Source organism: Lissotriton helveticus, chromosome 6 (genome assembly GCF_964261635.1).
Source record: "Lissotriton helveticus chromosome 6, aLisHel1.1, whole genome shotgun sequence".
Classification (NCBI taxonomy): domain Eukaryota; kingdom Metazoa; phylum Chordata; class Amphibia; order Caudata; family Salamandridae; genus Lissotriton; species Lissotriton helveticus.
Window position 1 is genome coordinate 1,856,880,817 of NC_136067.1, and position 144,179 is coordinate 1,857,024,995.

Below are 144,179 nucleotides of genomic sequence, written 5' to 3' on the forward strand. Positions count from 1 at the left end.
AAACCTACCAGTTGCACAGCAGGAGCTTCAGTGCTTGTCCCTTTGGCCCTGCTTCGTGATATCAATGAAATGATACAGCCTCTTGTCACCTGCGACTTTCTGCTCACTCAGCAGCCTGCTCGCGGTTCTTGGGCCGGGGTCACAGAGGGAAAGTTCAGCCTCCACATGTGGGGGAAGAAGAGCACTCAATGATGTTAGCGCAACGCAAGCACGCACCCGCCTGCTCCTGGATTCTGGACTTCGAGCCGGCACCAGATAAGATTCAGGGGCAGAGACAGAGGCGCGCGAGAAAAAGAGCAGATATCAGCTGCTGCCGCTGAATATTGGAAGATGCGCCACACACACCGAAAGCTGCACCCTGGGCACACGTTGAATAGACGCATGCGGCGCTACGCAAGGCAGACGCTGCGGTTCCCCTTCAGAGGAACGGGGATGATTTGAGAGCATTGTGGGGGGCCCTAATACAAAAATAAGAGGCAAGGGACTATACATGACGCGTGCCATGGGCTGAGAGGCGAGAGGACATACAGTAAGGTGCATGGCCCAATATCATTGAAGCACCGGTTCGGAGGCACAGACAATGCGGTGCTGGGAGAGAGACCCGCTGCGTGCATAAAACTGACCCCAACTTAACTGCGGTGCGCTGAAGGGAGACATGACCCGGTGCCGTGGATGAGGTGATTCATTATAGAAGGGCACTAGCAACAACCCGGAGAGACAGAAGGACACACGGAAGGTATTGCAAGCTGCGCCACACACGCCGAAAGCTGCACCCTGGAGCCATACCAAACAAACGCCTGCGGCGCTTCACAAGGCGGACGCTGTGATTCCCCCGTGGAGGTACAGGGATGATTTGAGAGCATTGCCGGGGGCCCCTAATACAAAAACAAGAAACAACAGCACAAACAGGGGGGCAGAGGCTTACTGCATGGCCTCGGTAGACGCTGCTCGGAAAGCACAGCGTCCTGTAGGGATTCGGGGGCGTGCTCTCCCCTTCCCATTGGCTGGAAGGTAAAATTCCAGCCAATGGGAAGAGGAGAGGGCGGGACTTAAAAAAAGACCCAGAAACGCCCCCGAATCGTGTCAAGGCGGGCCCTGAACTGAGTGACGCTCCTCTCCTCCAATGGCTGGCCAGCATTTACGAGGCCAGCCAATGGAGAAGAGGGGCGTGTTCAGGCCCCCATACTACTCACAAAAGATTTCGGCTCCGCCCACTGCTTACGCAGTGCGACGGTAGCCGAAACCTAAAAAAACTGATGGCTGGAGGCGAGTGCGTTCGGGGGTGAACCACGGGGGCGCGAACCAGGGTCCGAAGCGGGCGTAGAGGCAGAGCACTGCTCGAGTGATCCACGGAGCTGCGTGCTGGAAGAGCAGGGACCCAGGAGGAACTTTGATGTGGGCTGATTCCATAATGTGCTATGCTGCTCCATGCAGAACTTTTGTTAGTATGTGCTGAAATGTACTACTGCTTATTTATTTAGTGTGAAACAACAGAGTGGTGCAAATTATGTGAGGAGTTGGGAGACTCGTGGACATCAAGCGAGGATTACACAAATACATTTTACACACATTTAGGCACAGGGAGATTATATTATTTGCCCAAAATCACACAATGTTGAGTTTGGCACTGAGGTTGAGAGTCAAACATGGGTTTTCAGGTTCCAAGGGCTGCAGCTGAAGCAGCTGGGACCGCTAGGCCACATCTCCTCCCAGTAATTATCTAATTAAACAGTTAAACATAATGACATTTACAGCTGGCACAAAACTAAAATCCAAAAAAAGTAGTTGGAATGTACTTCATTTTGGGGGTGCTGCTGTCACAAAGAACTTAAAAACACTGCCTAATAAAGTGTTTATTTTTGCAAGACAATGTGTTGTGAAATTCATTCTTTGGGACCAATTAACCAAGGAGTGAAAACCCTGTGCACCTTTCTTCCCGCAGTCCTGCACTAGATATAAGGTCTGTAAAAAAGAAGAATCTCTGAGGAGTAGAGCTCACGAAATGTGAATAAAACTTATCTAATTAGATCCATTCATAACTTGTCCTGAGGATTAAGAGGAAGTCATATATTTTGATGATAGCACATACACATTTTAGCACAGGCACTTTTAACTACTGCAACTTCCTGTTAATTGCACATTTTATCCTTTTGCCCCAGGGCTGTAATATAATAAGAATTACCATTATAATGGCAGCACCGGCTCGCACTTCCATTGTACAGGTTTTAATGTCTTTCGCCTTGGATAAAGGGGTTATTTCAAAGGCTTTGAACTAGGTAACAATCTCACACAACTAGATGGAGTGTGTGGAGTTTCATCCTGCAAGGGCTCTACCAGAGAGGGTCCTTAGTCAAGCAGTAATTATTGGTGATTTCTTAGGTGCCACATTCAAAACACAGACCACTTCAGAGCACCGGGAAGTGAAACAGAGGCTTAGAAAGAAAGGGTAACATTATCTTAGAAACAGTCAAATAGAGCACGGCAGACACTGTTCAGACTAATGTCCTGTTTACATAAAGCACCTTTAAACTTTCTGTTTTCAAAATGGCTATTTCCCAAGTTGAGGGTGGTGCCACTATTGCCTCAATAATAGGTGGATTTTATTCATGATGTGTGGCTACTATTCCCATTGTACGGACTCTAACACTTCCGGGTGAAAGTAGTTGCTATTATTTTGTGTTTACATATAGAAAGCAGTGATGGATAAACAGTATGGGTATTGGGGCCCCGCTTCCACAATTGTGAGGACTAGGTAGTAGCGATTCAACAGTGTCACGTGGTTTCTAGCGAAACTTGTTCTTGTCCCACTAAATCTCCTGGAATGTATCTGACACTGGGACATATTCAAGGACTCACAAACAAAGTCCAAGTAGTCCCTCCACCCACAAACTCACATCAATGAATCACTTCTTGGACAAAAACTAGATTTCATTTGTCCAAAATGTATGCCCTACGGGAAGCATTTGAAGGTCAAATGGAGCAGCACAGTCGTAAACTCGCCTCTAAATTCAACAACAAAGGGTACATTCAAGTGTCACTTAAGTTTGAAATAGATAAAGTGTGATGCAAAATGTTTTCACTGGACTTCGCAGCATATGTAAAACGTGTAATAATAGTAGGTACATCATATATGCCTGTATGTGTAATTACACTAACAATTGACATAGCATACAGTACGAAGGGAATGTTATCAACATGAAATAAGTCTTTCATAATATGCAAATGAACCCTTTATAACTATGCAGTTAAAACCTGCATTGATTCACAATATGCCATGCAGGTTACCTGCTACTGGCTGTAGTGTGCATAACACTGAGCTATTTTACCCGATTATCATGTCCGACTTGAAGGCTAAGTAAGGATCTCTGCAACACAATCTTACATAAAATAGAAGCCTGTTACTTATGCAAGAAAATCTTTGCAACAGGCACATCAATCAACTGAACTATTTAATCATTCAAACTTATGAGCAGAGATCACCAATAGTACAATATAGATTACTGCATCAGGTGCAATAGCCTCCAGCTATCTTAGAAAGCAGTGTATTTGTGATCAATTAAGTAAGACTTTTAGCTTTACTATAACTTTTTTCCATATAGCCAATTTCGTTGGGAATATTGTTTATTAAAAAAAATGCATGGGTTGGCTGTCATTGACTATCTCTTCATCATATGATTCCGCCCCTTTCTAGCCTAAATCTTATCCCAAATATGTGTGGGTTCTCAGAGTCAACATTTTCCTTTTTCAGCACAGACTTCATGCTTAAGAGGGAGGATTCAGCATTTACATGCTGAAAATGGGTTGGGCAAACATGAAGTATGTGTATAGGATCAGATGGAGGATGCACTGTAGTTTCACCCCCCAATCTGTATATATAATAAAATAATACGATTTCCTTCTTGAACTTCCAGACCTGTACTGTGCGCAGTACTCTACAGCCCAAGGCAGGAGGAGAGTCACTTGTCTCCACCCAGGTCCATATTAGTGAGTCAGTCTTAATAACTTTGTTTCACCAACATAATGAAGGCATAAAACGTGTACTACAAATAAAAACATTCCACAACATTACAGTAAAGTTAAAATACAAAGAATTATACACATTTACCCCATACAAAATGTATACACACATAATTATTAACACAATTCAATAAGTTGATTCCTCTTTTAAAGTTAAAAGATTAAGGGCCAGATGTAGGTGGCCAATTACCGGTCGGTAACGGCCGAATTCGGCCGTTACCGACCGGTAATTGGATTTTGAGATGTAGGGGGAAAAAACTGGAATTTTCGGTAATTTTACCGAATCGGTAAATATACCGGTCGGTAAAATTACCGAAAATGCATTTTTGGTATGTAGGTGCCAAGTTTCACTTTGACACAGGGCTTTGAAAATCGGTATTTTACCATGCAATACAATTGCATGGTAAAATACCGATTCAGGTGTACATGCACATCTGTGCATGTACACCTCTGCCATGTGGCACACATACATGCCATACAAGCCTAAAACAGGGGTGCCAGAGGGTGTCAAAGTGACACCCCCTGCACCCTTGCAGAATTCGGTATTTATCGATTCGGTAATTACCGAATCGGTATTTCCCATTGATTCCTATGGGCTTCACAGCCCATAGGAATCAATAGGAAATACCCATTCGGTATTTACCGAATCGATAAATACCGAATTTTACCGATTCGGTAAATAAACATCTGGATTTTCCTACATATCCCCCCTTCATATTTACTGACTCTTAAATACCGAATCGGTAAAATTCGGTATTTAAGAGTCGGTAAATATGATTTACCTACATCTAGCCCTAAAAGATTGAACGTCTCTTTTTTAGGGCAGATAAAAAAGACAGACGCTAAAGATAAACAGGTAAGAGGGTCAGACAGTAACTTTCATCACAATACAATTTACAGATAAACAGAAATGCATATCATTCTGTATAGATCGCTCATCACAGGTACAAAATGGGAGATCGGAGGCAACATAGATATTAGGAGGAAAACCCAACATCAGAGGGATGTAATTTAACCGGAATCTCACCAAGATATACCTGTGTTGTAGATTAGTGACGAACGATACATGTTGAATTTATATCCATTTGCATTATGGTAGGGGCTGCCAGGTATGCTTTAACTGTCAATAGCTTAGTATTTAGAGCCTCCCTCTTGTCTGCAAATTAGATAGCAAATGAATTTTCAAGTCATTCTTAGAAATAGACCAACAAGTTGTAGGGTCTACAAAGAGATGATGCAACCCAGCTGCTTTCAGAGTAGATTCGACATAGCGTAGCCAGCTGATTTTACCCACCCCATCTAATTTCAAAACATCCTTTGCAATATCTCTTGTCAATGAGAGGTTCTTCTTTCGCCATATTGAGTGTCACATTAAAATTGGTGCCACAGAGATTTTATCGGTGTTATAAGGGGCTCTCAGTTCCATTTGACAATTAAAATTGGAGCATGACTTTGCCAGTGAGATTAACTTTTTTTTAAAGTTATCTTCAATAGATTGCAGTTTTGCGCAATCTCTGGTTCCCCAAACAGCCACTCCATAAGTGGCAGCAGATACTGTCTTAGCTTCATACACTGTTTTTATTACATCTACAGGTTTTAAACTAGTTTTTTAAATAAATTTAGTTAGGGCCCCAATATTCTTATCCATCTGCATCCCCCTATTTACCATCATGTTTTGCTAGGTAATTTGACAGCCAAACATAATCCCTAAATAGTGAAAAGAATCAACAACTACCAGCTTTCCCCCTTTAATGTTAATTTGGGGCTGTTTCCGCTGTTTTGGGCCTGCACTAGGATAAAGGACTTTGAATAGTTAACTTTCATATCCAGATTGTTGATAAATTGCGTGCATTCAACACTAAACGATTCAGCGCATTACTGGTTTGAGCTAAAACTACTGCGTCATCCGCAAATAATAGTATTGGTATTTTTAAAGAATTAATATAAGGAACGTCTGAAGTAAATCCCAGCAGGCCAGATTCTACCTCATTGGTATAGAGTGCAAATAGAAGGGAGGGAAAGAACACATCCCTGCCTCACATCTCTAGCAATTTTAAAATACCTGGTACACTCATCTCCCTTTCCATAGCGAACACAGGCTGAGTCACCTGAGAACAAGTCGCAAATAAAATTAATAATATTCAGGTCAATCCCCATTGCCTCCATGATCTGCCACAGCATAGGCTGTGCCACACTGTCAAAGGCTGCGGACAGATCCATGAAGGCAAGATAGAGATGGCCTTTTTTGGCTGACATATATTTTGCTATAATAAGACTCAGGTTCAGGCACTGATCCACAGTGCCTTTCCCTTTTCTAAAGCCAAACGGGCATCGGTTATAATATTCTTTTCCAGGGCCCATTCCTCCAATCTATTTAAAAGCAGCAGACCCATTATTTTTGCGATAGAATCTATTAAAGAAATGGGTCTATAGTTTGTAGATTTGAACAATTACAATTGTCTTCCATGATGGAGGGGCACCTATTTGGGCAATTTTATTTAAAACGTTTGCTAAAAGCGGGGCCCAAAGATCTTGGTTATCCAAAAACAAACCAATTGGGATTCCGTCCGGTCCCGGTGCCTTTGCACATTTACACTGGTTTAAAGCATACTTTGTTTCTTTTCAATAAATCAAAGTTATAAAATTAATCGTTCCCCAAATGGGGTTGATCAATAGTTTCATTTTGCCTAGTAGTTTTAGTAGGTCTTCGGTGTAAAGAAGGTCCCAAATCCAGTTCCTCTTCCCAGTGGGTTTCTTTTTTGCAAGCCCTTTTCCATATTTTTTGCTTTAAAAGGCCACCTCCTTTTCTTGTCAAGGGTGGTGCATTGTGGATATGTTAGGCACGTGTTGGTTTGTCAAGGGTGGTGCATTGTGGGTATATGAGGCACTTGTTGGTTTTTGTTTAGAATTACGACACGGGGTGGGTCACATGGTTAGTTTAATTGGGCTTTGATAAGGAAAACGTGTGAAGGGTGGTTTTAAGATCAGTGATGTTGGGTGTAGAGCGGCAGTGACTACGAAGAAAAACACACAAATTGACTGCCGGTTTCGGCGGAACGAGGTAAAAGGAGCGAGGTTGCAGAGATGGGCTCTATCAATGGGAGGGAGCACGTTTGGGTTTTTTAAGGAAGCTAATATGGGTTTTCACGTGGGGAATGAGAGGCAAAGACAAGCTGGGTAGGAAATGTTTTTCAATGAGTTTTGTTTTACTAGCACACACAGAAGGGGATTCAGGAGGGGGGTTTGGGGAAGATAAGTTGATGTGATTTTAAGTTGCTGTGACTTAATATCAAAGGCAGGACAATGTTTTTTCATGTAGCTTTTTCTGATTTACTTTCAGTACCCCTGACGAAGAACTTTGTTCGAAATGCATTGGGTTGTTTTGACAGTACCGGCTTATGGAATGTTACAAGCATGTGTCTTTGTTTCAGCTTGGATGGCAGCAAATGACATTTGAAAATGCGAGATAAAACAAATACATTCTATGTTATCACCACTGTCTCCGGAGTGATTACAACAAAGATGGATGAACTATTGATTAAAGTTGTGGATTAACAAAGATTATAGTGGATTACTTGGCTAAAATTGGTAAATCAGGTTCACTTTGAGAGGTCAGCACCCTCATTTCTAGCAGTGCAAACAGCACGGTGTGCAGAGGTCGCCCGATTTTAGTTATCTTTTAGAAAGTGGGCATTTCTCTGTTCTTACTACTCTGTGTGCCCTGCAGCCTGTCTACAACACATGTCTGGAGTGGGTGACAGCTACACTTTGTGCATTCCCTGTAGACAGCCACAAACACAGGAAGGGTGGGTGTGACAGAGAACTCATCTGCATTCATCTACATCCTGATAGGTCTTTCACGGCAGAAAGAGGGGGGAGCGGACACTTACACCCCAGTAGGCAGTGTCCTGTTTGCCACACAAAGGGCCTATTACCCCCTAAGGATAATCTGGAGCCAGAGATTGGAAGAAAGTGGGACCTGTGCACTTCAAGGGCCTGCTTTGAAGTCATCCCCACTTCAAAGGCACAACTAAGTATGAATACTGAACCTCTGACACTAACATGACAGTACATTTCATTGGACCTCACGGCTCAATGACAATGGACAGCACAGCTCGACGAAGATGCAGTGCCTACATCATAAAGGGGTTCATCGACGAAGGCTTCATTGCCTGCGTGTATTGGAACAGTTGCACTGAGTCTTCAAAGAGGACGCTTGACCCATCCAAGGTACTTTTTCAGCAGAACCTGTGTGAGTCGTGTAGACGGCCTGCCCTCCATCATGGTCAGCTTGAACTTTGGGTTTACCTCGTTCCAGCACAACCTCAAGTAACCCTCAAGCGCTATTTGCTTCTAAGCACTACTTTTTGATTTATTCTTTACAAATTCATAACTCTGGTTCTACTTATTGGATTTTAGTCATTTTGGTGTTGTTCTAGTCCTACAAATATGAGCTATTTTTCTTCCTCAGTGTTTTCATTATGTTACTGTGTGTGTGTGTTGCACAAATACTTTACACATTGCCTTTTTAGATAAGCCTGACTGTTCTGTGCCAAGCTACCAAAGGATGAGCACAGGTTATCTTTTAGTGTGTATCTAGCTTGCCCTGACTAGAGTGGTGGTCCCTGCTTGTACAGGGCGTATTCTCTGACAATCAGAACCCCCAGGTCTAACACTGGTATCATAAGTGAAACTAAATGTCCTATATCTAAAAGTGTGATGGAAGACATGGTGGTGGCAATTGGCAGACATTCTTAAAAAGCAGATATAAACATGTATTGTTAAATACAATCTAGGATGCTCTTTCAAAGCAAAACCAATATTTATAACAGTAACTTGTGGTCAGATACAACAGTTTAAAGCAAGTGTAAAAGCAATGGCCGGCTCTTTAAAAGGAGTGATTGAGAAAATGTGTTCCAGATACAACAACTGCAACAATTCATCAGGTTCTAATGAGTTCTCCATATCTTTACAGGACATCAGCTGCTGTTGCTTTAGTCCACAGGCTGAATGAACAAAGCATACCTGCTGGAGGAGTGTGTCAAGTGGGTGTCATCAGAGCAGCATAGAGAGAATTGGGTTAGGCCATTCAGCTGATAAGGATGCTGTATTTTTGCATCTCTGATTTCTTTGTTTCTGAACTCAAAATGGGAAAGCATGTGCAGCATTTTCAGATAATCGGCTGCTCTACCACTCCTCAGCTCCATACAACATTATGCGTCTACTCCACTTGCCTCTCCACGGTTCATTGCCTAGAGAATCCCTTCCTCCCTCTAAAGTGACTGCACCCAGTCATTTTCGAGTAAGGTATCCTGGCTGCTTTATGCTATACTAGTCAAACAACAATACATGGCATGTTTTGTAGAGGTAAAGAATTCTTTTATGCTCATCTTGCATGGTTACATATGTTGCAGGATAGGTGATGGGGTCCTGCACAGAGTTTACACATAGTTTTAAATCCCCAATAAAAGGATTTTAAATAGCCTGTTGTTAGATATTACCTCTACCAATGGTGTTAGGCATGTGCTTCAGGAGTAGGTGCCTTTTGTGGGACAGAAAGCGGACTGCATGATTAGGGTGTTTAGTGATAGTTGTAGAGAACTGATGAAGGCTTCTAAATAACCAACAGTCCCCTTCTTCTTTAATCAATTCACTGTCACTGGTTCGGTAAAAGACCTAAAAGAACATGGGGTACTACACCACACTACCTTTTGTAATTATCAGGCAGTCTAATGCTATGGTCAAGATGAAAGAAGAACATTTGTGTCTTATGAACAGCGCTTGACAGGTGATTTCCTGCTGTGTTGGACCTTACTAATATGAGAGTGCAGATGTTTGCGATGACTAAATCCACATTGTTAGCAGGTAGCGCAAGAGTGTCATTCTCTCTGCTAGTGCTCGATTTGCAGAGCTTTATTGGAACCTGCTATTAATATCACAAGAGGGGGCACTTAATCATGAGCCAATCTCCACAAATCGTGTGCACCTCCCTTAAGGTATGTTAATAGTGATTATGATGGAGAAAGATGCCTGCCTCTGAGCAAATGTGTTAGTGTTCTGGCTTGCAAACCATGCAGGGAAATCTTGTCTGTCAGTCTTAAAAGGATACAATGCTTGGTGCTCTGCACACACCTAGCCCTTGAGCTGTAGCATACACTTTGCCAGAGGACTACATAAGTTTTAATATATAAGAAGGTGATTTTTTGTGTGCATATTTGTATGTAGCTCAAGTGCGAGAGGTTACTGCTATTCATAGAAGTAGAAGTAGGGGTAAAATCAGACCTCTGGAGAAGCTCTGTTTTGGACCACTCAGGAAGCCATCTTATTTACAAATTTGGTGCTTATAAATTCCTAGCTCCATTCAGTGTTTTTGTGAATATTATGCTGTATTTGTGGTTATTCATCTCTGTCAATAGGTCAGGAATGGCGTACCTGGTAGCTCATCTGCAAGTGGCTGTTAAATTGTTAGGCTGCATGGTCCCTAATGGCCATGTTTCAGTTCAAGAGTCTACAAAAATGGGGGATCCTGGATGCTAGTGACGTGCCCTAGAATTCCAATCAGAAACAGGGGGAGAAGGAGTATTGGGCTAGGTTCACCCTCCTATGTGTTCAAAGTGTAGCAAAAAGATCCGTGGATGGCGGATCAAAAGAACCTAGCCAAGGACATTCACCAATTGGGTGGAAACCAACCTCTGTTAGCTGAATAGAAACATTTCTTTTCTTGCGTCCCCTCACTAACCCAGGGTTGCCCCTAGGTGACATGCTTCATCATTGGGGCCATCCCAAGCATCTACTGCTTGGTGCGTGCTGCGACTTGCGGAGTTACGTAGGAGCACATATTTTGTCAGGATATGTGTAATGCAGTGTAGGTGGAGTGGTGTAAGTGATATTTAAAAATTACCTAACTAGTGAGCCAAAGTTTTATTCCTGCTCCCAGTTGGCAAGTTAAAAAGGGGTTAATAAAAGGGAAAAATAACTTACGTAATTATAATCCCTAGTATTGTGTCAACATGTTTCGAGGTTTTCCCCTAAACCTCTTCTTCAGGACATCAAAGGGACCAACCCCTTGTGTACCAATCTGTGCAGGACCTATAGTAAAGTGAAAATAAAGATAATGCATGCACACCTATTGTGTGAGCATTTAAAAAAAATACAACGGTTGATTCTGAACACGCAGTACCTGTCATGGAGAAGAAAAAGTAAAATGCAAGTTAATAAATACCGCCTGCCCACCACTCCTGTGGGCAGGTAATGGCATTCGGCTGCTCGTAAATGAAGGTACTTCATAAAATGGTGTAAGTGCCCTTGAAAGTAACAGTAATTAGTGCTTAGATCCTGTGCGTATTAATATACAACTTTTGACATCACTATTGTGAGAAAGCAAGGTTAAAAAAATGTTGAACACATTCGTGATCCTGGACAAAACAGGAAGCACACAACATGAAACATAATAAAAATTTCTTTTTGCAACATACTTATTTTATGGCCAAATTGCGCCTCATGGTCTGTCTGGGTGGAGGGGCCTGTAGAACACTATATTGTAATAAGAAGAATACACAAAGAAGTGCAATTGTAGAGATTTGTTTCAAACCATTCCTCTCTTTTAAGCATCCCTTGCACTGATCCTAAAAAATGTTAAGACATGCGGTGAGAATACAGGAAAACGAATTTCTGGATTTCCTGTAGGGAGAAAAAGTCTTACTGTGCTCAGCAATCCTCCGTCAATACGACCTACTCGTTCCCAGGCTGGACCGCATCTTAGTGTGTATGTGCCTCGGTACAGGTAGAAATAGTGTTAAAAAACAGCTGATTCATGTCCTCGTGCTGTTAAAGACTAGTGCATGTCTCGTTTCGTTTGGAAATGGTCCGCCATGTTGCTAGTATTTTTGTGTCTCTTCTTGTCTTACTGCAAAATAACAGACCTAAGTAACAGCCGTATTTTTAAAAGTAGGTCGTTTTGTAATACTCAAAATATTGTGTGATAAAAAATCTCCAGGCTGTCTATTGATGTACAACCACCCTAAAACAGCCAGTGTTTTTGAGACCCAATTTTTTTTTCTCTAGTGAAAAAAACCCTACCTAGCATGTTCCTATACCTCAGACATGTGTCTGTAAAATGGGGACCGGTCTACAAGAATAAAAAATTAAGGAACTTTGATATTTACACCTCATTCTTTTAAACTGGAAGCTGTATGAGGTACAGCCTCTTGCTATTTATGACCACTCCAATATGGCCGCCATTGTAGAGCCTCACAGTGTCCCTAAGACCAGGGTTCAATACCAACCCCTGCCCATTTTTTCATAATGTTACCTGGCGTCTCTCTATAATTCGAAGGAGGGACTACTGTACATAAATAAATAATTTAGACATTCAGAGGCGACTCTGTTTTGGCAGTAAGACAAGAAGAGACACAAAAATACAAGCAACATGTCTTTAACAGCAGGATGACATGACTCGGCTGTTTTGAAAGACTATTTCTACCGGTACCGAGGCACAGACATGCTAAGATGTGGTCCAGCCCGGGAACGAGTAGGTCGTATTGATGGAGGGTTTGCTGAGCACAGTAAGACTTTTTCTCCCTACCGGAAATCCAGAAACTCTTTTTCCCGTGGCTGTTGACTGTGTGGGTCTGTGAGTGGCTGTGTAAACGGTTATGCAGGTGTGTAGGTGGGTGTGTGACTGGGTCTATGAGCGGTTGTATGGGTCAGTGAGTTGATCTGTGAGTGGCTGTGTCAATGTGTGTGTGAGTAGCAGTGTAGGTGTGTGAGTGGGTGTGCCAGTGGTTGTGTGGATCTGTGAGTGGGTGTGTGAGTGGTTGTATGAGTCAATTAGTGAATGTGTGAGTGGCTGTGTGAATGGGTGTGTGAGTAGCCGTGTGGGTTTGTGAGTGGATGTGTTAATGGTTGTATGAGTGTGTGAGTGGGTGTGTTAGTGGTTGTAGTGGCTTGTGAGTGGGTGTGTGAGTGACTGTATAGGTCAGTGAGTGGATTTTTCAGTGGTTGTATGAGTCTGTGAGTAGGTGTGTGAGTGGTTGTGCGGGTGTGTAAGTGGGTGTGTGAGTGGTTGTACGGATCTGTGAGTGGGTGTGTTAGTGATTGCATTGGCCTGTGAGTGGGTGTGTGAGTGGCTGCATGGGTTGGTGAGTGGAGTTATCATTGGTTGTATGGATCTATGAGTAGGTGTATGAGTGTTTGTGTGGGCGTGTCAGTGGTTGTGTGGGCATGTAAGTTGATTTGTGAGTGGCTCTATGGGTCGCTGAGTGCATGTGTGAGTGACTAGCGGTCTGTGAGTGGCTGTGTGGGTTGGTGAATGGGTGTGTATAACTGGTTATATCGGTCTGTGAGTGTGTGTGTGTGACTGCATGCCTAAGTGATTGAAAGTGTGAGTGGCTAAATGGATCTGTGTTTGGGTGTGTGAGTGGGTGTGTATGTGGGTGTGTGAGTGACTGTGTGGGTCTCTGAATAGGTATGTGAGTAGCTATGTTGGTATATGAGTCATTGTAAACAAGACATTATTTTAAGAATTGCTTTGTGCTGCTCTTCTGCCCGTTCCAAGTGCTGTCAACAGCAAGTGCTACTGTCACCTGAACTGAATGTACTATAAGTGTCTTTAATTTATTGATGTGAACTTTTTCTTGAAAAAATCCATTTACACGTAAAAATAAAAAAAACACCAACACATTCGGAAAGTAACGGGCACTTATAAATGTGTGATCTATGGCAGATGCATACATGCACTTTTTCTGATTTGCAAATGCCTATACATCTGTTAGCAACAGTGGCATGTTCAGTAAGATGCTCATATATACGTACATAATTTAAAGAGTTATTGTGGTAACCTGTGTCCCTCAGAACCTGGGCATGCATATAACAAACTACAAATGGTTCTGTTGGGTACAGCAAATTCTTTAAACTTATGAGTATTAATCATTTAAAACAAATCGAATACATTTCTTTATAGACTTCAGGATGGAACACTCACACCAAGTAATTATTTGACATAAAAGTCATTTTTTTTACTCTGTAAATCATATAGGGCTGTCAAATTCAATAATCATCAAATCTCAGCAGTGACCTAAAAAATAAATTGAATAAAGTGACAAGGTGACGAATTTGAATGGGTGAACTTTACACATACGTGGTAAGAGACATACAAATATGTACACAATATACAAAAAACAACTAAGAATAGAGTCTGTCCTTTTCAATTCTTAAAAAATAGTCTCTGGTGACCACTGAGTATACTTTTTAATTCTTGGGGCCTGGAGACCTAATGGACATGGACTGCACTGTACATCGACGTTTCAACCCTGACGAGAGCACAATTTGGTAAGCGTCATGGCGGGTCATCCTCAGGACGAGCAGACAACAAAGAAAAACAGCCAATTCCAATAACAGTTAAAAAATACCGCAGCGGGGTTAGCTTTTGAAAGTGATTGAGAAGTCAATGCATGCTTAATATTATGAAGGGAGACAACCTTGAGGATTGATGTCTCTATTGGGTAAATCAGATTCGCAGACACCCATAACATCAAGTCGATTGGAACTTGTGGATTTGTGTTGGATTTGACACAAATAGTAGCGTTTCAGGTTTTTCAGTAAGTTTCTTACGATTTAGCTTCATAGTGAATGTGTATCCTGTGGGACGCGTAGAGGTCTGGGTAACAGAACCTGGTGAGAGCCACACATGTCACCCCATCATGTATTCCTCTGGAAAACTAGTTTTAAAAAAGCAATTGGTTTGCTAGGCTTCATTTTGTGCCGGCAGAGCTAGGGTCCAAAATCCACAGCTAGGCACATTGTGACAAAATTGTACATTTTCTGTGGAAAAATGTGATGTGTCCACATTGTGTTTTGGGATCTTTACTGCCTTGGCACTAGGCCTACCCACACATGTGAGGTACCATTTTGATCAAGAGACTTGGGGGAATGCTGGGTTGGTGGAAGTTTATGGATCCACACAGATTCCAGAACTTTCCATCACAGAAATTTGAGGAAAATGTGGTTATTTTCAAAGTTTGCAAGAGGTTGTGGGTGACAGAACCTGGTGAGAGCCACACAAGTCACCCCGTCCTGTATTTCCCTGGGTGTCTAGTTTTAAAAAATATATAGGTTTGCTCGGTTTCCCTAGGTGCTGGCTCAGCTATGGTCCAAAATCCACAGTTAGGTACACAGCAAAAAAAAGGGTCAGTTTTCACTGGAAAAAGTGATACGTCCACATTGCGTGTTGGGTCATTTCCTGTTGCAGGCACTACACCTACCCATACAAGTGAGGTACCATTTGTATCGGGAGACTTGGGGGAACACAGAATAGTAGAACAAGTGTTATTACCTATTGACTTTCTTAGCATTTCTGCCTTCCAAATGTAAGACAATTTGTAAAAAAGAAGCCATTCTGAAAAATGTCCTCTAATCCACACCCTTGTATGGGTACCCACAATTTCGGAGATGTGCAAATAACACTGCTTCTAAACTCCATATTTCGTTCCCATGTTGAAAATATAAGGTTTTCCTTGGTACCTCTTTTTCACTCTTTATATTTTGTCAAATGAATTGCTATATACCTGGTACACAATGAAAAACCATTGCAAGATGCAGCTCAGTTATTGGCTCTGTGTACCTCGGCTTTTTGGAGGACATATGAGTCCTGTATATACCTGCAACCAGAGGTGTCCACCGGATGTAACGGTATTTTGCTTTTAAAAGTCCACCATACTTAGAACAAGTTACAGGTGAAAACATTGGCACAAATGGTTGTTTTTCCAACTCAATTTCAATATTTTTTATTTTAATTATTAGTTTCTATAGGAAAACATTAAAGGATCTTCACAAATGTCCCCTTGCTTAATTCGGAATTTTGTCTAATTTTCAGAAATGTATAGTTCTCCGGGATCCATTATTGCTTTCACACCCTTTTCTACCACTAACTGGAAGGAGGTTGAAAAATCAAAAAATGCAAAAAATAGGCTATGTCCCAGTAAAATGCCAAAATGATGTAGAAAATGTTGGTTTTCTGACAAAAGTCTACTTGTTCCTGAAAGCTGAGAAGATTATTATTTCAGCACCTCAACCCCTTCATTGATATATTTTGCAGGGAAAAAAACAACCACTTTCTTCTGCAGCACTTTTTCCCCATTTTTCCTAAAAAAAACAAAAATTAGCTGTATTTTGGCCAATTTCTCGGTCGACTCCAAAGGGAATCCACAAACCCTGGGTATATTTATAATCCTCAATATGTTGGAAAAGAATATGCATATTTGGCGTGGATACCTTATGTGGACAAAAAGTTACAGGGGCCGAAGCGCTAACTATCCGAAATAGCCAAAAAAAGGCTTATCACACGGGTGAGAGGAAGGACTAGCAGCGAAGGGGTTAAACCCACAACATGGATTGTTTATTTGTTACTGAATTTTAGGATTAGGATGATTCTGGCCCTGATTTAGTTGTAGACACCCCTCAGGGGTATTTGATTGCTAGACTTGATCGTATCTCTTGTGGATGGGGGTATTTGCTATCATTTCGAGAAACTCTCTTACCTGCACTTTGAAGTTAATTTGCTCTGATTCACATGACACATGCGAGATAGAGCAGTATAGACTCGAAAACAATAACAAGTTTCTCTTTTCTAGACTTTTTGCCCTCCTGATTATCAAATTCAGTTATCGAGACCAGGGATCAAATCTTTGAACCTTTTATTACAAGCCCTAATTTCACCATATTGGGAGATTTCAACTTCCATTGGGAAATTAAGATGCTGTCACATTTTTATAATTTATGAATAATTTTGGGTTCTCCCAATTGGTAAACTCTCCCACCCACACTGCAAGCCACACACTTGATAGAATCTTTGCTAATCACTCAGTCTGGGTCGTAGGTGGCATTCTCCCGCTTAGCTGGTTGGACCACCAGGCGGTAACTTTTAGATTCAAACTGAAAATAGAAAGCACACAGTGTAAGCCACAAAGATTTGGATTCAGCCCTTGGTGAAATATTAGGGAAAAAGAACAGCTTACAGGACCCTACACCAGAGAATTTTAACGTTTGAGTGACGGCTGCAATTGAACAAGTTGCCCCACTCAAATACAAGATGGGCACAACCACTAAAGCACCTGCGCCCTGGTTCTCAGATGAGTTCAAAGACATCAGACAATGCTGAAGGCACGAACAGAGGTGGAGGACTACCCTAAATTTGAAGTAGAAACTTAAACACAAAGAGTTAATTGTGACCTATAAACGTGCCACTTTGGGTGCTAAATAAACTTATTACGCTAGTAAAATATGTTCTGCCAGCAATACCCAATAAACTTCTTAAGGTTGTGAATGAGCTTTCTACTTCCCCGGCCCAGCAATCATTAGAGGACTCACATAACCTTTGCAACAACATTGTAGCCTATTTCAGAGAGAAGATCTTGGCTTCTTCTCAATCAGGACACTGAGGATCCCACTGTTCGGGAGGATTCTGCCACCACTATGTTCAACCTCCCCCCCCCCCCCATATCATGCATGCAAATAAAGAAATCTGCTCATGAACTTGACATCAGGCTCACTAGAGGGCTCCTGCCTCCCCAGAGTTTTACAACTTGTTTCAGATTTGATTTCTACTTTTTGGAAAGGGTATACAACCAGATAGTCAGTCCAGAAGTATTCCATCAATTCTGGAAAGAGCTGGTACTTATTCCCCTCAAAACAAAGCTGAATGGGGAGCCACATCACTTAAAAAACCTGCACCCTATCTCCCTCCTGAGTGCACTGGCCACAATCTTTGAAATGTACATCAACCAGACATTGGCCAACTTCTTCACCACTCAGGACATTCTGGACCCTTCAGATAATGGTTTCTGAAGCTGTCACACTACCGAATCAGCCTTGGTTTCCGTGGTAGTTTGCATCCACTGCCAGGTGGAGCAGCGTGGCACAGCCATCCTGGTTATGCTAGATCTGTCCGTAGCATTTGATACAATATCCCCATCCTGCTTGGTGCAAATATTGCACCAGACAGGAGTGAGGGATAATGCTTTGACCCTATTGGGTTCCATTCTTACCAATAGGGCCCGGATTGTTAGCTGTGGCAACTTCAGGGCAGAACCTTTTCAGTTGTTTCCACAAAAAACCTAGCCTTTTTTGACAATACCTTCACCTTTGACAGTGAATATGACCGCAAGCTCATGTTTTTACATTTTCAAAATCCTCGAAAAAGATTTTTCCTCTTATACCAGTGGTGGTCAAAACTGCGTAGTTATTGAATTGATTACATCTCACCTTGTCTACTGCAACGCACTATACCTAAACATGAATAAATCTTCACTCAATAAACTTCAGGTTTATTGAGTGAAGAGGAGGCCGGCAGATGCACTCGCTCTCTCCCTCTGTCTGCGCAGAAAGGGCTGCCGGACTGAGGCACAGCGCCGGTCTTTAAACTAAAGTTGAATTAATGTTGCGTAACACGAGGGGATAGAAATGGTTTTGGTCAAGGTTTTCGGCTGGCCCAGATTCTGCGCACCTGGAACAGCGAGATAGAGGAGGTCCAGCATCTCGTCCACCCACACCTGCCGTAGCAACTAGGAATCAGCTCTCGCCCCCTCAGAAATACACATTGGCGGGATCATACGTAGAGGAGGGTTGCAGCTGCTGCACTTATCCCCTGAACGAGGACACCGTTTTCCACAAATCTAACGGTACGACCACTGTTTTCACTTTCTGTTTACACCTGTTGCCTCATTCTTGCAAGAGACTTTTGTAAAAATTGATGCTCTGCGGTGGGCAGTACAGAGACCCCATCTTGGACCTCACAGGAGTCCTTATTTTCCCTTCCCCTCCTCAAAATGGAAGGCTAATCCACTTGAAAGGGAAACAAAGAAAGGTCTCACCCCCTCTACACAGCCTCATGGAAAGAGACATAGGACTAAGCGCAATTGCAAAATTGAAGGTAAATCCTCTTAACACCTTGACCGCAGTGCGAATTCTGCCATGGTGCTGTCATTCTAATCAGTGGGCGGGGTTCGGACGGATCTCGGCCATCCTCTGTGCATGCCCACCGTCTCGTGGGACGGCCGGGGGCCGTCCGTAGCATCAAAGGGGTTAAGGAAAACAAAGAAAGGACTCACCTCCTCTACACAGCTGAATAGGACTAAGCACTACTTCCCTCAATGGATCTTTTTAGGGTGAAACTTATAGTCCTTTCCACAGACCTAAATCATCTGAACTTAATAGTCAACCATTTAGTACGTGCATCTTTGATAAGGGGAAAACCTATTACTAAACTTGACATCATACTATAACAATACAAATCCAATAACATACAGATGAGATTTCTTCCTAACCCCATCTCTACCCTGGCAAGCACCAATGACACATTCAAGCCTCCTTGGCTCAGCCTCATTATCCCCCTCACACCACTCCCCCTCCTGCCTCACCTCTTACCCATACCTCCCCCCTACTTTCCTCTCATGTAGCATTCTCCCCTTCTTTATCCACTCATACAGGAGCTACACCCCTTAACATAACCTACCCCCCACAACTGCCCCTACTTACTCCCTTTGCAGTTACTCCCCTCACCTCTGCACCCCACCCCATAAGTAGTGACTGCACGATGGAACCTGTAGAACAACACACATTTACCATTAAGTACTCCCTCAACCTCTCAAAAAAGGCAGCCAAAAATTGCGAACACAACGTATTAAAATCTAAACCCGAGACCACAATCTCTGCCCCCTACCTCCCAACAAATAAAGGACCTATAACTAAAGACTTAATTTTTTACATGTATAGACGAGCCCAATGGAGAAAAGCCTTTCTCGCCTTATTTGCGTTCTCATCCACTAGAAAGACAGCACATGGTTTCAAGATCTCGATCACCTCATCCCTACTCTACAGAGCTGCAGCCACCTTCATCATTTATCACAATAGAATCATACTCCTACAATCCTCAGACCGAAACTTACTACTATTTGAGAATATCTTTTCTCTAATTAAGGAAAAAGTTGGACGATCCTACTGCCACACCCCTGACCCCCCCCAACTCAAGTGCGCCACAGAACAGTCGTGCAAACACACCCACAAATCAAACCAATCCATCTCACTCAGCCTTCCAAACCTGTCCCAGTAGACTCCTCAGGATATGACAACCACACTGCTAAAACCAACAGCACATTTTTATCACCTAACACTCACACAGATAGCTTCCCTCCCACCCCAACTACCCTGAACATCTTCTCAGCCACAACCCCTCCTCACATCCACCTGCCACATTTACCCTCCTTCTACCATCACTCCGCCCCCCTACTCATCCCATCCCCCATCATCTCACCGAACTAGGCCATCCTAAGCCCCCTAATGACATTCCAGACCCCACCATCCCCCTACACACATACCATACAAAAATCGCACAATTCACGCCTGACCCAGACTTTATGAAATCATACTTTCACTGAAACAAGTCAAAAAAGACATCCAACTCCTACAAGATCTGATTCTCAATACACTGAACATGAGAAGGAGGGTTAGAGATTCTTCCAACACGTCCATAGTAATCGCCCCCCACACCAACAACAACTAAAACCATCACACCAGATGCTTCCACCCCCGTGAGCTATATGAAACCAAAATGGAGAACTGTCCCATACCCCAACGCCACATCTCGACCGGTACGTAGAAATGACCTCCTGTCATCCAATGACAGACACTCCCTACTCCGCTCCTACGAGCTCCCCTATCCCACCCAGAGTACAGAATGACTCAACAACATCATAAATAAACCCTCCCTAATCCAAATCATCCCCTCTAATTCACACAGAGCTCCTAGACACAACACTAGAGGAATATCCAAAAACAATCTAACATGAGTCCCCATCACACAAGAACATCAAACCACCATCAAGCCACATCTCAAATGCATCCTACTTAACTGTAGATCAGCTTCAAGACACGCAGCTGACATAGAAGGCCACATACTTACTCATGAACCAGACCTCCTAATATTGACTGAAACTTGGTTAACTGAAGCATCTACTATCCAAGACATTCTGGTCCCCACAAATCACGAAATCATCAGACTTGATAGATCTGATAGACCAGGGGGCGGTATTGCCTGCATTCACTGAAATAGTCTATCAGTAAACCAGTCACATTCTCCATTACTTTCATCATGTGAATACCTCTGCATGGACATCATAAGCAACAACAAACCAGTTTGCTCATTACATACATTCTACCACCCCAAGCGACAACCGAATTTTCGCCAAACAATTCATGGATATTGTAATGACAAATACCGGTCCCCAGATTGCCCAAATATTCCTCGGAGATCTCAGTCTCCATTGGAACGACATCAATGACCCCATAGTGAATACCCTCAAGGACTTCCTCACTGACCTAAGCCTCACCCAAATCTGCAACAGTCCCACACATGGCTAGGGTGCAACCCTAGACATAGTCATCTCCAATGGTGACTCCATTCAACTGAACACGATCCTCCCCTGCGACTGGTCGGACCACCATTACATCACTTTCTTTATTAACAAATCAGTAAGAACACACTCAGCCCAACCAACGGAACCCAAAATATGGAAAAGGAACCTAAAGAGTGCCAGCACAGACTTACTCCTATCATCTAGTGCAAACTGCCTGTTGCTCCCTACAGAGCTATTGGATGTCCAAGCGCTGACAAACCACTACTTCACCTCTATGACAGCGGTAATAGACACAGTTGCACCGCTACTATTGTAAAGGATTTCCACAAAAGATTCCAAACCTTGGTATGACGGCAGACTCAATGAGGATAGACACTCCCTAAGACTAATTGAACACCAATGGAGATCATCTCCATCCTTTGACCACCTTAAGCTTTTAAGAGCTATCAGAAACTCCTACTACAGAAAAATCAGAAGATCAAAATCTACCTTTTTTAGGTACCAGTTAGACCAATCCAAAAATAGACCTAAAAAACTATTTGAACAAATTAAAGCACAATCTAAAGGTTTACCTCACACCACACACGCTGATCCCAGTTCTCAACCCAGCTGCGAAAACTTTGCTTCCTTCTTTACTGAGAAGTCAGAAAACTTAAAAACGGACCTGCTTAAGACACTAGCAACGCAAAAAGATACTCACAAGAGCACCCCTCCTCCCCTTCTAACCTCCCCCTGCCCAATCCCTCCAAAGTTCACCCTAAACAATAAATCAAAATGGACCTCCCTCAACCTATACACAGAAGATGCAATGCTAAAAATATTCACATCACTCAAACCCTCTAACCACTTCATCAATCCTCTTCCTGCCAATTATCTAAAAGAGTTCACACCGCCGATTCTGCCTCTATGGACCAAGAATATCAACCCTTCCCTGCTTCAAGGAGTCATTCTTGAAAGCGTTAAATCTGGGCAGGGATCACCCATACTAAAGAAACCAACGTTTCGTTAAATAAAACCTTTAAAAAAAGGTTATTCAAAATGCGGCAGCCGCCTGGTATTGAATGTACCTAAACAACTTAAAGTTAGGGAAGGCTTGCACTCTATGCATTGGCTGCCTGTCAGGAAGAGGGTGACCTTTAAAGCACTCTGCATGGTCCATCAGGCGCTGCTCCTCCAGTGGCCAGTACCCCTGATGTCAGTATTTCACTAGTACTCTCTAAAGAGACAGCTGAGAGCTTCTTTGAGCGAGGTGTACATTCCTAGGTTCTGTTAGGATAGATGGGGTGGTTGTGTATTTTCGGTAACAAGAGCAAATATGTTGAAAATGCTGCCTATCCACATTGCCAGTTCAGTTTCTCACATGGCCTTCTGTAAGCAACTGAAAACATGATTATTCTCCCTTTCATAATTGGTTCCTCTTTTGGCAGCTTCTTGCCTGCTGGTAGCACTTTGACGCCTATGGGCATAATGGGCTTCATACATTTAAATAGGAATACGAAAACAGAATGTTTCCCCTTTGATAATTCTTTCAATGAAGCTGTTTTTTACAGCAGGATCAGCAAATACTTAGAATTCTGCTATTAATTCATCCCCTGGGACCTGGCCTACTGGGGGGGCATATATAGGGGGGCATATATAAAACAAATGAAGATTCTCTGTGAAATCGCAATAAAATAAAAATAAAAAGTGTTTGGCCCCAGCGGGGTCTCTGTGGGACCCCTTCACCAGGTCTAGGGGGTCAGGGTATTCCTATCATGCCAAAACACAGAGCAACAGAATCCTGCACAAGTCGTTTACTGTGTCTTGGCTATACAGATAAATCCAACGTGGTGCAATGAGCCGGGGGCGTGACCTTCATACACCCCCAACAACGGAGTAGAAAACTTCCCCACAACACAATTTAGACAAAAATGGCTCTGCACTAAACTAATTAAATAAATTAAATGCTTTATAATTGGATATTAGTGTCCATAGTCCGTCACGGATCACTGACATAATATCGATGTCAAAAATATCGAGATACCAAAATATCGAGGATAAAATATCGAGGGACAAAATATCGACTGCCTATCTTCAAACAGGTAAGTACTAAAATATCGACTCCAAAATATCGACTTACAAAAATATAGACTGTCAAAATATCGATTTTTTTAAATGTCTTAAAATTAAGTTAAAAATAATATATATAAATATATTTAATATAAACTTAGAAATAATTATTAAATAAATGTAATATTAATAAATAATTAATATAAATTAAAAAATTATATCACCAAAAATAATACATATAGATATATATATATATATATATATATATATATATATATAAACATATTATTAAATAAACATATTAATATAATATAATTTATTTTAATTTAATTTCATTAAATTAATTTAAGTTAAATTTAATTTTACTTTATTTTTACACTGTACCCCTGTACCCCAAAAACCCAAAACTGACCCGGAACCCTAAAAATACCCCTTTACCCAAAAACTAAAAACTGACCCTGAACCCTAAAAATACCCCTTTACTCAAAAACTAAAAACTGACCCTGAACCCTAAAAATACCCCTTTACCAAAAAACTGAAAACTGACCCTGAACCCTAAAAATATCCCTTTACCCAAAAACTAAAAACTGACCCTGAACCCTAAAAATACCCCTTTACCCAAAAACTAAAAACTGACCCTGAACCCTAAAAATACCCCTTTACCAAAAAACTGAAAACTGACCCTGAACCCTAAAAATACCCCTTTACCCAAAAACTAAAAACTGACCCTGAACCCTAAAAATACCCCTTTACCCAAAAACTAAAAACTGACCCTGAACCCTAAAAATACCCCTTTACCCAAAAACTGAAAACTGACTCTGAACATAAAAAATACCCCTTTACCCAAAAACTAAAAACTGACCCTGAACCCTAAAAATACCCCTTTACCAAAAAACTGAAAACTGACCCTGAACCCTAAAAATACCCCTTTACCCAAAAACTAAAAACTGACCCTGAACCCTAAAAATACCCCTTTACCCAAAAACCCCAAACTGACCCTGAACCCTAAAAATACCCCTCTACGCAAAAACCCAAAACTTAAATTTAATTTCCAAAACCAATTACTTTTATTTACGAAGTTAATTTTATTTAATGGTCAATTATTAATTAATTAACAAATGTAATTAATTTACATATTTAATTAGTTATTATTAAATTACTCCCCACCCTATCCCCCTATAAACTCACAACCCACTACAGAAATTAATTTACTAATTATTATTTATTTATTCTTTAAATATTTATAATTACCAATTATATTTTAATTATTTACAAAATAATAATTAATTAACAATTATTATTAATTTACATATTTAATTAATTAAATTTAAATTACTTCCCACCCTATTCCCCTATAAACCCACAACCCGCTACAGAAAATATTTTACGAAAATATAATTATTGATCAATTAATCAATTATTATTAATTACCAATTATATTTTAATTAATTAACAATGAATAATTAATTAACAATTACTATTATATTACAGATTTAATTAATTATATTTAAATTACTTCCCACCCTATTCCCCTATAAACCCACAACCCGCTACCGAAAATATTTTACTAAAATATAATTATTGATCAATTAATCAATTATTATTAATTACCAATTATATTTTAATTAATTAACAATTAATAATTAATTAACAATTACTATTATATTACAGATTTAATTAATTATATTTAAATTACTTCCCACCCTATTCCCCTATAAACCCACAACCCGCTACAGAAAATATTTTACGAAAATATAATTATTGATCAATTAATCAATTATTATTAATTACCAATTATATTTTAATTAATTAACAATTAATAATTAATTAACAATTACTATTATATTACAGATTTAATTAATTATATTTAAATTACTTCCCACCCTATTCCCCTATAAACCCACAACCCGCTACAGAATAATATTACACAAAAAATTAAAAATATTATTAACACCTTAAATTCGATATTTTTGTTGTCTATATTATGTCTAGTCGATATTATGTCCATTCTATATTTTTGATTCGATATTATGTCCATTTTAGTCGATATTTTTGTTGTCTATATTATGTCTAGTCGATATTATGTCCATTCTATATTTTTTACTCGATATTCTGTCCAGTCGAAAAAAACAACTCGATATTATGACTGCACACCGTCCGTCACAAATGAGAATAAGATGGTATCTCCCAAATGAAACACGTTGTTAGGCAATGTATGTGTCAACTTATGCCATTGATGTACTATGATGTTATGTGTGCTGAAAAACAAGAATTGGAACTGCCCTGCCAACTGTATACCTGTCATGCACTATGATCGAGCTTTGTATACTGTTCTTTTTTTCTAATGTACTTCTTCTGCAAAATACCTAAATAAAGTTACAAAAAAAAACAAACACGTTGTTAGCTGTTTTGCTGGAAAAAAGTTATTTCTATTCTTTTATTCAACGGAAATTCCTTAAAATCACAGCACACATTTGACAGACGACGCATTTTGTCTCTCTTGGGAGTTCTTCATGTAACAAATATGTTGCACAAGTTCTTGACATTTATTTTTCAAATAACGAGAAAGGCTGTACGATGAATGAATGGGAAATGTATCTCCCAAAGGTGTGGTCTGGTCGTCTGATTCAAAAAGATAGATTAGTTGAGTGCAGAGCCATTTGTGTCTATATTCCTATCATGCCCCCTTTTTGTTGTTTTCAATAGTTTTTTATTGGGACTCCGAGTTCAAGGATGGCTCCCAACACTTCCTGGTTGAAGTAATGGGAGCCAATCAGATCTAAGCATGAGATCTATCGGATCAGTGGAGGATTCATGTCCCTAGATATCTATAAACCTTTTTTCATTAATAACTCCAAAACTACTGAGCGGATTTACACCAAATCACAAAAAGCACTCTTTCTGGACCAAGAGCTAGCTTTCAGCCAAATTTGGTGTAATTTCGTTCAGCAGTTCAGGCTGTAGTCATTATCAAAAAATGTTTTACAAAATCCACTAACCTTTTGCTGCCGTCTGGTCGGCCGTCTTTCCCCTTCAGTCCTTTCGCCCGCCAGACGCCTTTTCCTCTGCCTCCATTGTGAAAGGAAGCAGGAAACACACAGGCTTCCTCCTCTAAGCCACTCACAACACTGCAATTCAGCATTGTGATTGGTTCTATGGATGACTGTGAGGCTTTGCATGTTCCTCACCAGGCTATGTAGAGCAAGCCTGGTGGGGAAGTTGCAAAGTGCACAGGATTGTTTGGCTGGCACAAGATGGCCGGCCAACCATTCCTCCCCTGTAACCCAAATCCCACCCTAACCCAGCCTGTAGTGAAAAATAACATGATAATAACCAGGTTAATATCATTTTATGTTCCCGCTTCACTGCTAATTAAGCAGTGGTGCGACGCTCCTGCCCTTAGTGTAGGAGCCGCCACTGATATATACATATACACCACAGGGGGGCCGTGCTAAGTCCTGCATGGCTGAAACAGCGCAAACATATATTTTTCTTTCTTTTTTGGCCACTGAAGGTGTCCCTCTGGAACCTTCACAAAAGGACTAGGGGGTCAGGGTTTCCCTACTCTAACCCCTTCTTTATGTTTTTGATCATATTTTCAGTACTCAGGGACTGATCCCTGAGTTCAGTAATGAAGGCTACAATATATTTCTGCATGTTGCAGCCACCAATCAGATTGTTCGGTCCTGTGGGAGTTCTGCAGGCCCAACATCGGAACATCTAGTCCATTGCGAACTGAAACGTTATCTGGACGATAATAACCTTCTTCACCCCCTACAATCCGGATTCCGCCCAAAACATTCGACAGAAACCGCTCTCATTGAACTGTCTGACACCATAAAAACTCTACAAGATCAGAGAAAAAATTCCATCCTAATCCTTCTCGACCTAACGGCGGCGTTTGACACCGTCTCCCACACCATCCTCATCAATAGACTCAGGGACATCGGGATCTCCGACTCCGCCCTATCCTGGATTACGTCTTTTCTCTCCAACCGTTCACAAACGGTCACTCTGGGCCCATTCCATTCCAAAGACAAACTGGTCTCCTCAGGTGTCCCACAAGGATCTATCCTAAGCCCTCTCCTTTTTAACGTTTACCTTATTCCTCTCCTTAATCTGATAGAATCATTCGGCATACCTGTCACTTCGTATGCCGATGATACTCAACTCATTGTGCCACTGGACAAACTATCTACCAAAGCTGAACTCAACCTGAAACAGTGCCTGACCGAAGTATTTCGTTGGATGGACACGAACCACCTGAAATGCAATTCAAACAAAACAGAGATCCTCCCTATTGGCACAAATATCTCCTTTTGTCCAGCATTATGGTGGCCGGAAAATTCTGTTGCCCCCCCCCAGACTGTGTCATCGGCCAGGAACCTCGGCGTAATCTTTGATTCTGACCTTTCCTTTGATCAGCATGTTAGAACCGTCGCAGGCAAATGCTTCGGAATGATCAGATCCCTGAGAAAGTTCTTCGACTTCCTCCCCATTGATGCCAGAAAGACGGTGACAGTCGCACTCATAATCTCGCGACTAGACTACTGCAACGGTTTGCTTGCAGGAGTCAAAAAAAGCACCCTCCTAAAACTGCAGAGCGTACTTCACACAGCTGCTCGTCTCGTCCTGGGCCTACCCCGCAGATCCTCCATCTCCGCAGCACTTCATTCACTTCACTGGCTCCCCCTTCACAAAAGGATTCTATTCAAAATCCTGATTATAGCCTTTCGTGCCTACAATAAGACTGGTCCTAAATACCTAACCAGGCGCTTTCCCCACTACGTGCCCAGCCGTCACCTTCGTTCAACTGATGACAACCTCATCCTTATTCCGAAACACAATCTGAAAACGAAAGGTGAAAAGACCCTCAGCTTCCTTGCATCTAAAGCCTGGAACAAACTGCCCAAAACCCTCAGACATCAAACCCAGGAAAAATCCTTTAGAAAGCTGCTAAAAACATGGATCTTCAAACTCCCGGACGCTTATTCCAAAGCTTCCATCTAAACCTCCTGGACTGGTTCACTTAGGTTCCCAAGCGCCAAGATGCTCCCTCCGGAGCGAACGTCGCGCTCTAGAAATACCACACAAATATCAAATATCAAATATCAACAAATCTGATTGCTCGTGTGGACATTTTTTTTCGGAGGGGCTCACACAGGAGTGGCAACAGCTATCAATACATTTTTCATTTTAATTTCTCTTTAATGTCTGAACACAATTAAACCAAGTTACAAAAATCAATCTTAACATCTAGCTTTCTGCCACATTTTGCGTAATTCTGTTCAGCTGCTTTTCCTGTATCGATGTCTAATTTTTCTATGGAATACGCAAGGGGGAAAAGTGCTTTGGGACTCCCTTTTTCTCAGCCACCACTTGATGGATCTGAAGATGCCTGCATTGCCTCCATTACTGAAGGCATTTCTCTGATGGCAAAGCACATTCACTTGAACATGAGCACACTTCAGTGCCAGAAGTGGAGGGCCACTCCTTCAGTTTTCAATTCTTTCCTTTAATTTCTTTCCTCCTCATATTTTATTTTCATTTTGTAGAGCATACTACAGTTCCCTGGATAGTGCTGTCAGGATGCTTGCTCGCCGTTCATTTTCTTTGCAACGCGCTGCATCCTGTGGGGCTTCAGCCTCTAGACCATACCATCGTCATGGAGCATTATGTCCAGAGTTTCACTGTTTTACGATTCAAAGATGGTTAATACTTTAATCTAAACGTGGTGGCCATGCTGGAACTTCAAAACAACATAACAACACAATATACAATACCGTTGCAAGACCATCACTAGCAGCAGTGTTTAATTGTATATATTATTATATGTATCCACGTGCTTTGTTTAGGTGGCAGCATGTTTCTTTTTTTAAACTTTTATTCTTTCAACTTATTGTACATATATTTGAGCTTATTTTGGATGGTTAAGTGTATGAATACAAAAATGATTCAGTAAATGGATGAATGGACACGAGTGCTAAGTGAAAGAGTGCATGTATGATGACCTACTGAATTCCTAAACCCTTTACTTACTAGAAGGCATTTTCATTTAAACCACACCTAATTGCATTGCCAAGGTTTGTTCTTTCTAGCGGTCTCTTGTTTTCGGTCCTCCTCTCAGTTATTCTTCTCCTGTACTCTCAAAAGCACCAAGAGACTCTCTTGGGTGCCAGAGCACTTCAGAAATATATTTAAAACATCTTTAAATTGAATAGTCCAACAGAAACGCTATTGCAACAGCATGACACTTTATTGCTTTCTTTGAGATATACTTAATAAAAGTGTTGCACCCTAAATGACTATTTTGAAGGGAACAAAATTACATTACAGTCTTTAATTAGAAAAAAAGATGCTTTAGTTATGGTTTTATGGATGGCTAAATTTCAAAACTCCATTGCCTAGCTACTTAAACAAGTAACATTAGTATGACCAATCGACCACGTACAATCTTTTTTCAGAAAGATAATATACCAGTAACACCTAGTGCCAATAAACAGATAAGCTAAGCATCTGGCAGAGATGCCTAGGGTGTTTCAGTGCGTCTTTTCTAAAGATCTACAATTATCTAGGATTTTGAAGAACCCATTAACCTAGGATCAATAAAGAATAAAATGGAAAAGAAAATTCCCTATCATCTGATGCCATTAACTGCACTACATGCCTTGGGGAGTTTTAATAAAGATCATTTTTTTTATTTAAGCACATTCTGTTCTCTAAAATACCTGTGGATCGAAAAGGAAGTAGGGGCGACCATTCCTCAGCTGAAGTGCGATGTATTCCTCTTGACTCCCCGGGGATACAGCAAGCAGAATCAACCCATCAGCTTCCTTGGTTCGAAATCTCACTTTAATACCTGCCATAAAAGAATACCAAGGTTGGAACTTGATTTATCTTGAGTTTTGAACCTAACACACATTATATTATCAAACATAAACATTTACAAGAGCGAAAAGAAAGATAGTCACCAGGAATAACTAAAAGACTAGTAGCCAAACAATTCAGGCAGCAACGTAACTAAGAAACAACAGATGCTTATACAGTTCAAGTCCAGTATTACTAGTCATCTAACATTTTATGTTGATTACAAAGGATGGTCTGCGAGGAGCCAGAGAGGATATAACTGGTGTATATGAACAGTGGAGAGGGGCACTTCACTGTTAGTAATCGTATTGTGGATGCGATCCACAGCCGGCAATTACATACACATCTGAGGTCGAATCCTAGTTTTTCTTTTTTTTATGCAGATTTATATAGGGCGAACTCGACCCGAAGGTATTGGAGCTCTTTACATGAGCACCGGCTACGTTACACATTCAGGCACGGGGAGATTAAGGGATTTGACCAGATTCACAGGATGTGGACGCGACCCAGAGGCTCGAACCCGGGAAACGGCCACTACAACGCAGCTGTTTCCACGAAAGCCTTTACCATGCATGCATTTGAACGCATGCGTGGTTACCACAAAAGCCTTTACCACACATACCTTTACTACGAGATGCATAGTAAAGGCATTTGTGGTTAAGGCAAAAAAAAAAAAAGCTTTCACCCCCACCAAAAAAGCGTGAGAATAAACTGGGGGTTGGGGTCTCCCCTCCCCAAAAAAATGAAAATGAAGTGACGAAGCGAAGTGGAGGCAATCGGTGTCGTTAGAGAGGAAACAAAAGAAACTTCTGCTTCGTCTTTACGACGTAGAACGTCATCAAGGAAGGAGAAGAGACGACGACGGTAAGGGGAATTTTAATAAAATAAAAAAAAGATTGAGGGTTAAGGGCAGGGGTAATTATACGAAGGTTTGGGGGTTGGGGGGATACGTAAGGGTACAGGGGAGGGGAGGGGTATAACCTTTCCCAAGAGTATGCCCTTACCATGCATAAATTTACAACGAAAATCGTTGTAAATCTATGCGTGGTAAAGGAATATTCGTGGAAAAGGTTATGTGTGAAAAAAGCATTCCATTGTAACGCATGCGTGGTTAAGACATGTGTTGCAACGGAATGCGTTGTACCGACATACAACCCTCGAACCCTGGTTTACAGCACCAGAGTCGGCAATCTAGTCGACGGACCACATCCTCTCCCCTAGTAATGAACTTCCCAGAGGTAACAGCAGTGAAACTAACATCAGTATGTCAGAGAGGGGAAGTGGGTTCTTCTCAGCTTTCCCCAGTCTCCGCAGCCCCAAGGGATGAGGTGGATGGACATCATGCACAGATCCGCTGCATGGCCAGATCTACAGAGACACAAAATAAGTAATGGATGCGTGGGCAGATGATGCCATGGCATTATCAGCTGCCTACCAATTGACTTTCACATCTTTGTACAGAGGAGGATGGCAAAGCAAATCTCTTGTGCCTTTGGCTGCCTCTCTGGCAGAGCACGGCAGGACAGTCCCTACCCTCTGAACACTAATAAAGAGAGGTGAGTACAGCACTTGATGAGGGCAGGGGAGGGAAAGCCACAGGAATGTGTCACTACTAGGTGATAGGAAGCCAGGAAGTAAATGGTGGCAGGATGCAATGCATTGTTTTGATATATTTAAGTGATGGAGGGATATGTTAAAGCTGACAATATGTGCGGGCGACAGTCTGAGGGCAATGGAGAAGGGCAGTTAAAAACAACATTGTTTTTCGCTTCCCTCTGAAGCACAACTGACATTATTTTTAGCTGATTAGTGAGATTATCTTACAGGATGGGTACCTTACAGTGGGCTAATTGAGCATTTTAGCCTTAATCAGAGGTGGCCAACAGAAATTCAGATTAGTCCCAATGTAGAAGGAACAGCACAGGCTGAGCATATGCGACTACATCCTGCTTATCAGGCCCCAGTTCACTGCTGGGGTCAGAAACTAATGAATCTAAAACAAAAATAGGAACACACTTCATATTGTAGGAATTCTTCACAACTTGGTTCACATAAAAGTGCAGAAACCTATGAATCACAAGGTTGTACTGACAATGTAACACTTTCAAGTACATAGTTTTTTCTAAGTGGAAGGTACCCAGGAGTACACCTATACATGCATGCGAAACATTTTTATGCATTCTTTTATCTTTTATTGCCACAAAGCTTCCACAGAACAAAATCAGCAGAAAGAAGCACTGAAGAATGTGTGCATTACACATGAGAAATTCTTTTGCCACACCCCCAGAAAATAAAAACCCATTGGGAAGGTTTGAGAATTCCAGCAAAGTTAATATTTTTTGTGTGCTTACCATCTTTCCATTGATCATCACTCTGCCCCTTACGGGCTCCTACCCCAAACTCTAAATGTATGGTTGGTTGTGGTACAAGAAAATTATTGTCCGACTTCCGTCTGACATAAATATCACATGCTCAATATAATCTTCAGAAAATCTCCCACTTCAGCTCATAATAAAAAAATTACACCCGTTGGGGTCATATTTTGTAAATGATATTTAGGGCACAATATGTATGTCAGAAGATAAATCACTAAACGATATTCGGACATACCACAGTTTGTTGCTGTCACTTTGCACACATTTGAAACATAGGTCTGTAAAAAGTGATCAGGCATAAATAATCAAAAGTGGGATGACTTGATGATCTAAACAGCTGTTTTTCCTCCTTTGACATACCTTAACACTCTAGTGTGTGGATCGAGCAGTGATACTGGCCAGAATATCTAACATTTTACAAACTCTCATTGACATGATAGACTTTCCAAGAAAACACTACCAAAAATAAACAAATAGAAATCAAAATAATGTGATGGCAAACACAACTGCTGTCCTTAAAAAAAGACAATTTTCCCTTTGAAGAGGACCAAGCCAAAAGATAAATAATGTATATCTCTGGGCTTGACAAATTCTGCACCATGGGGTTGGAGAACGAACACAGGAAATGCACACAAGAAGACAGTTGGCAGCAATAGACATTGATATATACGTACATAAATACTGCACAAATACAACTACTGATACTGAAAATAATTCCTCTTGCAAATGGAAGTGCAGTTGTAACCTATGGAGCCAATCCTAACCTACTTACTTAGCCTTGAATTCAATGCCACAGACTGACTCTTTTTAAGACCTTTAGAAAAAGAAGAGTAAGCAAAGCAACACGTTTGACAATAATACCATTTGAAAAATAAATGTTATCTTCTAGGAAAAGTTTAGCAGAAAACTTCCCTCCCTCCCTTTCTGGGATACGTGATCGAGATGGAATCTTAAGATCTTTCTCTGTCACCCAAAATGACCATTCAAATGCTAATATACATAAGGATATTTGAGGAATTGTTAAGAAATAACATGCCTAGAATCCGGAAAGAACGTGAAAGATTGGCACAGATTGTTGCCAATCATGATGAACGTGATGGAAACGGTGAAAATGTGGATTACCGGTAACTGCTTTTGTGACATCCATAGTGTGTAGACTATGCACAGCTAAAGTAATACCCCTGGCAGACTGAAATCAGCAGAACATCTCATTGGTTTGCTATGAAATTCTTACCTCATGCAGGCTGACTAGTTATCTACGCCTTGAAACAACGGTTCTTTACCTTTTGACTAATGTGGACCCCCACCTAATAATTACTGGAACACAGAAACCCAGCTGAGTCATTATTGGAAGGCAGGGACCCCAGCTAAGCATTTTGGATGATTTGCGACTCAAAGTTATATACAAAAAAGTAGAGAAACAAGTTGTAGTAGATACTTTATTGTTCAGTTAATGAAAACTTACAATATGGGGCGTGGCCAACCATCATGGCCTCAATGTCATGTTCCCCATAGGCTCCGTGCCTCGCCTCGCTCCTCTGTGCTGCCCATCTCACCTAGATGCCCCAAATCAGGGGGAATGATGGCAAGAATGGCGTAACTGCTGGTGGTCACCTTGCCTTCAGCCACACTTGCTGGTCGGAGCGAAGACACAGCGAGAACCGGCCTGCGATGGTGACAAGGGAAGCTTGACAAGATGGTGAGGGGCTCTGCCAGCCCCTGAGAGCGACTGGAGATCTGTGCGGCAGAGATGCGGGCACTCGGCGGGCGAGCCTCCAAATCAGCAAGCTTCCCTAGGCTCCAGTCGCTTGAGGACTTAGGTGAGCTCTCCGGTCTTGCGAGTTGCGGTGCGGCGGGTCCCTGGTTGTGGGGCTTGCTCCAGGATGCACGAAAGCATTGTAGCAGGCCTCTCTGCTCAGACGCTTGCAGGGGTGGGGGCCACGCCTGGACATTAAGGGAGACCGGGAGTCCCGCCTCGGGGGGTCTCCCCCGGCCGCAGCGGAAGTTCATGTGAGGCGAGTCAGGCAATCGGCCTGACCTTAAGATGGCACCAGAGGAAGGAGAGTGGACGATCAGTCGACATTTACCCTGCGGTGGAAGAGAGGACCGGCCAGGAATAGGCGCTGTCCTAGTTGAGGTTGGCATGAAGTGTTGTGTGCTCCGCCTGGTGAACTGCTTGGCAGAGGTGAGCTGGTGCACTTCGGGGGACTTCCATCAATGGTGGGGGCAGCCAGCCTAAGGTGTGACTCTACACATAATCATTGCAAAGTGACCTGGAGGTTCTCTGTGTGGTGCGCCTACCCCTCCTTTGTGATACTCGTGCTACTTTGGTGGAGATTTGGCAGGGAGTGGAGGAGCAGGATCGGTGGCCAGTGCCCATATGCCTCCCAAAAAGATGCAGAATAACCACATCTCCAGTTACTTCACTAATGTGGAAGCCCAGGTGGACAAGGGGGGGCAGAGCAAATGGAGGCTGTGACACTCACTAGAGAAGACCTTCTAGAGACTCTACGAGAGCTCAAGAAGGAACTCAGATAGGACATCAAAACCGACATGAGCTCCACCTTGAAGCATTTCGTTCGGAGGTGGGCTCCAAGCTGACGGCGCTGCAGGCTGACTGGGACTCGGTTGGAACCTGTACCTTGGACTTGGAATCAAAATATCTGGAGTTTGAGGTGCGTTTGGTGCCACTGGAAACAGGTTCTGGCAAAGCTGCTGACCAACTACACACTGCCCTCCTCAAGAGAGTAGACCTCGAAAACTGCTCATGCAGGGACAACATCAGAATAAGGAACCTTGAGGAGGGATGTAAAGGCCTCGATCTGGAGGTGTTCATGGTGGGCTTTTTTCCAACATCCTGGGTGGGGACGCCCCAGAGGTCAAGCTGGAACGGGTGCATAGGGTTGGCCAGAGAGAGGAAGGGGTGAGTAAGTGCCCCAGGGATGTTCTGGCGAAATTCAGCTCCCTCAAAAATAAGGAACTCGTTCTGTGAAAATCCAGAAACTCTGATTCAGTCTCCTTCCAGTGGTTCCAGCGTTCGTTGTTTCAAGATGCAGCTCAAGCCATGCTGATTCGTCTGCAAAAGGTTCAACCCTTAACTAAGTCATTAAGAGAGCGTCAAATTAAATAAAGATGAACTTACACTTTTGGCATAACCTTCTTATTCAATCACAAGCAATGCCACTTCACTGAGCTGTCGGAGGCGGCTGACCTGCTGGGGTTGGAAATAGCACCACTGGAGAAAAATTCAAGACTGGCTGTAGCAGAGCGGTGGGGACCGAGACCCTGGCAGACTCAACTCCCCTAGCAAGAGGCAGCACATTTGGAAGTTCTTGGGGTACAACCAGGCATAAAAAGTCACCCCACAGGAGACCCACTTGAAGAAGGGGATGAACTACAGCTATGAAATATGTCTTACCCACTGATTCCGCGCTCCTGTAATACCTCTAAACAAAATGGGGTGACACTTCTGTTTCGCGCCAGGGCGGGGAGATACCTTATGGAACTCAAGTCAAGTGGACTTTCTCTGGACATTCCTCAAGTTTTTTTAGGGTTTCGCCATGGGGACTTAGTTCTACTGGGGGATTTTAACCTTATCTGGTACCCCTCCCTAGACACACCACTCACCCACACAGGGCTCCTGCAGGTGTTTTCCCTCAAACACTTAAAATCACGAGGATGAGGTTATTAGATATCTGGAGAGTATTCAATCCTTCTACGTGTGACTTCTCTTTCTTCTCACATGCACACAGACTATACTCGAGGATTGACCACATATTTCTTAGTCTATCACTCCACTCCACTACCCTGACAGCTAAACTTTACTCGACATGCCTGTCAGATCACGCGCCACTAGAAATAGGGACGGACTGGCCAGCGTCTCTCTCCACACTAAAAAGATGGTACTTCCCTGATATTCTTTGTAGGGACTGATTGCTACGAGATGAACGACATCAGTCAATCAGGGACTTCTTTCACAACAATGACAACAAGTACACCTCTCCCCTGAATAACTGGGATACCTTCAAGGCTATAATACGGTGTAAATGTATCGCCCTGGCCACCATCCTTCGATGGCAAAAAACCTCTGAGAGGTTGGCTTTGGAGGGGCAACTGCAGACAATGGAAAAATTGCATAAGGAGGCCCCTTCTCTAGCCACCCAAAGAAAGGTCACAACAGTAAGGGGTAAACTTCAGGTGATCTATGCTAATAGAATGGGAAAGACCATTTAACGCCTTCAGGTTAGGGGGTGCAAGGGAAATGACAAAATATGCTTGCGCTGGCAAGGCAGTCACGAGCCAAGCAAGAAAAGGAATATATTAGTTCCATAATTGACGACTCGGGTGCATTGCAGAATGGGGAGAAGGATGTGACAGGGCCTCCCTGGGTGACAGCCCAGCATGCCCTGAGGGTGCCCGAGGAATCCTTACTCAGTTGTTTCCAACGAAGTCACGGGAGCAGAGCCTTGATGCATCACGAGATCCGGAAGCAGGGGACGACATAAGGATGGAGAGGAACGGAGCAGCAGGATACAGGGACTGAGGAGGAAGACGGCGTCGATGTGGAGTGCAGCCGAGCAATGTGGGAGACGGAGGAAACCAAACAGAGTGATGGAGACCTGAAGATGGACAGAGCGCAGGAGAACTGAGGCCCTAAGGAGGAGGACGTGAACATGAAGAAGACGGAAGAGGCGTCCCTGGAGGAATGCTCCAAATACGAGGCGGCCGCGATCCTGTCAGAGGGTTACAGCTTCAGGCAAGTGCTGCAGGGAACGGGGCACTCGCTGGGGAGGTGGTGGTGGTCCCAGAACATATTCTGGGGGGTCTAGGGAGAGGCAAGGATGGAGAGGGAGGAAGGGTGGGGGTTCACTATTTCCCCACAAACGCCCAGACCCATTGTCTTACATTGCCAGACCAAGTCACGGGCACTGGGGCACAACCTTATTAAAGCAAGTTACAGTGTGGAATCCACCACACATAAAAGAAGAACTAACAAAAGGAGTAGCCTAAAGGCCAGGATACTCCTAGAGAAGGTGTACCCTGAACGGTGTAAATGAACACCAAAAGCCCTAACTGGCATTAGGGAGCGAAGGGGTCATGGAAAGGGAGAGAGCGGGGTAAACCTGGGTAGGAAACTGCCTTAAACAAGAGCACAACACTGACAGCCTCCCCTTACTCTTTTCCCGAGGGGACGTGCGACGCCAAGGGGGTCCGAAGCAGATGCAGGAAAAGAAGACAAATAAGAAAAACAAAGACTATCATATCAGGGCTGTATTCCTGGCCTCAGTACATACAATATATCCTTCTTTACATACTCATCGCAGGTCTGTGATACTTGGGTCGGTGACAGAGGGGAAGGCGGGAACTTTCCGGGAATTTTATAAAACGCTTCATAGAAACCCCCTTAGTGAGGGAGACCAGCTCCACTATCTGAGCCCGCTTGAACAACCCCAGGTTTCTGCGGAGGCCATCAAATCTCTCAGCCAACCCATAACACATGAGGAGGTACAGAAAGCAGTAAATGCCTTAAAACTTTCACGGTCACCGGGGCCTGATGTTTTTAGCACAGTGTTCTACAGAACATTTGGGGCGGAGCTGGTACCCCACCTGACAGAACTTTTTAATGCGATTGCGACCCTTCATCAGGTATCCCCTTCGATGGGAGAAGCGTTGATCAGGCTCATCCCTAAGGCAGGGAAAAATCTACAATTTTGCTCCTCTTACAGACCTATAGCACTTCTCAACTTGGAAGCTAAACTCTATTCCAAAATTCTAGCCAGCAGACTTGAGGAGTTGCTCTCAGACTTTATCCACCCGGATCAGTCTGGGTTTATTAAGGGGCGCAAGTCACACAATAATCTACGCAGAATTGTTTTTTGCACTATGCATAGAGCCTCTTGCGGCGCGTATTAAGGCCAACCCGGAGATACACGGGAATAAATTCAGTCCAGACGACAATTAGATATCTTTATTTGCAGAAGATATCCTTTTACCCGTCACAGAACCCTGCTCCTTGCTTCCGGCAATCCAGTCTGCACCTAGCACCTTTGAGAAAGTTGCTGGCTTGAAAATTAACCTGTTGAAATCCTTCTTACTTAACTTAACGGTTCCTCAGGGTGAAATGGCGGCAATAGTGGCATCCTCATCGTTTGAGAGGTGGGCTTGTATTCATTAACTGGCTAGGTAGAATTAATGTGGTCAAGATGAATGCAGTGCCATGGCTTCTCTATCTTTTCCAGGGCCTCCCAATCCTGGTTGGCAGGGAATTATTTCCGGAACTTAAGTCGATGACGACGAAATTCATTTGGCTTGGTCCCAATATTATAGGGGCCCTTAAAGCTATGTATGCAGAACCCACAGCGAAGGTGATAGCAATGGGCGAGAAATCCGGGGTTATACATATAAAGAGAGGAACTCGGCAAGGCTGTCCCTGTTCCCCCATTTTATTTGCGCTGTACATTGACCCCCTCATACAGTGTATCCTTGATTGTCCAGAGATAGTTCCAGTGACATGCAATGGTTTTTCAAGTAAAATACTAGCCTACGCTGACGACCTTGCAGTTCTAACAAATAATCCACAACAAACCCTTCCTATTCTGATTCAGATGGCTAAACTGTTTGGGGAAGAGTCAGGCTATCTTCTAAATGAAACTAAAACGCAGGTTATCTGCTCCAAAAATATAGTCAAAACTGACTACAGATTCGTTGACTCTGCCATTTATTTAGGGGTGAAAATCAATGCCACTGTGGAGAAAATTGTAAGCGAGAACTATCTGCCACTTATTAAGGACATTGAGAAGGAATTAAAAAGAATAGATGTGCTACACCTCTCATTAATTGGAAGGGTGAACGCAGTTAAAATGTCCATGTTCCCTAGAGTTCTCTACTTATTTCGGGCCATTTCTTTAGTAATAGAGGACAGGATCATGAAACAACGTGAATCTATGTTTATCAGATTTGTGTGGCAATATGGCAGGGTAAGGCGATCTACAAACTTAATGGCACTGCCCAGAGAAAGGGGGGGGATGGGATTGCCGAATTTAAAGCTATATCACCTGGCCTGCCTGTTAACTCAAATGACTATTCTATTTCAATCTACATCCGTACACGATATAACACCTGGGTTTGTAGATCAACAATGCCCGCCACAGATATAGAGGATGTTATTGGGTGAAAAGGCTATAAATTTATTCCAGTGTGAATTGGAACGAAGCTTTTATAAAAAAAACAGGATTGAAGACACTGGCGCATGGCAGGTTTGGAAAGCAATTATGAAAATGTTTAGTATCCCGAAAGTTAATTCCTATCTGCAACTGTATAACTCATCTCTTTTTCCTCAACTAAACAATAATAGTAATTTGCTGATGTGGAAAAGGTCGGGGCTTAGATCCCTGGGAGATGTGATGGAGGAAGGTGAAATCCTGGAGTTCGAAACTCTCCAGGAAAGATTTGGTATCCCAGATAGTCAATGGCTGGTATATGGTCAAGTTACCAGGGCAATTAAGGCAGTCAGGCCACGGATCTCACGTACAGCAGATTTCCCAATGATTGAGTTATTAAATAGGGGCTGTATGAAGATTAAGATCTTATATAATTGTTTATTGGATCAAACCCGGGACGATATCGAGAAGGTCGAGTCTAAATGGGCGACAAAATTAGGAGATTCTGATGTCGATTTGGACCTTGCCCTCGTATTAAATAAAAAAATATTTCGGGCATCAAATCTTCGTGCGCAACACTACAAGACTATTTTTAACCTTTACCATACACCTGCGAAGATATTTGCCTGGGGTCTGAGCGAAAATGATAATTGACCCAGATGTAACGAAAGTCAGACTGAGTTAGATATGAGTGGAGAAGTGTGGCTCACTGGTTAGAGGAGGCAGACCTGGAAGCAGAGGTCAGCCCGGGACCAGGGTTCAATTCCCGGCTCGGCGGGGTCTTGGGTCCTAAAATGTCCATGGACTCGACAATTCTCGCTCCGGTGCCTACTCGATTCACGGGTTCACACTCTGCGACTCTGGGCAATAGCTTGCTTAATCTCCACAACGGCCCCTCGCGGCGGGATGCCTGGCTTTCACCTTGCGGATACCCTGCCGGGGTTATTTCACAGGGGAATACCAGGACGGGTTCCCTAAGCAAGCGCTTAGAAACCGCTTGGTGATTTGCGCTATATAAATTCCTGTACATTTACATATTATACATATGTTTTCTTCCTGCAAACAGTTGGATAATGTTAAAAAAGAAATAATGAAATTTATGGAGGGGCTGCTAGGTCAGTCCATCGACCTATCCCCTACCTTAATTTTTCTGGGTACAGACTCCAAGTTGGGTCTAGGTGAGGTTGAAAGAGATTTAATGTTTTCATCTGTTGCTGTACTCAGAATTTTAATTTCCACGGCCTGGAAAGATACGAATCCTCCATCTTTCCAGATGTGGCTTTCAAGATTTCTAGGAATCCACAATATAGAATCCTGTCTATATGAATATAAAGGCAAGAGGCAGCGTAACAAGGGTATATGTTTGTGGGCTCCTGTAACTAATTGGAGAACAGATAGAAATGGTTAAAAAAAAAAACAAAAAAAAAAACTGTTCTTCTCTAATTAACTGAAACTGAATTTTATCCCTATTTATATATTTATTCTCCTCGCTCCCGCTAACAAGATCTATTTAAAAAATATATGTAAATATATCAAATGCATATCAATTCTTATCATGTATGTAATAATTTTTGAAACTTGTCCTTATATGTACCATCTTTCTTAAATAAAAAAATAAAAAAAATTCTTTTAGCAGGGGCAGATGGCCTGGCTGACTCACCGAACAGTAACCAAACAGCATCTATTACAGGGTGGCCTAACTCCAAGTCATATCAGGGTGGTTCCTCAGGGCCTCCACATGGACCGGATGGTGCTGCCGGTCAAAATAGGACAGAGCAAAGAAAGCTTACCTAAGCACCCCTACAGCTACCACGCTCCAAGCGTGGGACATGGTCACAAAGTCATTACCTTTAACGACATTCCCATCCCCTTACACTCACATCCAGTTTGGCTCGTGCTTCCCCACAGCCAAATTAGAGGGTCCATTTGATAAATGGAGGGAGGCTGCTTGATGGTATCGTACATGTTTGTTCATGATAAACTACGTTCTTTCGAGGGTTGCGTAACAGCTTTTAACCTCCCAGTGACAGAAAATACCATTATTTTCAACTGAAGCACTGGCCGCTACAGCCCCAGATGTGACTTGCTGCTACACAAGACCTATTCCCTATAGAGAGCTTTGTGAAGTCCAGGGACACTTTGAGGGGGTGTATGTCATTTCTTTACTCGCGCTTGCATACATCAGGTCATATGCAGCCCCGCAGAAACACAGCTTTTTGGGACATTATACAAGAGACATCGTTGACGGAGAAACAATGAGGATCGCTCTATGAAGGTATTGGGAAATTTAACAGATCCATGTTTCTCAGAGAAGCCCATTACAAAGTAATGTATGATTGGTACTTATATGCTCTAAAGCTTCATACCCTCTTCCAAGATGCTTCGGATAGATGCTGGAGAGCCTGTGGGCTACTGGCCGACTTCAGCCATATCTGGCAGAATTACCCTGCCATTCTATATTAGCTCCAAGGCGTTGGGATGTGCAAACTTCAATGTGCTCGGTGATCTGAATTTGCACTTTGATTGTCTATCCCTACCCTCCATTCGGAGCTTTGTGTCTGACCTAGAAGCTCTGCAGCTCTCCCAATTGGTGATTCTCCCCACACATCGAGATGGGCATGTGCTTGATCCATTCTTCACCAATTTAGAGGGAGTCCAGTTATTTAGCCCCATTCGGCTGGTGTGGACTGATCACTTGTTAGTGAAAGTGATCATCCCCATGTCAGAGCCTCTTTTTACCCCTCAGAATATAACCACTCTCGCTCGACAGTGGCATAAATTGAAGCTAGAGGATTTTTATCTTCTATTGGAGAAGGCTCCGCTAGTTCCCTTCACGAATGTGGATGGGGGCTATGATGTGTTCTGTGAATGGATTTCCCATGCGCTTGATTCTCTTGTCCCATTGGTTTGGTCGAAACGCCGGGTCAAAGATCATAGCCCTTGGTATGACAGCACGCTTGCATCTCTCAAGAGAGAGTGCAGGCAAGCCGAAAGGCGCTGGAGAAAATCTTTCGACCCCGCGCTTAAAATCTGCTACGCGGGGAAAACCAAAGTATATCACAGAGCGGTATGTAGAGCGCGTGCAGACCACTATGCACAGTAATTTTTGAATAGCTCCAACCCCTCAAAAGTGATATTTAAGGTGTTAAAAGACCTTCTGGCTAAGAGAAGCACTGCTACAGAAATACGTTCAGACTCCCACTGCGAAAACTTGGCATCTTTCTTCATTAGCAAAGTGCAAGCAATTTACCGCACTTTTCCCACCGTCCTACCGACTCCAGAAGCATGTAGTGGTGTGGAGCTGGATATGCTACCCCCCCCTATCCATGGAAACATTTAACTCTCTGAGCAGGAAAATTAAGTCGGGTTCCCCCATGGACCCACTTAAACCGGCTTTGTTGAGGGATATGTCGGCGGTGTGCCGTGCTCCGGTATTGGATCTTATTAATCTGTCGCTGGCCTCCGGAACTGTGCCCACTAGGTGGAAACAGGCGGTAGTCACGCCTATCTTAAAAAAGACTACTCTGGACCCTCTTAAGCCCGAGAACTACCGCCCCATCTCGTTGCTGCCATGGGTGACCAAAGTGGCTGAGGCCCATGTGAATGGGATCCTGGCAGACCATCTTGCCAGAGCTAACATCTTGGATCCCACGCAAAATGGATTCCGTGCAGGTCACAGCACGGAGACTGCTCTACTGTTTATGGTCGAGCACTTGCGCTCCGTGCTGGATTCCGGTCGAACTGCGGCACTCCTGTTATTAGATCTGAGTGCCGCGTTCGACACGGTTTCACACGGTATCCTTTTGCAGCGACTTGAGGAAGTGGGAGTTAGTGGCTCCGCGCTGTGTTGGTTTCGTTCCTTTCTGTCGAACAGATCGTTCCAAGTCGCTATCCCACCCGGCAAATCTAAATCATACCCGCTGACATTAGGGGTCCCACAAGGGTCATCTTTGAGCCCCACTCTATTCAATCTGTACGTTAGACCGCTGGCTGCGGTGGTCAAACGCTGGGGCCTGACAATGGTCTCCTATGCGGATGATACGCATCTGGCGGTCACGTTGAGTGGGGACTCTAATGTGGAGGCCCTTATGTTTCGCGAGGGCATATGTGCCGGGGCAAATTGGATGAATCAGAACTGTCTCCAATTAAACACTAAAAAAACGGAGGTCATGGTGCTGGGAAAACAGACCGGGCTGTGGAACGATAACTGGTGGCCGCAGGAATTGGGGATGACTCCCTCTCCTGCAATTGAGATAAAAAATCTTGGGGTCTGGTTGGACCCAGCGCTTAGTTTTACGTGCCATACAAAGAGAGTGGCAGGCTCTTGTTATGGTGTCATCAGAGGACTTAGGCCAATACTTAAGTTCTTTGATGCTTCCACCAGACAGCTGGTGGTTCAGGCGTCAGTCCTGTCTAGGTTGGACTATGCCAGCGCACTCTTGGCCGGGATCAACCAGGCAGAACTCACCCGATTACAGCGAGTGCAGAACACCGCCGCTAGAGTGGTGGTGGGACTGCCTAATCGATGTTCTGTCTCTAAGACTCTGCACTCCTTACACTGGCTCCCGATGAGCCAGAGGATTAAATTTAAGGTACTCTGCCTGGCTTTTAAAATCCTTAAAGGCATGGCCCCACAAATTCTGACCAACCTCCTAAGTCCGTACGTACCAATGCGACCCCTGAGATCCCTGGGTATGCACCTGTCTACGGTCCCTCGCTTTAAACTTAGCAGAATGGGCGGACGCTCTTTTCGAGTGGTGGCCACAAAGCTATGGAACTCTCTTCCTGCTGAGCTTCGGGCGATGGATAACCTTATGCAGTTTAGGCGAGCAATTAAAACTTTTCTGTTTCTCTAAATTCGCCTGACGGAGCACGCTCCTTTTAGATGATGTGTTGTGTTTACCTTCTCAAGGCGCCAGGACGCCCCTTTGCTGGGGCAGCTGTGCGCGGTACAAAAAAACAAATAACATAACATAACATAACATTCAACCCTTTTGGAAAGAAATCCTTGCCCAGGTCAGGAAGATCCTAGGCTACACAATCTCATAATCCCTGGAACAAGTTATTTTGGGGGTGCGCGATCCCTGTCTGAAGCATCAAACGGGGGGAGACCGCTCCATCTTGTGGCTATGCTTGGGAGTGGCAAAAATGGCGACTGCAGCAGCATGGGATTAGGCGGAGCCCCCCTCACTTTCACAATGGCATCCCCAGTTGTGGCAAGCTTTGGCGCGCGAGCGTAAGGCAGATATAATGGCAGAAGCCCGTACAGGGTTTGACTACATTTGGGGCCCATTGGTGGCCTACCTGTCAGAGGGGTTGCCGCTTTCTGCCTGTGGTCCCAGACTGGGTGCGCTGCTTCTCCTCCAAACCTAAGATCCCATACCCTATGATGTTGGCCCTGGGACCTTTTCGATACTCAGGCCCTCGATCCGGGAGTCTCTGCCTGACCCGGTCTGGGGTGGGTTGGATGCTGGCTCTGTTGCCCCCTCTTCCTGCCCGGCCTGCCCCTGCCTACCCATTGGCCCACCTGATTATTAGTGCACATGAGATACACGTCACAGGTTTGTTTTGTTTATCCGGTTATTTAGTTTTTCTGGTATACTGTGATCTTGTGTAATTGTAGCACAGATGCATCCAGTATTATGGTGATGTTTCCTTAAACTAACTGTTTAAGAGGACATTTGTATCTGTGAACTCTTTAGACCTGGCCGAGAACGCGTGAGGAAGATGTGTCCTAACTTTAGCTACTTTTCGCTCTTGGCTTACTGTACTGCTGAATTGAGTATCACAAGTTGTTAATCCTTTGAAAATGCAATAAATAGTTTTTGACCAAAATAAAGACGTACAATATGACACTCTTACATGAGTATATGACACGTTAAATTAAATATCATTTTAAAAGAACCAGTTTAAAATACAGTTATAATCTTCGTAATATATTCAAAACTGCAAGGTAAAACAGATTTTTAACAGCACCGTCTACAGTTTTAACCTTTTATAAAATCTTATTGCATTTAATAGGCCCACTTAGCTTCCATTTAAGAAAAACAATCAACAAAGTGCGAGGTGCCTAACAGGGATCTTCTATTATTCTAATACTAAATAATAGTCGTAGATGAGACGTACATAATGAGTGCATGCACAAATTTACAAAAATCTTTAGAAAAACCCAAATCTATGATTTCTGCGTATCCTCAGCCTGGTTGTCCATTATAAGAAAGTGAGTAACTAATTAATAATTACATGTGCCATTAATAATACATTTATAATGTACCACATTTCATATTCCAAGCTTAAAATCGCCTAATCACAAAGTCTTAAGTTAAAATGCAAGTTAAACTGATTCAAACTTTCAAAAGAAGAAAAAGTCCTTCCGTTATTATCCCGGTCTCCATGTATTCTTCAAAGAAATACACGAATGATGAAAAATACAATGTAATTTACAAAGAAATATTTAAAAAATTCAAACTTGTATTGGGAAGGTTGAAGCTTTTCTAAATTTAGGCCACTCACTGTCCACAATAGATCCTGTTTGATGCATCTGTCATTTCACAAATCTATCTGAGGATACTAATTTGATTTTTAGTCACAATTTTAAATTCCTAACATACACAGAACGTTTTAAAATGTTTAATTGTACATTTTGCTTCCTTATATATACTCATTATTATTCTGTAAATATTCTTTAATTTTCTAAGCAGTTGTTGACCCCACTAGTAAGCTAGGCAGGACTCCAGGGGTCCCAGACTACAGGTTAATAAATACTGCCTTGAGAAGTACAAATAAATGTTATTGTCAACAGCAAGGTTACAGTACTAGGCAAAATAAAACGAAGACACCCACTGTAGCCACTCCCAGGATCTTCTGCACACTTCAAATACAAAAAAGATATTTTCAAACTAACAATATTAAAAGAAACAAGGTATACAGGAGAAGAGGCCAGGCTAAGGTATTTAGGCCCCCCTCCTCAGACCCATCCTTTTTTTAAAATACTAATTTGAGTAAAATATGTTCAGCCAGAAACCTGTTAAAATGTTCGAATTCATTGAGTCTTTTCCCCACATCATAGAGGCTACACCAATGAAGTTTGACCTAAAAAGGACAGATTTGTACCACAACTGAATTGGTTATATTTATTGTGCAACACATTTTTACTTGGGTAACCACGAAGTGACATTTGCTTCAAACGTGAGACAGACATCTTTAGATGTATCTGGAATGAAGGAAATTCAAATACGACAGCAAATGTAATCTATCCTTTGAATGTAACTGCTTTTCACTGTTCATATCACTGTATTTCCTCTACACCTCAAAAGGCAAGTGGAAAGGGTATGAATAAGTTGATATGTGCCAAGACATTATACATCAAACCTAATCAGGAAGACTTTGGGAGTGATTACGATGCCGGTCGGAAACAAAAACGCCCGACTCCTTGTCGGATTCGGTTCCGACCGACTCGTTTTTGGCGGTTCCGCTCGATGATTATGATGCTAGGGACTCCCATTGACTTCAATGGGAGCCTGAGTTGTCGGTCGGAACACAAGCTCCTATGGGGAAAATCGTGTCTGCGGAAAACCTTGCACCCTGTCACAGGCACCCCATGGTTTTTCAGGGGGGTCCCTTGGGTTCCCCCTGCGACCCCAAACAGGAGGACTCAGGAGGGGCCCGTGGCTCCCAAAGTCAGTTTCCGACAGCCTTTTTGTGTCCGACAGACAGAGTCGGAGAGGCTGTCAGCATCCAACATCATAGTCAGTCGGTCAGAAACACTGTCCATAGAGCTGTATGAATCGGGTCCGACTGACTCGGATTCTCCGAGTGCCGGTCCGAATTGGTTCGGATGACCGAACTGTCTCCCTTCCGACTGCGAGCATTGTAATCGGTCAGTCGGAATTGTTTCCGACTGAGTCGGTCGGAAGGGTTCCGACACAGTCTAGGAAAATCCGACTGTCAGGTCAATTACGCATATAAGATCTTGCTAAAAATACCACATAAAGACGGAAAACAGTGAATAACTGCTGTAACATAAGCCATATAATCAACAATATTGCCATAGGAATTCGATAAAAGCATGAACTGAGTGAAATCAAATATACACTTATCCTTGTTATTTTTACTTTTGAGACAATTTCTTAGAGCACAGTTTGCACCAGCTCTTTCTGTCAGTACATCACTTTTGTTGTGAATTACTCATGAATTTCCAGGAGAAACCCATCCTAACTAATGATCAAAAGGCTTTCAGAGTCAAATGCCTGAGTAAGAACATCTAAGGTCTAGAAATAGATGAGAAAGTCACCCCCAAGTCTCAAGTATTCAAATATATTCACCAACAATACTATTTGAATCAGGCCTAGAGTGTCAGGTATCACTCGCATCTAACACAAGGGTAAGGCAAAACCATAGATAGGAAAAAGTCTTGTGAGTCAGGCACCATGTCTCCGACAGATGGAAAACAACCGCAACACTTGCCACACAGGTTGGTATTTCTGCAGCTGCCTTGTGGCCCCTGTAGGATTATTAAACAATCTCTTATGGCATATTTAAAAATGGCTTCTCCCATCTGCAAGTGGACATTCCTCCTGTTTCTTGGCCCACAGTAGGGTATTATAAATATATTAAAGAGCATTTGATTTAGTTACTATGATCCCAGAGGACGTATATATTGTACCACCCGAAGGGTGATCTGCAATGCACACTGCCCCAGAAAGCTGTTGGGCATTAAGTAAAGGCTCCCACAGAGTTTGGTATAAAACAGTATCCAGCAAACTTAGATGTTCTGTACTTGCATCTGTCAAAGTAAATGGAAAGTCTTTGAAGGACAGCCTAAGGATCCCCTTCTCTGGAGCTCTCTTTACAAAATCTAAAAATTTACTTTGGGAACAGGCCATATTATCTTCATTAGTCCTAGCTATAAAATGTCTGTTGTGCAAGTTCCTGAAAAAACACAAATCATGGCAGCATAAACTACGACTGCATATTCTCAAATGAGAGGAAACATCTCCCTCAAACATCTGTCACAAAGTGAAATGTTTGGCTACCTCCCAGCTTTCCCGGAAGCAGCGATTAATATAGAGAGATAAATTAGGGTTAGATCCCAAATACGTGTGTCGGCTAAAAAGGGTAATATCTGGAATTACGTTATGCGAGCGCCTGATAAGATGAAACACTTGTCCTTAACTGGGTCCCTTTGAAGTAGACCATGTGAATCATACCGATACCTGGAGTAATCCATGGAACCCTGCCCATAACCAGACAAAGTCGAGAAAAAAACAAAGCAAAATAATAAAACCTAAGAGCAAGAAGCGAGACCCCCACCTTAATCCTTGGGCAGCTGCAGGAGCTGTATATCACAATGGATGATATATATTTCTGCTGAATTGGGCAATCAGGCTTATCTTTTTTAGTTAACAGCAGATAAATGGAGCAGGGACCAGGTCTCAGTAGTAATGGTCGAGGATATGAGGCATAGTAATCCTCTTGCACAGAGCACTCAGAATGCTTCACGAATTAAGGTCCACCACCTTAATTGTTTTAATGATTTTTTATTTTACTCCCCATGATGGGTAATAAAGCTTGAAGGAGATGGCCATTGCTTCCGGTGTGGAGCAGAGGAGGCCAATGCAGTCAATGTCTTTGCCACCTGTCCAGCTTTATGTAATTATTGGGCTTTTGTTTTATAGAAAATTAACAGTACCTTACATCTAGCTGTGGCTGGGATCCAAAAGTATTTATGTTGGGGCATTCACTGGCTATTCCTCAAAATGCTGCCGGGCTTTACTTCTTTTCTATCTCTCTTGCAAGACTTGCTTTGGCATGATGCTGGCTTGCTAAGGCAGCCCTTTGCCCTAGGGCATGGTGGTATGAATTTCTGAAAAATTCTACTTGAAAATGTCTTTGTTAGATAATGATGTCTGCCGAAGCAGGTTGAAAAAGATCTGGGATCCAGTCAGTCTGTGGATAGGCGAAGTGTTGGCTGGCCAAGACAATGGGTTTGTTCTTTAAGGTTCTTTCCATGATGCTTCCATATTAAGTTTATTATGACTGCTTTTTGCTTTATTAATTTCTGCATACACCATCTTTTCTTAGTTGTTTCTCAGATGTTAAATCATGTAGTCTTTTCTTAGTTACGCAACCCTATAAAAATAAAGAAATATACACCTAATGAAAAGTGGTCAGGTGTCCCCTCCCCCCATCCCACACACAGGTTGGCACTGGCTATTAATGTAACACCCTAGTACCCTCCTCTGAACACTTCTGTAACTGTGAATATCAGAAGAAGGACTGCCCTGCTGCCCCCAGAACCTGAAGGAAGACTGGACCTGTGTTGGAGTTTGCCCTTTCTGCATGGTAACCCATAAACGTTTTGCCTTCACTCTCCTGTTTCCTGAACCTGCTTTTGTTGGCTTTTAGTATTCTCCGCTCTTTCATAATAATAATAATAAGGAGGTTTATAAAGTGCCTGGTTACGCCCACCGGCGTGTCCCCCAGCTGAAGCAAGTGAGAGATTCAGAGCCCCATACCCAGACAGAAGTACCTAGGTCTATTAGTGAAGGAACACGTGTGTTTTAAGCTCTCTTCTGAACCTCAAATCAGAAGGTTCTAACCGGAGCTCAATAGGGAGTTTATTCCAACTCCTGGCCGCCAAGAGCCGGAAAGATCTACCACCCATACGGGCTTTCCTGACTTTAGGAATCATCACTCGGCCAGTCCCGGTAGATCTAAGAGACCGGACAGGCCTGTAACAAGTGATGAGGTTCTGCAAGTGCCTTGGCCCAGTGCCTTGAATGATACGGTGGCACATGCAAAGGGCCTTAAACACTATCCGCTTCCTGACAGGAAGCCAATGAAGAGCGTCCAAGGCTTTTTTAGAAGCGGCCCTTCTAGGAAGCATAAAGACCAGCCGAGCCACCGCATTTTGCAGCACCTGAAGCTGATCAAGACTCTTAACTGTGGCACCTAAATACAATATGTTGCCATAGTCTAGACGTGAGGTGACAAGTCCGTGGACCAACATCCTCCTAGCTTCAGTAGGAAGAAGGCCCATGGTCTTGCGTAGGCCCTTAAGGACGCCGAAGCACATTTCCACCACACGTCTAATCCGGGGTTTCAAATAAAAGGTCTGAGTCTACCCATATGCCCAGGGTCTTAGCCTGGGGGCACGGACTAGGGACTGGGCCTAAGCAAGGAGGCCCCCATGCCGAGGACCACACAGACGGGCTCCTTCCCACCACCAGCACCTCAGTCTTGATACTTCAGGCAGTTGTTGGCCATACAGGAGGCAAGCTGCATGCATGCTCTGAAGTTGGATGCAGCAAGATCCAGCGCCCACGATAGCGAGACAACCAGCTGTGTGTCATCGGCATATGACACAATCCGTATTCCAAAGTCCTCCACTATACTAGCCACTGGAGACACGTACAAGTTAAAAAGGGTGGGACTCAGGGCAGAGCCCTGGGGCACACCCTGATCCAGCTTCACAGCTCCAGAATAATGGGCACTTAATCTGACCTGGAAACTGCGTTCCGTCAGAAATGATTGTATCCACTTTAGTGCCGCGCCTGAGACACCGCCCTTATTCAGACACTGCAGCAAGGTGTAGTGTGCTACAGCGTCAAAGGCGGCGCTCAGGTCCAAAAGGACTTTACTGCTCTTTACTGCTCCTGACTGGTGCTAAAGTGCTTATGCTTTCTCCTTTAAACATAGTAAAATTAGCTTGCACCTAATTGGCACATTTAATGTACTTATGCATCCTTAGTTAAGTGGTGCTACATCTGCCAGGACCTGTAAATTAAACATTAATAGTGTGCCTGCAGCACACCTTGTGTCACCGACTTAAGTAGCCTGTCAAACGTCTCAGGCTTGTCATTGTAGCCTGTGTGTGTAGGAACATTTCATTATGGCAAAAAAACGTTTGCTAGGCCCAAACCATCCTTTTAAATATATAGATCACCCCTAGGTTTGGCCCTAAACAACCCATAGGGCAGGCAGCTTGTACCCTGGGCCACATGACTAGGTGTAGCAGGCAGTTAGTCTGTATGTATTGCTCCAAGACAGTGAGACAAAGGGGGAATAGACAGGGCCGGACTGGGAACCAAAACCGGCCCGACAAAGTGCTCGCCCCCCCTTCGGGCGTTGTGGGTGCCGCCGAGCTCTTTGCCAGGGCCGGTTTTGAGCCGATTTTGTTACAGGACCGCAAAAATGGCCCTGTAACAAAAACGGCCTCCAGGTGCCCCAAACCGGCCCCCACCCGTGCGGCGCACCGGGGGATTGCCCGGTGCCCGCTACGGCCAGTCCAGCACTGGGAATAGATATTGGCAGGATGGACCATCTCTGACTTGATAGGGGAGTGGAGCTGTCACCTACCACACTTGCACATCACAAAGCATCTTCCTCAGCACACTCATGAAGGGTTTAGCAGAAGTCGTTTGTATCCCCAGACAAGCTGGAGCCAGAGCAGGGAGTCAGAAAAGTCTAAGCACCTCTGGGGATAGAAACCTCTAGAAGCTTCTCCTACTTCAAAGCTGGTACCAAGTATAAATATTGTATCCTGAGACCCAACTCTTCTGTACACTCCTGAACCATCAGTTGAGTTCTTTCTTGAAGAAAAAGAGAAATCCTGACGTTTTGTGCTCTTTGCCACCATGAAGGGGCTTGTTTGTACTAAGATCTTGCCATCCACACCGGCCGCCAACGCAAAGCTTTGGTGCTACAGCTACCACTAGCAATGACCGGCACTGAGAGATTTGCACTTTGCACTATAACATTGACAGTCCACTGCAACTGCCAGTATGAATCACTAGCAATAGCCATTTGCAATGCACAACAGGACATTTGTGCTACAACAACAACCATTCGTGACACCCAGCCTGCTCTTCGCGCAACAGCGGCAACCATTGGCAATGCTCTCCTGCTCCTCTCTGCTTCCTCCACCACAAACAGGTCTTTTCGCCCTGGACTTTTGAAGGTAACTTTTCACCAGGACTAACTGGGTCCCTGTTTTTCCCCCCATGCTTCATTGCGGTTGGCCTGAACTTGTTACTTTCATATGGTTTTGCATGACCACATAACTGCAAGTGGCGCTTTGTGTCTGTAGGCGCTATACCAAAATCTTTAAAATTTCATACCTCTGATTCTAATGATAGGATTCTTATTGTTTTAGTGTTAAACAATCTATTAAATATGACTCTATTTTATTAAATTGGTGTGGGAGATTTTCTTGTGTTATTCACTTTATTGCTCTTTGTGTGCTGCATAAATACTTTACACATTACCTCTAAGTTAAGCCTGACTTGTATGCCAAGCTACCAGAGGGAGGGCTAATCACATGTTAATTTAGTGACTTTCTGTGGTTCATCCTGACAAGGATTGTGGCTGTTGCTTGAGTAGGGTTTCATCGCCCTCAACCAACAACCAAATTTCGTAGAACCTGGTTGCCTTGAACTCAGAGAAGTGACTCGAAGGGCTGACCTCCCCTTTGAGCTACTGGGACACAACAAGGTTCCAGAAGCCTTTCCTGCAACTGCCCAACTGACCTGTTCCAAATGGACCTGTCCAAGACCCTGCTGCTGGACTCTTGACTCCCATGTGCTGTCCCCAAACTCCAGGGCTCTTGACTGGTGTTACAGTGTATTCCTCTTAAAGGTTTATGAAATCTAAGACTTAGAAATATTTTGCCAACTTATTGCTCTGTGAACCAACTGGGCACCAAAACCATCCTGCCAAGCTGAGCCGAAGAAGGGGCATCACCGTTGGGCCAAAGATTCAGGTTGCTATTGCTACGTTTTTCTCAGCAGGACTTAAAGGAGAACCTGCTCATGGAACCCTCCTCAGCTATAACCTGCAGCCTTGCCCTGCTGAAGATTTTTAAATTCTATCCCAAAGGCTAAGTCAGATGGTAAAACTTTTCACCGGGACGAATCTGGTTGCAGACTTTTGAGTTTGTCCCAGTTTAACACAACTAGATAACCGCAGTTGGTCCTTAAAGCTTTACTGAGCTATTTTTTACCTTATGATTCAAAATTATATCACTGGTTCTACTGACTGGATTTTTGCCATTTTGGTTTCTTTTATTTTATTGAAATATTATCCATTTTTCCAAATTGGTTTTGGAATTTTCTTCTGTTGCGTTTTCACTTTATTACTGTTTGAGTTCTATATATATATATATACTTAACACATTGCCTCTAAGTCAAGCATGACTACTTTGTGTCAAGCTACCAGTGGGTTAAGCATAGGCTTATTTAGTGACATTTGTGGTACATCCGGACAAGGATAGTGATTGTTATTAGAAATGAGTTCCCACCCCCTCAACTAAGGATTCAATTTCTTACATGGGGGTATCAGTATACACATCTCAGGGACCCATGAGGGGTGGATCCGGAAGACGGGCTGCACAGTGTGTGTGAACAAAAGATATTAAGGGATCTAGTTTGGAGGTACAAAAGGAGAGTCCCAGAAAAGCAGGGTCGATTTGTAATGCTTTGAGAAAGGCAGATGTCATCTCAGCAAAACTTCATGCAATTTGCCAATACTTTATCATAGTTGTACAAATGTCCTTGATTGCAAGGAAGGCAGCACATTGTTATGACTAGACATAGCACAATCCAGGTTGTCCATCTCCCCCACTGGTGGGTCTTTCCATGTGCCTGTCATCCCACCCTCCACCAGCAATGTGTGAGATATCCAGGGAAGCAGTTGTACACTCCAAAACGGACAATGGCCATAAACGTGTAAGGCGCTGCTTCCATTAACTGTTCTGGTCAGACCAGTTTCTGAAATTCCTGCTTTTGATAAGCCTTCCAGCCCTCTGGTTGAGAATTCTTATGAAGCATTCATAGAGAGTGGTGGCATGTTTACTAGTCTTGGATAATGAAAGTGTGCTTAAAATCACAGGCAACATTTGAAACGACCTCTTCTGCTTCGGAGGGTGCTTGGATTCCGGAGTTAAGAACACTGCACCTCTGTGAAATACTAGCTCAAGGAGGAAAGTGCAGGCATCAACTCTTGACACTGGGCTCTTGGCCAGAGCACCTTTTTCATAATCGGTGTGCAGAGGGAGTATGTTATGCAGCTGAGAAAAACAGCCTCTTGGCAGCATTTCTTAACTTCTCCCCACCCACCATATTTAATTGAGTGAGTTTGGCACAGGGTAACAGAGAAGTTGGCAGGCAGCAGTACATCAGATGGCAGGCGCAAGTAGTGATAGGATCTTTACTTAGACAGTATCTGGATTTTTAATATCATCGACAACACAGAAGCAAGGAGGGTGAGACGAAAAAGGAGTCAGGCAAGTGGTAAAAAGTTATACATTCGGGGATGATCCACTAGTGGTGCACATCGGTAAACCTTCAAGCAGATAATTTAGTACCATCTCAACAAAGTTAAGGAGGATGTAGGGGGCTTAAATGTTTCCAGGTAATAGCACCCAAAAATTAGAAAATTCCATCTTCCCATTGTGAGCTTTTAGAGACACTAAGGATATTTAAGTGTGTGAAAGCAGAAACTGATCCAACACACAAAAAGTGACCAGACTGTTCCTACCTGAGCAGGGTCAAGATTAGCATGTGGCAGGGTGGCAACAAAACAATGGATAGGAATTCTACACTGAGCAATTGCCAGTGGTTAGACAAACTGCAAGCATTCTTTCCATCACATTTTGTGTGTTAGATTTACCATCCTAAGTGGCAAAGATAAGCCCAGATATGGATCCCGTGCTCACTGTGCCACTAGAGCCATACTACACATCACTGATGAGCCACAATCAGACCAAAACCTGTCAGGGTTTCTTGTGTTCCAGTTCAGAAAGAAGCTGGCCTGGCAGTTTAGGATGGATTTTCCTAATGCAGCAGGGCAAGGCTAATTTACATATGGCTGTTTCCAAATTGAGAAGGCATGGTGTGCAAATGAAAGATAAGTTGTAAGGCTTCCCCGTGAAATTGGCAGTGGTTAGACAAATTGCAAGCATTCCACCCATCAATTTTTGTGTGTTTAAAAGCATAAACTGGTCCCCAGGAAAGTCTGAGGAAGTTTGGGAAGCCTGGGCAACCACAAATGGGGGCATGCATGCGACTTTGTGCTCCGAAAAGATCGAAGTGCACCATATATAAAACTTGATGTTAGCTCTTATAACTGCAGACAAGCCACCGTAATTCAGAGCTTAATATGCGCCTTATATGGCGGCACCTCTGTTCGCGCCTTAAAGTGCTACATTTTTATCCAGCAAAATCATGGTCATTGCAATGCTCATTGCGGATTAACTAGGACTAGATGTAAAGACATTACTGATGAGGCTAGTGTTGAGTATTTCACACTACACAAATTCATCTGTAGCACCACCTGATCTGACACGTCATACAGCTGCAAAACTCTTCACTAAATAAACAATGAGAATGTATGATTTAATAAATCTAAGAAGATGAAAATGAATATTGTAGGATTTTGTTTGACACATTTGGGACTTTCCAAAGTTCCCAAATCAATCAAAAATCTTTCAGGCTTTTAAGAGGGAGATACAGTATGTTGACACTTCATAAGGAACATTTTCTGTTTGCAAATTAAATGATTTTTACCATTTAAAAACAAAAAGTTCAGTAAGAAGAATACTTCTAAAATAGCCTCTGCAGGCTATCAATCCGAGCCTAAACAGAGAATCATAAACCAGCTCTGTTGATTAGGACTGTCTTAAATGTGAGTATTTGCTCTTTGGGAAAGAGGTCAAAAGGGTAAGACGTCTTGCCACAGCTTCCCAGCTTCGTGGAATTGGATGATGACTGTGGGTTATGTTTATAAATGCTTCCTTTAAATTGTAGTGGCTGCTCTGATGATTATTTTTGTTTTTATTTTTCCAGCTCCTCCATGATTTCCTCCACTGGCAAAACAAACAGCACATTTTAACTTTAATCTTCTTACTACATAACCCAAATAACTTCAGTCATGTTTGCATTAATGCTGCATTAATCATGCTGCGTATTAATGAGTTTTTCGGCTATGCTAATTACTGTCATAGATTCTGCAGCAGCCCATTAAATATACAAATTACGGAATTAAAGAGCCAGAGCTTTTCGTGATTAATCTTCAAATGGGGAAAAACTAATGATCTCTCTGCAAAGTTTCTCCCTACTTTTGGCTGACTGAGCCCACAGAACAATCAATTAGAGTAATTGAGGGATGAGGACATTTTACATCTTAAAGATTTCATATAGTGATTTTATGCAGACAATTGATAAGTTTACGTTTAGCACAGAGAAGGGACATGCTACACCGGCTACCATCCTGAGATTTATAATAAGGCAATTGTGATGAACTTGTTAAGCTCCACTGAAAGCAAGGGAGAGAAAGAATCCAATCAAACTATATCAGGAAAGACATTTCTCTCCATTGAGGAAGGCATTAAACTATTAAACAGCTCAGAAGGAAATTTAAAGAAAACTAAGGCACTGGTTTTGCATTTTAGAAAAGTTGGCTGTGAAGAAAATAGCTGTAACTCTGTTATAACACACCTACATAAAAGTGCAAATAGAGAATGGCAGCATTGGGGGACTGCTGCCCTTGTATTAAAAAATTGTATAATTACATTGGGGTTCTTTGTCATAACAGCTGAAGACCCTGGTTTGGCTGTGTTTTTTTACAGTCATTTTGCTGCTGATGAAACAGTGCACAATGTGGCAATAATAAAGCAAGGCATTAGAAGGATGCTATCTACCAGGGGAAACGGCCATTACAACGAAGCCTTTACAACGAAATCGTTAACCACGCATGCAGTACAACGCATGCGTGGTTAACACGAAAGCCTTTACCACGCATACCTTTACTACGAGGTTTGTAGTAAAGGTATATGTGGTAAAGTAAAAAAGTAAAAAAAGGGGGGGTTGGGGGGGTCTCCCCCCCAAAAAAGAAACTCACCTGAAGTCACGTCGGGTATCAGCGTCGTTTAAGAGAAAACGGAAAATAAACTTCCGCTTTCTCTTAACGACGTATGACGTCACCACGCTAGTAATTGTGGTAAATGTTATGCGTGGTAAACGAATTCTGTTGTAACGCATGCGTGGTAAAGGCATGCGTTGCAACGGAATTCGTTGTAACGTCATATATTCATCTACCAGAGTGTTTCTTCCTCGGGACGCTGGCATCCATAGGGGATTTCTTTCAGGCATTAGGAGCATGGCACCAGAATGAGGGCTGCATTCCCTTATCCCATAGCTTCCATGATGCTGGAGTGTTTTGCGCCTCAATCATGTATGAATGCCCCTGCACTGGTCATAGCATCCTCTATAGTGGTGTATTTCCGAAGACTTCTTGGTGGAAGTTGTGACGTGCAAAATGACAAAAATACATTTCTACACTAGCAGTCAGGTTACAAGTAAATCATTACATTTGCAATGATTTGAGAAAGGGAGTTGCCAGCTGAGACAGTCAAGTCTTGGCAGGAAGAAATCTGATCTGGGGCAGGTGAAAGGAGACATTTGAAGTGTGTAGGAAATCCTACAAAAACATTGCATACCTTCAGGGATGTCGGGGGCCGTGTGCATGTGCGCTGGGGAATAGGGCCACAAGCAAAGTGCAGAATACATTTCCGGGTGAAACTCAGCTAAGTTTGCACTTATAGACTGAGGCATGTGAAACCAGGACAAATGATGCCTGTCATTGCAATCTGCATTCTGCCTCTTTACTACATCCACAGTGTTCAGTGGTTATCTCATGGTTCTTTGTGGGGAAACCTCAAGAGATTCCTTTTTCTCAGCCTTCATACTGGCACTCTGATGATCCTCCAGATTAGAGCAGTTATCATGTTTCCTGCGCTTTATGTTCCTTGGAACGTGTCCTACAGATGTCTTCCTTTCTTCAACGATAATTCCTACTTTTTCTGGTAAAAGTGAGTTCACTGCCATTATAAATCAAGGCAGAGTGTTACTGTGTAAGCCCTTTAAGACACAATAGTACCACTGTGCTTGTACCTTCCTGTAAGAAATGTGGGTTTTAGTTGAGGGAAGTGAGGACCACCTCAAATAACAATCACAGCGCTTGTCAGGGAGAACCACACAAGTCATTAAATAAACTGTGCTTAACAATCTGTTAGTTTGGCACAAAGTGGTCAGGCTTAACTTGAAGGCAATGTGTAAAGTATGCAATACTCAAACAGTAATAAACTAAAACACAACAAAAGAAAAATCACGATCTCAAAGTAATTTCGAAAAATAGAGCACATTTCTATAAATAAAAGGGGACTAAAATGACAACAATCCAATCAGTAGAACCAGGGTTATGAATTTTTAAAGTTAAGGTTCAAAATAACACGAAAATGTGTAAAGTGCCAACTGAGGTCATCTGTGGAGCATGACTAAGACTGAGTCAAACGTTAAGGCTGCAGACCCAGTTGGGCGCAGGCCGCATTCAGTGACCAGGTCCATACCGGTAATATGTCTTACCTTCTGACTTAGTCTATGGAATGGAAGTCAAACATCCTCTGCAGGGCAAGGCAGCAGGCTGTTGCCAAAGAGTGTGTCACATCATTGGAGAGCCTCTGGACGAAGTCTTGGTGAAGCCATTGATTTTTCGGTGAAAGCTTGGAGAGGCAGAAATCTGAATTTCACAAAGGTACCTTGGCGGCAGAATACTGGGTCTTCGCTGGTGAAGTATTCTACCTTCGGACTTTGTCACTTTTTTGGAGATTGGATTCTTCCAGCGGGGCAAGGCTGTAGGCTGTAGCTGAAGAGGGCCCCATGAGACTTGTCAGATTCTCCACAATGTCCTGCTGGATCAGATATGCTACTGCAGAGGTCAAATGTAGCAGGAACAATCTGGATCTTTGGCCTAGCGACCATGTGCCTTTATTGGATTGGTGTGGTGGTTGTTCCTAGTCCCCTGTTGATTCTCAGCGCACAAAGGTGGAAAAAAGTTTATAACTGCCAAGTGGGAGGAAACTTCAGGAGGAGCACACTTTGGCAACAGCCAAGGGACCAGGGACAGAAAGGACAGCATTTGGGGGGGTCAAGACTCACTTTAACAGAGACCAGCAGCAGAGTACTAGGCAGGCAAGTCAGCTGAGAATGCAGGAGGAAGAATCTTGGAGCTTTCTGTGTCCCTGTATCCCAACTAGGTCAGCCATACAACCCCTGTAATCCTCTTCTTTGTCCTGGGTGAACAAGGGACAGCAGGACCTGTTTTCAAGGCTATTCTCAGGTTACAGTCAGTTTTTCCTGATGTCAATAATTGATCTGAGAAGGATACTGAAGATGCTACATTTATGGGTGGGGGAAACTCCTGGCCACTCCTTAACCTAAGGGGTAAACGTTCCCAGAGGTGACCCTACCCACTGTTACAGCACCTCTATTTGAGGGGGCCCGCTCTAGATAAATTCAACTTGTCAGAACCCCTCATCCCTAGGGCAGAGCTCCCAGTGCTCACCCAGATGTATGGCTTTGATTGGCAAACCCTTTCTTATGGCCAAACTAAACAAGTTCTGGGGCATGCTCCCTCACCTGCCCCCAACTGGGTTTGGAACTATGCTGACTAGGAGGACACAGGGAGGAAGGCCTGGGTGCGACCAACATCTGTCATTGACACAGTAGGCACTCTTGGAAGCTCAGGAAGCACCCAAGTCTTTTGTCCACCCCCTGGCAGTAATACCCATAACATACACATAACACCACAGGAGAGCCATTTAGTCAGGTGACACTGGCAGAAAGGAGTATTCGGCTTAGGCAGATAAATGATCACTTTCTATAAGTGTCATTTCTAAAATACGAATATTAAATCTACCTTGTTCATTAAGTTTGATTTTAAATTATCATTCAAATGAGTCACGTGATCATAGTTCTAGTAGCTCCCAAACTAAAGTCCAGCATTTTAAATTGTTTCAATGTAACCCAGTGTTTTACTACGGGAGGACTTGCCTTAACACAGTGAAAAACTACTTCGGAAGTTTTTCACTGCAAGGACATGTAAAAAGTTGAATATACATGTCCCATTTTTAAATATCATGCACCCTGTCCTATGGGCATTTAGGGCCTACTTTAAGGGTGACTTGTGAGCATTAAAAAGGAAGGTATAGGTCTGGAAAATGTTTATTTTGCCAGGTCAAAACTGCTGTTTTTGACCTAGCAAAATAAACTTGCTTTACTCGCTTTACAGTGCTACTGTAGTGGGTGGCACAATAAGTGCTGCAGTCCACTGATATACAGGCCCTAGGTACATGTAGTAGCATATATAAGGGACCTATAATTAAGTTAAATGTGCCATTGAGGGGTATGTAAATGTATCTATGTTTAGAATGGAGAGCGAAAACACTTTACCTGGTTGGCAGTGGTAGAGTGCAAAGAGTCCAATGGAAACTCAAAAACAGCTTCATCAAAAGGAGGCAAAACCTGTAGGGAATACCATGCAAAAGATTGGAATTCTAACACCTGGAATTGTTTAGTAGGATTTTAAACCAGCAAAGCCACAGGTGGGAAAACAAATCCCTGTTTTAATAAGATTTGTAAGAAAAAAGGATAGAGGAGACACCTACAACTGGACATTTGGTTCTTGGTGGTCTATTAGCCGTTTTGGCTCTACTTGCTTGAGTTGCTGGCCCTGCAGTTCTGCTGATAATTGGGGGTCCTGTCCCAAAGCTAGGGGTTATTTCTGGGCGCTTCCAACCTGGATGTGAGGGCTGCCTCACCGACCTAAAAGCAGAGAATTCCAACTTGCTAACAGGATTGGCAATTATCACCACAAGGGAAACCAAAACACTGTTATTTGTTTATTTAGAATTGAATGCACTGTTTTCTATACAGGGGTAATTCCTATTTGCTAAGTTTACTACCATGATAAGGAGACATTAGTATTTGCCATTAAAGTGTATTTTAAATGCACACAGATAATTACACACACAACCCAATCGGCGATGCAGCGCGCACAATGTAACTCGTTTTATTTATTTATTAATGTACTTACCTAGGTTCAGCCGTATGTCGGAGTTTACTACCCCCCCACCCTGCCCCTCCCCATCCCACTGCCCCACAGCACTCCCTCAAGGAGCCGCCACTGTGTGCAACAAAAGATCTCTCCTTTACACCCCCTCTAGCTGTATAAGAATGTCTTGCCCTAATCTGCACTCAATGTTTCAACCAATCTCTAAGCCAGTATGTAAATGTTCACCATTCTAATTTATCTTAAGTTTAGCAAGTGGGTGTACATTATGTGTGCACGAGTAGGACTGAATGAATAGGATCTATATGTAAAAGTCTCTGTTTTACAAAAGTCTACCGGACAGTCTTTCTAAGTCATTACCACAGTTGGGTGGAATGTTCAGTTCCGTGCACGAAATTGGAGGAATTATGGTCACTCTGGGTTACCCTTTAACATGGAGTTCTTGCCAAATTCCACCAATTGCTGCGTGGTGGAATTTTTCTCCCATGAGGTTACAGAATAGCGAGCTGACGAGAATGAGCGAGATTTGGCATCCTCTACTAGTGCAATTTTCTGATGTGAGTGGTCAGAGGGCGACCATTCGAGTAGATGTGCTGCAGCTCAAGTAGATTTTCTACTCAGGAGGCAGCAACATCATCTCAAATGTTGCTTTTATGCAATGCGTGGTGCTGTTTGTGCTGTTTTTCAGTGCTACTCCCACTACTGGCACTAAATTGCAGGGCAAGTGGCATGTTTTCCCCCCGTTGGTAGAATTCCATGTAATCATGCAGAGTTCTTCTGTAACTGTGCGTTCCCCCCACCCCTAGTCATTACCATTGGCTTGTGGCATGTTATGGTGCCAATAAATCAGTATCCTTAACCATAGCATATATAATAAAATGGGCCAGTTGCAAGGAGAAGGGAAACATGGTAGAACTGTGCAATTCCTCCCAAGGGATATTAATGGTCCCTTGGATATGCCCTCAAGTCCTGGGAAAGAGTATAGGGAGCCATATATTCACCTCCTGTCAGCTGCACGACCTTTTCCCAACCCTCGACCCTACACTCTTCCTCTGCAAATCATGACCCTCACCTTGCCTGGGAAAGAGAATAGGAAGTAAACAGTTCACCTCCTGTCAACTGCACATCTTGTCGCTGACCAACAGGAATATAGCTATTATACAGACGGTGAAGGTGGGCAACATTATTTACCCCCCACCTTTGTAATGCGCTTGGCATTTCAGGTAAGAATGCCTTCTCTCTTTTCACACCTCTGTTCGGGATTGGTCTTCTGACTCTGAAGGTGAGGGAAGCCACGTCCCCGTTTTAATGCATGCCCTGCCCGCCTTTCCTTTCAATTGAGTGGGACTTGTGATGGTGGCTTGCCTACCACACAGGGCTCAAAATACTGGGAAACTTGACATTTTCCATTTAGGAAATCCCTTGCTTTCCTAAATGAGTTGTGGGGTGATTAAAGTATTTTTTTTTCTGAAATGAAAAGAACTGTGCTGGAAATTCACTTATTGTGCCTACTGCTTGACTGCTTGAGTTTGGAGTGTCTACTCCTCGCACTATCTCCATAAGGAATGTATGTCATTACATTGCATACTAATACCACGCATGCCATTACAACGCAGGTATTAGTACGCAATGTCAATGACATCGCATACCATTACATCGCATACTTTTACCACGAGTATGCTTTTACCACGCACGCCATTACAACGCAAAGGCATGCGTGGTAAAGCTATACTTGTGGTAAAAGTATGCAAGGTAAGTGAAATCCCTACACCTACACAACACACTACTCCCACCCCTACACTGCCCCAACCCAAAAACACTGCCACACTACTACCCTACCCACACAACTCCCTCCCTTACACTACCCTAAACCCTAAAACACCACTACGCTACCCACACTACTCCCACCCTTACACTACCCTAGACCCTAAAACACTACTACGCTGCCCACACTACTCCCACCCTTACACTACCCTAAACCCTAAAACACTACTACGCTACCCACACTACTCCCACCCTTACACTACCCTAAACCCTAAAACACTACTATGCTACCCACACTACTTCCACCCCTACACTACCCTAAACCCTAAAACACTACTATGCTACCCACACTACTCCCACCCCTACACTACCCTAAACCCTAAAACACTACTACGCTACCCACACTACTCCCACCCCTACACTTCCCTAAACCCTAAAACACTACTACCCTAAACCCTGAAACACTACTACACTACCCATACTACTCCCACCCTTACACTACCCTAATACGCTACAATAAACAAACACTACAACACTACACTACCCTAAAACCTAAATCACTACACTACATAAACACTACACTACCCTCCCCAATACACTACACTAAACACGACAACAAACACTAAAACGTTTTTTAAAAACACACACACAACACAAACATTACCACACTAATTTTAAACTACCCTAAACCCTACAAAAGTAACCCCCACCCCATGCACAAACCCCCTTACCTCTCTCCTCTCCAGCGTGGCCGTCGGATCCTGCTTCCTCCTTCCTGCTTGCTGCACGTCGTTGTGGGGAAACAGCCTAAGTTTCCTCACACCGACGTGAATAGCCGCCCCCGCCGCCGCCATTACACATTACATCGCATGCGTTGTAAAAGCACATGCGATGTAATGGTATGCTTGGTTTTACCACGCGTTGTAACATCGCATGCGTTGTAACGCATGCGATGTAAAAACAATCCGTGGTAAAACCCGCGTTGTAATGGCTGTTCCCCCTCCATAAGACGCCCTGGACAGCTCACCCTCGCTGCCCTGAGAGCCGCAGGCGGTAAAATTGTCCTTAGTCTAGTTTGCATTTCATAAGTAGGGCAGCGGCCAGGACACAGGAGGCAAAAAACTTCAACCCCAATGGTAGTGGCCTAGTAGCTGATGTCTTGCCCTGTGGCCTCTGAACTGGGTCTGACAGATGACGTTTAGATTCATATGCTGAAACATGTCAATAAAGCTATCTCACTCTGAAAAGAAAGTACCAATCAGTGCATTGGGGGAAGTTCCCTGTTTCTGGGCTGCTGTTTTTCTCAAAACAATAAATGAAGAATATTTAAAAAATCGACAATGTTATAAGAACTTGTCCTAAAGGACAATGTTTCACGCCATTGAATTCCATTTATGACAGATAAGTTTCAAAACTATTCTATTTCTCTGTAGTCCAGTGGTTCTGATTCACACTGTCGCTGAAAAATAATTTAAAACATCCTTCATTAAATAATGGATTCTTTGTACAAAGTTAGATTTATGCTAACTTGAGCATCTACCATTTATAATTGTGAGATAACTAATGAGGGCCATTATTGTAGGACTATTGCACTTTGGAAGGGGTCAGCAGCACACATTCATCATTCAGTAATTGTAAATCACAATTGGACACCTAGATATTCTGCCAATCGTCTGGTTTGATTTGCTAACTTTTCAATATATCTGAAACTTTTAGAAAGTGCTGCCTCTGGCAGTGTGCTGCTTGCAGACAAGGTTATAAATAAAACAATGTCGCATGCAATCAGTCTGATGAATGGAGGGATTTTGGTCTAATTTGACAAGATTTAAGGATTTTTATGAGAAAGCTGTTTAATAATTGACTGAACTAAAAGAATAACATTTTTGAATATGAGCGTTTCACGTTGATTCATTGTGTGCCGTTGTGCGTAATGTTCCTAGAACGCTTTTGCATTTTTATTACAATTCTGAATTTGAGAACAAAGGCAATACAAATATTTCAAGACTAAACTTTTTTCTGTGAAAGAAATGTTTGGGATGTATTGAAAACAGTGTCAGGTTCACGAAGTTACAACAACATGGCAAATTGGTTCTTTTACCTGTGCTGCGCTATATTGAGAAATACTGCAACACGTCCCTTAGTTTTCGAAGTTAGGTAAATACATGAATAAAACCAGGTTATTTTTCTAGATCGTTAACTGTATGTTTTTCAGGGTTTTGACCCAGACATTCCAAGATACAAGCATTTACAGGAGAACACCATATTTAAAATGTAGTGATTCATTACACCTCATGTGGATTAAGTAGGTAATATAGATTTTTATTTTTTTTATTTTAAAGTATTTTATAAATTTTATAAACAAGTACATTAGCATTTCCTTTACGAGGTTCCAGCCAACATGGTTGGTGTTGCAGTAATTACAGGTACTTTGGTGTACATGTTTAACTAGACCCCTCTACATTGACTTGCTGGGAAATTAGGCACAGGATGATAGAAAGAGAGAGGATAGGAACGAAAGGGTGGATATAGGATACAAGAAGGGCTATATAGCAGTGAGCCTAGTCTAGGTTTGTAGCCTTGTGTGAAAGCCGACACCTCACTGGGGAACCCGAGTGGCCTCACGGGGGTTCATAGGAGTCTAGATACGTGTCACGGGGGTTCGTAGGAGTCTAGATACGTGTCGAGTGACTTCCACATTAAAAGGAAATTATAATGCACGCAATGCTCATATTAGAAGTTTAAGAGTATTTGTGTCCATTCACTATAAAAGCAAGAATCGTTGTAGTAGTACTCTAGGGTAATGTTAAAGCAGCAGAAATGCCTTAGACTGCTGCTGGATACACAGAAAAGGACATCAGCAAAGCTGTTTTTCTATGCTGCCACCATACATTCAACACATCCCTTGGACTTCCTAATGACAGCATTTTGACCCTCATATCAGTCTTTCCGTTTTCATCTCATTGCCCACTGGTGTTCCACGCTTGCTATGGCTCCAAGGTTTAAGTCAACAATCGTTTGCACTGTTTGGAATAAATGGCACGATACATGGAGTCTAGCTCTCCTGCTCTGCCTAGAGTTGTGCTTGATCAGCCAGGGGTCACTGGTCTTCTAAAGTGCTGGACTACAGACACTAACGTCCACACGCTTTTGGATATAGATTTCATCAGTTTTCGTAAAAAAAACTGTAAATATAGTAATATCTCTTGGTGGCTCACTATTTGCCTTTCTAGTCTCCCTAGATTTGTTTCACCTTGTTGATTAGTTTTGCTGCCATTTTGCCTCTGGGAAGAGTGAGAATGCAATTGATATGAGGTAAAATTGGCTAGACCCAATTGACTTTTCCAACTTTAAAGGAGGTTCTACAGTAAGATGGTGCAAGAGTTGAAACAGTGGCATAAAAGGTAAATGTGGACTATAAACACCTGGCTGTAGACCGTTAGGTATTCTAACTACCTGCAGCCTAAAACCCCACAGTAACACCTGCCAAAATAACACCCTTTTGGCATGTACAAAAACCTACATTTATACATTAGCATAGTCACCCCTAAGTATGCATTCTAGCCCCCAAGATTGTGTACTTAAAGTGGACCAGCACATCCCAGAGTAACTAGCTATACAGTGTTTGTTTTCACTGTATAGCATGTTGCAGGTTTATACAATGGTGAGGTCTATTTGTGCTGAAAAGTTAATATTATACTATTCAGGTTGGGTAAAAGCTAGAATATATATTCAAAACGTATTTCTAATATTTATCTAAAGTCTAATACAATGGTGAAGGTAGAAGTTTTCTAAATATGCTGGAAAGATAACTATGGGAAATATCTACTTTGTACTTCCTGGAAGAGTTAGCAGAAATTAATACAGGTCTGTTCTGCTTACCCTGTGAGAGAGACTTAGACTAGATGAGGGATGAAGCTGTCCTCCTGCCTGTAAACAATAGGACTGCTTCTAGTAGTAGGAAGGCTGGAAGGTGTAATCAGTGGCCAATTATCCTTGAATGTTGGAGTTGGAGGTGGACAGTTACACAGCTGGTATCACAAAGGACCAAACTAGATCTGATCCTTCTTACATGTTCTCTTCTCAGTAAACAGGGACCTTGCTATGAGTCCAGTATCGAGGGGGGGAGAGAGAGAAAGAGACCTGCTGAACTTTGGCCTAGCCCCTGGAAGCCACACTCCCAGCTGTGTGTGTGTGTGTGTGTGTGAGAGAGAGAGAGAGAGAGAGAGAGAGAGAGAGAGAGAGAGAGAGAGAAAGAGACATGCTGGACTTTGGCCTGGCCCCTAGAAGCCACACTCCCAGCTGCTTAAGAGCCTTGGGAGGGACCAGGAAGAAATTTACCATCACCCTAATAAACATTGGAATTTTACTTCATGTTGGAGGCAGCCAGAGTGTTCGCTCCTGTGGGAGAGTCTCTCTCAGGGGAGCGTATTTACCCACGGATAGGGCAAAAGAGAAAACTCGGTTTTGTGGGAATCTTGTGAGAGTCCCTCAAATCCAAACATCCAGATATTCAAATATTTGTGAGCCCTAATACCTCAAAAACGAATGAACAGATTTACACCACATCAGAAAAAAATCACTTTTTCCTAATCAATATCATATAATAGCTTCCGGCCTAATTTGGTATAATTCTGTTCAGTTGATTTTGCGGCAGCGCTGCCTAAATAAAAGTCTATAGAAAATGCATGGGGAAGTTTGTTTTTAGGATCCCCTATTTTCTCAGCCCCCATTTGACGGATCATCCCGAAATTTTCTGTAAAGAGCAGTGCTTAATTGGAGCCAGTGGTTTCCGGTGCTCAGCACTAACACTTAATTGTCAACACTGCACTTCGGATAGTCTGCCACATGGTGCTGCAGCCCATCTAAATTAGTGTTGAGCAGAACAACGGTTGTTTATGAATACAATATACATTAAAAATTACTAATACCTGCCTCCCCAGCCATTCCTTTAGCTTTGGTTACCTGGAATAATCTGAACTGTCACACTTGCAGGCGAGTGAGATGGTTAGGAGTTGTTTTGGCAGTGATGACAGGGGCGATGGGTGGTGCAAGCTTTTTTTGGGAAGTTTCAATAAGATCCATTTTCCAACTTGACAGCAAGGCATATGCAGGTCTGAAACTTTGCTTGGCCTCATAATGGTTTTCCTACATGAGTCCCTCAAACTGTTAATTGCAGCTGCAGCTAGTGTTGCAGTACGTCATTCTCTTTAATCATGAATCAACAGGCCAGGCCTTATTTTTCATTCTATAAAATAAAAGCTATTGCATTACAGCGCAGCCCTGGAAAAGCAGGTGGTGCAGGGCAAGACAACCCATGCAAGGAGACATGTCAGTGGATCGTCAAAGGCCCAAATGAACAAATAAACATGCATTTGGCTTGTAGAGCAGTTGCCTCAGTCTACAGAGTTGTAAAGTCTATCAGTCTTTTTGGCTACAGGACAGTTCATGACTTGACTAAGATGTTAGTGCACATAAAAGGTATAGAAGCTATTGTGTGATTGTGTGAGCAGACTTTGCACTGTGGATTGCTCTTAGCAAAAACAAGGAGAAATCAACGAAGTTGAAATAATCCGAGAACCGCAATGAAGCCGCCAGTACCGCCGGTCCCCACTGTAGGAAAGACATCATCTGGCACAAGCAGCAGCAAGTAATTGAATTCCTAAGAAAAGGAAAACACGAGTGCGACTGGATGAAATACAAATACATCTAAATTAAAGTCAGTGTAATGATCTGAAACACAGTGAATGTAGACAAAGCAAACTAGGGAAGGCAGAAACTCATCATGACGCATTAGAGCGGACAGAAGCACAATAGAATAGACATCCTGCAGGAAAGGAAGAGGCTTATTGATTGGTTACATTCTCTGTTGAAAAAAGATGAGAACAGCCACAGAAAAGTGCAACCAAGAAGGGAATGGGAGAAAACAAGCATCATATACATTCTACGTAAAGATCAAGTGCAGGCAAAAGTGGACAGGTGAACATGTATGTTTTTTTCTGGCATATACACAAGTTTTGCATATTTTACCAGTTGCACTGCACAGAAAGCAATAGTTAAATACCAATTACTTCATAGCGTTGATGCTATGTCCATCATTTATTTATCATACTTCATAGAAATTACATAATTCACTTTAATTGGTGTTTCCTCTTCTGATTTAATTCTCCCCAGAAAATATTTATCCGAGCGTGACAATGCATATAGACAATATACAAGCTGCTGTACTACTTCTTGATGGTTTTCTCATCCATTCTTTATTTAGTATTTTCTTCAAGAAATTCGGGAAGAAAATTGACTGAACTTCATACTTATAAAACATTTTTAGAAGTCATATGTTTTTCCAGTCATCAAGATGTTCAATGAAAAATTTACTTCATACATTCTACATGAGAATAAACAGTGGCAGACGAGTAAAGCCTTCTTTTCAAGAGGAGGAAAAGGATCCATTCACAAAAAGCAAACACTCCACCTGCTTAAAAACAATGGATGGAATGAAGAAAAAAATAACCCTGGGCATAGTTAGCGTAGTAGCGCCACGCGTATCTACGCAAAGTGCACTTCACACTACGCGAGCTACGCGTAGCTACGCGAACTGCGTAGTGCACTGTACAAAATGGTGTTCGCACTGATTGCACAGTGCCGGATGCTTGTCCGCACTGTGCAATCAGTGCAAACCGCATCTTGCACAGTGCAAGCGGTCGTTTTCTGCCGCTCGAGTAGATTTCTACTCGAGTGGCACCTTTCTCAACACGGACTGGTAGTTTCTCGTCGCGAGCTTAAGCGACTACTCGCAATGAGAAATCTGACCTCCCCGCGTTGAGAATCTCGCCGGCAGGTTTATTTTCCACGCTCGCGATCGGCAACTTGATGTTGCTGATCACGAACGAGGAATGAAATCTCACCGGGATGTCATTTTGCTTGCTCGCCAACTTGATTTTGAGGACCGCGAGCAAGCAAAAAATGACTGCTACGCTACACGTGTTTCCACTGTGCTACGTGCAATTTGAGTAGTGCGAAGTAGCGCAAACTTCGCAAACTAAGCGAGCGTAGCGTAGTACTTCACCCAGGGTTAGAAAAAAAGCCCTAGCAGCACATTTATTAATTTTTATATTATCGCAATATTGACTAAAACTGGCAGTTCTCAACAGATAGGATACTCCATGTTATACTCTACTCTGGATGTTTATCACTATGAAGAGAGGTATGTGCAGAGAGAACAGTTTCTACCCACAGTCTACTTTGGACATATGTTACTATGGGAAGATGTCTCAGGTGACAGAGCATTGAGTTTCCATTTTATAGACTCAAAAGTTGTTTTGGAAGACAGACTTCTTAGCATAGAGGTAATTTCATCCCTACACCTTACTTGTATATCTGTCATCTTGGTGAAAGCAGCGATCAGAAAAGTAAGCTCCTTTTCACATCCTAATTTGCACAACCATCATTCAAGACACAGCTCACAGGAGAGGGGCCAGTGTCTTTCCACAATGCACTATGCAGACTTCTCATGCAGGAGAGATCTCTCAGGAGACAGGGCAGTTCCTCCCAACAGCATACTATACATACCTGTAAGCATGGGGAGAGGTAAGAATAAAGAGAGATCAATGTTTCTAAAACCCTACTAGAGACACCTTTCACCCTGGTAAGAAGGGTTAAATTGACAGGAGACCGCTTTTGTGGAATCGGACCTTTGTTGCCCAGCCCTTGGCCCTGACGCATGGGGCACTTTATCCAGAGCCCCTGGAAGGGCTTGAAAAGCAATTTGTCGGTCCTGTGGAGTGCGAGACCGCTTATGTGGAAGCGGACCTTTGTTGCCCATCCCTTGGCACTGACGCACTGAGCACTTTATCCAGATCCCCTTGAGGGGCTTGAAAAGCAACGCCACTGTCCCGTGTTGCGGGAGACCGCTTTTGTGGGATTGGACCTTCGTTGCCCAGCCCTTGGCCCTGACGCATTGAGCACTTTATCCAGAGCCCCTGGAGGGGCTTGAAAAGCAATGCGGCAGTCCTGTGGAGCGCGATACCGCTTTTGTGGAATCGGACCTTTGTTGCCCAGCCCTTGGCACTGACGCACTGAGCACTTTATCCAGATCCCCTGGAGGGGCTTTAAATGCAACGCGGCGGTCCCGTGGGATGCGCACGGAGGCATGCCCGGGCTCGGCCCGGGCCAAGACGGGCCTGTGTTAGCCCGTCATAGACAGGCAGAGACTGGACTGGGCCACGTCTCTTAAGTCTACAATCAAAGGTACTTTAGACAGAGATTACTCGCATTACAAGTGTTAAAGGGGGGCTATATCCACCACGTAAAGAAACAGTGGACTTATAGATTATATTGTGCAATTGCTCTGTGGGGTAGCGCGGGGTTACCTAAGCTTAAATAGATCAGACTTTGCCCCCCATTAAGGATAAGAAAGCTATAGTGATATCAAGGAAACGATAGGGAAGAGAAAAGCACCAAGTGCCCCGATTAACAAAGCGAAAGATCTCAGGGACGCACCCACGTCAAAGCTTGCTTGGCTACCTCACGGGAGCCATGGGCGCAACTGAGCGTCTGATTGTAACAGTAGAGGAAGATCTTAATTCAGGTATCCCTGACATGGAAGGGGGTACCCCAACCGTCAATATATCAAAAGAGGGGCCCGTTTTACCTCTACCTTTACCAGCTTCTAGCAGTTTATCAGGCGTAAATGGTTGTATAGCAAACATACAGGATAATATTGCAGTTAGCGATGAAGACTTGGATATTCAACACCGATAAAGCAAGCTAGAAACACGGACAGCTCAATCCATACTATAGGGGATAAGAGTTTAACGGATAGCGAGACACCCCATAAAGCTCCTAATAAGACCAAAAGGAAAACTTTCATCAGTGACATATAACACAGCTACCAGGAGCAAATCAAATCCTAGCGTAAATTTTCGCACCCAGAACGAGGTCATACATTTAAAAACTAAATTGAGGGCATTAGATACATTCTTAAGGGAAAGCCTAGGTGGTCTAATACCTAGAATTGGATTAATAGAAGAGGCTTTAACCAAAAGCTTAGCTAAACCCCAGCCTCCTGACCAACAGACCTCTGTTCAACTGGGAAGTCGTGAACATCAATCCAAATGCAGGAGACTTCCCACCACTCGCACTAATTTTGGCCATCTTGAGGAAACAACACATGTTTCACACAACACTGCACAAAATATCCCTATGGTGCATACAGCGCCGCCCTTTACTACTACCTCCTCATGCCCCAATAGGACCAAAGACCATTCAGTATTTAATAGCCCAAACACTGCCAGTAATTTGAATGAAACAGGGACTGAGAGATACATGACACGTTTGGGTCTACCACCGGCAGCGACACCTTATGTGGTGGTTTTAATTAATGTCCCTAAACTACAGAATAGGGCAGACGAGGCATGGGAAAAGGAGAGGAATAAGGCCCTGCACTGGCTTGGAGCAAGGACGGGTCTCACTGAGAGACTATTTAATGCATTTAAGATGATCAGATGAGTGGGTTGGGTATGAAATCGGCTAAAGAACCGGATAGGTGATTGAGTAGTGTTGACTTTCAAAACGCCCCAGCTAGTTAGATTGATCCTGAGTAGAGCAGGTAATCATTGTTCTTGAGGACAAGGTGTCAATTTAGTCCCATTGGGATACTTTTACCAGCCTTCACTTTGTGCTGGCCCAAGGGATACGGGATCCCAAATTCAGTACCACAATCGTGGGTTTAATCTTTTAACCTATAATCGCTTTGATGCACTCGCTAACCTGAATCAGTGGATTGACAACAAAAGGGAGTTCCCACACTGTGTGATGAAATCGAAATAGTTAAGGCCATACCCAACTTGAGTGAGACGGTAAAGTCAGTCAGCATTGACCATACTTCTTCATCTAACATAGTCACGTCAACAAACAGAGACTGCAAATGAGCTAGATTTAGATCCTCCGGCTGTCTCATCACCCTCCCTTATAGTACAACCTGAGAAAACACCCATGAAGCGAGTTTAACATGGGGGAGAAAGTAATGGCCCAAGAGCTAAAGATATTTGCAAAACTCTGTTCTGGAATATACCGGGCCTAAAAACAAAGGTGTCCAATAAAATATGGCATGATTTTGTGAGCAAGTACAATATTTTTAGCTTACAAGAATCCTGGGTGGAAGGGCCGACACATAATAGTGGGTATAAAACCATCCATATGTCTGCAGTTCCATCATCACATGGAAGAGCAAAGGGTGGCCTCTGTACCTACATTTCAAATTATCTGAATTTAGGTAAAATTGTTTTTAATGTCTCAGATCAGTATTATCAAATTATTAGCCTTCACATAGACCAAGCTTTTTGTATTATTCTATTGAATTGTTAAAATAACGCTTCACCTGAGTGGATTGAGGGTTTATTGGGAAAAGTGAGTAAGGAACTACACAATTTACAAACCTGTATCTCGAAAGAGATTTGCTTCACCTGGGGTGGGGATTTTAATTCTCCTATATGCCAGTACATGAACAATGGGGCATGCGGCATATCGTATGAAAAGGGTTCTAGTATTTCACATTTCCCACATACACCTTATGGCGACCTCTTGAATGACCTTATGTTTACATTTGATTTTGGGTTTGTTAATGATTCATGTGTTCCCATGGTTCCTTTTCAGCTCACCTTTAATGGCAGAGGCACCTTTTCCACTATTGACTATGTATTAACCTCGAGCAGATTTTCCGCTTGTCTAAAAGATTTTACCATACATGACATAGCATTGAGCGACCATTTTCCAATAAGTATTGGTGTGAAGGTGAATATTAAGAGTGTCAATAAGAGAGAGGATCCTAACCACTTTGTGGAAAATATTTCTCTGAGCAGACAAAATGATTATGCACTCAAATGGGAAAATGTGGATCCTGAGACTTTTACTAGCAAGGTGGTGTTGAATTATAAAGATATGCTTTTAACTTGTTTGGATGACAAATCATCTCACCAGGATATTCTAGAAAATTTCTAAGTCATCTCAAATTTTATTAAGGAAACACTTCATGTGAATCCAAGTAAGAAAATGAAAAAAACACAAGGCTGGTTTGATACTCTTTGTGCAAAGGCTTATTACAAACTTAAAAATGCCCCACATGCTAGGGAAAATAACCGGGACAAGATCAGAGAGGCAAGACGTGAATATAAGAGGATATTGAGAGTTAGGAAATTGGCGCTCAAAGAGGAAGCCTGGCAAGCGCTGCGCGATGCCTCAGTCAATCGATTCGGGACCCTGCAGCCTTCTGGAAGGCGGTTAACGCACCCTTCTTGGCTTAAAACAATAAAGCAACCATAGAGATCGCCATTACTGAACCCGAATGGATACTACATTACTCCAGATTGTATAATAATTCCATCGTCTAATGAACAGGGAATTCCAGCAAGTGCGGACGACACTATGAAATTATTAACACCATTAGATCTATCCTTAGATTTTACTCTCACGGAGGTCAATTTGGCCATTAACTTAAGTGCGGGAGAGAAGGTGGTAGGGCCTGACGGTATCCCAGTGGACCTTTTTAAGTCTAATGTATCTCTCTGGGGCCCACTCTTAACACAGGTTTTTAACACATGCTCTTCACAAGGCTTTTTTATCAACCTGGTATGATTCAATCATATTGCCTATATTTTAAAAATGGGACAGGGCAAACCCAGTATGTTATCGCCCAATCTCACTATTGGACTTTACAGTTAAGATCGTGGGTCGAGTTCTGCTAGATAGGTTGCAAGTGTGGGCGGAGGAACATTCAATTTTTAAGCGAATTACAATACGGGATTCATAAGGGCTTGGGGACAATAGAACAGGGTTTAAACCTACATATTATACTAGAAAAGTACACAAAAGCAAAAAGGGAAAGGGTATATGTAACCTTTGTCGATTTAACAGCGGCGTTTGACTGTGTCATCCATGAGAAGCTCTGGTCGGTTTTAGAGGTGATGGGCGTAAACGTTTTAATAGTTACTTTCTTGAAGCAGCTGTACTCAGGGGCAAGGGCCAGGGTTCGATTTGGGAGAGGTGGTGAATGCACTAAGTACTTTAGCGTAGAAGAGGAGTAAGGCAAGGGTGCATCCTTGCCCCATTCCTTTTTCACTATATATAAACAAACTAGAATCTGTAATGATCCAGGAGTGAAAGGATTTATCTGTAGTGGCAAATCGCCCCATGCGGCACTCCTGTATGCAGATGATGAGGTCGTAATGGCACGCACACTGCTTAGTCTCCAAAGGGTGGTAAATATTTTTGCTAACTTTATGGCAAGCTTGGGCTTCATGGTAAATTGCTCCAAAACATTTACAATGAACCTGGGGACGGGACTAAAAAAGAAGAATAAGGACCATTTTTATTAATTCATCAAAGGCCATAGAGTGTACTAAGACTTTTTCTTACCTGGGGATTTTATTCGATCACTTAGGGATGTGGTCACTGGCGATTAAAGCTAGAAGGTTGTTATTGGTTAAATCGATTATGGTCTTGTTAAATTGCTGTAAAAAATTAGGAAGACGTGCTCCTGCAGAAATGTTACCAATATATAAGGCAAAATGTGTATCCATTGCTATGTATGGAGCCAGAATGTGGGGTTTTGTAGGGGTTAACGCCCTACAGATTGCAGAAAATATGTTCCTGAGGTCCCTCCTGGCAGTCCCAGACAGCACTTCAACCTACATATGCCACCAAGAACTTGGGGTATCATATTTAGAGGACATATTTAAGATACAGCCTGTCCTCTTGCGGCACAGAGTATGGACTGCAGATGAGACAGATTTGAATAGGCAAATATTGAAGGATGCCTTGGTAGGGGATGGGGTCAGAAACATAAGATGGCTAGACTATGTTAAAAAGTTTATTATTAAACTAGGCCATCCTGAATATTATAAAGATCCACACACTATGCAAAACGTGTCTAGGAAAGACCTAAAAGTAAGTTGTGTGTATTACTTGGGCGAAGCGAGAACTACAACTGAATTAAAGAAATCAACAGTGCAAGCATATTCTCTGGCACAAGTAACCCTTTCGATACAGCCATATATTGCTCTGATTTCTGATGATTATGAAAGGTTTCTCTTGACACGCTTCAGGTTGAACATCCTACATCGATTGTTAAGTTTCCCTGTACAAATTGACTGGTCGAGAGTTTTACGCAACTGCCCATGGTATGATGTTTCGGTTCAATCGACATTACATGTATTGTTTTTCTGCAGAATTGTATTCCATACCGAGAAGGAGATGGATCATTCCCGTGCTTAAAAAAAGTTTAAAAAGTGTTTTTAGGTCTCGAAAATCTATTATAATGTAACCCATTCAATTTTATGTATATTCTATTCTGAAAGCAGTTTTAATAGTTCTGATATATGCATTGAGCTTTTATGTTTAACTGTAATAGTTACAGAATAAAGAACTTTTGAGTTGACAGGTCACTCCTTTCCCAGACACCACTGTGTATCCCTGTTGAAAGTTGTCAGTAGAGAGGCCATTCCTTGCATACACCATACTGTACCTCATGTTGTCTTGGAGATGGGTGTTAGTGGAGAGGAGAATGTTACCCCACACGCGATTGCATATGTATTTCATCCTGGGGAGAGCTGTAACTGGACAGTAAAATCCGTTCCTGCACCCTAATATATATGGTAGTATTCCTGTGGAGAGGTCTCTGTGGAGAGCCCAGGGAGAGGTCTCTGTGGAGAGCCCAGTACTTGTTACTTTAAAGTCTTACATGTGAGGTGTGTATCTCCTCCACCCTACTGTGCATACTGCTAAGCTTGGGAAATGACGTGAATGGAGAGGCAGTGTCTCTTTATACTCTGGTTACCTTCATACAAAGTGTCAATGGAGATGCTAGCCTCTCCCTATAGTCTTCCATACACAGTTGTTTTGGAGAGGTGTCAGTGAGATACAGCGGCTGCTTACCCCCTATTGTGCACTGGACCACGCAGTGGTCGCAGCCTTAGCTCTGGTGGAATGAGCCCACAACTCTTCAGGAAGCTGCTTCTTGGCCAGTGCATATCAGATTGATGCAAAGAACGGCCCATCGAGAGATGGACCATTTTTGCACCACCTGACCTTTCTTGGTACCAACATACCCCACAAAGTATTGGTCGTCCAACTGGAACTTACATGTGCAGTCAAGTTAGAATGACGATGCTCGTTTTGGGTCCGGACAGTAGAGTCGCTCCTCTTCCTGACAGTGATGTGGAGGAGCATAAATAGTAGATAAAGTACTCGATTGGTCCACCTGAAATAATGTTACAACTTTCGGCAGAAAAGAGGTCCTAGTGCAAAGCACCAGTTTATCCGAATAAACTGAGAAAAATTAATGCTTGGAAGATAAAGCCTGCAGCTCTTTCACCTTCTGGGCCAATGTAATAGCCACAAGAAAGACTGTTTTGATGCTATGCATCCTGAGTGGACAATTGTCCAATGGCTTGAAATGAGTGCACATCAGGAATATGAGTACCAAGTTAAAGTCACACTGAGGCATAATGAAAGGGGGAGGGGGAAAAAATGTACAAGACCCTTCAAAATCCTACTTACAATAGGGAACTCGAAAAGGGAGGGTTGGTATGGCAGCCGCAAGAAAGCAGAAAGAGCAGAAAGATAGGCCTTAAGAGTGCCCAGAGAGGAGCCCTGCTGGGCAAGGGAAAGAATAATTAACTTCCTCAGAATGAGGGATTGAAAGGGTATCAATTTGTTCGGACGAACACTATTGGAATGTGGCTAGGTTAGGCCCAGGAAAAATAACTGCCATTTTATATGTACGAGTTTCCTAAGTTGCCTTCTTTTCCACACATTTGCTTGCATGACAGTGCAGTATTAGTTCCTCTGAAACCAAATTGCTTACAATTCCACTTTGTGAGTACACTATCACAATACCTTGAAAATTAGGTACAAGGCCTGAACACACATTGTGCAAATGTTGTTCTTTATTGTTCGTCCATGAAACGACAGAGCTATCATAGAGACAATAAACAATGTCAGCCAGGCTGAACCCTCGACATGGAAACATGGATACTGTTCTTATAAATACACATGTATTTCCTTGCTCAAATTAGAGGATCACTTTACTGTCACTGTGAGGTCATCGCAGTGTTGGAGTCTCAGCCCAGCTGATTCCTGTTTACCCTCTGCGGGAGGGATGTCCAACTTGTGAATAAGACAGGGACCCATATACCTTGCCTTCAGGTCATCTGGATTTAGGTCACCCAGCAGGGGATTCTTGGCAGAACACCAGCCCTAGGCAACTAGCTTAGGGAGCTTAGGGAGCGAATAGTAGGACTACCCTATACCCAGTACTTATATTGCAGTATATCTACAATGTTTTAGCACAATGGTGGAATCGTTCATTCTTTTCACTGTCCTTATATTACTAATCACTTTTATCTGCTTCTGTCTATTAATCATTGCAGCAGATATATTTGATGCAAGAATTGCAATGGTCCAATACATTTGTGTATTTCTTGTTTATCTCTCTGAGTGAACACTAGTGACTGAGCTATTGCGGGGATTCTGCTCATACACAGAACTATGCGCAGGAAAACAGGACCTTGGTGTATAGGGGTTGTACCTTCCTACCACCTTAGTACCCAAAATCCCAAAACCTCCTAGCTATAGTGTCTCATTTGTTCTCCTAAATCATAGCTTTCCAAACTCCAAGTAAAGAGGACCGGAGGTAGGCTAAATATCTCGCTGGCTGATCAACGGAATCAGGGGTGTACCGCAGCCCTCGTTTTTCAATCTGCTTGACTATTCAAGGGCATATCATAGCCCGCACTTACCAATACTCTGCACAAAAGGGTTCTATTATAAACCCTAGTATTAGAGTACTACACCAATCTTGTTAGAAACTAAGATAATATCTTAGCACAGATTTTTAATATGAAACCTTTGCAACCGACTGGAGGTTGAATGCTCCTTTTCCATGATTGGGTCCCTTTGAAGTGGAGTCCCGTAACAGTTTTTTGGTACCGGTATTACTATTTACCAGAGTCTTCTGAATTTCTTTGAGAACCCTATATAGCTTTTGAGTTTTGGGTTGACCACACGATTTGAAATATTTAGGCCTTGAAGAAGTTACGTTTGTGACGAAACACGTGTCAGCTGCCATCCTCTTTTGCAACCAAGGAGGTTTCAAGAATTGGACCTTCATGTGTTAATTGTGTTAATACAGTCCAAATTTGATTTATAGATATATGTTTGGACTGAAAATCAGATAGACTACTATGTACAGAGTGAAACATTGTCACAAAATATTAAATAGAATATTTCAGCATTACTCTCTAGACTGGTGCTTCATGTGAGCTGTTAAATTTGATAAATCTCGGACCTTTGATTTGCATATTGCCTATGAATAAAAATATAAATATTGGGAGTGCTGAGGTATATGTTTTGTACTAAGTTTGGCTCTGGGTTCTGGCTGAACTCTTGTGCAGTGACATCCAATGTAGTGGGGTGTTTTGTTACCTTGAGGGGCACCAAGATGTTTGTTTCTAATTGATGATGCCTAATACATGCTTTCCTAAGGATTGATGTGCGACTGTCTATACCACCGCTACCTTTTGTATATATTGTATTTGAGGGACTATGTTTGTAATTGATTATCTTTTCTATGTGAACATGTTTCCTTCAACTATGTTAACATTAGTTAGTTCAGTCTTGTGTTGTGTTATTTGTAGTTTCATTTAAATTAATGTTCTCTTTCATGTATAAAGGGAAGAGTATGTGTTGTAATCTGGTATGTATCTTTAAATGCATATGATGTAATTATGTTCTGTATTGGAACACTCCTTTGCGAATATGTTGAATGATACTTTCCAAGTCAGTAGATTGCTGGCTGAAAAGGGAGCATCACCTGCAGTTATTTATTACTCTAATAAATACTTAAACCAAAGAGAACTTCGAGTATACTTTGCAAAAGACAGTTTGCTATTTTTCCCACTGGTTTTTTGTGTGGTTAGACGTATATTTATAACCCGAGCCTTTTACAGTAAGTTGAGGGTTTTGTTATTTCCTGCCCCCTCAAGAGGATGACCAATTGCCTGAGCAAGGATTGTCTTCATAATAGGCTCCAAGGAGAGGATGTGGACTCTGTGTATGTCATTTACAGTTATATGACGTTACAATGCATACTTTTACAATGCATGCCTTTACAACGCATTTTTTACATTGCAACATCCTTTACAACGCATTCCATTACATAACATGACACTACATCGCATTTTAAGAAACTACCTTTACAACGCATTCCATTACATCGCATACTACCTTTACAATGCATACCATTACAACGCATACCATTATATTGCATTTATGGTAAGTATTGGATAGTAGAGGGGTAAAAATTACTATTCCAACTCCAGGGGGTGCAACAGTAGGGTAAGTGTTGGATAGTGTTGGGGTAAACTTACTTTTCTAACTCCAGAGGGTGCAACAGTAGGGTAAGTGATGGGTAGTGTAGGGGTAACAATTACTATTCTAACTCCAGGGGGTGCAACAGTAGGGTAAGTGTTGGACAGAGTAAGGGTACTATGCGTTATCATGGTATGCGTTGTAATGACTGCATTGTAATAAAATGCGTTGTAATGGTATGCGTTGTAATGGTTGCATCATAATGGCATGGATGTAAGGGATGTTGCGATGTAATGACTGCGTTGTAATGGTAGTGCGATGTAAAAGTTGCGTTGTAAAGGTTGTTTCCCGTCATTTACACCACCCACCCCGGGTCAATTGGGTGATCTTTGCAAAGTGAGGACAACAATCAATCATGAGACTGAGCGGTAGCAGAGATGTAGTCTCAGTGCAGTGACCAATAAAAAGACATTTATTTATGATTCTTGTCTTTACAGACTTTAACATGAAATTAAAATCCTTAAAGGTTTACTGATTAAAGAATTGTGATTGTATTAAAGACAAGAAGGCTAGCATTATTCGTAAACTTTTATTCACTCTTTCTGAGAAGCAACTTTTAAAAGCTTCTGAAACAGAACTTGAAACACATCACAATATAAATTAGAATCCTCAGTCCCATAAATACTCTTTGCCCTCCATATTCCTCCGCTTTTATGTGACTCTTCTTTCTAATATTATTCGTTCTCCTTTTCTGGTTTCTTTATCCTCCTTTAGTTATGTGCAAAATAAATCAAAAGCATTTCTCTGATTCTAAATCAAGTGTACTCCTGTTATCATTGCCTTACTGTACTATAACAAACTTCTCATCTCTAAAAATTACACTTTTAAAGTTTAGCAAGGTATTTCCTACTTCCTTCCCCACCTAACCTCCTTATCTTATGGGAGGGATTGGATAATGATATCTCCTTGTCTTTAATAAAAAAAATGGTGGTTCTTTATTCAGTAAACCTTTAAGAATTGTCACTGAATTGCAAGCCAGGAGGCAAGCATTATGCATGTTCAAAGATTTTCAAAGCACAGCTTGAAACATGTTCTACAGCTCTGAAATAAAACCTTCTAAATGTATCAGTGTTAGACCAATCTGCAATCCTTCAAATGTCCTCCGATCATAAATACCTTAGTCGCAATGGCACCCCTGACAGAGTGTGCTGTACATTTTGACAAATCTACACCTGCTTCCCTCATTACAGCCTTTACCCATCTAGCAATTGTTGCATTTGTGACAGCTTTACATGGTTTTACATATGAAATCAACAGCTGGCCCACCCCAGCACATCTTTTTTTCCCATCATCCTAGTTTCATGCTCTTTAATACGTCCAATCACACAAAATTTAGGAGAGCTTTCAAAGGTAAAATACTGAACAAGGCAGTGTTTTAGTTCTCATACAAATTTTAAAAATGATTTCATCGGGTTGAAAAAATCATCTATTTGGCTCTTCTATTACCCTTATATCTGAATGAGATTTAATGCAATAGTGTTGCTAATTTCCATGTTAATTCGCTTACTCCTAGGTATTTCTTGCTTGCCCATTCCTAGAAAAGCTTTAAAGCCAAATCAACATTCCATTATGTTTGCTCCAGACAGTCTTCAACCAAATTCCTTTCATTACCCTACATAGCAATAGACTTCTACACATTGACAATCCTTGTATTAAAGAATGTCTTGATGCAACAGCTGATCTATAACAATTAACTGTTCAATGTGATAATCATTTTTTTAATACAGTTGCAAAGAAATTTACCACCTCTAGTTCATCTTTTTCCACAGGATCCAAATCCCTTTCCATGCACCAAAGTTCCCATATTTTACATGCACTTCAATATCTCTGTCTTGTTCCTGGAGCCCATGAATCATTGGGGAAGTTTGTAGGTGTTCCGGAAAGGCCTGTGAATCTACCCGACCTCCTAATATCCACCATACTCGAAGGCTGAGCAAACACGACTCAACCAAAGGGTGTTCTCCCTTCCCCCTTCCTTTTAAAAGGCCTTTGCATGCCCTTTTATCAAATGTGGGATTTCTGTTGCCATTTCCATAATAGTTGGAAACCATGCTTGTGTTTTCCAAAAAGGTGTGACTAGTAATATTTTACATCTCTACCTCCTCTTCTGCACTAATACTCTCTGAATTATAGAGAACAGGGGAAACGCATATAGTTTCATTCTCTTCCAGTGCTGCAAGAAGCCATCTACAGTTATTGCTCCAAGGTCTGGTCTCCAACTGATATAATGTGCTAACTGAAAAGTCAATCGGGAAGCAGAGCCACCACAAACGAGCCCATAAATTCCTGACTCTTCTGAAAATAATCCTCCCTTAACTTCCAATCTCTGTAATCTGTCAAATTCCAATCTGCCACTACATTGTGTAAATATTCTGCTTTCAATCCTATCTTTTGTTCCAAGCATAATTCACACATTTCTTTTGTAAAATCGGATAGTCTCTTCAACCTGCTTCCTCCCAATATGGTTATATATGTTAATGAGGTTATGTTCTACATCTTCAATAATACTGAGCATCCCCTCAACTCTTTCCTGAAACTGTGGAGGGCAAAGAAACCCTCTCTGAACTCCAGATAATTTATGTGTTCCTCTTTTTCTACCACATTCTAGACTCCACCATCCTCCTGCCTAGGAGCATATGGCACCCGATCCTGTATTGCTTGCATCTGACTCTAGAAAAAAATCTGGTTTTGTTCCAGAATGTGTCCATCAGTTCCAGGCTTCCAAATATTCCTTCCACCATAACAACTCCTCTTTCGCTTCTTGACTCAAAGGTATCATGTCCCCCTTACCACAAACCTTTCCTCAAACCTAAAGTCTTTAGATGTTGGAAGACCCTGTAAAGTGAAGGGAATGTTGCTTGGATTAATGAAGATACCAGGCCGATCACACATGTCAACTCTCTCAACTTCACTTCTTCCTTCTTTGACAACAACCTTCTTCTCCGGTGACTGTAACTGACTTGTTATGGAATAAGGGATGAATTAGACCTGGCAGTTAAACTAAGTCCTTTGTGATGGTAATGGTACCCAGCTAGACTAAGAAGCAAATTTTTATTACCTTTAATTGTTATAACTTTAAGGTGAAGGTCTTCCCGTATTTAGGAGTCCTATTTTACTCCAATACGAATTGGAAAGCTTTAAAGGAAGCTAAGAAAGAGGAGTTCACCAGAGCTGTGGCCTCAGACTTTCACCTCTGCTTCAAGACTGGGTAGTTAACCCCTTAAGACCTTGGTGAAGATCTACCAAGATCATTGTAATTCAATGGTCTTACATGGAAGTGACATTTGGGGCTACATGTCTACAAGCCACCTGCAGATTACTAAAAATGAATTTCTGCAGCGGTTACCACCTGTGACCAAAGCTTCTCTTCTCCCTGTGTGTCCACAAAGAGTTGAATGTTGGACATTTGACTGCTCTTTTAGCCCTCTGTTCCCTGTTGAGCTGGATTAGACTGTTCGCTCATTTTGAATAGATTGATTTTAAAAGATTGCCTTTCTCTTGACTCTTAAATCCCTTAGATCTGATACATTAAGGATTCCTTTTTGTGTCTGGGGAGGGGGACTTTTTAAACAACCCTGAGAATATTTGTAAGTCCCACAGAAAGTGGGTAAAGGATAACTTTCTAGAAAGAAGATTTCTATATAGCGAGAAGACCGAAATGGTGAAACCTATGTTTGGGAGATTTATAATGTTGAAAATGCAGCCATACTTTGCCCTTGTCAAGAGGAACAGAGACAGTTTCTTGCTCACTAGATTCAGATTAAATCTTTGACATTTGTTGTTAGCCTTTCCCACGGGATGTTATGATCCTGGGTGTAGGGATTCCTGCAGTGGCGACAATTTGTTTCCGCAGAACAAACTACACTTGGCGATGTCTGGTAAATTTTATTCTAATCCCAGAATAGCTGTTATTATACTGTTTCTAAAGGACAGAGGGTTTTCATGAATGCAAACCACACTCATATTTTTACAGATGCTATTGGATGAATTGTTTACTTTTAATGTAGCAGCCTGTTTATTCAGCATCATAATGGACCTCATAATTCTGCGCCCAAAACATTTTGTGATAGGCAATTTTGATGTTGCCTCACTACGTTTTGGGCCCTTGCCCACATGAGTGAGGCACCATTTTTATCGGGAGACGTGGGGGAACACTGGGTGATAAGAAATTTGTGTCAGCCCGGTGATGCCACAACTTTCCCACAGAAAAATGTGTGAAAAAAGTGATTTTTTTCAGCTACATTTCAGGTTTGCAGGGGATTCTGGGTAAGAAAACATTGGGGGGTCCACGCAAGCCATACCTCCCTAGAATCCCCGGGTGCCTAGTTTTCAGAAATGTGTAGGTTTGGTAGGTTTCCCTAGATGGCCGCTGAGCCCCGGGCCAAAAAGTCATGGGACCCCCTTGCAAAACCAGGTCGTTTGTGATAAGGCAATTTTGATATAGCCTCAATACGTTTTGGTCCCTTGCCTGTCACGGGTACTTGTGCCTCCCACATGAGTGAGGCACCATTTTCATCGGGAGACCTGGGGGAGTGCTGGGTGGTATGAAATTTGTGTCAGCCTTGTTATGCCACAACTGTCCCACAAAAAATGTGTGAAAAAAAGTGCTTTTTTTCAGCTAAATTTTAGGTTTGCAGGGGATTCTGAGTAAGAAAACATTGGTAGATCCATGCAAGCCATACCTCCCTGGAATCCTCTGGGTATGTAGTTTTCAGAAATGTGTAGGTTTGGTAGGTTTCCCTAGCTAGCGGCTGAGCACGGGGCCAGAAATCCAGGTGACCCCCCTTGCAAAACCAGGTTGTTTTGTGATAGGGAATTTTGATTTCGCCTCAATAGGTTTTGGGCCCTTGCATGTCGCGGGTACTTGACCCACCCACACAAGTTAGGTACCATTTTTCTCTGAAGACTTTGGGGAATGCGGGGTGAGTGGAATTGTGTGGATCCACACAGATTCCAGAACTTTCCACCAGAGAAATGTGAGGAACATTTGTTTTTTATACACATTTTGAGGTTTGCAAGGGATTCTGGGTAACAGAATCTGGTGAGAGCCAGAGAAGTCACCACATCCTGAATTTCCCTAGGTGTCTAGTTTTCAAAAATGTATAGGTTTGCTGGGTTTCCCTAGGTGCCGGCAGAGCTAGGGTTCAAAATCTACAGCTAGGCACTCTGCAAAAAAGGGTCCGTTTTCAATGAGAAAATGTGGTGTGTCCACGTTGCGTTTTGGCCCGTTTCCTGTGGCGGGCACTAGGCCTTCCCACACAAGTGAGGTACCATTTTTCTTGCAAGACTTTCGGGAAAGTGGAGTGGGTGGAATTTTGTGGATCCACGCAGATTCCAGAACTTTCCACCACAGAAATTTGAGGTAAATGTGTTTTTTTTCACATTTTTTGGTTTGCAAGGGATTCTGGGTAACAGAATCTGGTGAAAGGCAGTCAAGTACAGGTTTGCTAGGTTTCCCTATGTGCCAGCTGTGCTAGGGCCCAAAATCCAGAGTTAGGCATATTACTAAAAACAAATCCGTGCCTAGTCCGCTTTCTGCCGATCCCGGGGGGGATATCGGGGGGTGGGGTTGCCCTGATATTCCCTCAAGGAGGGCAGAAACACTGTGGCTATTTTTGGGGGGCTGGGGGCATTATGGGCAGCCCCCACCCCGACGCATCAAAAAAGCCAGCATAATCGTTGGTGTCAAGTGGGCTTTTTACTCCCCCCAGGGGGAAGCAGATTGGGGGCTACTGCCCTCATCTTCCCCCTAGGGGGAGCAGAAAGGCTGTATTTTTTGCAGGTGGAGGTGGGGCAGTGCGACCAGATTTCTACTGTTGGTTGTTTGTGCTTTTTAGTGCTATTTTCACTAAAATCTCTCAAATTGACAGCTTCAGCTCTACTGGGTAGATTATTGCCAATTTAGTCTTGTTTTATTTATTAAAGAAAGTTCTATTTTTTAACAAGGTGTGGGTCCTCTTTGTGTGGTGTTTTCACTTTATTACGGTTTAAAGTGTTGAACAAATACTTTACACATTGCCTCTAAGTGAAGCCTGACTGTTCTGTGCCAAGCTGCCAGAAGGTTGAGAATAGGTTAATTTAGGGGTGGCTTGTGCCTCACCTTGACAAGGATTGTGGTTGATGCTTGACCAGGGCTCACACCCCAGTCAATTAAGAACCCCATTTCTTACAATGTTTATATTATTGTCTTTGTTAAACCATTTGTTATGTTAAAACACTTTGGAACAATTATCTCCTTGATGTCATTGGTGAAGTTGTATATGATGTCATGTATAAAGTCTTTTGAGATGTAATTCGTGGTGATCATATGTTAGGTTATATGTAGTGCAAGGTAACATAGTTTGAGCAGTAACATCAGTGATTTTTTATTTTTATTATAACTACATTGTCCTTTTTCTTAATAAATTCTGAAATTTATTTGAATAAAGAGTTATTTATTATTAGCAAATGAAACTATAACTTACCTTTAACAAAGTTATTTCCTTTTTTTTTTATTTGTTGCGATATTCTCATCCATGCCAAAGTGCTGGGCATGGCCTCCTATTTTGCTAAGCAGGCTCTCTGCATAGGACTGGAGCAAGGCCCCACTCAACCCAATTGTTCATTTCATTTGGCCGTGCACAGCGGTTTTAGAATTGCAAGGTAATCACCTCATTGCTTATTTGATAACTAGTCATTTGGCTTTTATCAAAAATCGTGAAAGTATTTTCACCAAAGCACAAAGGGTTCACAAATTTGATCAGGCTACTTCAACACATCCCAGCTTCGTGAAAATATGTATAGTGTGTACTGTTGTCGCTGAAAACAGAAAAATAACTGTGGTAATTAAGATGGGATTAATCTGCTTTGAGACCCTTCCATAACTTTTGATCCACGACGAATATTCATGAAATTGTCCAGGGCCGAGTCAGTGTGCATGATCAATGTTTAGGAAACTTTTATTTGCAGTTTTATCAGATGGCATGAATGTTAATAAAGATTCCAAAAATGTCCTTTCTATGAGGGAGTGATGTCACTCTGACACCAGAGTTTTTTCGGCCGACTTTATAAAGCAAAATACATGTGTGTTCGTATGTTTGCACATATCTATACTCATATAAAATGTGTGTGTGACTTGAACCTATATATTGGAAAATAGACGTAAGTAAAAATTAAGCGGAACGTTAAAGCCAAGTCATTATGTTAAAATCAAGCAAACACCACATCCAATTAATATTTACTACAACCTCTGTTGTGTGTTGTATTTCTTCCAATAACTAAGGCAATATTATTTGGCTAATTAACACCCGTCAAAATGTCTTTACCTCAAGAAAATAAAAAGGTGTTACACTCTCACAGAAAATGTATGAACAGATTTCTGGTGGCTTTTGAGAGATGCCCTCTCCACTGCGCATCATCAAGTAAGAATTGTTACAACTCTGCAAAAGAAGCACAAACTCAAAATTCCTTACGACACGTGCTGAGGCCTCGTCCACATTTTGCACGTTGCAATCTAAGGTAGTGTTGAGATAGCCTGCATTTAATAATCATGACCTTGACACCACCAACGAATTGGACCTGGCACCGCCCCATGAGGTTATGCTCCGTGTAGTTACAAGCTACAATCTCACTGATGCCTCCGATCTGTCAGTCAAATGATTTTATCTGCATATGCTGGTAAACACTAGGGGCCTCATTTATGAAAAGTGATGCATCGCTGCGTAAAAACAGCGATGCGTCACTTTTCACTGCGCCCTCCTTGCGACACCAATGATGCGTCATATTTACAAAATGACGCATCATGGCGCAAGGAGTTACAGATACGTCAGTATTTCTGACGTATCTGTATGGCGCAAAAGTGACGCATTGCTGGAGTGTGTCACAAAAGTGACGCAACTCCAGCAGTGTGTCCTTTCACAAGTCCCATGTGAAAGGGCCTGCGTCAGTCATAGGCCTGCTGTGAGGCAGGCGTAAGAAATTGACGCATTTGTGTCCTAGAAGTGGCGCAGTGAAATCTTATAGATTTCACTGCGTCACTTCCATGACCCTATCTTGCGTCAAAACGCCCCCCCTTGTATACATTATACCTGGCGCAGGGGTGTACAAAGTGACGCATCTACCTAGTTGCGTCACTTTGTAAATATGGCGCAACAAGGTGCATTTTTTACGCCACTGGTGCGTCACAAAAAGTGACCAGCAGCGTAAAAGTGATGCACCAGCGGCGTAAAAGTGACGCACGGCCTCATAAATGAGGCCCGAAAACCTTAGTAAAAGAACCTTCCACACAAAGGGCCATATCTAAAAAAAGTGTCCCACACTTGGAAACTGGCGTCGCTTTGCTCTTCTAAATGATACTATACAGGTGCTTTGCAAGGTATGGGGGGACTACATGCACTTGTGCTTGCTGTAGGCAATGTTTGTGGTTATATCATTAAAGTCCACAGTGAAAACCTGCCCACAAGCCCCAAAAAACAACCCAAAAACACACAGGCCCACTCACAGACTTTTCAGACCAGCCCTTCGGGCACTGCATGACTGCCCTACAGGCCTGCCCTACTGGGCTTTTAACCTATTTCCATTATCCCTCATGTTTCATGTCTGCTTTCTCAATCCTACCTCTTGTTATTTATGCGGCACACTTCATTTGACCACTCCAGTCACAGATGGGTTTTGCCTTCTCTTTAATGTCTTGCCACCAAAGAACATCTCAATGCAAATAATCCGCCCATGTTTTATGCAAAATGAAATAATTTCGCAGTTATTTATTCCCATTGCATTATGTATCTGTGCTGGGTCTGAAGTCCTAAATGTAGTCTTCTTATTGAAGAATTAATGTTACACATGATGTATGCTACTGCACGTCACCTGGTTACACCAATAAACAGTAGAAACATCACCCTCATACTTTCCACAAAATTGTACCTTGTTTTTTTAATGTTTGACACTTTCTAAATGAAATAATGTTTACTGAATTACAACCTGGAAGCCACGTTTAACTTAAATCCCAATACTTAGTGATTACTGGATCAAAGGCCCTAGTTAGATCAATAAAGATAGCTGCTGTAAATTGATTACCATCCAGGGCTATAAAAATGTAATTGCTTACCTTAAGAGGAATAGCACAAGTGGAATGAGTGGGTCAGCCTAGGTCAATAATTATTTAAATTAAAGTCACATATTCCCTTACCCGAGCTGCGATGGCCAAGGCTCACAAATCGTGGTAATTTACCAGTTAAGCGAGACATATTAACATGTCAGCAGAAGGTTTAACAGTAATTGGGTCTGCAATTTTAAGAAGCCGTGGCCTCAGATTGTCAGCGTCACCATTTAAGTTTCAAATTAATCAATCTTGGAATATTATGGATCTGAGGTCAGGATAATCACAGACCTAAATCCATGTTTTAGGCCGAGCGCACAATTACAGACTACGTTTGACGCAGCACCTTGAAGCAGACAGTCTATCAGCAGGAAGCGCTGTATACATTGTTGCCAGAAATCCTATACGTGCGTTTGGTCTATTGCACGACCCGCTTTCCATTAAATCAGAACAGTGGACCCTAAACACACAATACCAGCAATCTTAAATAGCCAAAGGTGGTTTATTTGTGATGAAAGAAAAATGAAAAACAAACTTATTAACAACAGCACAGTCACTGAAGGTGACAACATGAGCTTGGCATCTCTTTTGGGTGATATACACAGGTTGCAATAGTGGTCAAAGTGAGTGTTCAAAACAAGAACAGCACGGCCTGTTGCAAATTAATAAACAGTGCAAATAGGGTCCATAAAAACAGTCGAAGTTTCCACCCCTTAAGTGGATTTCGGGATCATCATCAGGAGTAAACGGTTTTTTTAAGAGTCGGAAAGTTAGATGGTAAAAGCTTCAAGGCATTTTGGGTAGAAATTCTGTAGATGCATGTGAAAAATCTGTAATAGGAGGAGCCAGTATCACAAGGTGCTCCAAATGAAGATCTGAGGGCACTGAGTGATTGAGTGAAAAGGATGAGAAGCCCTCATCAATGATACAATGCCTCGGGAATCATGGTGTACACCAAATGGAAGGTGTAAACGGTCAGGAGGTAGCTGGCGCTTAGGAGGCTAAAACAGAGAGCACCCCGCTTGGAAGAGTGCCCTGGAAGGAAGCGCGATGGGTAGCAAGAAATCAATCAATCAGGGGTTGGTAAAGCACGCTACTCACCCGTGAGGGTCTCAAGGCACTGAATTACCCAATCAATGGTCCACAAGAAAACTTAGGAGAGCAATAAGCCCTGGGCCATTTCCATTTTTGACCAAGATGTTCGAACCCAAGCCGACAGACGCACAGGGACAAATAACTTTGCAAATGACAATTAAATTTATACCAATATTGTTTTTTGCACACCGCTTTGTTTTTCATATAAAATATAAACAGAGAATTGAGTTACTTAGCACACTCAGCATTGAGAAATCTGTTACATCACTTAAGAAATGGGAGGCCTGATCTATCAAGTGTCTACCTCGCAAAGCCTGCACTTTGTGGAAGAAAAATACATTCTCCAAAAATAAAAATGACGCAATGAGTCACAAATTTTTACAAAAAAAATAAAATTGTCATTGTGATTCACAGAAATCTTTACAAATCACAATGTCAACACTGCTCCTGTAGAAATTGCATGGAGAAGGCAAAGAGGGGGTGCTCTTTCCTTGTGATTCACAAGGAAACCCATCAGTAGTTTGCAACTGCCATTGCCAGTCACTTAGCATATTCAAAGTGGAAGCCAATTTTGGAGGGGCCGTTGTCACTGTGTAACTGCAAGTTTGGGCTTTGGGGTCAGCAAAGGACAGAGCCAAGGACAACTGCTTGCTACTGCTAACAAGTATACTTATCTGGGAGTACAATTCTCAAGATATTGGGAGACCAACACTGCAGGCCAAAGCACTTGAGGCTAGAGCGGCCAAGGTTACACATGCTTTATGCAAATTAAATCTTAAGCTTCTAAGCCACTCAATGGAGGGCATTCGACGAGTAATGCTAGTAAAGCTAATTCCAACACTGAGCCATGGCCATCTTGCCTTTCCTGGCCTGCTTACCGATAAATTAGAGCGCTTGCACACCATGGCTTTCAGAAAGGTTTTTAAGCTCCCATACCCAACAAGGCACACACTGATCCTCCTGGAGTTCAAAATCCTAGCAATGGATATTGAATGTAAAAAAGATATAGTTAAATGTTATCATCGCGTGATCAAGGTAGGCCCTGGCACAATCAGGGAAGCATTACAAATAGTTTTTACCGATAACACTAGTCGCTGGGCAAGGTATTTATTTATTTATTTACTGAAATATGTACAGTGCGTAGCTTCTCCAGCAATGGGGCTTCCCAGCGCTACTCAAGTAAACATGGTTAAAGCAGAGCAGAGAGAAATAACAGAGATTAACACGGTAAGAGTCATGTCTTTATGGCTTAGCGGAACTCTAGATGGTTTTGGATTCCTTGAATTGCAGGGCGAAGAGAGTTCCAGAGCTTAGCCGCCAGCACCTTGAAAGACCGGCCACCAGCTCTGACTCTACGAACACAAGGAATACAGACCAGCCTTTGATCTGAGGAACGGAGCGGTCGACTCGGAATGTATGGCACTAACATTTCAGCTAGGACAGAGGGAGCTTGATGAGACAACATTTTATGGGTTACACATAGTTTAAACTGTATTCTTCTCTCTACTGGCAGCCAGTGAAGTTTGGATAGGGACCCAGACACTAAGCACAATTTTGGAAGTGCAAGCAGGATCCGGACTGCAGTGTTTTGAATTGTTTGGAGTCGCAAAGTACAAGATTTACTGGCTCCTAAATATAAAGAATTCCCGTAATCCAGCCTAGGCAAAATCGTGGCCTGAAGGATGGTCTGACGAACAGTGGGCTCAAAGAACCCCAAAATACGTTTCAGGCCCCTCATTAGCCCAAAACAGGTACCTGCAACTGCCTTAGATTGAATATCGAAGGACAGGCTTCTATCAATCCAAATGCCCAAGTTCTTGACCGCCTCCTTAGGAATGGGTACAGATTATCTGGCCACCACTGTTCTGACCACATATCACTGTCTCTCCCGAGCAGAAGTATTTCTGACTTGCTTGCACTTAATTGCAAGCAATTTGCTGTCAACCATTCAGCAATTGCCATCAGATCATTCTTGAATTTAACGAGGTTTAATTCATGTTTTTTGCAGAAGGCGATGACAAGTTGGGTGTCATTGGCGTACGACACCAATGACAACCCTCTAGTCCGGGCTACCAATGCCAGTGGCTGAACATAGATATTGAAGAGCAGAGGGCTAAAAATGGAGCCCTGTGGCACCCCATGTTTAATGGCATGCTCCTTGGAATGGAAAGGTGGCACAGTGACCCGGAAGGTCCTGCCCTCTAAGAAGGATCAGAGCCATGTTAAGGCCAGACCACCAATCCCAATCTCCCTAAGCCTATGTAGTAAAATCTCATGAGACACTGTATCAAATGCGGCACTTAAATGAAGTAGAGTCAAGGCAGCCGAGTTCCCCTCATCAAGGCTGGATTTCTTCGGTCACCGCCATTAAAGTGGATTCTGTACTATGGCGGGACTTGACACCATTTTGTGAGGCATCCAATAGAGCATTATGCTCCACCAACTCTGTGAGAATGGTATTAACATGAGATTCTGTGGCTTTGGCTAGAAGGGGAGTTGGGAGATGAGGCGATAATAACCTGGTTTGGGAGGATCCAATGATGGTTTCTTCAAGAGAGGGATTACTTTGGCATGTTTCCAGGCTGATGGAAGAGATGCAGAAGACAAAGATAGATTAACCAGTTCCTGGGCTACTGGGAGAATAACATTATGAAATTGACGGACCTGCGCTGGTCTCAGTGGGTCAACCGATGAACCAGATTTGATCTTCCAACATAGAGCTTCAGTCTCGGTGAAAGATAGTGGGGGGAAAAGGCACAGTGAATTCATTGCCCTGGAAGTGCCTCTGACTTCATGAAAATCCCCATCACAATTAACAGTGGGGGTGAAATTGTGATAGATTTTTTCCACTTTCTATATAAAATACCTGGCTAATTCATCACATTGTGTATTGGAGGTAATAGGAGAGTCATGATTCAGATTGGAGCCTTTCATGACCTTGAGCAGGGAGAAAATTGTTTTTGGTGCATTCTTGCTCTCCAAGATTTGACCGCCAATATACTCTGCTCTGGCTCTCCGAATTAATTTATGATAAGACTTGATTGCCTTACAATAATTGTTTTTAGCCTCCAAGTCAAAAGCACGTCTCCAAATCTGCTCTAACTGTTTACAGTTTGTTTTTGCCTTGCTTAGGGATTCGTTAAACCAGGGATTGGATTTCTCTCTTTTTTTTGGCGAGCAGAGCTTAGCGGGAATACAGCTGTTCAGAGAAGAAGACAGCCAATTGTAGAAGAGCGCTGTGGCGGACTCTATATTAGATGGGATTCGAGGTTTGTGCCTTACTAGTAAATCCATGAAGTCATGAGCGTCTAACTTATGCCAAGGTCGTTTTAAAATTGGCATAGAACCCTTCTGGATCGGCTTACTTAGCCATCGGATAGAAAAAGGGATAAGAAAATGGTCTGTCCAAACCATAGGGCTTGGGGCTGTGGTAGATAGGAAGTCTAAGTTGGAAAATATAGGATCCAACAAGTGGGCAGCAACGTGAGTACTATTCAAGACCCGCTGGGTCAACTGAGAGGCCTCCAAGTTTGCCAGAAAATTAACAATGTCTGCCTTACCGTAATCATCTACATGAAGATTAAGATCTCCTAAGATAGTAAAATTGGCTGCCTTGCTAGCCAATGAAGTGTTCTTGTTAACTAGATCTTCTCTGAAAACTTTAGATGGTCCAGGTGGGCGATAGATTAACAAGCCGGAGACCGTAAAGTTATGATTTAACAAGATTTGAAAGTGTGCGCTTTCACAGTCCGAAATATCCGCCTTCTTCAGATTACATGAACACGGCTCGTTATAAATCAATGCAATCCTCCACCTCTATTTCCAGTTCTATTAAGTTGGTTCATGGAGTAACCTTGGGGGAGAGCCAACCATTATTCAGCAACAGAATCCTGTGTGAACCAGGTCTCAGACAGAAATAGTGCGTCAGGTGACTCATCAGTTAATACATCAATATTTCAGCATGATGCTTGACTAACGACCTGCAGTACAAGCTAAAAAACTTAAAATCAGGGGTGAGCCTGTGCGGTAAGTTCTGTTCCACTCCCAGAATTTGCAGAATTTGGGTAATTTTGCGTTCCGCAGAGAACGCAAAATTGCCCAAAATTCTGCTTTCTGCGAGTTCGCAACATTTTTTGCTTGTTCGTGTTCTCAAAATGCGTGTTCACGAGATATTTCCCCCGAGCAGGCAAAGAGTGATTGCGAATAGTAAAAAAGCATTACGAACAAGCAATTCGGCGTGTTTGAGGAATTTCTGCGTGTTCGCAGAGATTTTTTTCGCAAATTCCGCCCACCCCTAATCAGGGGCGGGAGCACCTCTTCCACCTGACTCACTTTAAAAAGCACAGTGGTGGCACTGGAAGGGGCCAGCCTAAGGAGACCAAGAATCATTGCTACATGTAGGGCATTTGATGTTTAATGACAGAAGGTCCGATCGTGAGTAAAATTTATAGGTTTTGGAGAAAGTGCAGAATGGCCGGCCACCGGCAGCTTCCAGGCGCGGACTGTCGCAGACGGGCTTGCCTTAGGCACGTCAGCTGCACGTCCAGTGTGCTTGAAATAGACAGTGGGCAAACAGGCTCCTCCGGTCTAGCGTCTGATTGGCCGAAAGTCAGCCAATCAGCACTTAGCACCACTGTGATGCGGAAGTCGACTAAACTGAAGTGCCCCAAACACAGTTTCCAATTTTAAAAACAATGTTGTTCTTTTAAAAACAGTTAAGAACACGCAGCAATAAATTGATTTTAGCATCTAGGTATCTCTTGATGGCCAACAAGACATTGGGCCTGCCAGCTGATCACTAACGGACATACCCTTACCAGAACAGGACTACAGGGCTCACTGGAAAAACACACTGCCAAGTGGATGTCGCTTGTGCTAATACCACATAGAATCTGCTGTGCACCTCATCTGTTGTTGCCCAGTTCTGTTGGGCCCGAGGCGACTATATTTAAGAACTATGTTCCTCCAAAATGGTGTAAAATCATGCAAGGAGGCTCTAATGTTCATCTACACCACCACAGTGCCAATGGAGCTTGCACAAATTGGGAAGTTCTATGCGGCAGTCGGAAGGACTCTACAGTTAACGCAAGAACTGATGATGAATGTAAAATAATAAATGAGCCACCAATCATCTAGGGTATTAGTAACATTGGCATCATGATTCTATACTCCGTCCACCTGCACTATTACTTATTCTTCTATATCGTATAGGTTTCTTTGGGAGGAGCACTGTCCCTCAATTTATCCCATATGCCTGCCTATGCACATAATAATCACATACTTGCCTCTACGACACTTTATTGCACGATCATGCACCTATGCCTCTCAGTTCTACCTGGTGATGCCCCTTTGTTTTTCTTTTATGTTTTTTCGCTGTTTCAGTATGGCTCACACATTTTTCATCCCATACGTTTGCCGACGTACATAGTAATTACAGTCATGGCTGTATGACACCCTATTGCACGTCCACATACCCATGCCTTTCAGTCTTGCTCGGCGATGTCCCTTCACTTCTCTGATGTATTTTCAGACGTTCTTAACATTTTTCGGGTCATTTATGTTTTTAATAAATTTGAGACCTTTTAATAATCAAATGTATTTTTTTTACGATGTAATATGCACTGTATTTGTAAATGATTTTAGGTAATCATACAATAAAGAATATTTACCAACAGCAACACTGCTTGCTACCTTAGATGTACCTCTTTTTTCTCAATTTCGACCACTGTTCGTTTATTGGCACCTTATGAATGCAGTGATGAAATTCACAGTAATTAGCAAACCTAACTTTCATTGCAAACGTTAGCGTCCCCTAAGCCATCACTTATTTCAGGACTCCTATGGTGCTTGGATTCAGTAAGACTGGGGGACCCCTGCTCAAAATAGAAAATGCAAAGAGACTCTGACTGAGGCAACAAAATCCTTACCATTAATCGCACTAATAACTTGTACATTTCTGTGCATTATTAGAACTACTGATAGTGTAATCAATTTGCTATTGGATGACAGCAAACAATTGCTATTTATAATAATAGTAGGAGTAATTGATTGGTGAAAATATGCTGCTGGACGTGAGCTTAGTGACTGTACTGGTGTTGGAGTCCTACGCTGGGTGGGTCTGTATCAGTGGTTGTGGCAGAACACAACGAACAGGCTAATACTGAGTGGTGAAGAGGAAGAGGCTGGCTCTGGAGAATATTAAAACTACAAAAGTTATGCAGTTACACAGATTGGTTCTTGGACCCTCACCACTCCCATGATCAGTGAAACAGAGATGATTGGTCAAGCTCTGAAACATCATAGTTTGCTCCGGCTGACTGAATGAATTGATGACTGCATAGATTGTCAATAAGATGCAGGAAGGGGGAATTGTGTACACCCACTGGTATATTGCAGCTATGTCAGGCTTTCAGTCAATAGGTTGATATGGGTCTAGGAATACATTAGCTTTGTTCTACCCTTGCTGAGTAACAGGCCCCCCACCCCCAATCCCTTCAACAGCATAAATGACATAGAGTTCACTTCACTCTGTATCATAAACAGTTAAGCTGTCCTTCCACATGATACCTCTGCAAGGATAGCTTTCAGGAGAGGCCTCTGCTCAATGAATGACCTGGCGTAGTTTCTAAGTACCATAATCCTAGAGTGGTGAGCTGGCCCTAAGTGGGAATGGAAAGTGTGGAATTGGGAGGATGCTTACCTGTTGGTTGTTTATCTGCTTCAGTTTAGAATGCTTGCTGGGGTTTATTCCTTTGCACTTTTGTCTCCAAACTGTGCACCAATACACCACCAATTCCTCGGCTATTGCCAAGAACCTTCTCATGGACTTCAGCAGGATGGGGAAGTGCCATTATCAATGATATCATACCATAGTTAAAAGATACAGCGTAATTGTGATTTCTTGATTGGCCCATTCCACACAAATGTTGGCCCATATGGCTTGGTCTGGCAACTGTGGTACATTTGGATATGAAGGGGATTTGAGTAGACAGATATACTCACTAGAAGGCTGCTGATACTATTTGATCACATGGTCCGCATTACCCTAGAAAGTCTATCCAGATCATACCCTCTGCAGCTTGCGCTACATACTGGTAAAAGGCAAATTTACCCAGCAACTGTAAGCCCATTTCCATGGATAGTTGTGCCAGGTCCCCTGGTCCTTCAGTGTTACATGGAGGTGTCTACCCAGGTTTCAGACTGCCACCAATCCTCTGTTGCATTACCCATTTCTACGATGTGCATGATGAACAAAATTCATGAGATCTCGCTATTTAGTTGTGAACCAAATTGAGACCGTTGGGATTAAAATGAATCTGTTATGAGAAGTCACTGAAATGAAGTTTGCAATTCAGTGGTCAAAAAAGAATATCAGTGACCTCTAACCATTGACCTGAAGATAAAGCTGTGGAGCAAATCAAGGATGTAGAGAGCCTGTCACATACAAACAATTTAAAGATTGTTGGTGTACCTGAGGATGCAGTTGGTCTGTTTGTTGCGCTGTTTTAGAGGAATGGATCTATGCGTATGTTGTGTCTAATGTGTTCCCTACATCTTTATCAGTTGAGAGAACCCATGGAGAATTTGTCACAAACCGCCTCTAGGTGCTCCTCTATTGTCTGTAATTAGCCTCCTGTTCAATAAAAAAAAAAGAATCATGACAACTGTTGAGAATTTCACAATTTAAGTTTGTCCAAGCTACAATCTAAAGGCTCTGAAATTGAAGAAATATTTTGATGGTATGAAGTGCAAGTTGCACGAAATTGGGGGTGGACATATGTTTATTTCCTACTAGAAATAAAGTGATGGATGGAGGGAAGTCAAGGTTTACGTTGACCCCAAATGTATTTAGTTTAAGCTGAATAATTTGTTTATGAGTGGTGATACGAATAGTAGAATTGGCTGGAATGAAAGATGCAGGACAAAGAAGGGTGATGGGTCGCAACATCAAGCTGAGAAGGCAGAGAGGTTTGATGAGAGTTAGAAGAGGGACAGCAGACTTTTTGACAGCAGCATGAATGAATTAGCGGGGACACCAATCATGACTCAGTGGAAAATATGGAAAACTGCTTAACTAGCATTAGCTGATTGTTTTATAGATGTCATCAAATGCATGAGAATCACCTTTGTCATAGGGTGTGTGCCATCTGATATATAATATTTTTATAAGCAGGTCCTAATAATCTCAGTATTCTGTCTCAGATTATTCATGCTAGTGGTCTGAGGAAAAGTGTTTGCAAGAAGAAGCATGATGTGATGCGGAGGGTGACTGCTATGCATGGCCAAAAGCTGTGCACTTCGATGGTTTTCTGTAGCACCTGGCCTTGCACAGTGGGCATTTTTCGTGCAATTGTGGGTCTGCAAACCTAATGTTCCAGTCTATGGCTTTCAAGAGAGACTCACGTGACCATGCATCACTAGTTTGCCCTGAATTTATGGACTCCGACATTTATTTATTTGTGACCTTTATTTAGCATGAACTTGACCCAAAGGTATCATAATGCTTTACAGAGTAAGTACAGCATAATATTTGTACAAAAAGTAAACGGTATACCGTGAGATAGGTAAACAGAATAGCAGCAGAAAGTCGAATTGCGTGGAAACAAAATTTGTCAATGAAGATACATTGTATAGAAGAAGAATCCAAAGGTCAGTATGATAAATCAATGCAGAAAAAGTCTAAGGTAGTTATGGTAGGGAGCCACCCGGGAGGGGGGGGAGGAGGGAAGTAGGGGCAAACAATTTCCCTGAAGTAGTGAACAGACATGACATCATGGCACTTAAGTTTATGACAACTTAGCACTTTACAGAACACATACAATATCAGTAACATGAGGTATATAGAGTCAAAAGAAGAAAAAAAGTACAAATAAATAAGAACAGAAAAAAGAAAGAATGGACAATAAACAATGAGTAAATAGAATAGCAGTGGTACCCGAATCTGCAAGCTTAAGACACCCTCTGGCATAAATGTTTGGGTCACACAAATGTTGCCTACTCCTTATCTTTGACAGGACAAAAGTAACTCTTGCCATTACCTATTAACTTTATGGCACTCGACAACCATGTGAAAGAAAGCAGCATATTACCCTACAGTTTCCCAGTTCACTAGAGATTCCAAGGATCTATGGTCCCCATTTGGGTGTGCGGAGCACATGGAAATTTGAGTTTTTGAAAACAAAAATATTTGGAGCCAGCGTAGGCTCTTTTCAGAGCTGCTTAATAAACCATGGGTTCAAGGTAAGCTCCATGTGACCTTTTATACTGAAGACACATTTTCCCAGAGGTGGGACTCAGAGTTCCTCCCTAATTTGATGGCAGACATGACAAAATATTTGCAGCCATACCAGCCAATCAAAATGCATAGGTACAGGAACCAGAACCCTAATCAAATCTTCCCCACCGCAATGGGCTTCATGTCTTTTTCAAACTTCTGTGGAGCCTGTATGACACTTATTCTGTTAAAAGGAGCAATATACATAAGAGTACATTAACTATTCTCACAAACCACTGAGGAGACTAACATCAAATACAAAATTGCCCTACTCCACGGCAAGTTATAGAATCAAGCCAAGTTTGGTGTAAATACAGTCTGCACTTGTTTGCTGTAATGGTAAACAAAATACATATAGAAGCTTGAATGGAACACAACTCTTATTTCCATAACATTTGCCTCTCTGGATGGATGTGTACAGAACTGAAAGTTTCAAAACTATACTGGATACACCATAGAGTACCAAACTTTGATCAGATTTATTGTGCATTGTAACAACTACAGTGGTTCAAGAAGTTATTACAGACACAACAACAATAAACTACAAATGTTTTACATACAAAAAACACAATTAAATTTGAAGGCAACAGAAATAGAGAATCAGGAAAAAATAATTAGAGAGTACCCAAAGCAATTGATCAAAGGACATATATTATAATAAATATTTTTTCTTTAAAAAAGGGGGACAGTTATACAAAAATACAAATATACGGTGCACACGGGGTGCTCACAGGATTACACAACAAACGTGACTGAGAACACAATTGACAGTGTAAAGGAAGGAAGAATGGCAGAGGAAAGAAATTAAACAAAACAAGTTCAACGAATATCAGGAACTAAAAATGCAAAATATGCTTCCCAGGGGCAGCTCCTCCATGTGGGGGGAGGAGTGTCGCCCCACTGCTTTCACGCAGAACAATTTATGTTTCTGCTTCCTGCACTGCAAGAAAGCAGAAGTTTTGGTTGGGGACGGGCGGGTGGGCGTGTCTACTGGAGGGCAGGGGAGGAGTGGCTTGCCCACTCTGAGGGAGCTGACTATTTGGTTGACCCCAGGGCCGACCAAACAAGTCTTATGCATTCTGCATTTTCTCCAATAGCAGTGTTGTGATTGGCTTAGGGGAGGGAGGCTGCCTGCGCCTGTTTCCTGTTGCAGAAGAGGACAACGTAGACCGACACCGCAGGACCGGGCCGGCAACGGTAAGTTACCTTTTTTTTTTTATTAAACCCCCCCATGCCCCGCCTCCCCACCGGCGATTCATACCAGCCGCGACTGATGCTTCCTCTTTCATTTGTGCCAAAGGTAGGCGTCAACAGCGTTTTGACCTATTCAATTCATGAGGTCATCATGAGGACAAGGAAAAGTTAAAAGCAGCCAATCAATATACAATTTGTATCATCTGAATCGCAAGTGAACCAAATGCGGGCTCCCACATGGACAATTATACCTAACTGGGATCCCAACCCAAAAAAATGTTTGCACATGAAATTCAATGTGTCCTCAAAGAGGCCAATACACATTTAAACAGGTCAACACTCAGTTCAGAATGCATGAATCATTGGAACTGCTCGAAAAATCAAGCAAGTGCTCACGTCGCTCTCCAACAATGCAGTAGGATTCATCGCAAAGCACCAAAGTTATAAGCAAAACAAAAATGCTCCCAACTATGTATGCACAGTTACTATTGACAGCAAAGTTAAACACAATCAAATATATAACCTAAGTGCAAATGCGGTGATCCAATTGAGTGATGGTGCTCCATCTTACCCTGAACAATATTCAGATCCGCATATATGGTTAATACCATGATGCAGTAGTAATAAGCAATGCTTAATTTGCAAAAAAGTAAGTCAAAAGGCTCTCGTCAGGAGGTCCCTGATGCTTGCACTACCCATTGGCCATGCAAGTGCTGCCAATGACAGTACCAGCACAACTTTGAACTATCACACTACTACAAGTGTGACATTACAGATTGTTTGAGGGTCCCCAAAGAATGGAATGGTTCGCAGGAGTCAGTTGTTTTTAATGTATATTAAATTAATGAACAACTGATGTACAGCTCATCTCTAGATAACACAAAGAGCCCCACCATATTGCAGCTGTCATAAGTTCCGATGTTGACAAACAAGTGTTGGTGCCGAGTACTGGAATCCTCCGGCCCAAATTAACCACTGGTTATAAATACTATGGTACTTATATTATAGTACTTATGTTCTTGAACTTGAACATAAGTGGGTTACAGCTCGTAAAAAGGAAACATTCATCCTTGCAAAAGGGAGAGCACAGTATTCAAATGTAACCTACTGTTGTTGGCACTTTAGCTTCGTCATGAAGGAACAGGTCAGGCGGACTTTATATTTTACAAACACAGTTGTTTTTAGGCCCCTTTTGTCTGCAGATAAAATGTGTACAAATAATGGTTAAAGAGTACATGAAAGAGGGTTTTATGGTGTGAGCTGCATGTACTGAAAAGGAAACAGAAAGAAAAATAGGTCAAATAGGGGAAAACAAAGGGCTAGAGAGAAATAAAATAAAACAATATGAGAGATAAAGGTAATAAAGAACAATTAAGAATGGGAGAAAGATGGGTAGATGGAAAAGGGAAAGAAAAGGAGGAGGAAGGAAGGAAGGGTGGTAGGAGGGAAAGAATTATGAAAGGAAAGACGGAAAAAAGGTTAAATGTAGGGTGCAGAATGAATGGATGGATGGTTGAAAGGATGGATTGGTGCATAAGCGAAATATTGGAAAGGGGAGTGAAAGGTTCGACAGAAGAAAGGGTGAATGGACACACGGAGAAAAATTAACAGATGGATGGGTTAAAGGACGGATGGATAGATACATGGATATATTACTAGGTGGGTGGGTGAAAGGATCAATGGATGGATAGATGTAGGGGATGGGTGGAATGAAAGGTGAAGAGATGGACAGATTGATGAATGGATGGATGATTAGATGAAGGTTAGATGGATAGACGGATCATGTAAGAAGGATGAGTGAAATACATTCTTGTTAAGAGGGTCGTGTTTGTTTGCTTTGCATGTCACATTTCGAGTAGGGGGTATTTTCATCCTCTGGCGACTCCCTTTGGCTAAAGCCCCTAAAGCCTCTAAAATGCTCTGGGGCAAGACACCTTCTACCCTCCCCTTCTGACGGTCCAGGCGGTGCAGACTCATTCACACTGAACAAACCCGATTCAGTGAAACGTAGTGCAACCACTGGAAGCATTCTGTTATTAAACATTCCTTGTGTGTCTGTTGCCTGTTTCCTTATTCAGATTCTTGTGAATTAGACTGCCATGAATTGCAACAATGCCAGCCCCAGCAGTGCTAGCGCCGGGCAGAGTGGCAGTCAAATGAGTTGGCTGATATTTATCGGAGATGCACAATACACGCTCCACACACATTTAATCTTCTGATAATGGAACTTATTGTATACATCATCTATGGACAAATTAATACAAACCTTTAGAGTTGAAATACAATAATCCTGAATGATGGCTTTGACTCAACAGCATTGTCCTCTGGAATAATTCATCGATCTAGGTATTAAAAAGCGATTCCTATGAGTCGGAATTTGTAATCCTTTAATTTCTTTATTCTGCTCAGTCACTGGATAGATAAAGCCTTTCATTCTTAGAGACAGGTTATTTATTTCCATTTCTCAAAAGGATCAAAAATTAAATAGAATGGGCTTTCTGGCTCGAGCTACAATTATTAAGCAGGGGGGCAGCATCTCATGGTGGCTTGATAAAGTTGCACAATACAATGCTCTTTGGTTTGCTGTAATTTTACAGAAGGAGCGTTTGAGCTGAACTACAACAACTGAAGTAGATGTAGTGTAAATAAATAAATACATAAACACGTTTGGTGTACAAATTCAGACGGTAAGCACAATTGCCATGGACTGCTAAATTATACGGAGACAAATTCTGTGATAGGCTTGTGAGGTAAGGATTCCTGAAGTTAGAATGGCGTTGTCTATTTGTAGCTCTACCAAGTTATCGCACAAAAGGGTTCTTCTGGTTTGCACCTAAACAAACAAATGCTAGGCCACCAAAATAAATGATGTCTCAAAATGCAGTTTTCTTCTTCATTTAATGGGTACTTCTCTCTTAAAATATCTTTTTATCAATTGCACGTGATCCCTTCCACCCGTCTGCAGTTATACAGTTCAAAGAAAAAAGGGAAGAGACCAGACAGCAAGAGAAAATAGGGAACCAAAAGAAGAGATGTTCAGGCCAAATGGGCAAAGATTTCAGAGTGACAGGCGTCAAAATTCTAGAATGTGCTAGGCTAACTAGTTGTAAGAGAGGTCATTCTGGCATCCATAAGGGCCGATGAAGGGTACGCTCCAGGCGTTAAATAGGGTTGTTTTAACACTTAACACAGTTTGTAGACCTCTTTTACTTTTTCCACCAAAAATTCAAAATTCTGCTTAAATGTGAGATGGCACAAATGCACCACAGTTGTCTTAAGCTATCTAGTAGTTCCAGTGCTACAGTAGTAACTTCAGAGTTTGAAGAAAATGTGTTTCTTTGAACACAAACAAGTGCATTGCTGAAAAATGTGATCAATCAAAGTTGCATCAAGAAAAGACATTTCCTAATGGATTAAAAGGGCTGACATGAATCATACATGGGGCTGATTCATGCCAAACATGGAAACCTTTTCAAAGGACCCATTCATTTTTTGTTGTTGAAAACTCGTATAATAGGATGGCCAAAACACTTGTGAAAATTAATTCACGTGCTTGATTGATTTCGAAGTATCTCAGGATTCATGTGCTGACAAGCTAACATCAGCTGCTTGACCTTTTGAGGCTGAACGATTATTTTTTGAATACCAGCTAATAAGCCTCTAAGAAATATGGAAAATTAAATCTATTTTAACATAAATCCACTTTTTGTGGGATACAGCAACCCGCATCAAGAAGTGTCACCAACATGCCAATGAACGTGATATATAAATACTGATTTATTAAAAACCGTAGACCATCCTTTTAACGAATGTTTAACAACAAAAAAATGCTGCATTTATTGTGCAAGTTACGGTTTGCAGGGCTGTTTTATGTGGGGGGGCGGGGGTGCTAGTGTACCACTCCCATCTCATCACTGCCGCCTTTGTTACTGGGGGCGATTTTGCATCTATGCTGCAAAACGCCCCCCCAGGGATCCAAAACCGGCCCCCACCCTGGCAGCCCACCCATGAAACGCCAAGTGCCCGCTACAGCCAGTCCGGCCCTGAATGCACCTAAACATAACATGCACATTTGAGGTGGGTTTCCTTTAAATTTGCAACAATAACTGCACTTTAACTGATTTTTAAGTGAATTTTAAGGTTTTACCAAACATAAAGGTATTAAAACCCCCAAAAAATCAAACTATATGCAACAATTTCCTCAAGAAACCCACTGTAGACATCCAACTCTCAGCAGGTACTGCGCACAGGGCCTACACTGCTCCAAACGAGCCATGGGTAGCCAACCCCCCAGGGCTTAGGTGGATCCATTAACTAAGTGGAGCGTCCAACAAGGTTCCAAAACCCTTTGGGTTCACCAACTATCAGCAGCAGCCAGACTCATCCTCAACATCCCACACTGAAATGTGACAGGCAATCTACACTCTGCACTAATAGGGACAGTGCTCAGCAGGGTAAAGTACACATTCATAAATGTTGGATGTATCATATTAACAAATAAAAAACAAAATTAGCTAAACATAACATTAATGTGAAATTATGGTTACAAATTAAATGAATAATAATTGAATAAAATGAGACCAAAATGACAAAAATCTAATCAGTAGAAATGGAGAGATGCAATTTTAAAGGGTTAGGTAGATACGGCTTCTAAAGACAGAAGCAGCAACAGTGGTTCTAAGGTCATGTTGGACCAGAACAAAGTCATAAATTCAGACTGACCACAATGGAGAGCAGGCCGAACATAGGGCCAAGTTTGGCCCGCTGGGAGTTGTACATTATCTCCTTGATGCAAAGTCTGTGCATCGCTCAGCGATAAATTCAAATGAAGCTTTTAGCTGTTCTGCGAGGCTTTGCAGGGCTTTGCATCACTCTGCGTCAGTTCCGATGAAGCTTTTAGCAGTGCGGCATTGCTTTGCAGGGCTTGCTATTAGTTACATTGAAGTTTTCAGCTGTATGACGAGGCTTTGTTGGGCTTTATGGCGCTTTATGATCGATTCCATGGAACTTTCAATAAGGAAAGGAAGCGTTCTCTTTGATGCCAGCCTAGGGTCATGGACTTTGAGAGATGGGACTCACCTCAGCAGCGGCCAGCAGGGCTCAGGCAGATCCAGTTGCAGGTCCAGTGCAGCAGATCAGCAGGGCAGTTGTAGGGAGGCCTCTGAAGCTTGTTGTGTCCCTGTAGCTTAAATAGGAGGTCAGCCAACTGACCCTGGGAGTCACTCAAATAGCCTGGGATGAAGGGAGCAGGGCCAGTCTTCCTTCTCAGACAGCAAAAAGGTCATGGGAACCCACTGGGGGTTAACATAGTCCTCAAGCTGCAGGCCAGTCCTCTGGTAGCAGCAGGACTGTCCTCGGGAAGCAAGGCAGTCCTTCTTCTGTAATGTCCACAGATCAAGAAATGTACTGAAGAGTTGCCCTGGAGGTACAATATTTATAACTGATTCCAGACTCTGACGTGGAGGCATTCCCTATAATACTCCTACATCTGGTTCTGGAAAGTTCTTCCCTTTCCCTGTCAAGGCTGCAAGAAGTTTGGGGTGAGAAAATACTTGTGTCAGGGTCCTTTGTGTGTGCTGAAGGCAAAGTCCTTTGAAAAGTGTGGCTGGGTACAACTCCGTCCCAACCATCCTGGCAGGATAGTCCATCGTGTCCACACCTAATCCCCTTTTTGTCAATGTCTGGAGAAAATATACCAACCGCAACAGCAAAGCCAGACACAGTCATGTGACCCGGGACCGAGGCAGAAAGCAAAAATGGTTAGGACAAGAAAATCCTAACTTTCTAATCGCTTCCATTCAAATATTCACTTATTAAATGTAATAAGGTAACCTCATGCTAGTCAATCGGAGAGCCAGGTATATATATATATATATATATATATATATATATATATATATATACATATATATATATATATATATATATATATATATATATATATATATATATATATATATATATACACCACGATTCCAACTTTTTATCATCTCCCTAAACTTCACAAAGACAATCAATATCCACCTGGCAGACCTATTGTGTCTTCAGTGAATGGCCTGACTGAACATATGTCTAGGTTTGTCGATATTTTTTTGTTCCCCTTTGTAGTACAGCTTCAGTCCTATACTAAAGATACAAAGGACTTTTTTAAGAAGATCGCTGATATCACCTGGGACTCTAACAATCTGTTAATAGTATTGGACATTACAAGCTTGTATACATGCATTGAACACAAGCATGGTTAAATTGCAGTCCAACACGATTTAGACCAACGGCAACTACGTTTTGCGCAACACAACATGATGATACTGGAATTTGTGGAGTTTTGTCTCACCAATAACATATTTCTATTTGAAGACCAATTTTTCGGGCAGGTGTCTTGGACAGCTATGGGCACCTGCTTTGCCCCCAGCTATGAGAACTTGTTCGTTGGCTGGTAGGAGGAGCGGGTGCCCAGACACTGTAAAGTGGGACAAGACAGTGGTAAGGTCATACAGTGGTATCGTTATATCGTCAACCTATTCATTGCCCGGCAGGGGACAATGGATACGGCCCAAAGGTACATTGATGACCTCAATAATGACCACTCCAACTTGCACTTCTTGGGGACCATTAGTCCAGTGGCAGTGGACTATTTTGACCTCAGGGTGTTTGTTGACAATGGCCCACTCCACATTGCACTTTTCCGGAAACCAACTGCTGGTAATTCTACCCTCTTTGCCAGCAGTAATCATCCACCCAAATTGGTCCATAGTATATCCTATGGTGAACTTCTTAGATTACGAAGGAACAGTTCGAGAGAACAGGATTTTGAGGCAGCTGCCTCAGAATGTATAGCTAGATTTAATCTGAGAGGGTATGAGAGGGGCGCATTAGAGCAGACACTCAAAAGGGTCAGAAAGATCCCTAGGGAGGAACTCCTAATAGACAAACCTAAGAAGGGAAATACTGACAAGGAAGGGAAATTTCGTATGATCACCCCATACTCTTCCGAGGCCAATCACTTAAAAAAGATGCTTAAAAAGAACTGGCACATCCTTCAAACTGACAATTTAATCAAAGATGACATACCTCAAGATCCACAGGTTACTTTTAGAAAAGCCAGGTCCTTACAGCACATGCTGGTTAAGAATCATCTTGAGAAACCCTTGCCTAGACTGAACACCGTAAAAGAGATTAAAGGATTTTTCCAATGCAGTAGGTACAAAGCCTGTGCAGCCAGCAAAAGGGTCCTCACATACACCTTATCAGACACAGGAAGAATAATGTAAATTCAAAAGTTTATCACCTGCAGCACACCATTTGCAGTGTACTGCTTGGTCTGCCCATGTGGCTTACGCTGCATTGGCAGTACCATTCATCAGCTCAAAGTTAGAATTCTGGAGCATCTACGAGCTATCAATAAAGCAGATCCTGCCTACCCCGTTGCTCATCATTTTGCAGAATTCCATAACAAGGACAGGAAAAAGTTACAATATTTTGAATTGGATTTTATCCCTGTGAGTATTAGAGGAGGGGACTGGCTGCGGAAGTTACGACGATTACAGTCTAGATACATCATTGACTTATTGACTAAATTTCCCAAGGGTTAAAATAGTGGGGAAGAGCTAGCAGTGCATCTGGGGAAATAGTTCAGGATTCCTAGGTATGCTGTCTAGTATCTGCCATGTATCCATTGTCTTTGATGAAATACTGTATCAGTCACAGTAGGTCTATGATGTTAATAGGCAGCTGAGGGTGCTATATGTAAATGTGTGCATGCTATAGGCACCTTTATGATTGTTTATTATTTAATTTTTATTTTTAATTCTAATTTGTAAATTTTGACATTTTCTATTTGTTTTTGCACTATGAATCTAGAGTTTCGCAATTATCATGATTATAGCTTTCTTGTGAGGGACTTAAGCCGATCCATGGCGCGATTATGTGTAATGGTATACATTTACAAGTGGTTATACCCCTTTGCATTGTGTAATTATATGTGGTCAGCGCTATGCCAATTTATGGCTGAATAATGTTGATTATATTTGCAATGGTATGATTCTGTTAATTGAATGTGATATGTATTCTGACATTGCACATTCCAAGATGGAGCCCACGAATTGCTTTGGGGTCTGAGTACCGTCTTGATTGCTACCGAATTAAGAAACTTTATTAGTGTGTCACGCAAGCGGTGTCACAAACTCCGCCGAAGGCTTGCAGCCGAAACGCGTTTGTTCGCACTGAAAAATAAAGAAGCCTGTTGAAATGCCCACCCCCCCAGAGTGCGGTTATTCTTCTCGAGTATGAGGCATTTGAGCGTAATATATATATATATATATATATATATATATATATATCTCGAGTATGAGGGATTTGAGCGTAATATATATATATATATATATATATATATATATATATATATATATATATATATCTCGATTTGAAACAATTCTCGTAAAGGCATATTGGAATGCCAAATTGAACACAGTCCACCAATAATGCTTGATGATATTTATTCTGGTTGCTTAGTCGCAGTAACGCGTTTCGGTTGCAGCCACGACTTTGAGCACACTAAAGCGGCGGCACCAAAGATGGAGTGTAGGACTTGGCCCTTTTGGCTAAAGTCCCTAATCTTTTTGTATCCCCCTAGACCTTTTTTCTGACATGGTGTTGCCAACTTAGATGCTTTGGACACTTTTGCTACTGCTAAACAGTGCCAAAGTGCAAGTGCTACCTGTATAAAGTATAATGGTAATTGGTTGTCCATGATTGGTATGTTTGCCTTACTAGTAGTGTCCCTAGTAAAGTGCACTATGTGTGCCAGAGCTGGTAATGCAAATGCTACTAATGGGCCTGCAGCACTATTTGTGTCACCCACACAAGTAGCCTTAAAAAGGGAACTCAGGCCTGCCATTGCAGTGCCTGGGCGCATTTTGTTAAACTGCCATGTTTTTCTGACAAGTACACCTACTTGTCAGACCTTACCCTTCTCTTTCTATGCACCTCAGACACCCCTATGGTAGGTCTAGGGTACCCCCTGGACAGGGTGCAGTGCATGTGGAAGGAAGGGCATGTACTAAGGTCTGTGCCATGTCCTGACAGTGAAATAATCTCCATTTCGTTATTCACTGTTGAAAGGCCATCTGACCCATTGGACAGAATGGGAAGGCTCTGTAATAAGTTTTTCAGCCTATCTTCCCAAAGGCTTAACATGGAAAGGTGAAGTTTAGCATGCCTGAACTCCCAATGTAATAACACATCTTTTTATGAAGGTGGATTTTGCATTGTGTGTTTAGAAGTCACTCTTTTAGAAGTGGCTGGGTTTTTGTACTCTAACATTTCTATGTGTCTTTGCCTGGCTGTGGATTAACTGTCTGGATTTGAAAGCAATAGGATCTGGGGAATGTCGCGAACCAGGGGAGGAGGTGAAACAGAAACAGGCTGACCTGTATCTGGAGTGTAGGGGAGGAGAAACCCCTAGAGGTGAAGAGGCCTGGGTTGCTGCTATAAAACAATTGCCCCATCTCCTGATGAGTGATTGAGAATCCAGACCCCCACTAATCAAAGGAAGAAGGTCTCACTGGCAGGGTTTGAACAGGGGTCAGTGCCCCCTGAACACAAAGACTTCAAAGCCATTGAGGGGCATAACTATCAATCAATCAATCATGGCATTTGTATAGCTCACTACACACCCGGGAGGGTCTCATGGCGCTGGGGGAGGGAGGGCCGTCACTGCTCGAAGAGCCAGGTCTTGACAACTGAAGCCCCTCAACTTTGGAGAATGGCTTGATCAAGTGTGAACAAGACTGAAGCTACTTTGTGGTCAAAAGGACCTTTGACAAGAAAGAAACAACTGAAGAGACTGAAAGATAGGACTGACCCTTGCTGTGTGGTCTGGGGCTGGCCTGCAGTTTGCTGTTTTAACCAAGGAAAGGCTAAAGGGACTTTTCTGTGTGCTGTGTCCCCCTGCTTGAAAGGACTTTGCTGTGCTGTGTCCTGAAGTAACTAATCCCCAAGGGCCTGAGGTGAGCTGGCTCCCTGTTGCGGAATTACAGGAACACAAAAGTTTCCAGGAGAGTCTCAGCGGTGCTGTGTGTGCATGCTTGTTGCAGCCTGAGACCCTCGTAAAGTGTGCTCTGTGATCGTGGGCACCTGGAGTCCAAGCAGTGATCAGCAACGCGGCATGCGTGTGCCTTTTGCAACCTGAACCCCTTTGTGAGGATTGTCCAGTTATCGTGTGCACCGGAATCCAAATGAGTCTCATCGACGCTGTGTGCGTGTGCGTTGTGCATCCTGAGACCTTCGTGAGAATTTGCCTTGTTATTGTGTGCCACGGAGTCCAAGTGAGTCTCATTAACACTGTGTGCGGGTGCGTTGTGCACCGTGAGACCTTCGTGAGAATTTAACTTGTTATCGTGTGCACCAGAGTTAAAGTGAGTCTCAGCGACGCTGTGCGCATGACCTTCGTGCAGCCTAAGACCTTCGTGCGGAGTGCCCAGTGATCGTGCACACGAAGCTCAAGGTAGTCTCAGCAACGCTGTGTGCGAGTGCCCTGTGGCAGCCTGAGATCTTCGTAACTGTTTTGGCCCGGACCGGCAGCCCCAGAGGGGCTGAGCCGCCGGCCTGAGCCGCCGTTGCCAATTCACAAAGATTGCATTGGAGGCCCAGCCGCTGGACGAGGAGAGGAGAGTGAGTTTGCGCCCTCCCCCCCCCGGGTAACGTGTGTCGACTCTTGTGGGGGGGTGAGGGCTCAGTGGGAGACGTTCTCGGCCACTCTCTCGTTCCGGCAGCGCGAGCCTCTACTTCGGCTCGTATCACGGCCCATATTGCCAAGGGAGTGGCAGTACAGGGGCCGGAGTGTCTGACATTACTGACTGGCTGTTGTCAGTAAGCAGTTCTAGTTAGGGCCTGATTACAATCTCAATGGATGGGTTATTCCTTCACAACGATGACGGATATCCTGACTCGAGAAATCTAAATCCAATAGGATATAATGGCCTTTGGATTTCAGTGGATGGGATATCTGCCACCTTTGTGACGGGGTAACCCATCCGCCGAGATCTTTACAAAATTTTCAAAACTTGTTTACCAGTCACTTCAGCAGGTGCTCTGGAAAGTTTCGGGGTGATCAGTCAAGCGGGGCCAAGAAAAAAGTGGGGCCGCAAAACATGTTTCCCCATACAATTTCTTATAGGGATTTTAGAAATGACAACAGCCCAAACCACTGTATGGAATTAAACCAAATATGGCAGTAAGCTAGATGTTAGCGCACAAAGAGTGCTTTTTGCAATTTGATGTGAATGAATGAATGAAAATTAATTTGTATTGAGCGAACTTAGCCCAACGGGCATCAAGGCGCAGTACACACATAAACATTTATCCCTATACAGAAAAGAATTTAATGATAAGCCTGAGAAAAGAGCCAAGTTTTCAAAAGCTTCCGGAAAATGGCCAAAGAGGGTTGGTTGGAGAGTTCGGGGGGGAGATTGTTCCACAATTTAGGAGCTAGAGTAGAGAATGCTCTTCCACCCCATCTCACCTTTTTGAATCTGGGGACGACAAGCAGATTTCGTGAGGATGAACGAAGGGATCTTTTAGGGGAGTAGGGACTAACAAGAGTCTTTATACCTTCGGGGGCAGAAACAAACACAGCCCTGTGGACCAAACAAATGAGCTTGAAGGAAATCCTGGCATGCATGGGAAGCCAATGGAGATCCTTCCTGGCCTGAGTTGCGGATGTAAGCCTGGGTAGCTTTAGGACCATCCTAGCGGCAGAATTTTGGACCATCTGAAGGCGATGGAGGGATTTCTTATTTATGCCCCTATACACCGCATTACAGTAGTCGAGCCTGGAAAATACCAGGGCGACTGTTGCCTGCTTGCGAGCGTCAAATGACAGGTAGGGGGCGATCTTTTTCAGCATGCGGATGCTATTGCAGCAGGTGGATACTGTTCTGTTGACCTGAAGATCAAAGGAGAGGGCCGAGTCTATGAGGACATCAAGGTTTCTGGCCGAATTGGTAGGATTGGGGCAGTCTCCCAAAGAAGGGGGCCCCCAGTCTGCGGACCAGATGTCGTGGTTTCCTCCAAAGACTAGGACCTCCGTCTTCTCCCCATTGAGCTTTAAGTAGTTACGTACCATCCATTGTGAGACTGCCTCCATACAAGTTCGAAATTTGGAGGCAGCCTCATTGGCCGGTTAGGTGGTGGAGATGATAATTTGGGTATCGTCTGCATAGGACAGTATTTGATACCCAAAAGATCTTATGACCTTGGCAAGTGGGGTTACATAGATGTTAAATAACAAGGGGCTCAGGGAGGAGCCCTGAGGAACCCCACATTGCACGGCCTGGGAGGGGGACAGAAAACTACCAAGCTGGTCCCTTTGTTGTCTCTGGGAGAGGAAAGAAGATAAAAGACTCAAGGCAGTTCCCCCTACTATCCCCTTCAGCAGGTCCACCAGGATTGAAGGGGATAGGGTATCGAATGCTGCTGTAAGATCAAGTAGCACCAATAATGCGGTCTGCCCTCTGTCCACTTCAGAGCGGATGTTGTTAACTACGACATGGAGGGCAGACTCGGTGCTATGGGCAGCACGAAACCCATGCTGGGAAATGTCAAGAAGACCCATCGTCTCTAAATAGGTAGTAAGATGAGAATTAAGATGGGCCTCGAATATCTCTGCTGGGGCTGGAAGCAGAGATATTGGCCGGAAGTTTTTTAAAACTTCAGGATTTAAGGAAGGTTTCTTTAGAAGGGGCTTGACAACCGCCGATTTCCAGGGGGTTGGAAAAGACCCCTCATCTATGGCCATGTTTATAACCTGCAGGAGAAAAGGGAGAACAGTCTCTCTGCAGGACTTCATGATCTTTTAAGGACATGGATCAAGAGGCGAACATGATTTGATGGAATCAAGAAGGCGACTTAGTTCGTCCTGTGTCAGACGTGGAAATTTAGAAAAATTGGACGAGGGGCCCAATTCAGGGGTTTCATTGTGTGGAAGGAAGGAAGGAGGGACAGGAGAACCCCATTGGCATCCAGTTCAGTATCAAGGGATTTTAGAGAAACATAAATGTCGGAGATTTTAGTTTGAAAGAAGTTTGCGATATCGTCGCAGAGCTCCTGGGACTCGTTCACTGATTCGATAGCTTTCGGTGTAGATAGAGTGTCAATGACTTTAAAAAGCTCTCTGGATGATTTCAGTGAGGTGGTGATGTTGCTGATGTAAATCTGTTCAGTAGTTTTGAAGTTATTAAAGTAAAAAGGTGTATGTACATCTAGATACGAGGATCCACTGTGGATCCACCACAGCACATCTGCGAATCCATGTGCCAACAGAAATGACGCGATTGGCTGGCCACAACGGGAGAGGAAAGTTGAGGTCGCCATTTTGTGCATCTGGACACACTTCCCAGGGGGAGAATCAAATGTAAAAGTAATAGAAAGGGTCAGGGTAGTGGTCCCCTGACCCCACGGAACTGATGAAGGGTCTGTGAGGGACACCTCTTGGGTAAGAAATTTCCCAAAATATGTTTTTTAACATGCAAGGGTCCGTGGATCTACCACGGTGCTTAGCGCAACCCACTTTGTGCTCCACAGCATATCCACAGATTCAGACAGACACCAATTAAAAAACACAACATACACCCACCCACAGACCCACAGACCTACTCCAACACCCACACAACCACTCACACACCTACTGACAGATCCACTCAGCCTCTCACACACCCTCTTGACCAATCACACACCTACTCACACACACATGCAGCCACTCACACCCCTGTCACAGACACACACAACCACAGACACACCCATTCACAGACCCACACCATGTGTTACCATTTGTAATGACATGCAGTTATGTACCTAATCGTTTTTGCCTATATTTCCAATTTAATTTCCGAAGTGGCAGAAATGTTAATCACTACTCTATAGGTAAAGTGGTAACTGTCTTCACTTCTTCCTCCCCTTTCTGATTCATGACCATGTTTTTTTACTTTTCTTAAGGGTATGAGTATCACAACATTCGGGTTTCTATTCCTTAAATCGAATTTGTGGTTCCATACTTAGTCATTTTACAATATAAGAACATCATGATATGTTTCAGGCACTTGTCCCAGATTTTTGATGTGTAGATTTATTTTGTGATGGATTATTGGTTCCAATTGTGATCCAGATATGATTTAGCCCTGATGGTAGTCAAATAGTATCACATCCACTTACATGGTGATTGGAATCCCCTAAAGCATAAAAGGGTTTTTGAGATTTATCGTGTGGTGATTTAAAACTTATTTTGCTCAGTGATTGTGACAACACATACAGTCATAAGTCATGTACCTTATCACGGTATAGATTTTTATATTATGTTATTTCATTATGACATTTTAGTTCCAACAGGATAGCTTTGGGACTAAAGTAGGATTGTATAATTTGCAAGTGTTGGAATGAGGCAGAATGACATCTCTAAGTATGAGTTAGCATTGTAGTACTATGTTTTCGAAATCTGTGAATTACGAGAATGTCACAAAATTAAATTATGTTGAAAAACATCTTTTTATAATTGTTTATTTTGGTAAAAAAGGAAAACTATTTCTCTGATTAATAGACTTGATTGATGATGCTGCTGCCAATCATACTGCTACCAAGGTTTCACCCTATTATAGTCGTCAAGTATTACCATCCAAAGGTTTTTTATGCTTCTCTGATTGCTCCTTTAGCTTCTGATTTTGTGAATAAGCTCTAGAACCTGTTTCTAAAAGTTTATGTTGTCCACAAATCAAGAGCAAGGAACATACTGACAATTTTTAAATCAAGTTCCTCTCTTTTTATTCCGTGAGTTAAGGTTTGGCTGTCTAATTCAATCACATTTTTGGTCCATTTATTATCATTTATCAGATGAATCTTGTAGCCTCATATTTAAAATTGCCTCCTACTTGGAAAATTCATCATGTGTTTCATTCATCTCTATGGATGCTATAAGTCTAAGATCCTGGCCATCAGTTTCCATCTAAACCTCTGCAAGATAAGGTACAATGAAAATCAGAATATGAAGTTCAAGAGGTTTGTGATTCTTGAATTTTCAAAGGTCATCTTTATTCTTGATACACTGGAATGACTATGCATTTATTGAGCTATTGTTTGAAGATGCTTCAGCTGCTCATGCTCCCCTACTGGTTTGCCTAGTCTTTCAAAGGCATCTTTATATATCGAGAACTTCAGGATGATAGAGTGACTATAAATCTGTGCCCAAGGCTTAGAGGAAGATTCTGTCAGTCCAAAGAAGGCTGTGCAGAAACCAAACATTTAGACATGTTGCTGGATGCTGTGTCCAGTGTGGTGATGGATGTCCTCAAGGCATGGGTTATGCTGATGGTGATCTGGAGGCGTGGTTCCAAGATAAGTTGGCATTGTTGATTGGTGCAGGCAGTGTGGATCTGTAGAATACAGCAGCAGACGGATTACATCTAAGTGTATCTTCTCCATGTGTAGCTGATGCCATGTGTCTGAAGTAAGAGTAGTAGTCAAGCCCATGGACTACCCCTTCCCAAAATGATGGATTATCCAGAGAACTCTATTGGAGTTTCCCAAACATGAGAATTTCCTGTGATGTCAGATCCTGTATGCTTCACAAAAAAGGAGGCAATCATAAGAGTAACATGTGCCAAATCATTTGTTCCCAATTTCTCTCTATTTTTGCCCTGGAATGATACTTTTTGTAACTGGATTCCACTAAGGTTCATGTAATGGATTCTTTGACCCGGTGTGAGCAATCAGGACCTGATTGCAGAATCCCGCTACTTTTTGGCCCCATTCTGACTGCTAGGTGCTGGTTTTCTGACTCTGATCGTGCCCTGGGCTCTGCTAACCAAACCCAGGGCCTGTGCTCTGATTAAAAGTACATGGTTAGGTATAATGATAGTTGGAAATGGCAGACCCCTGTAAGTCCCTAGGTGAGGTGTTAAGTATCCTGTCAGAGTAGACAAAGGATTTCCTGTGGGTGAAACACTTTAGCTACAAAAGCCAAATGGCAGAAAGAGGGTGAGGGAGCCAAACTGGTCTACAAAGGGAGAATGATGGTTTGGGATGATCACACTTTGGAGGAGCATAATAACCGGAGGATGGAAACACTTGACTGGGTGGCACCGTGCATCCCATTGGTCAGTAGTGCCCCCCTGAAACAGTGAATAATTATGGAAGAGCTGCATTGCAACTCTGATCTGCCGCCTGAAACTACAAGGAGAAGAAGGGCTGCCCTGCTGGAACCCTGGGATTGCACTCTGAAGGACTGCACCTGCTGCACACTTGGAACTGCAACGCTAAGGACTTTGCCTTGCTTCAAGAAAGATTAAGGAGTGGACTCACTGCAAGCTACAGGGTAACCGAGCTCACCTGCATCATCACCACCAACAATTCCTCATCCTGGAGGGGGGCCACTGGACTTTTAAGGATTTGGCTAGGTGCTTTGTGGGAATGGTGTTCCAACACCCCAAGGACCCTCTCAAAGATTCTAGACCCTTGGATTGATGTTGTGGACTCTCTGAATCCTCAAGGAGACCACCTGGAATATGTTCCAGAGGTTTGGGACAACTTTTGTAAACAATCGCCATAAGTTGACCAAGTGCATTGTCGGAGTTGTAGTCCCAGACCCCAAAAGGCAAACCAGAGCATCTAGACCCTTGCCTGGTGTTGGGGACCACTTTCCTGCATCAAGAAACTTCTGGAAGCAAGTGCAAAGAACTCTCGACTTTGTCCCCATCGAGCATGACCTGTTTTACCCTTTCAGTGAGTATCAGGCAGCCTGATCTGAGATTCTAGTGGAGGATGTTTCCCCTTTTACAAAGACTTTTGCCTTGAATGTAGGCAGGTACTTCTCCTCTTCCACTTCAAAGCAATGGTATTTTGTTTTCCCAGCAATGATGGGGGGCAACTAATGCTGTTGCCACTAAACGTTTCACAGAAAATATAATATGGTTATTAGACAAATCACACATGAATAACTACATTCTCTTATTACAGTTTCATAATGATATAACGGAGTCTGAAGACAGCTCAAATATGTACAATGAAATGGACAAACTACTGTGATACACCAACAGCATTTAAATGATGAATTCCTAGAGAATACAATGGGCCCGATTCACAAAACTAAGGCTGCATGTTCGGGGCGAGTATAATGCCCCACACAAATAAATGGCTGCATTTTTGTTGGCGTAAGGTTCTCACTCACCGACAGGAGGTGTGACCAGTTGTATTGCAGGGTTAGTTAGCACAGGTGCGGCACTGGTCCGAAGCGCAGCCCTGAATGCACACTTTAGCTGTATGTGTGTGCACACATGGTACCAGAATATCACAGGACACAATATTTTTGTTAGATTATATTTTTGCTTAAAAGATTCTGTCATACAACCCTGCCATGTACCATGTAGGCATCACATGGAATTACCCAAACGTTCTGCAATATTACACCGAATTAGGCAAGAAGAGTAATTCTTCATTTAGCTCAATTTTCTTACTGTAAAAATCCCCCCTTCACATCCAAAATGGACGCAAGGATGCATTTTGTGCTAAGAAACAGTGCAGAATTCAACAGAACATGAATATGAATATTGAGTACGAGCAGCTGCTCATGCTCGCTAAATGTGCACTTGGGATAGGATTTTATCCCAATTTGCACCCTCGACCCAAACTAAACGTGAGGATGCATTTTGCTGTAAAACAAATCGCAACAGAACATAAACAGCAGTGCCTGGAGCCACTCACACTTGCTAAATGTGCGATCTACACCTAATCTGATGAGCCCTTGTCCCAGGATAAAATTACAATGGTGCAGAATCCATGTGTGAAACCCAATATAAGTACAAACTTTTCAATTTGCATCAATACAAGAAAATTCCCTCTGTGAATTTGAGTTTTATTCTTTAACCACAACCCAATATTTTGTACATATCATTCATGAAACAACTATTTAACCCTTACTCTGATATTAGGACTACACATACGTCAGCTATTGTCATTCCAAGTGCCAACAGGCTGCTAGCGACCATAATGGCTTAGTAAAAATCATTAGCGGCTGATATACCATCGGAGTGGCGGGTGGGGTGGGAGCACAACAAACGAAGAAAACAATCAAAAGAAAAAAAAAGAACTTAGCTGCAGCATCGCACCAGCCAAAACGCTGCTCTTCTGTTTTTTTCCTCGCTGCAGCACAGGCTCTCGTGCATGAGAGCAGTGTCAGGATTAGCCTTAGTGCCCTTGATTTTCGCTCCCATGGAGACTGCAAGCCTATGACTTCTGTCTCCAACACAGCAATGCAGCTGGGGTTGAAGAGAGCTTCACTGCGCATGACAGTTTGGCTGACCTGAGACAGCTGGCCAAATCATCTTGCGCACTGAATCACGGGGGTCACCACTTTCCCTCCTGCCGTGCCCCTTGACGGCCCCCACCCACAAGCCTCATTCAATGTAAGAAAAATAAAACGAAAATAACCACATTTTATTATCGTTTTTATTTTTTTTATTTTAAGAGGGGGTGACGCTTCTCCGGCTACTGACCACAGACCCGGGAAGAACAGGACCTCTGACATGCTGTTTGTTTTCACTCAATCACTGTTATGACTAACTGCGACTCAATGCAGGCAGATTACACTTCAAATCAATAACTAAATTATGATTACTTTTATTAGACCTAAGTTTGAGACTGAAAGACACAAGATCAGCTTTATGTGCTGACATTCCACTGCATCCAAGCCCCAGGTATGCGTTCAAACATTACACTGATGACAACTCGCACAGGAGTGAGAACCAATCCACGTGAAACTTGCTGGAAACCCTGTGGTGTGCTTCCACCTCTGCCACTGCGTTCCTCACTACAACTAACTGACCTTTTGCTGACCTACACACGTTAGTGGCGTATAATCATCGGGATACAATTCTTCACACTTAAAAAGAGGAGTATTTGGCATTACATAAACAAAAACTGCACAAATTGACATGTCCTTCTACTTACTTATATGGCCTGCTGTTTAGAACGTGCCTTTAAAGAGCAATAGATTAAAAGTGCTTTAGGCCAAAGACAGTGCCTGGCCCATGAGGTAATCCTCACATGCAGATGGAAAGCTTTAATTAGTACAAAACGGTAGTTTCAATACAGCAGAGAATGTGGAATCTGCCCATCTAAATACACTGTCTTTAACCATTCTTTTTTATCACTTAGAATAAATAGGTTCAATGAAAGCACATTAGGAAAGGACTGTTGTACAAATAACTTTGATGCACAATTTGACAAGTAAATAACTTACCTGTGAAATACGTATTGACAGGAAGTGTAGAAGCTGGAAATCTGTAGTAGCCATGACCTGGAAATCGAATTCCTTTAGTAACCTCTTGGTGCTGTGATGGTCTTATTGACACATCCATCCTTTCCAAGTGGTACTTAGGAGGAGGTCCATTCAGTTCTTCTGGAGCACTCCAGATTATCTTCAACACTGTGCTGTTGATTCCTTCAATTTGAGGTGGTCTCAATTTCTCTGGAGCTAAACATAATGGAACAGTGCTCGTTAACTAAACATTGTTTTACATGCTGATATTTCCATTTGTGCATACCAATTGATTGTGACTGAACACAGTGACACAAATACAACAAATAAGGCAACATTATGATGAGTTCAAGCTGTTTTAGACAGTGCAAATCGCTTTGTTACTGTGACTTTACCAGCAAGCCTTTGGTGTCTGCCTGACTGGGGGAACAAAGAAGGGTCCTGTCCAGGTGCCAGCTAATATTTGCCGTGGCATGGTAGACCTGTTTGAAGTTATTGAAGTTCCTGGGCACAGCCCAGATGGTCATCTTGTCAGAGGAACAGAACACCTCCCACAACCAAGGCCTTTGGCTCTGGGACCAGCTTTCACTTCTCATCGAGGGAGGTCTTAGCTGCCAGGCGACAGTTAACGCTCATGTAAATGGGCCTCCAGAACATTTTGGCTGAAAAAAGGTAAGTTTTCCTAATTATTTATCACAAATCCACCCTCACCAGCAAATTGGGCTTATAATCAATATTTAGTAAGTCAAAATATTAAATTTGTAGTAATTAAATTACATTTTGTATCCCAGTGCTTTCCAATGGAGCAGTCAACTCTGCTACAGTAAAAATAGCTTTTGGAGATTTTCACTAAAAGGACATGTTTAACATTCATCTTTTACATGTCCTACTTTTAAATACCAAGCACCCTGTCATATGGACAGTAAGGCCTACTTAAGAGTGATGTATTAATATTTTAAAGGAAGGTTTAAGCCGGCAGACATGTTTCCACTGCCAATGCAGTGGGTGGCACAATGGGTGCTGCAGTCCACTAGTGACACTTAACTTTTAGGCCCTGGGTACCATTTGTACCTTATACTAGGGAATTATAGGTAAGTTAAAGATGCCAATTAGTGATATAGCCAATTTCAACATGTTTTAGGGATAAGAGCACATGCATTGGGGGCCGGATTAGCAGAGTCAAGGTGCACAGCCTCAGAACACCAGCAACATCAGTCCAACAACAGATGATGATGCAAAATGATGCATTTCCCTTCATTAGAGCTATGGTGTAAAGGTGTGTGCATGAAGCTAGGCAGCTTTAAGGAGAGCCAGCACTTTGGAAAAGAACAATAGTACCATTATCTTAATAGATATGGCTCTAACCTGGTCTTTCCCTTTAGCACAATGCAGTGCAGCAACTTTAATTTCGGCTCTGAGTTGTTCTACGTTTTAGTAAACTTACCCCTTTGGTGTCTGAACCTCACTGGAAGCAAATTATATAACTAGTAGCATCAAATCCCCCTAAGTGTTGGGAACATTGTAGCAGTTATGAAGTTACACTCAATCAGGACATTGGACATCCATCTTTCAACTCTGAGGCACTCTCTATGCGTGGACAAAACCCTGTATTCTTTTATGTCAGAAAGCTATCAGTAGCACCTGAGTACCTCTTGAGGTGAGTGAGAACACCACAAATGCATGGCTAGGTTATGGTATGTGCAGCCCAACTGTTTGGTCTCAGTTTAGAAGTACTTTAGTCTTAGGCTTGTCCTATCTTTTTATGTGTGGAGTCCTCTGCCCCGACTGCAGAGCCTCCACACTCAGAAATTTACTATTAAATGCAGGTGAATACTGAACAAGTTTACATGTAAATAAACATGTACATTTACCCTTGTTAATCAGCTCCAGAAAGTTTTCCCAACCATTGGGCTTTTATCAATGAATAACTGCCAGGACATTTAAATTCCATCCACTAGTTTCCACTGCAGTTGCTTTATATCATAGCCTTATAGCCCGCCGTAGAGGGCTATACCAGCTATTAAAGGCCCTCTCCAGCGGCTCGGGCCTTTAACAAGGGAGAGGGACTTTAATAGCCGGTATAGCCCAGCTACGAAGGGCTATAAGGCTATTAGAACATTCTGCCACTAGAGGGCAGAATGTTCTAACGAAAAGAAACAAAGCCTCAGGGGAGCGTGAGGGGATTGGAATCCCCTCAGGCTCCCTGAAGCCTTTGTTCACAGGCAGAGCTGTAAACAAGGAACATTGGAATGTTGGAGCTCCAGGCTTATACCAGCCATTATAAGCCCGGAGCATTCCATTGTTTTCAATGGAGCTCCCAACATTCCAATGTTCTAATTGAGTTTATTGTAGGCGTGATAAAGAGTAACCATTAGATTAGTAATATACACAATAGAGTTAAGAGATTAATAATCCTGTTAAAAAATATGTTTATAAATGGCAATGTGTGCACGTTTGGTGATTCCTTTGCGGGAGCGAGCTTGGACACCATATGTTTATAATTAATTGCAAACATATGGTGCCCCTGCTCGTTCCCGGAAGGGAAACAGGTGCAGTCCCCCTCCTGTCTTCCCTCCCCCTGCTGCCTCCTTCTTTAGCGCGAGTCGCGCGCGCGTTTGTTTTCTTTAATGGCGGTGAAAGAAACCAGAACTGTGTTCAGCTTTAGCAGTTCTTTGCGCGGGCGTTTTTTGAGGAGCCAGTATAGCCAGTCATGTCTCTTCCCTTCTCACTACTTTCGTAGTAACTAACATTTTTATGTCACTGACTGACATAGCAAATACACTTACCCCATCACCAAAAGCGGTGTTTCGTGCCTTCCTTACACATTACAGAGCCTCTGTGCCCAATGTATTGTTATCGATAGGTGAAACCGCGGAGCTTGCCATTGTCAGATGTGTTTACAAAGAAAGGCGACTGCACTCCGTGGGAGGTACATGGGATGGATTCTCGTCCAGCTTCAGAGTATCGACCTGTGTACGGCTGCCACTGTGGTTCATGATGTAGTAAGTTAGCGCCCACTTTGAGTAGTGAGGGGCAGCTGTACTCCTATTGTTACTCCTGCCTGCTTGTAACCGCACTATTACTCCATGAGCTTGCATGGTCGAAGGTGTGGGGGTGTTAGTACTGAAGGACTTGTAGCTCATACTCAAAGCAGCTGTAGTGCTGCAGGGGCAGCAGCAGCGGTGTTAAGCCCTCCCCTTACGGTTAAAATATAAACCTGGTGCTCTTTGAGCCCAGGTATCTTCATGGCCTTTGACCCAGGTACCGTAGGAGCATCGTGCCATCACTGCAGCTGCTAGTGCGGCCTTGTGCCTCAGTCTGGCCAGACTCAATATTTCATGTTTTCTGTGTTTGCTGTTCGAGCAGGCGCTGCAGCCCTATGTATATGTAACACAGGGGGAGTGCGAGCTCTGAAACCATTCATTTTATACCACGCATGGTATGCTGAACGTACAAGTAAAAGCATCTACACCCCGTGCTGCCTGCGGCAGTCAGTGCAATATCTGGAGTGTGGCAAAGCGGCTAGAGCGGCTGTCCGCAGAGCTTGTGCACCCTTCAATGCAAGTCGTATCAGTAACTCTTAAATATCGTGACGGAAACAAGTCTCATGCGTAGCATGATGGGCTGAGCACCGGAACCTGTCCTGTCCATATTTACTGAGGTGAATTTACATTTTATTCCGATAGGTCTTCGAACAGCAGTAGGGTCTTTCCTGGCAGTAGAAGGGGTCTGTCCACAGCAAAGAGATGAATCACTACTTCTTGAGGTGCGTTTTTATTTCTTTTATGGTGGTGGGGGGTGGGGCATGGATGTTCTGCCGGATTCGGAGGTTTCAGTCCAACACAAGTCTGCGATACATATTTGCATTGTCTCTTAGTTTCCTCTGTTTAACCCTGTAACCTTCTCTTGTTCACCACACAAGAGGGACTGACCATGTCCTACAGCAGCGGGGCATGGAGCCTTCCCGGTAGCCGAGGGCAGTGTGATTGCTCATCGCTGTTCTCTTTGCTGTATATATTCTATATCAAGCCCCCCTCCTCCGGCTGAGTCTCACCTCTGTAGACATTGGTATTGCCACTGCATGCGGTGCTGGACTGGGCAGACTGGGATGCCAGCTTTGGCACCACCTTGGTCTTTGAAGGATGCTGTGGGCTCTGAGTACAGTTGATGATGTACATGGTTAGCGTATGGTGCCTGGAAGGTAGCCATCCCAGCCTCCCCGGAGATACCTTGAGGTCAGGATTGAGTTCATGTTTTCACTCTTGGAAAGAGTGCTGCCTGTTTAACGAGAAGAGTTATCCATTGCACCCTAGCTATGCTCCATCTTGGAGAGTGCTTCTTTTCCATGCGACAATCGAAAGATAGGAGGGGGGTCAATTTAAGGCTGTTTCATCTGTCACTTTCTGGTCCTACATTATTATGGTTTTTAAACACTGATGAACTCGGCTGTTCTATGGTCCGGTTCTCTCTGCACTCTCTTCCAGTAGGTGTTGGCTTGAGGTTGTGTATAGAGGGTATTCTGTAGGAAATGCTGTAGAACAGCACCTAAAAATACTAACGTGTCTTTTAATACCACTAAGAAGGATTGCAAAGCTCTAGTTTCTAGACGTTCAAGACTCTTCCATATAGCTTCATACCACTCCTTCCTTTAGTTTCACTCTCCTGCCCATTTTATTCACTCACTCTTCCAAAGACCTTCTGTTAATTCCAGCACCATTTTTAGGTCGAGCCTAGCGCAGCCCGCATACGCTGCTCTAGGAGACGACCTTTAGAAATCGGTCGACTCTTTTCAAGCACTCGTGCTTGAGCTGGCATCCACCTTGCGGGAGAGAGCAGGTGCCTTCTGTTTGTAATTACGTGGCCGCGCACAACTCTGCACTTTCAAGCACTTGTGCTTTCTCAATTGCGCTCTTTGTTTGGCTGAATCAAAGGAACACGCAGCGGGCACCCTCTTGACATCCGAAGGGAGATGTGCTGCGCTCCTCCCTAGGCACGACGAGCATCATGGCATTCATTCTGCAATCTGCTCACACAAACAGACGCTCTACGCCACATATGGACATATTGAGTATACTTCGTGCCTTCTGCTTTGTGGCCAATGTACAGTCAAATGGGGGAGGGGAATCTCTACAAAGCTGGCGTGACCTTCTATCCAGGTAGGCGTCAATCGCATAGTGAAGGTGCAACATCTTTAGACTGTACACTGTTGGCAGACTGTAGTGCTGGGGCATAACACAGGGCCCTGCCGCCCAGTGTGACGTCGGTGACTCGATAGCCTCTGATCACACTCTGCGGAAGAGGGAAGGGAGGGCAACATTTTACGTTACTCTGCCACAGTTAAACCTATGAATAAAACACAAGACATAAAAACAAGACAATACCTTTATGGACGGAGGAGGAGTTGTAACGTACAAGCAAAAAGTCCTACCTTTCTTTTTTATTGGTATTGAGAAGATTCATGTTCTTTATTATGTAAGACACATGGCTAAGCATTCATGCCATGAATGAATAAAACCTTTATTTCAACACCTGAGCAGGAGCAGTCAGAGCTGTTTCAGTAGAAGGTTCACCCAAAGCACTAAGATGTCATACTAATGGCCGACTATGTGATTTAGAATTCCCAAAGATACAACATAGAACATTTACAGCAGGCATATTGGACGTGTCAATGATATTTCCCTTACTTGGGACAAAGTCACCCTTCTGTGGGTGCATTCTTTCTGGCTGACCGCACTACAACTGTCGACCTGGGCTCTGTTTTTTTCACCCCCTACTAAGCAGAACTGTGGGTTGCTGCAGAGATCTACTCACCTCTCTGCTATCTTACTGTAAATATAAGTTCACTTTTCTATCTCGTTCAAATCTGATGCCTCGGTTTTCAGTCTTAATTCGATGACTCGATGCAGTCCTTTGGTTCAGTATAATTATTTGTGTGTATGTTTCTCCAATAAAGAATCTTAGATGCACAATAGGGGACTTTGGGTGAGTGGCACAAAGACGGACGTCATACTGCTCAAGAGTAGAAGTTACACAATAGAAACATTTGCAGAATGTAATTCAAGAAATCTTCTGGCAAATACTTATAATGCATCCATAAGTTACACGTCTTATTATATGAACAACTGTGCATGAGAGCAGATATCATATGTCACAAAAATATCCACTTTGACATTCTTCACTTGCCCACCATTTTGAGATAGGTATTCAATGGACTTTCAAGACAGGAGAGACCGGGTAAAGGAGGACGTGCCTCTTTAAAAGAGGGCGGCAACCTCGTCTCCCGCGGAACCTATTGGGCCCTAAACAATTCTATAAAGTAGAAAAAAGTGTTCACACCCAATCCGAAAAGAGTCAGCCGGAACGTCTAGAACAAGCATTGGCATAGCCAATAGGTCTCGCCTTTGGGACCTTAAAAGTATTTAGTTATCCACACAATATCCTTGGTGCAACATCAACTGTTGCAAGGCTAAACACTTATAAGATCCCAAAGACGAGACCTATTGGCTATGCCAATGCTTGTTATCAAGATTTGCTGTCCAACGCTGAATGAGAGCATACTGCTTCCTAACTGTTTTGTTCTGTTGTACGTTTGGGCATTAAAGCTGTAAATATATCTGACCATTTTGCTTGTACTATGATTCAAAATGCGAACTGTTGCTTTTCTTGTTTAAAATGACAATAAATACATTAAAAAAAAAAATTGTTCCAAAGCGCATTCAGGGTTTTGCTACTCAAGTATAAGGAGTAACATAAAAGTCCATGGAGAGCTTAAGAATATTTGGAAAATTAAGCATAGCTCATGAGATAATATGAATCATACAGCTCACAAAATGTTTTAGGAGGTTGTTAAGGAAGATAATGTAATTATTTGTTTTCACACTTTGATATTATTTGTGCCCAGGAATTCTAGACTGTAGAATTGCTGAGCCTGCAAGGGTACCAGAATGTTAGCATTACACAATAAAGACCGAAAGTCATAGCAGAGTTTGAGGAGTCTTTCAAATTCTGCTGTACCCAACTTACATTTTTTTTTACTATTGCTATCTCCTTTGGGGAAGAATATAAATTAGTTGAAGAATATAAAATATTTTGAACTTTGAGAGCAAGGCTACGGGTGCTCCGGCAGTGAGCGTTAACACTGGCCATGGGAAGTTGGGTATTGTGTGGGATTGCTAGATTTGTTGAGACCTTTGTTAGGTAGCTATTTGAATTCCGGGTCTTGCTATCTGGTGATTGCAACTTGAATTTTTACCCCCGAGTATTTAAAAATAATTTAGAGGAACAGCAAGATGATCAGTGGGTCAAAATACCCTTTTGAGAAAGGTACATGTTGGAAGAAGAACAGCTGATGTAACCAGAGGTAATACAGATAAAGCAGGTAAATGAGAATCAATACATAAAACACTAATTTAAAGTTAGTTTAAAAAAAGGTGAGTAGAAATGAGAAATTACCCTGGTGAATCAAGTTGCAAGAAAAAATCACAGTAAAAAGCAGTGCAGTGTAGCATCAATGCAGTGTACTACAGTGAATGCACTGCCCTCCAGGTAGCCACAAACTCGTTCTGCCCTGGGGTCAGTGCATTCAAGTGAAATATAGAGCGGCTGCTTCAAAGCTGCTGCATGACTAACAGATGGCAGCACGCCTGCAGTTTGGGGAGGAATGAAAATTGTTCCTAACTCTTGTGTAGACAACTTTCAATTATGCTGAACTCTATTCACTTTATTCAAACAGAAGCTTATTTTTAAAACATTTCTTCAAGCTTCCATATAAAGCAAAGAAAAACTAAAAGTCTCAGAAGTCTCTGGGAATGACATCACATCACAACCAATAAGAGTCCAACGTAGTTCCTTTGATGGCCAATCAGGATCCACATGGCGATGTAACAGTCCTTTCTTTACTCCACTTTCTTCCCATGAGTCATGCCACAGTGATGCTCCTACTGGTCCGATTTGGATCCATCTGAACCTGAGAATTCAAGGGACTATTCAGAAATATTCTGAGAACAGTAAAATATCTCAACAAGGTACAGAAATAATTTACATTTGTTCACTTTAGAACCATAATCATCTCGAAAACGCCTTACTGACTTCTTAGGGTGGGCTTCTTCAGAGAAAAGTGAATTCTCGCCGGGTGGAATAATCCTCGCCTCCACGTCCTTAATAAAATTTAAACTTTCCTACACGAGAGTTAGGAACAATTTTCATTCTATGTCAGGACCGGAGGTGAGGATTATGCTGGTTTAAAGCTTGTTCATCACCAAATGAGCTATATCCAGCATTGACTTAAAATAGAACCTCTTAAAAGTCGAGTCTGTCGACCAATCAGCTGCATTCAAGATGTCCTCAAGTCTTGCCCCCAAGGAGAAGGCTTTAGAAGCCATCGCTCCCCTGGTATAATGGGCTCCAAACATTCACAAGTCAATACGTGCTTCTTGCATAAACCATCTAACTGGTCTTGCAATTGTGGGTGAGGAGACCACCAAGTGCGGTTTTCTTAGTGCAATTAGCAGTTGTATTTCGCCCGGGGCGGTATTCTTCAGACAGCAGTTAATTTTCCTTGAGGCATTGGACTACACAGAGTTTTGGGGAGTCAGGAAAAGCAGGGTATTCTATAACCCTCGTATTAGTCTTGGTCCTTCTAGTTACTGTGAAAGATACCCTAGAGGGTGAAAAAATTCTGCCTGGAATATCCAAGCCACGCATGTCGGAGACTCTTCTGCAGGAGACTAAACAGAGCAACATTGCCAACTTTGCTGACAACTTTTTCATGACAAAAACCTATTTGGTTGCTAAGTAAAAAAGAGATTCAAAACTTTATTCACATCCCACAGCGCCGAACATATTGGTGATGGTGGCAGTGAGAGCCTGATTCCTTGAAGCAGTCTACACACAAGAACATGCTCCCCCACCAGAGCGCCATCTACCGGAGTATGCCCAGCTGATGTTGTGGAGCGGAAGGTATTAATGGATTGATAGGCTCAGTTCCACTAAGAAATGAGCCACCTGGACTACCTCGACTCCCAAGGGATCAAACGCCCTTTGTAGACACCAACGTGTCCATCTGGTCCACGCTGACTTGTATCTTTTGATTGTGCTGTCCACCCAGGCTTTGTCAAGGAGGTTCTGAGGCGTGCTTGAAAGTCCTGGTACTGCCCATCATCCTCTGTAATCCTCCACGACATCAGCGTGAGTATGCCGTTGCAGACTTGCTGGTGGGGATTCTTGTCCGGATTGAGAAGGAGATGAGGTAACTGAGGGAGTTGGATTGGAGAATCCCAGGAAAGTTCTAGTAGAACCGGAAACTGCACTTGAGATCTTCAAATCGGGTGATCAAAACCACCTCCGCCTTCTGGCATGTCCGCAAACACTTTTGAGTCTAGTTTCCCCAAGCTGGAGACCATCAGATGGCGAGAGTGCCAGTCAGCCACCTGATTTTCCTGGCACCGAAGGTATTCCGCCATCACTGAGACCTGATGTTCCAGGCAGTATTGCCAAAAACTGGTCACGAGATCTGAAAGGACTTTGGAACGTATACCTCATAAATGATTGATGTATCTGACGGCCGATACGTTGTCCATCTTGAGCAACATGCTAGACTGCACACTATCCCTTGTCCAACATTACACCGCAAAGAAACACGCTAGGAGTTCCAAGCAGTTGATTTATAACGATCGTTCTTGATGTGACCATGAACCTCTCATCGAGAAATCGTCACAGCGCCCACCCCAACTGGACCTGCTGGCGTACGATTCTATGACAAGGTCCGGTGCAGAACCAAAGATTGCCCTTCCGTTCCACGCCTCCATATGGGAGAGCCACCATGAAATCTCGTCCCTCACTCTGTCTGTGAGCTCTACCATCTGGGAATATGTGAGACATAGTGAAGTGCAAGGCTTAGCCACCGTTCGGCATAGTTAAGTGCCATATTTTTGTCATCTTTTTCGAAGGAAGACTGAGAGTTGTAGTTACTGAATTGATTGTAAAACCTAAGAAGGTTGCTGACTGGGACGAAACCAGAAGGGATTTCTTTTCATTTATTACAAATCCCAACCCCTCTAAGAGGTCCACTGCGACGCACAGGTGGCATAACAGTTGACTGAGCCATGATGAGCATGTCATTTAGATAAATGATAAGAGGGACGCCTCTTGCTCGAAGGTGTTGCACTGCGGATTTGTGAACCTTGGTGAAGCACCAGGGAGCCGAGGATAATCCGAAGGGAAGACAAAAAACTTTGAACACCTGCTGGCGCCACAGGAATTGCAGGAAGCGTCGATGTGGTGGAAAAATCCATACCACCAGATAAGCGTCTTTGAGGTCTAGACGGGCCATCCAATTGGAGGGCCATAAGACATCGCAAAGGAGGTGGATTCCCTCCATTTTGAAATGGCAGTATACCAACCATTCGTTGAATTCTATTAGATTTATCACCAGCTGTGGACCGCCGTCGGTCTTGTCCACTAGAAAGATATTGCTGACAAACCCCAGGAATGAATGGTCATGCGTTGGATAGCGCATTTGGGTAGTAAGTCCTGTATTCCTTCATCTATTAGACTCATCTCTTCTGCAGAGAATTGAATTGGTCGTGGTCTGGACCTCTGACAAGGAGTTCCATAAAACTCTATCTGAAATGCTTGTGTGGTCTGCAAGACCCGTGCATCTGACGTAAGTTCGTGCCATTCTCTGGTGAAGTCTGCTAGCCGTCCATCCACTTGAACCCCGAAGGAAGGCCGTACACTCACCGACATTATTGTTGGCGAATTGCCCCTTCTGGCCTCTTCCTCGGAATCGCTGTCCTCTGGTAGGGTAGAAGTTTGCAAAACCTGTTTGGTCCTGGTAGCTGTTACTGCGCCTGGAGCCTTGCCCTCTGGAGTAGGGTTGGGAGGATGCCCAGCCGGCTGAGCAGCCACGGCCGGCCCCTTGGAAAACCTGAGGGGAGGAAACCTTTTTTATAGAGGTCTGGGCTTTATCCAGAGAGGTAAAGTATTTACTAAGTTTCCCAGTTCCTTAATGAAAGGTTCCCCAAAGAGTCCTCTCTGGGCCACCGCCCCTGCCTCCGACGCGGCTAAATCTACAAGTTTTAAATCCACCTTGATAAGCAGGGACCGTCTGCGCTCCGGGCGATAGTGCTCAGTTGGCATTACCTAAAAAGATATTTGCCCTCTGCGCCCACCCCAAAAGCGCTTCCGGGGAAATTAAGGTGCCGAGGACTTGGCATCCTCTGCCATGTTGAAGATTTTTGTCATGGGGCCCACTGCATCCAGAAGCTTATCCTGGCAGCCCGCCAGAACCAGTCAATTTCTTTCTTCGGATCCTTGACAAACTTTGCCAGGAAGGTGGCCATATTTGGATCAATGTCTGGTGTCAGTGCTAATTTACCCTCCAATGAAAGTCTGGCATATTCTGCCTTGAGGCAGCTGTGTGCTTCTTTTTAAAGGGGTTTACACAGTCAGTTGGCCACATATTGTGCCACCTTGTCACAAGGGAACCATTCCGCTGAATGGGGGTGCAACATTTGATCTGGGTTTAACATTTCAGACTGAGTGGTTTCTACTGGTACCTCAGTATGGGTGGGGGACGGTCGCCAAGGCCTGGACGAGCCCGCCTTATCATCGGAGGGATCATCGTCCTGAAAGTCTGGGGATGGCGGTGGGGAGCCATTGTTTCTGGCTCGGGCTCTGTGGGTGGAACTGTAGACAGGGTCTTGGCCATAATGTTATGTTATGTTATGGGTTTGTTGAGCGCGACAGCTGCCCCAGCAACGGGGCGTCCCGGCGCTAAGAACCATGGCATAACCTACTAGAAGGGAAAAGGGGGGCAGAAGCTTACATAAGTGGGAACAGTGAGTTTTTATTGCTTTGCGAAAGGTGGACAAATTATCAAGACAGCGAATGTTCAGGGGAGGGAGTTCCAAAGTTTGGCTCCCCGAAGTCTGAAGGAGCGGCCTCCGACACGGCAAAATTTCGTGCGGGGGACCACTACTAAGTGTTGACCCAGGGAGCGAAGATTACGTTGGGGGGTATAGGGTGTTAGAAGCGGCCGAAGGAGTTCGGGGCCATCAGTTTTGAGGATTTTAAAAGCAGTGGTGAGGGCCTTAAATTGAATGCGGGCTTCCACAGGGAGCCAGTGGAGTCTATGAATTGTGGCTCTGGCAGAGCATTTTCTGGGGAGGCCAACTATTGCCCTAGCCGCTGAATTCTGGATTCGCTGAAACCTGGCTGTCTCAGCTTTATTAGCGCCTAGCAGCAGGACGCTTGCATAGTCCAACCGGGAGAGGATGGTGGATTGGACTATGAGCTGTCGAGTTTTGGGGTCGAAGAACCCTAGAATGGGATTGAGGCTTCTCAACAGCCCAATGCATGTAGCTGCTACTCTTTTGGTATGAGTTTGGTAGTTCAGTGCGGAATCCAGCCATACTCCTAGATTTTTAACCAGAGATTTAGGGGGAGGGTTGGGGCATAACAGGGGGGGCCACCACTGGTCATTCCAACAGTTGGGGTTCTTACCCAGGAACAGCACCTTGGTCTTCCCTGCGTTCAGTTGTAAGCAGTTAGCCGTCATCCAGTGGGCAACTGCGGCCAGTCCATCCCTAAATCTTGTGGCAGATGTTGGGGACGCCTCAGTGAGGGTAATAACCAGCTGTGTGTCGTCTGCGTACGACACCAGCGTGAGGTCCCATTCTTCGGCCACTGCCGCAAGAGGCTGCATATACAGAGGTTAAATAGGGAAGGACTTAAGGCAGAGCCCTGTGGAACTCCTTGGCCGATAGAGTGGGCTTGGGAGGTGAAGGGGGGTGCTGATACACGGAAGGATCTATTCATCAAGAACGAGCGGAACCATTCAAGGGCCAGATCACTGATCCCAATGTTTTCTAGGCGGCTCAGTAAGATATTATGGGAGACCGTGTCAAAGGCCGCGCTGAGATCGAGTAGTATCAGCGCAGCACTTTGACCGGTATCCAGTATCTTCCGAAGATGTTCGGTGGTGGATAGAAGTGCGGACTCCGTACTATGCCCAGGCCTGAACCCGTGTTGGGAGGGGTCCAAGATGTTATTTAGGGCCATGTGGTCTGATAGTGCGGTGTTCGCATGGGCTTCAGCAAGTTTAGACACCCAGGGGAGCAGTGAGATGGGCCTATAGTTCTCCGACTTTGTGGGATCCAGGGTGGGCTTTTTAATAATGGGGGTCACCCATGCCTGTTTCCAACATGTGGGTACCGTAGCTGATGAAAAAGAAAGGTTGAGGAGTGTGGCCAGGGACGGAAGGAAGAAGTCCAGAGCCTCAAGAAAGTGAGCCGGTCTCATGGGGTCTGAAGGGGCACCGGATTTCACCCTTCTACAGAGTTTAGCTAGCTCCTCGTGAGAGATAGCAGGCAGACTGGTAAGTCTGGAGGCCTTAACGGACAAGTTGGGAGAACTAGAGCAGTCAGGGGGGTTCTGTGGGAAAGTATTGTAAATCTTCCTCACTTTTTCAATGAAGAAGGTGGCGAGGTCTTCACACTGCTGAGTGGAAGAGATACACGAGGCAGGATTACCGCAGTTTTGAAGCTTTTGGACCAGTTTAAAAATCGTTTTCGTAGGGTTGGCACTGGAGTCAATTTCCTTGGCATAGAAGGATGCGCGGGCAGTGCACATAGCTTTATGGTACGATTTGAGTTTGGTCAGGTAGGAGATTTTGTCCATGTCCCTATATTCTTTTCTCCAGCAACGTTCCGCTCTTTTGCATTCTTTCCTAAGGAGTTTCAGGTTGTCATCGTACCATGGATTAGAGGGGGTGCTACGTCCTCTGGTCCATTTGGCCGGTATAAGTGTGTCGAACCCTTTTGAGATCCAGTCCTGAAATGCGGCATATGATGTGTTAATATCATTAGTGGTTGCGAAGTTGGGTTCCCCTAAGATAGTGGGAAAATCCTTTTTTTGGAGTTTATGCCATGGCCGTTTAAAACAGTAGGAGGGCGAAACCCTGTTGGGTTGGGTATCGGCCGGTATTACTAATGTGACAAGAAAGTGGTCAGTCCAGCCCATGGGTTTGGGGGGATCCGCTCTTGCTTCCGGAATGTTAGTGAAAACCGGGTCGAGTAGGTGACCGGCAGAGTGCGTAGTAGTTTGTATGAGGGGGATCAGCTGTAGGGCTGTTAGGTCCGCTATGAGATTGTTGATAGTGGAATCCGAGGTGGAATCGAAGTGGAGGTTAAGATCTCCCAAAATCGTGAAGTTGGCGGAGCTCGTAACCAGAGCGTGTGCTGCCTCTAAAAGCTCCTCAGTGAAGTTAGAGGTAGGCCCCGGGGGTCGGTAGATAAAAAGGCCAGAGAGGGAGAAGTGAGGGCTTGTGGTAATTTTAAAACGGGCACACTTTAAAACGCCTGCCTTAGGCGTTCAAAAGCGTCTACTCCTTCCTTTCTAGGGTGTTTAGCTGGTGTAGTGTCAGAAGGAATGGGCTCTGGTGAGGTAGGTGGTGGATTACTTGCGTTATGAGCTGGCTGGCATTTTTTTGCGCATTCTTGCACTATTAATTGGGCCAGACGCTCTACCATGGGGCTATGGCTTCATCTACTGCGCGGTAAATGGAAGTATCTACCACACCGTAGAAGTTGTCATCCCATGGGATACTATCTAAAGGGTCATAACCTTCCTCTGAGGCTTCCATAATTATTCTTTACACGGGAAAAAAGGTTAACAGGTAAAGATCTCTCCTTGATAATGCCTCTAACGTTCTCTCCCACACAGGTAGGACTTTAACACAGCCATCAGCTGAAGTTTATAACACTGAGTTTCAGTGTACTCATCAATCAGGGTATTTGCCCAGGAGCACTGCTCCCCTGGTGCTGTTATGTAATTGGGGAATTCCTTAGCCTGTTGACCGTGTTCCTTAAGTGACCCTCGTGGTCACAATCAGATTGGCAAATAACCAGCCGCCATTGGGCAGTAAACACAAGTACAGACCTTGAAACCAAGGTGTTCACAAAGGTAAATACAGACCCCTTTGAAGGGGCATCAGTCTCCCAGGAACAAGGCTCTTGGAAGTAATGGCTCCGTACACGCTCGGACCCGTCAGTTGAACTGACAGGAATTGCGCGTCGGGAGCCGGAAGCCCGCCGGAGTCGCGTGCCCCCTAGCGGGCGGAGGACCACACCGCACCGTAGCACGACATGTATGATTGCAAAGGAGCAAGTAGCACTACTGCGATCAAGCAGTTTACTGAACACCGTTAGTCAATAAAATTCACATAAAAACATCAAGCTGCAAATTGGATAACACTCGCAAAAACCCCATAAGGAGCAAAGAAAGGAAAATGCACTTAACTGGGGCAGCGAGCAGCAAAGAAAGAGAGGAATCAGAGTAAAGAGAGGACTGTTACATCACCATGTGGATCTTGATTGGCCATCAAAGGAACTACTTTTGGACTCTTATTGGTTGTGATGTCATTCCCTGAGACTTCTGGGACTTTTCGTTTTTCTTCGCTTTATAAGACAGCTTGAAGAAATGTTTTAAAAATAAGCTGCTGTTTGAACAAAGCGAAGAGAGTTCAGCATAATCCTCGCCTCCAATCCTGACATAGAATTAGAGATTCCTTTGCAGGTTGGTGCAGTGAGTGACTGCACCACCCTCAGGGTGTTGTCTAGGGGATCCATGGGACCCTCTCTCCCCTCCAGAGGGCTGCCCTTAAGGGGCATGCGGACAGTGCACCACTTTTCGGGATGCACTTTCAGTGCAACTCCTGACAGCTTCTTTGCCTTTGTGCCCGAGTCCATAAAACAGTGCAGGTGCAGAGGCACAGAGATTCCATCATTTGCCTGGGGCCACACCCCATGCAAATGAAAGAATGACACCTCCTAAGATAGTGTTAGGGCTAAATGGCCAACAGAGCTAACAGTATTACAGAAGTGGCTGCACAAGATTCTGCGGCCCCTTGTGTAATACCAAAGTACCTCGGGCGTGCAAAGCAGGCGCACATGCACATGGTGCCTCAGGGGCACTTTCTGTAATACGGCCCCTGGAGTTCTTTGCGCCGGCACCAACCACACCACTAATGTGAGGTTCTGACTGAGGCTTTGGACAACAGCAACCCAACATTGATGAGCCCCCTCTCTGGATCCAGCTTACAAACTGACTGATGATGACCTAATTGACAAGTTCTTCATGCTCCATCATGTTCAGCCTTAACTTTGGACTTTAACCCAGTCCAGCGTAACCAAATACACACTATGAGAGTTCTGTTTTAGGTGCTATTTCTACTGAAAACTTTAAAAACTCATATATCCGGTTTTACTTATTGATTTTCGTCATTTTTATGTCATTTTATCTATTAAAATTAACTGTATTGTTCTAAATTGGTTTGGAGTTTTTCTTGTGTTGTGGTTTACCTTTATTGTTTGAGTTATGCATGAATAATTTACCCCACGCCTCCAAGTTAAACTTGACTGCATTTTTGCCAAGCTACCAGAGATTTAAGCACAGATTTAATTAGTGAATTTTGTTGTTTACTCGGACAAGGTTTGATTCTATTACTTGAGTGGGGCTGTCGCTCCCTCTCAACTAATAATCCAATTTCTTTTAAAAAGTGTTTAATACCGAGTAGTAACAATGCTTAAATGCTGATTGACCTGCTTTTCACAATAAATGTCTGTCAGGCCTAGTGCCTTTATCATAGCATTTCAGAAACAGTCCAAGCCTATAGCCATGATCATTGGCTTGCCATCATAACCAAGCAAGTTCTACATCTAGTATAAGCTTTTCCTCGGCTAAAACGTGTACTGCAAGCAGTCTTTTGAGTGAAAGCATAGTAATTCAACTCAATCAAATCCTATACTCAGAAGAACCAAAATGTAGATGAAGCCTAAGCCATCCTCTCAGTAGTACTCTGAAAGTTCTTTTTGGCTTATCACATAGGTTCAGATGACAGGTGCACTAACAAGCGAGTCCTAAAATTCCATATTGATTAGTGTAGCCTAAAGTGTCCTATACTGCTCTCAAACAGGAATCTGCACTCAATTCTAAAGTTAATAACGGGAATAGAGCAAGCAGGATAAACAAACATTGAATACATAAACGTGTAAGTCAATGAAAAATACATACAAAAAGGAAACTTACATTGAAAAAGATTAAAACATTAATTTTTACTATGACAAAGAGCAGATTTATCAAAAGAACAAACACTGGAGCACACAAAAAGCGAACTAAAATGCTGGAGAAATTGCACTGCTGACTTACAAGTAACAAAGCCCAATTTTCTCAATATAGGATGTTGGTCTATATAACAAGAAAGTTGCAAGAAAAGGTAAAGTCCATTAAACTTTGAGTAGAGGACTCATTGCATTTGCATATCATAATAGATGACAGATCAAACTTCCCCAATGATGCCGAATCTAGATTTGGTAAGAATTATCTGATCCCAGGTATCAATAACCCTATCCAAATAAGTTTCTGCTCCTACAGCCGTAAAAATCATAAGGTGTTTGGAGTTTATGTAATTGGCTACCTCAGTGGCTTTGATGGAGCGAGATAGAAAACAAAATTTTGTTTAAACTCGCAAAGTCACATTTCCATAACATGAATAATAATATTAATAATTTGTAATGTATCGTGTTAATACAACCTAGATTAAACTTTACACATGGGGGGACTAACATGTGTGCTCATAAACGTGCATAAATGTTGCATCTTTTTGTTCGTGCAAAATAATAAAAATAATTTGTTGTTTTCGTTTTTGTCATTACTAACTGCTGCAAATCTAAAAGAGGCATGTGCTTATTTTGCTTTTCCTTGTCCATGTGATGTCATTTCTACTATTCTAGGTGCACATAAGTTTTATGGATTCATGAAGATTGGTAGATATAAACGCTGCTTTATTTGTTTGCATTTGCTAGGTAACATTAGATTAATCGGGAGGGTTAATTAATTAGTAAACCTAGGGTGGATACAGAATCAACATTATTTCTTTAATTAATACTTTTCTTGTTTTTGTTTATTACTAGAAAGCATAAGTTGCCTACTTTTGGGCCTAGTTTGCTCGAGTTTGCTAAAGCTGAATTTTACTTCTGCACAAGTCACGAGAAGCCCATTCTGAAAAAGTGTTCGTCAAAGCTGCATTCACTAAGCAAATCTGACATGCTGTCAACATTTTGTCGGACGTGGCCAAGGTCGGAAGTCAGTGATAAAAGACAATTTTGTCAGCTCTAACTTGGCACCCGCGGAAATGAAATGAACACTGTGAGAACATTAATTTACAATTGTTGCAAACCAAGGAAGCTCCTGGTTGCATTCGGAAAAGACAATGGTCTTTGAGAAACGTGACCTAATGGAACTTTTGAAATGTGGGTGACATGTCACTTGTCACTCTCAACCAATGGGACTTCGAGGATTTATGAAAACTTTCCTTCGCTTAGTTTAGCTAGCATAGAAAGGTATAAAAAGTCATGCCCTTAGGGATGGGCTGGCTGCTGCTTTCTGACTTTCCGATGAGGGTGAAGTGCTGCTGGACTTTGCGTGGAGCACGTAAGAATCCTCAAAGAACTTTACCTTATTTTCCAATTATTTAGCTTAGCTAGGGACTTAGACTTTAGAAATATTAATCTTTTAAATACTTACTTAAACTTTGAATTTCTTATTAAATTGTATTTTTCTCATGAAGCTTTTCAAACATGCTTATTTTAATGCTAATAAATTTACAATAATAAAATTACATTTTGAAATACCATAATTTAGTAAATAAAATCTTACTTTTGACAAACAAGCTGGTCTTGGTTATTCAGAAGTGTAGGTTACTATTAGCTAGATCCCATCGCCAATGGTGGTCGTTTAAATGGTTAGGATTTATTCTAATGACAATATTCCTTCCGCAGATGTATAAAATTGTATATAGTTTGTAAATAATGTGTATATAGGTTTAATCTGACCACCTGATTCAGTAGGCCCAAATTATGTCATGTTTATAAATGGGTCCATAAATTAGTGTAGAAATTGGTTTATAGGTTATGAAGTTGGGTAGCGTTGTTTATGATATATTTTCTATAGGCCGCTGGATCAATTCTCTGGTAGCAGAAATTGATGGTTGCTAAGGGTAACTAAGGTAATATGTTGGTTGCTAAGGGTTACTAAAGTGTTATGGTATGGAAATAGGATCGATGTTTTAACACATGTTGAGTTTGTTTTTCGTGCTATCTGTAAGCTATACCGGTATAGATTGTGTGGCGAGAAATTAGTCACGCAAGTCATCTGTTCTGTTTGCAGTGATATCGCCGAGTATCACAAGAGGTATCGCCGTGTACCATAGTGTTGTCGCCGAGCAGCACAGTGTTAGGGCTAGGTGTGAATCTTGTAAAGTGAGGGTTTTCTAAGAAATTAGAGCAGCATGAGAATAGGGACAAAGCGCCTTCCATAAAACTCACTGTGATAAAAGTATTAGTTATATCCGAGCTTGAATGAAGGGCAGAGTAACGTCGGTGCATGATTATCTATAAACAGGTTAGAGTCCTGTAGGGGTACATGTTTTATATCTATAAACAGGTTAGAGTCCTGTACGGATAACGTCGTTATTCTGCTAACGGTGCATGATTTCTATAAACAGGTGAGAGTCCTGTACGGATTTCATGTGTGTTTGAAATTAGGGAATTTTCCGTGTGAAAGTGCGAATTTGATTTGTAATTTATGTTCAAGTGGAACTCTTAGAACTGTCACTTCGCGGTGCGTTCAGAGGAAAACGAATTCATAATTTTACGTGTTAGAAGGGTGGGGTAAGAGTTACTCTACCGACGATTGAAAATTATCCTTAGTGTGAATAGCGCCGACTATTCCGAAGTGTGGATACTTGAATGTATGTAAACTATCCTAAATAGTGAAACGAACAGATGAGTCCTTATTGTCATTGTTTAAGAATTAATTTACACTGAAAAGTGTCCTTAAAATGGCGCTGTGAAAAGATTTTGTGAAGGAGGGGTAAGCGCTAGGAGTGAGAAGCGAGAAACCGCAGCTGCTGTGTACGTCACAGAGCCGCGCTGAGATTGGGTGACCTACGTCACAAGCTATACTCTGATTGGCTCTTGAGTCTCTGACGACCTGTAAGCTGATTGGTCCTTCAGAAAAACTCCAATTTTTATTCGTTGAGCAGGAAACTGACGTAGCTCAACTGTCATTGGCTTGTTGGTGTGTTTCGCGCACGGATTGGTTGCTTTGCGGAACATCCCGGAAATATTTTACGAACGATTTTACGAATTAAATTTAACTTTTAAAAATGAGTTATCATTTTAAACATGTTGAGAAAAAGCCAACATTATTTCAGAAACTTAAAAATTTATTTTCACCCGATAAGAAAATTGAAACGCGAGGTGGTAAATTACTTCATAAGTATAAAACACCTGCAGCGTACATGGAAGGTGAATATGGATATCATACTGTTTTATGGTTCGATAGCTGGAAACGCTATACAAAGAACGACGGTGTTTTAACTTGGCCTGATGATGGTTCATTTAATGTAAAAGTCTTGAGAAATTTACGAGAGAAAATGAATGCTCTTATTCCAAAACCGAGACCAACTCAATTTGAAGCTTTAGTTGAGTGGGAAGATGAGATGTATCAGTTACAAAGAGAAGCTAGTGGAATCAAAAGACCTACTAAAACTCCACCTTGGAGAAGAGAAACTCATGAAGACAGATTGCGAATGTGGAGGCAGGGAAACATGAGTGAAGGATTGTATTTAATTCAGGAAATGGTCATGGGTACTCCTGCTGGGAAATCTATAGAAAGCGAATCTGAAGATGCAGTTATGGAAGAAATATACACTACAGCTAGAAAGAATCAACCTTTAAGACCTCCTAGATCATGGTCTACTCCGGTGGTTTCTACTGAAACTTCACCGAGTGCACCTCCAATTAATGAAACTCCAAAACTTTATCCAAATAATTGTGAAATTATTGAAACTCCAAGAAGATCAGAATTTGATAATGTTCGAAATGAAGGTAGACATTTTGCAATGACTCCAAGAGCAAGGGAAGCTCCAAAAGACTATGCAAGGGAAACAAGAAACGTTGAGGCTGTTGATTCTGCTGAATATTTTAAATCTAAAGAAGAATTAATTAAACGAATGACAAAAAGCATGGAAGCTGTGACAGTTCCAGTAACGATTGGTCCTGTTCAGCCTGTATTTGACCAAAGAGAATCAAACAAAACAGGGTTAACTATTCCTTTAAATGCAGAAATTCAAAAAGCTGCTGAAAAATTTTACTCAGACATATCCGAAATAAACTCTTCGAGATCGAGAATGCCAGATTTAACCTTTAATGAGGATTTATCTCCAAAAACACCAATGGGTGCTATTTCAGATGTAGGGAGTCCTGAAGTTAGGGTAACTACTCCAAAACTTGATGTGGCTAAATTAAAAGCAAATATCGAAGAATTAATAATTGGAACAATTGGTCCAGATAGTTTAAATTATTATCGAGATGATGAACTACTGTTCATTTGTAAAAGTATTCAGTGGAAAACTAAAAATAAATATGATCAATTAGAAGATCTAGCAGCGGAACTTGAAATCGATGTGAGTAAACAAAAGAATTTTGCAAAACATTACAGACTAGACTTTTCGGAAAGTGACATTGAGAGTTTGAACTCAATGGGAAGAATAGTGCATATAAAAGATTTGATTGTTTATATCAAAAAACTGGGAGAACTCAATAAATGGAGAGTAAAATGGACGAAAAAGAAGGAAGATGAAAGATTGGAAAAATTGTCAAAACAATTTCCAATGAGAGAGATTGCAGGTGGAGGATATGTTCATGTCCCTTGGTCAAGACAGGACATACTGTTATTTACAAATGATTTTCCAAAATTGAGGGAGAAACCGGTAGAGTGGTATAGACAAGTGGATAGATTTATCAAAGTGTCAAAAGTTCTGTGGATTGATTTGGATGGATTTTTCGACATTGTCGTACCATCAGATCTTTGGACAGAATGTAAAATATCAATAAGTTGGCCAAAAACAGAACCTGAACGAATCAAAGAAACAGGTGCCCCAAATCCTCTTGTAATGGATTTTTACGAAAAAGTGATCGTTTGGATGAAAAACAAAATTCCACCCAAAGAAGTTGATTGGGTTAAAATAGAAAGGACAAATCAGGAAACAAAAGAATCAGTTCATTCCTTTTATGAGAGGTTACTGTTAATTTTTAAACAATACAGTGGCTATGAAAAATTAGATGAAAAGGACATGAGTCATTTTATCTATAGATTTGTTTATGGACTAAAACCTGAAATTGCAGACATGATCAGGAATAGCATTGTAGGATGGCAATCACTTTCTGTAGACGATATTCTGAGAAAAGCTAAGTATTGCAGTGATGAATTAGAGGTGAGACAAAAGAAGCTCAAGGAGAAAGCCATGTGGGCTCAGGTAAAAGTAGCTGAGCAACAAATTGCCAGCATGGGTAATAAGAACACAAATTTTGTTCAAACTGGAAATACGAACCAGATACAAGGAAAGCTTAAAGGTAATATTTTTCCAAGAAAATTTAGCCCAAAGATTGAGGAGTTGAAACAAAGATTACCTTGTTTTAATTGTGGCGAAATTGGACATTGGAGAGACGAGTGTCCTAAACCTCCTAGAAACTTAAAGAATCCCTTATTAAATCCACAGATGCAGAATGGTGTTGACCTGCAGCAACAGCTACAGATGCAACAGGGGTTAAACGAGTTAAACATTCAGCGACAGCAACAACAACAGGTGAATAACTGCCAGGATCAATTACCACAACCACCATTTCCGAATTGTGGGGGAGTTCAAAAATATAATCCAAATGTGGGATTTCAGGGAAATGAACAGGTAATAAGACCGCAAAAACAGCAAAAGCAACAAAGGGTGCAAATGCAAAATGCTTCACAACAATTTTTGTTAACAGAAAGCCAAGACAGTGATTCTGATGATTATTGCTGACGGTGCCCGAGAGAGGAGGAAGAGTGTGTTGTTGGAGCCACTCTTGAGGTTGACCAGTCTGGTCCATTTGTAAACGGGAAAGTTAACGATGTAGACATCACTTTTCTAGTGGACACTGGTGCTACCCGTTCTACTGTTAGATCAGTGGAAATTGAAAACCTACCTCTCTCTGGGGATACCATCCAAGTTGTTGGAGTAAGCAATCAACAAATTAAAACTGATTTAACTGATCCAGTACCAGTTGAAATTGGAAATTATAGAGACAAACACAGATTTGTGGTTTGTAATAGTAGTCCAGTAAATTTACTAGGCAGAGATATTCTGTGTAAAATGAATTGCAGAATATATTGTT